This window comes from Chiloscyllium punctatum, chromosome 23, assembly GCF_047496795.1.
Source record: "Chiloscyllium punctatum isolate Juve2018m chromosome 23, sChiPun1.3, whole genome shotgun sequence".
NCBI lineage: Eukaryota > Metazoa > Chordata > Chondrichthyes > Orectolobiformes > Hemiscylliidae > Chiloscyllium > Chiloscyllium punctatum.
The window spans coordinates 85,975,625-86,102,588 of record NC_092761.1 but is presented as its reverse complement, the minus strand read 5'-3'; the positions used below and the strand labels follow the sequence as shown (position 1 = coordinate 86,102,588).

Below are 126,964 nucleotides of genomic sequence, written 5' to 3'. Positions count from 1 at the left end.
TTTTCTGTTCGTTACATGTTTATCAGTTTGCCTTGGCTATAAAGTGCATAATTGTGAAGTTTGCAGGTGACACAAACCTCAGATATATAAGGAGGAGGACTGATGTAACCTTAAGGTGGAGATAACCAAACTGAAGAAATGAACAGACACATGACAGGTAGAAGTTAATACAGGGAAGTATGGTCATGCAGTTTTCAAAGGAAAGGGAAGGAGAGACAATACAAACCAAACAGTTGGTCTTAAAGAGAGTGAAGGAACAAAGTGAACTATGAAGTTGACAGGGAAAAAAGATAAGGCTGTTCAAAAAAAGATCTTTAGTTTTATCAGCAAATATGGTGGGATTTAAATGCTTTTAAAGCCCATCAGTATTAGTTACCATGGAACGAATAACTGAAGGAAATTTTTTGTCCTTTGAAATTGAAATGGTTGGGGTTTGGAAGGCAACCTGAGTGAAACAAATAAGATTCTGAGGGGAATTGACAGGGTAGATACAGAAAAGTCATTTGCGTATGGGACATTCTAGGACCAGACGGTATAACCTCAGAGTAATGGGTTGCACATTTACAACAAAGGTGCAGAAGAACATCTTTGCTCAGAAGACAGTGAATCTGTAGAATTCCTTACCACAGAGGACAGTCGAGGTTGGGTTGTGAAGTACATTCGAGAGGTGGACAGATTTTTAATCATAGGAATCAAGGGTTTTTTCCAGAAATTTAAATTAGATTACTTACAGTGTGGAAACAGGCCCTTCAGCCCAACAAGTCAACACTGACCCGCCGAAGCACAACCCACTCATACCCCTACATTTACCCCTTACCTAACACTACGGGCAATTTAGCATGGCCAATTCACCTGATCTGCACAGGGAGGAAACCGGAGCACCCGGAGGAAACCCACGCAGACACGGGAGAACGTGCAAACTCCACACAGTCAGTCGCCTGAAGCGGGAATTGAACCCGGGTCTCTGGCGCTGTGAGGCAGCAGTGCTAACCGGTTATGGGGAAAAGGCAGGAAAGTGGAGTTGAGGATTATCAGATCAGCCATGATCTTATTAAATGACAGAGTAGATTTGATGGGCTGATTGGTCTACTTATGCTCATACATGTTATGACCTTATGGAGAGGTTTTTTTTACCAAATAAAAAAATCACATGTTGCTATGATCTGGGATGCACCACCTGAAAGTGAGAATGAAGCAGATGTCAGAATACACTGCTTCCCAAAAGTTTTCACACCGTCAAGTTACTTTGAGGCTTGAAGATGATTGTGAGCCTCACGCTAGAGCAGGGACCTTGCTAGTGCAGGAGCTAAAACTCTTTCAAACTTTCCTGACACCCATTGCTGCCTCAAAGAGGTTTAGTTTGCAAGCTCATTCTCCAGCACCTTTCAAAAACGCAATGGAATATGCAAACAAATTTTGCAGTGAAGAGTAGAGGGGAACTACTTTGATAGCTGTTTCAGACAAAATTCTCTTTGTTCAAACTGGTACCTGTGCTGGTTTATAGCTTTTCCTATCTCAAACTGTAATAAATTACAGTTTCTTATACCCACCCACCAATGGAAGATGGTGGGGAGTGATGAGACTGATCTATTTTTAATTGCTAGGCTGATTTTTGCTTTCAAGTCTTCAGGTGATCATACTGGCCTCATTTACGATGATATTAATGCTATCAGTTGATGGTTATGACATTATCCTTGTTTTAGATTCTCATTTAAGGCCTATCTCTTTCAAAAATCAATTCTCAGCCCTTATTCCCGTGCCACAATGGCTTCTTAATGGCTGTGTATTAAGGGCCTGATTTCCAAAGTAATTATGTCTCTGAAGGGCTGTTTGTAAAAAGGGCACTTACTGTGTAAATGATCACTGTAGAGATTTTCTACTTGGTAATTAATGCTTCGATCATGAGGTTGCAGGACTGTGTAACATTTTCCAATGGAGAAAGAACAGGAAGGCCAAGATCTTCTTAAATGCAAGTCTCTCTCTGGCTTGTAATGTTAACCTTTGAATTACTTTTTATTAAACTGGGGAAGGATGGTCTGTGTGATGTTCTGTCTGTTTTAAATATTCTATAGTGTTTATCAGGCAAGAAAGAATTTATGACCTTAAATTCTCTTTGGGCATAAACAAAATGAAAAACATGAAAAACCCCAGAGTGAAACTCTGTGCTAATGAAATCCATTTTGGAAAAACTCAGGAGGTCTGGCAGCTTCTGTGAAGAGACAAACAGAAGTAACATTTCAAGTCCAATTAGAAGATTCATAGACCTGCTGAGTTCCTCCAACACTCTCTGTTTTTATTATAATTAAGCTCGATTATATTTAAATCCAACAGCATTGCAAATATGTGGAGATTACAAGTTAACCAAACAATATCAACACATTATTAAAACAGTTCATCATCCTTGTTTCTGAGAAACTTGTGGAAAGGCCAAGTCTCAAAAGGATATGAAAGATGACAAGAGAATTCAAAAATTGGTGAAGTGGCCAAGTGTGGGTTTCACATGCCTCGAGATTGTAGAAGGAAGTGATGACTGAAAATATAATAATGATCATACAAACAATATTTTGAACAATTTGAAATGAAGATTTCAGTTCATTGAACAGATTGACAGAGAAGTACTTTCATATTTTCAAATACCTGTAATATTTGCAGGTATTGAACCAATTTAGATAGAAACATAAAAGTTGTTGCTTTTAAAATGTGGTCTTTGTCTGAATTTTGCATAGTCTCAAGAACACAAAGAAGACCTGAAAGTCTAAAGACTTTGCCATCATCTGTTTTAATTCAAAATTCTCTAATGTAGAATTGGAAATAAAATCACAGACAGAAAGTTTTACCAAAGTCTTCAATGCAAATATTGCAATCACCTATTAATTTAAAGCATTAATAATCAGGAGGTTTATGTAAGAATTTTGGGCTAATAGTGTCAAATATATTTGGGCCAAAATCTTTTCATTTGTACATTTTTCTCAAAATAATACCAATAACCTTATAGATTAAAAACAACACTTTATTGCTATAACAGAAGCATTTTGTACTCTTCAGTGGTGTGACTGTTCAACTAAAGGAAGTAAATTGGTTGCAGATTTTTATAAAAATAATTTTTAAATGCATCTATTTCATGTACACAACTTAATGCATAAGCTTCAGAGATAGACAAAAAGTAATTGTGATCAGAACTTACCTGAAAGCAGGTAGAGGAAAAGATGCGAGACCATTTCCACACTGTCAGAGTTCGGTCCAAATCAGTGTTGCTTTATCTCGACTGAAACCAGATGAAAATTACTTCGCAATCCTGGCAGACTAACTTTCATGAGGTTTAAATAGCAGCCTGGTTAATTAATCCCAAGTTTTAATGTTAATATTATCTGTCTCTTACTTTTCTGTGAGAATATGATTCGTGACAGTACCTTGATGCAAGAAGCCAAAGCTAGGAGAGATTTCTTGAAAAGATTGTAACTTGGATGCCAGTTTTCTGACCACAGATTGCAATTTCATTTTATTGTGACTGAGATATGTTAACAAGATAATGGTTTAATGGGAATGAATCTCCTGGGGTTTATAATACCTACAGCACGCAAATGTAAACACGTTTAATGCATTCTCACAACTGGCTGTATCTGACATTATTTGCTCCTCACATGACTCACGCTCTTGCACTTTTTATCTGCCACTACTCTGGATTTGGAGTGGAGAATTCAGTTTTCTGGTGAACTGTGTCATTATAACAAATGGTCAAGGGTAGATGGTTGATGTTAATTGATTAAATGACTCCGCATACGTAAACAGGAATAGTTGTCCCCTCTTTCCCTATCTCTTCCTCACCTTTGATGGTCTGCATTGTCCTTGGCAGCCTTTGTGAGTAAATTATTCAACTGGAAAACTTTACCGGTGGTGGTTAATGGATGGAAAAAATACCACGGGTGGTTCGGTGATGGGTTGCAGTTGTTTGTAAGGCCACTTCTGGATACAAAAATAAATAGAGATTAGAGCGGCTCTTGTGATGCAGTGGTAGTGTTGCTATCTCTGAGGCAGGAGGCATATATTCAATTCCCATCTGCTTTGGACGTGTGTAACAACATTTCTGAACAGATTGATTTGGGAAAACAAAGGGGAAGCAGATCCTTGATGGGGTTTTAGGGGCAGTAGGTACCACAGGGTGAATTATTCCCCCACCCCACTGACTCTAGTTTTATTTAGCCTCCTCTCTTGTTTTTCCCATTGTGTGATTTGTTATTTGTTAAGTTGTTAATTGGATGATCTGGTTAAAAAACATAAATCAAAAACAACATGTCTTTTTAGGAGTCTTGTTGTGCAATGACAATATTCCTACCTCTGGACCAGCAATCTGGGCTCAGGTTCCAACTCAGGATGTGATGATCATGAGCATGCAATGGCCAAACATACTGATTTTAAAAACACAGAGGGAAAGAGATAGGGCTGATGTGTGTAAGGACTTGTAACACTGAGTAGTTAATAAACTCTATCCACAAAGTGTCTTCACTTTGGTCTCACTCGCCGGTTTGGATTCAGTTTGGTAAATTATCCAGGTACTTCAAGAATGTAAGTCAAATACACAACTTCCCTCAGAAATGTCCAAGTAGGTTCTCAAAAATATGCAAAGTTGCCCTTTCCCTTACCTTTCACATCCCATGAATGAATGATTATAAAATGACTGTGAATTAAGAATCATCGCTGATCACCTTTTGCCACAGACTCAACTGGCAGAGACTTTACTGAATTTCCTTCAACTGTTATTGCCCCCTGTGCAACATCAGTAAGGGCAGTGTTAGCCGGAAAGCAAGAAAACATGGGCTCATTTGTTATTACGCTTTTCACAAAGACACACTGCCTTGCTGCTGGTTTTCCTGTCTGGGCATTCATTGGTCAGTAAGAAACATTCATCCACCACGCATAAGGTACACTGTGACCAATAGCTTAAAGGAATTCCTGGATCAAAACCCATCCAGGGTCTAGATATCTCTAATCAACTGGTCAGAGATGTTATTTCACACTGCCGGAGCAACTAGGACTTACCCAGGACTCCTGGTCCATAGGTATGGATGCTGCCACTATGCCACAGGACTCTCTCATCAAGCGCATATTTAATATTTCTTTAAACAGCTTGACAGGCACATGATGCAATAATAATGGATCGACAAATTAAGCAATCAATCTTAATCAATTAATCTACAATGGATATGGACAGGAAGCCCAATTATGGAGATCTTTGAGAACCATATCTCAATTTCTTGTAACCCAAGGCCACCTGTTTTTGTGGGAGTACGCTGCATTCACAACATACCCAGCTTTTATTTTTGCATTCTTTTAACATCAACAAGGGATTACAATGAGTTTGTTTATAAAACTTGCCAACTGACATAGAGAAGGATTGAAGCACTTGCAATGTTAGTTTATGAGAAATAAATCATGTTGGCACTGTCCAGTAATCAAGTGAACTGACTATATTAAAATATGAAATGACTGTTATGTATAAGACCAATGATAATCTTAAAATGATAGTGTGATGCTCAGTCACAGTAGTGTCTCCAACTACAAAATGCACTGCAAAATAAAATCACCAAGGCTCTTTAGACAACACTTTCCAAACTCATGACCATTTCTATCTAAAAGGACAAAGACATCAGATACATGGGAACACCACCATTCTGACTTGGAAATATATCACTGTTCCTTCACTATTACTGCATCAATGTCCTGGAACTCCCTCCTTGTTGACATTATGGGTTTACTTACAGCACATGTACTGTAATGGTTCAAGCAGACAGCTGACCACTAACTTCATGAGGATATGTCAAAGTTATTAAACTTGAAAGGGTTCAGAAAAGGATGTTGCCAGGTTGGAGGGTTTGAGCTATAGGGAGAGGCTGAACAGGCTGGGGTTATTTTCCCTGGAGTGTTGGAGGCAGAGGGATGACCTTATGGAGGTTTATAACATCATGAGGGGCATGGATAGGATGTATAGTCAGGTATTTTCCCTCTGGTAGGGAAATCCAAAATTAGAGGGCATAGGTTTAAGGTGAAAGGGAAAAGATTTAAAAGGGACCTAAGGGGCAACTTTTTTATGCAAAGGGTGGTGTGTGCATGGAATAAACTGCCAGAGGAAGTGGGTCAGGAGTGCGGTGCTGGAAAAGCACAGCAGGTCAGGCAGCATCCAAGGAGCAGGAAAATTGACTTTTTGGGTAAAAGTCCTTCATCAGGAGGAAGGGCTTTTGCCTGAAACTTTGATTTTCCTGCTCCTTGGATGCTGCCTGACCTGCTGTGCTTTTCCAGCACCACACTCTTGACTCTAATCTCCAGCATTTGCAGTACTCACTTTCGCCTGCCAGAGGAAGTGGTGGAGGCTGGTACAATTACAACATTTAAAAGGCAACTGGATGGGTATATGAATAGAAAGGGTTAAGAGGGATATGGGCCAAATGCTGGCAAATGCTAGATTAAATTAGGATATCTGGTTGGCATGAACGAGTTGGACCAAAGGGTCTGTTTCCGTCCTGTACACCACTATGACTTTGTTACACTCTAAGTAGGGACAGACAATAAATGCTGGCCCAGCCAGTGATACCCACATGAATTAATTAACAAGATTCACAGCCTGTCTACCAGTACTTTCAATCACTCATTAAAGATCATGCTTTGTGGAAACTTATTGCACCCAAAATGGCTGTTGTATTTGTTGCTTAATGATAATTATTACATTTCAGAACATATTACCTTCTTTTTGATTGAATATTTTGTTGTAAAGCTCAATGGAGATTGTTCTGGCTGCCCAGTGGCCAGATACTAGCACACGTGCAGATGTACTCTCCTGTTCAAACAAAGCCATCCCTTAGGCAGCTTTGTTGCAAGCCAAAAGGAACAAGACCAAACGTGTGGTATCTGCACACTCCCAGCCAAATAGCATCACTACTTTTTGCAGAACTGACAAATGCTCCTTTGTGCACATTTTTAAATGGTTTCCACAGGCTTATGATGGACAGTTGTGTTGTCTTTGTTTTGACCTACAGATGCATTGACTCTGAATAACATTAACATCATTCACTTTGATAGAGTCCCACTCTGTGACTGTATAGACAAGTACTTATCAGGGTAATCTGGAGAACTGGGTCATTATTTAGCATATACAGAAAATAATCAAAAAAGGCTAATCTGCAGACTTTTAGATTTGATTCCCTACAGTATGGAAACAGGCTATTTGGCTCAACAAGTCCACACCGACCCTACATTTACCCCTGACAAGTGTACCAAACACTTTGGGAATTTAGCATGGCCAATTCACCTAACCTGCACATCTTTGGATTGTGGGAGGAAACCGGAGGACCCGGAGGAAACCCACGCAGACACGGGGAGAATGTGCAAACTCCACACAGACAGTTGCCTAAGGCGGGAATTGAACCCAGGTCCCCGGTCCTGTGAGGCAACAGTACTAGCCACTGTGCTGCCCATTTCTTAGCTCTTTATTTTTCTAACCTTTATTTCCAAAGAGCTTGTATTGGAGAAGCTGTACCTAGGTACCTGACGCTGTGAGTGGCGGCTTGTAAACGTTTCATTGTACCCATTTGTGCACATGTAATAATGAAGCCAATTCATTTATTCATAATAGAATGTTGACCTTTTTCTCCAAGGGTGACTAGAATACAAAGGGGTGTCATCCTTCAGTTGTACAGGGCCCATCTAGAGAAGTGTATTCATTTCTGGGCACCTTATCTCAGGAAAGATATATAGCCCGCATATGGTGTATTTTTACCAATGTTATTTGCCTACTATACATAGTGGCTAGTACATGTTTGCGCTCTTTAATGATCCTGCTACGTAAGACCAAATACCACCAAGGAATTTTAATTTCCAAAGCTTTCCTGTGAATTAATTTATTCCAACAGTCTTGAGGAGCATTACAGTCAGTATATTGGCAAATCTATCAACTTTGCGTTGAAACAAAAGCTCTGGAGCAGTTTAAGAGCTGGTTAAATTGTGATAAGATAGACTGAAGATGACCTTGAATGTGAAGTAAAACATGAGTTACAGTAAACTTGCTTTGATGTATCATCTTTAGGATGTCCCAGTGCACATTACAACAATTCTGGACTGTAATCTTGTGGTAATGTAGAAAATGCATCAGCCAATTTCAGCATAGTATAAAGCAAGCTTTGAGGTAAATTACCCATCAGTCTTACAGTAATTTTGGTTGAGGGATCAATATTGGTGAGGACATTGGAAAGAGTTCATGCACTCCTCTTCACAATAATGCCGTAATGTCATATAAATACACCTTTGATCGTACATCAGGGCCTAAATTTAGTGAAAAACAGAACACTACAAATGCTGGAAATGTGAAATAAACTTAAATTACCCAGCTGGTCAGGCAACATCTGTGCAGACAGGGAAACAGAGTTAACATTTCAGATCTTAAAGCAGGGGCTGGTTTGACTAACAGGCATAGTTTTGGAAGTACCAGTGAGGGAAAAAGAGAAAAGAAGGGGAACAAAGTAAAGGAAGTGAGGGAAGGCTTGATTGTTGGCAGTGAACAAAAAGGATGACTGCCTTCCAACAGCCAATAGAGAGATAAAGACAGGGTTAAATCGCACATATGTATATGCATGGAGTATAGTGAATAAAATTGGAGAACTGGGAAATTGCACTATGGGGACATGACATCGTGGCATTGACAAAAACATGACTGAAGCCAGAATATGACTGGATTCTTAACATCCTGGGTTATATGATTATTAGTAGAAACAGGGTGAGTAAAAAGGGAGGAGATGTAGCAGTCTTGGTTAAAGATAGTATCATAGTCCTTGAATGAGATGCCGTTCCTGAATAAGAATCTGTGTAGTTGGAGATGAGTAACAGGACGGGAGCAGGTACCTTGTTGAGTATTTATTATAGACCTCCTAATAGTGAGGTGGAAGTAGAAGGGAGTACTTGCAGGCAGATTATGGTAATCCACAGGATACGCAGCATTATGATAGTTGATGACTACAATTACCTGAGAGTAAATTGGGAAAAATGTAGAGTGTGCGGCATAAAATTCTTACAATGTGCGCAGGAGAACTTTCTGGAGCAGTATATTTCCAGTCTTACCAGAGAAGAAGCTGTGCTGCATCAGGTCCTAGGAAATGAGACCAGCCAAGTGGAGAACGTTAGAGTGGGGGAACATTTAGAAAATGATGATCATAATATTATTAGGTTCAATATTAAGTTAGAAAAGCATAAAAATCAGTCAAAGATTAAGGTCCCAGACCAGAAAAGGGCAAGTTTTAGGGGTCTAAAAGTTGAACTGGAGCAGGTTCAAGGAACAAGCAGGGGTAAGCTGCTCACTGAAACAAACAGTATGGCAGAATATAAATTAATACTTTGCTTCTATCTTCACCAAATTAGAGGATGTTAAAAAGACTGGAAGAAAAGTCACCAGGCCTGAATGTGATGCATCTGGGATTGCTGAGAGGGTTAAGGAGCAAATCATGGAACTGCTGATAGATTTTTCCAGGCCTATCTGTACACTGGGTTAGTTCAAGGGAACTGATGGATTGCAAGTGTAATGCTATTGATAAACAAAGGGGCAAAGGATAATCTGGGACCTGTCAGCTTGATATCAACAGTGGAAATCTGATGCAGACCATAATATGGGGTAAGGTAAATATTCCTGAAGAAGGGCTCATGCCTGAAATGTTGATTCTCCTGCACCTTGGATACTGCCTGACCTGCTGCGCTTTTCCAGCAACACATTTTCAGTAAGGTAAATATACACTTAGAGAAAAAAACAATACTAGATAGTCAACATGACTTTAAGGGCAGATCACGTCTGACTAATTTAATTGAGTTCTTTGACAAGGTGACACAGGCAGTGAATAAGGAAATTGAGCTTTCAATTCAATTCATTCCTCCTTGGAGCAGGGAAAATCAAGAGGCGACCTTTTTGAGGTGTTCTAAATTGTGAACAATTTTGACAAGGTATAGAAGGTTTCCATTATCACTCAAAGAAAAATTCTGTTTCCATTACTGATATGTCAGTAACTGGAGGTCACAATTTCAAGATTATCAGCAAGAGAGTCATAGAGTCATAGAGATGTACAGCACGGAAACAGACCCTTCAGTCCAACTTGTCCATGCCGACCAGATCTAGTTCCACCTGCCAGCACCTGGCCCATATCCCTCCAAATCCTTCCTATTCATATACCCATCCAGATGCCTCTTAAATGTTGAAATTGTACCAGCCTCCACCACTTCCTCTGGCAGCTCATTCCATACACACATACCACCCTCTGGGTGAAAAAGTTGCCCTTTAGGTCTCTTTTATATCTTGCCCCTTTCACTCTAAATTTATGCCCTCTAGTTCTGCACTTCCCCACCCCAGGGAAAAGACTTTGTCTATTTATCATATCCATGCCCCTCATGATTTTATAAACCTCTGGTCATCCCTCAGCCTCCGATGGTCCAGGGAAAACAGCCCTAGCCTATTCAACCTCGCCCTATACTTCAAATCCTCCAACCCTGGCAACGTCCTTGTAAATCTTTTCTGAACCCTTTCAAGTTTCACAACATCTTTCTGATAGGAAGAAGACTAGAATTGCATGCAATATTCCAACAGTGGCCTAACCAATGTCCTGTACAACCACAACATGACCCCCCCAACTCCTGTACTCAATACTCTGACCAATAAGGGAAAGCATACCAAACGCCCTCTTCACTGTCCTATCTACCTGCAACTCCACTTTCAAGGAGCTATGAATCTGCACTCCAAGGCCTCTTTGTTCAGCAACACTCCCTAGGACCTTACCAGTAAGTCTTCCTAAGATTTGCTTTCCCAAAATGCAGCACCTCGCATTTATCTGAATTAAACTCCATCTGCCACTTCTCAGCCCATTGGCCCATCTGATCAAGGTCCCGTTGTAATCTGAGGTAACCTTCTTCACTGACCATGACACCTCCAATTTTAGAGCTACAACAAACTTCTTTACTCAGAGAGTTGTTGAGATTTGGAATGTGCTCCCTGTGAGAGTGGTGGAGGCAGATTCCATGGGAGATTTCAAAAGAGAGCTGGATATATATTTGAAAGGGATGGATTTAGAGGGCTGCAGAGGTGGGGCTGGAGAGTGGGGTTAGCTGCCTAGCCCTTTTGGGAGCTGATAAAGATACAATAGATCAAATGACCTGCTTCTATACTGTAAATTCTATGATTCTAGATCTGTGAGCATTCTTCAGAACTGGCAAAAGTTAGTGACATAATGGATTTGAGACAAGGACAACTGGGAGGGCATTGAAGCCACAAGAGGTGAAATTCCGGAAATGTTAGTTCACCAGGAGTAAAGAGAATGGAGAAGGGACAAGAAAAACAAACAAAGAAACAAAAGATGTGTCTGGGGCAGGTGTGCTGCCGGTATGAAAGAAAATAAAAAATTATCAAAGGAAAGGAAAAAAAGTGGGGACAAGAGGATTTGAGTACAGGAGTACTGCAGTTTTGCTTCAGTTGTGTAGGAGCTTAGTGAGACTGCACTTGGAGTACTGTTTGATCTCCTTATCTCAGGGAAGATATTGTTCTAATAAAAGGAGTGCAAAGATTGTTCACCAGACCTGTTCCCAGGATGGTGGGACTGTCCTATTAAGAGAGATTGGGAGATCTGTGCCTGGAATCTCTACAAATTTGAAGAATGAAAGGTGATCTCATTGAAACTTACAAAATACTTAAAGAGATAGACAGGGTAGATGCAGGGAAGAGGTTTTCCCTGGCTGGGGAGTTTATAACCAGGGGTTAGTTTAAAAATAGCGGGGGATGCCACTTACACTTGAGATGAGGAGGAACTTTTTATTCAGAGGGTGGTGAATCTTTGCAACTTTCTACCACAGAGGGTTGTGGAGGCTTAGTCTTTGAGTATGTTTAAGGCAGAGATTGATAGATTTCTGATGGCCAGTGGCATACAGGGCTATGGGGATGGTGTGGATAAAAGGCATTGAAGTGTTTGATCAATTGCGGTTGTGTTGATTGGCAAGGCAAGGTCAATGGGCTGAATGGCAACCTCCTGTTCCTATGCCCCCAGGAGTTTACGGTCTGATGGTGTCGAACTCAGAGTCAAGTCCAGCAGTGTTTCAAGTGCCCGGTTGAAGGATGAGGTCTGTTCCTGAAGCTTACATTGAGCACACGGGCACTGTACAACACATAAAGAATGTGAGCGTGAAAGCGAGGCAGAGAATTAAGATGAGAAACCACCTGAAGCTTTTGTCATTGTTGCAGACTGAAGTAACATGCTGATTAAAGTGGCCGTCAAGTCTTTGATTCCTCAGCATAGAGGTGGTCACCTTGTGAGCAGCAAATACTGCAGACTCTATTGAAAGGTACACATAAGATACTGCTTCACCTGGAAGGAGTGTTTGGCAGCATTGGACAGTGAGAAGAGAGGAGGCAGAAGGGCATTCTTTTTATTATTTCATTGGATGTTGGCATCATTGGCTGGGCCAACATTAATTGCCCATCCCTAATTACCCTTGGGAAGTGAGATCACTTCTTGAACTGTTCAGTCCTTGAGATAGCATGGTGGCTCAGAGATTGGCAATGCTAGCACACAACGCCAGGGACCCAGGTTCGATTCCAGCCTCAGGCAACTGTCTGTGTGGAGTTTGCACATTCTCTCTGTGCCTGGGTGGGTTTCTTCTGGGTGCTCCAGTTTCCTCCCACAGTCCAAAGATGTGTAGGTTAGGTGAATTGGCCATGCTAAATTGCCCATAGTGTTCAGGGATATGTAGATTAGGTGCATTAGTTAGGGGAGATGTAGAGTAATAGGGTGGGGGAATGGATCTGAGTGGGTTACTCTTCGGAGGGTCAGTGCAGACTTGTTGGGCCGAATGGCCTTTTTTCACACTGTAGCGATTCTATGTAGGGACACTCATACTGCTGGTAGGGAGGGAGATCCGCACCCAGCGACACCGAAGAAATGGTGATATCTTTCCAAGTCAGGACGTTGAGTAGCTTGGAAGTGTTCCAGCAGATTATTTTACAAAATAATTTCAGGAGTCTCAAGGTACAGGTTAACTACCATTTAATGAGCCGATGTTGGCAGAGGATTCTGAGGCAGTACTCAAATTCAGGAAGCATTCATCAGATACTTACACATTGTAAGTCACTGAGGCAGCACATCACCCAAATTTTAGAAAACACCTTGTTTTTCACATATCAAAAATGCCAGGGGTGCCTAAACTCTCTGCTCTTGATCTGCTCCCCCTACCTTCGGTACTACTCTCAGTTGTGAGTTCCCCATACCTGTGCCTGGCCTGACAATATCTGCAGCATTTCGATCTTAATTGCCTGTTTTAATTCTTCTCAACCTGACTACTTTTCCTGAATTAAAAAAATGAAAAAAAACAAATCTTAAATTATTGTTTGCTCAGCTAACTAAAACTCACTACTTTTATTCTAATTCCAGCTTGAGACCGATGTGGAATCAATTGGGAGAAAGTGCGGACTACAGATGCTGGAGATCAGAGTCGAAGAGTGTGGTGCTGGAAAAGCACAGCCGGTCAGGCTGCATCCATTTATGTCATACCCAAAATTTTCCCTAATAGAGGATAACTTGGTGTTCCCATGTATCTGTTGCCTTTGTTATTCTCGGTGTTTACTTACTGTATTTGCAATGGAACGATGCTGCAGGATGGGGATGGCAATGTTGGGGATGACTAATCTGACAGGCAGGAGTTCCAACAATGCAGTTCTCCCTTGATATTCTGGAAGAGGGGGAGACTAATTTGTACGTTCAAGTTTCTCAAACACTACTTGAAACCCCCAACATTAGATTTAAGAACTAAAAAGATTACCTCCTCAGACATGGCCAGGACTGTAAAATAAATGCATTCCTGTTCTAGAGTTTCTGATTCTTCACATGAATTTTTGTCAAGACTCTTTGACAAACCTCCCCAACCTGTGACCTCTACTATTGAGAATGACAAAGGCAGCAGATAATGAGAACACCACCTCCTGCAAGTTCCTCTCCAAGTCACACACCATTCTGACTTGGAAATATAGAACATAGAACAATACAGCGCAGTACAGGCTCTTTGGCCCTCAATGTTGCGCCGATCCAAGCCCACCTAACCTACACTAACCCACTATCCTCCATATGCCTATCCAATGCCCCGTTTAAATGCCCATAAAGAGGGAGAGTCCACCACTGCTACTGGCAGGGCATTCCATGAACTCATGACTTGCTGAGTAAAGAATCTACCCCTAACATCTGTCCTATATCTACCACCCCTTAATTTAAAGCTATGCCCCCTCGTAATAGCTGACTCCAAACGTGGAAAAAGGTTCTCATGGTCAACCCTATCTAAACCCCTAATCATTTTGTACACCTCTATCAAGTCACCCCTAAACGTTCTTTTCTCCAATGAAAACAACCCCAAGTGCCTCAGCCTTTTTTCATACGATCTTCCTACCATACCAGGCAACATCCTGGTAAACCTCCTCTGCACCCGTTCCAATGCCTCCACATCCTTCCTATAGTATGGCGACCAAAACTGCACACAATACTCCAGATGCGGCCGCACCAGAGTCTTATACAACTGCAACATGACCTTAGGACTCCGGAACTCAATTCCTCTACCAATAAAAGCCAGTACGCCATATGCCTTCTTCACTGCACTATTTACCTGGGTGGCAACTTTCAGAGATTTGTGTACATGGACACCAAGATCCCTCTGCTCATCCACACTACCAAGTATCCGACCATTAGCCCAGTACCCCATCTTTCTGTTACTCATACCAAAGTGAATCACCTGACACTTACCCACATTGAACTCCATTTGCCACCTTTCTGCCCAGCTCTGCAGCTTATCTATATCCCGCTGTAACCTGACACATCCTTCCTCACTGTCAACAACTCCACCGACTTTCGTATCATCCGCAAACTTGCTCACCCAACCTTCTAGCCCCTCCTCTAGGTCATTTATAAAAATTAAAAACAGCAATGGTCCCAAAACAGATCATCTTTACATAGGCTGCCCTCTTCCCTTTAACAAGGGATTCCAATTCCTTATTAAACCACGGCTCCCTCACACGACCCTTTCCTCCCTGCCTGACAGGTCAATAGTTGCTCCTTGAACAAGCTCCACATATCAATTGCGCCCTTGCCTTGAAGCATATTTTTCCAAGCCATATGTCTGTGTTCCTTCACCGTCACTGGATCAAAATCCTGGAATTCAGCATTGTTGGTGTGTCCCTACACCACGTGGACTGCAGCAGTTCAAGACGGCAGCTCCCCATCACCTTCTACAGGGCAGTAAGGGATGGGCAGTAAATGCTATCCCAGCCAAAGATATTCAAATCCCTTCATACAAAAAAATTGACAAGGTCTGTGTGAACCACATTTGTGTTTAATTATGTGTTCTGTTTGATTTTATATTTGATTTGACAAGGCCTTAGATTAATGCCTCTGCCTTTCACTTTCTGTTGTGCAGTCGTGAGTCCGGAATGAATTGTAATTCAGAACAGAGCCATAAGAGGGCGATAAAGGCCAGAGGAACAGTTACTTAGAGAGGGGTGCTACATATAACAAAGCAAAGTATTTGGCAATTTTTTTTAAAACAGGAAGCTTGTATCAATTTTATCACAATTACAAGAACATCAGTAAATTTCATGTTTGAAATAACTCCACAGAAGCTGGTATCATGTCACTAAATCACCCTTTATTTACACATGCTCAGTATATGGACTCTGACCAGCTAAGTCAAAGCCAGTCCCTCGAGTGACCAGAAGCCTTGTCACTCCTGTTTATTATGGTAAAAACAATGACTGCAGATGCTGGAAACCAGATTATGGATTAGTGGTGCTTAGGGAACATCTCCGGGACACCCGCACCAATCAACCACACCGCCCCGTGGCCCAACATTTCAACTCCCCCTCCCACTCTGCCGAGGACATGGAGGTCCTGGGCCTCCTTCACCACCGCTCCCTCACCACCAGACACCTGGAGGAAGAACGCCTCATCTTCCGCCTCGGAACACTTCAACCCCAGGGCATCAATGTGGACTTCAACAGTTTCCTCATTTCCCCTTCCCCCACCTCACACTAATTCTAAACTTCCAGCTCAGTAACTGTCCCCATAACTTGTCCGGACTTGTCCTACCTGCCTATCTTCTTTTCCACCTATCCACTCCACCCTCTCCTCCTTGACCTATCACCTTCATCCCCTCCCCCACTCACCCATTGTACTCTATGCTACTTTCTCCCCACCCCCACCCTCCTCTAGCTTATCTTTCCACGCTTCAGGCTCACTGCCTTTATTCCCGATGAAGGGCTTTTGCCCAAAACGTCGATTTCGAAGCTACTTGGATGCTGCCTGAACTGCTGTGCTCTTCTAGCACCACTAATCCAGACTCCTGTTTATTATTGTCAACCAGAGTCCCTGACTGGCCCAGGTTAACAGCCACAATCAGGGATCTCATACTCAATGAGATCCACCTGGTCTGTGTTCCAATCACGACAATGTTCAGATTCATAAAGAAAATAAAACTCAACAAAACTTGTTTTTAAACAGCAAAGTTCTTTTAAAGTTGCACATTTAGGTTTTAAGGTATACAAGATAAGTCTTCCATTTGGTCACTGACAAATTCTGCAATGATGAGGCCATACCTGCAGGACTCTGTGAAGTTTTATTGTCCCAGGGAAAGGAATTTTCCCCATTATTTCTTCATGGGACATGTGCTACTCTGGCAAGGCCAGAGTTTGTCACCCATTCCTGGAACTGTGTGATTTATGCTGCCTGGAGTCACAAGTACACCAAACCTTTTAGAAACAGATGGGACAAGCATTAGCAGCAACACAGTCACCTTTACTGAGCTTTATTCAGATTTGTTCATTGAATGCCATAGTGGGATTTAACCCAATGCTGTGAAGCCTAGGCCTCTGAAATATTAGTCCCTTCCCCTATAACCAACATGATTCAGACATATTATGACATATCTTTGGGCAGACGGGGCTGATGAAGGGCTCATACCCGAAATGTCGATTCTTCTGCTCCTCAGATACTGCCTGACCTGCTGTGCTTTTCCAGCACCACACTCTCGACTCTGATCTCTAGCATCTGCAGTCTTCATTTACTGCCAGATGGGGCTTGAATCTAGATTCCAAAACTCAGAGATAGGAACTCCACCACTGCACCACCAAAGTTTCTATGGAAGTCTGTGAAAACATTGTAGATGTCCTAATCACAACCTGCCAACGTTTGTTGATTCTGAAACTATTCTGTTGGACTGGACATTTTCTAATCCACGTGTTTAGAAATGCACCCACAGGAGCAGATGAGATGTAAAATTGGGCCTCCTAGATCAGAGGTATGTTACTACTTCACCACAACAGCCATCAACATCCGCCCACATACTCATCAGAGAGGCAGTCCCATGTATGGATTCTCTACTAAATTGAATAGATGAGATCTATATTCACAGGGAGTTTTTAAAAAAGGGAGGTGATCTCATAAACTTCTTAAGGAAAATGACAGCATAGATTGTGAGAAACTGTTTTCTCTGCTTTGGGAATTTAGGACAGGGTCTCACAGGCTCAAAATAAAGGGTCAGTCAATTATGACTAAAATAAGGAGAGATTTCTTCATTCAAATGGTTATGAAGTTTTAAAATTCTCTACCCCCAGAGAGCTGAGCTCAGTTTTTGAGTCAATTTAAGTTAGAGGTCAATAGATGTTTAGGTACCTCAGGAGATATTGATGAAATGTAGGGCAGCACGGTGGCACAGTGGTTAGCATTGCTGCCTCACAGCGCCAGAGACCTGGGTTCAAATCCCGCCTCAGGCGACTGACTGTGTGGAGTTTGCACATTCTCCCCGTGTCTGCGTGGGTTTCCTCTGGGTGCTCTGGTTTCCTCCCACAGTCCAAAGATGTGCAAGCCAGGTGAATTGGCCATGTATTGCCTAACACTAATTGCCTGTAGTGTTAGGTTAGGGGTATGGGTGGGTTGCGCTTTGGCGGGGCGGTGTGGACTTGTTGGGCCGAAGGGCCTGTTTCCACACTGGAAGTAATCTAATCTAAAAAATATGTGTAGCTGAAATAAAAGATCAGCGAAGACCTTGTTGAATGATAGAGCAATTTGGAAGGGCCAAATGGCTTACTTCAGCTCATATTTCTTGTTATATCTAGAAAGACTCATGATGTTTATAAAATGCTTTCCAGCTAACCAATACCCATTCCTGACAATTCACTGTAGGAACTCATGCTCTTAGGAAATATTATTCCTACTGACAATCTGTAAGTAGATAAACATTCAGAAGCAAGTCATGTGACTGAACTTTACTGGACATCACTTTAGCCTGAAAAGACAGTGATTCACTCAGAATAGAAGTTTACCTCAACAATTGTAACTTCATTCCTGCTGCCTGATATCTTTAGAAGTTTGCAGTAATAGTGCAGTACTCCCTTAGTATCGCAGTATGGTGTCAGTTAAGCTTAAACAGGATCTGAATTGATACATTTTAACATACAGGCAGGAATGCAATAACTGAGTCATACTGACAGCTTGGGACAGGTTTACTGTCACCTGTGAACCCACTGCTATCATTTGCTAAATACAGCTAATTGCACTATCAAATGCTATCACTCTAGATTAGATTACTTACAGTGTGGAAACAGGCCCTTCGACCCAACAAGTCCACATCGCCCCGCCGAAGCGCAACCCACCCATACCCCTACATCTACCCCTTACCTAACACTACGGGCAATTTACCATGGCCAATTCACCTGACCTGCACATCTTTGGACTGTGGGAGGAAACCGGAGCACCCGGAGGAAACCTACGCAGACACGGGGAGAATGTGCAAACTCCACACAGAGAGTCGCCTGAGGCTCTCTAGTCCCTAATCATCAAGTTAGTGGTTATCTCAAACACATTTTCACTTAGCTCACAGGAGAAGAAATCTACTGCAGCAAAGTATATTCCATAGAGTTTCTTAACTCTTTGAAGGTGAATTATTGTGATGGTCAAATCATGATATATTTTGTACTGTACAGTTTATACAAAATTTGTATTATGTTACATGCCAGGCTCTTATTATCAATACAACTATGATTATGACTAAAAAAAATTAATTTAGAATTAAAATATTTATTGAATATGACCTATCCCCACAATAATTTACTGTTCTGTTCTCATACGTTCTTTCCTACTCTTTTCAACTTCATGCTGTGAAGATCATCCTTATCTTTATGCTTCTCAGTTGAAAAGAAAATCCACATAGATTGAAACATACCATAGTTAAATATTACTTGATTTTGAATGAGGATGGTATCTGATCAAGTGTCTCGGCTCTTTATATAAATCTTGATAAATATTATTCTGTAAATCTAGTGTATAAAGCCCTCTGTATGGCTACAACTGTAATGAGTTTATGAATTAATTATTAGGGACAGAGTTCCAGGGTTTTGACTGCATGAAGGAATGGTGAGAGCATTCCAAGTCAGGATGGTATGTGACTTGGCAGGACATTTGCAGTTGACGGTGTTCCCATGCATTTGCTGTCTTTCTCCTTCAAGGTATTAGATGTCATGGGTTTTGAAGATGTGTTTTAATGGAAAGGACTGAGGCAAACACCATCTGATTCATTAAGGTCTTGTAAAGGAGAAAATCTGCCATCATTATTTGGTCTGGTATAGGTGTGACTCTTGTCCCCTCAGCAAGGTGTTTGTCACCTAATGTCCCATTGAAGTTTGGGGGGGGAGGGGGGTGGTGGAGGGCTGGGGCATGATACTTAATTGATCAAACTATGGACAAAATAGGGATTAACAATTTTGTCACAACAGAAATATTATCCACATGTCAAGAGTGACTTTTTTAATGTTGAGAGAGAGAGAGTGCAGGAGTGATTTACTCCAAAGGTACCAAGGCGGAGAGGCTTAAGTTATGTAGAGACACTGAAGAAGTTCTCCTTTGAGCAGAGAAGATGAGGAGGAGATATAATAGAGATGTTCAAAATCATACATATACAAGTACATTTATAAGGACTCTTACAGCACGTGGTATTGTCCCTACCTCTGAGCCTGGAGGCCCGGGCTCAAGTTCCACCTGCTCCAGAGGTGTATAATAAGATCTCTGAACAAGCTTATTAGAAAATATCTATACAAGTAAGGAACAGGAAAGCCACAAAGTCTCCTTCTGCAATTAGTTTGTCTAGCCTGCTGTGTCATTCAGTAAGGTCAGGGCTGATCTGATGACTCCACATTTGTGTCCACCATTAATTCATAGATAATAACAATAATAATAACATTTCACCTTCCTGCTTATCAAGAATGTATCTACCTGCGCCTTAAAAAAATCTAGAGTTTCTGCTTCCATCACCTTTGATTCCAAAAGCTCAAGACACTGTGTGACAAGAGAAAAAGGATCACAAGCAGTCTCATGGGAATAAATAAGAAGCTGTTTCCAAGAGGTAGAAGGGTTACAACATTTAGAGACATTTGGATAAATACATGAATAGGAAATATTTGGAGGGATATGGGCCAAATGGAGGCAAGTGAGACTAGTTTGGTTTGAGAACATGGTCAGCATGGAATGGTTGCACCGAAGGGTCTGTTTTTATCCTGTATTCCTGTATAACTAAAAGAGTACAATTTAAGATAATTAGCAGAGATTTGAATTTTTTTTAAACGTTACAACCTTAAATCAGTAGGAACTTTCAGAGAGGAAACTGGTACATGAAAGGGAGGAAAAAAATATTTGGTGTATGGGCAAAAAATGAGAGTGGGAAACAGGCACCTTTCTTTCAAAGACCTGGCCATGGACCCTATGAGCTGAATTGACAAAACTGCAGACGCTGGAGATCTGAAATAAAAACAGAACTTAGGGAAGAAAACCCAATGGGTCTAACAGAGAGAGAAAAAGGAATTCAAGTTCTTGTCCCGAGTCCTGAAGAAGTCATATTGGACTCACAATATTAACTCTGTTTCTGTCTCCACAGAGGCTGCCAGTCTCCAGGAACTTCTGGTTTGATTTGTATCCAGCTGTTTGTGATGTGGAGGTACCCGTATTGACCTGGGGTGGAGAGAGTGAGGAGTCACACTACACCAGGTTATGGTCCAACAGATTAGATTACCTACAGTGTGGAAACAGGCCCTTTGGCCCAACAAGTCCACATTGACCCGCCGAAGCACAACCCACCCATACCCCTGCACTTACCCCTTCACCTGACACTATGGGCAATTTAGAATGGTCACCTGACCTGCACATCTTTGGACTGTGGGAGGAAACCGGAGCACCCGGAGGAAACCCACGCAGACACGGGGAGAATGTGCAAACTCCACACAGTCAGTCGCCTGAGGCGGGAATTGAACCCGGGTCTCTGGCGCTGTGAGGCAGCAGTGCTAACCACTGTGCCAAGATTTATTGCAAATCACAAGCTTTCGGACTCTTCCCTCTACTTCACTTGGTGAAGGGGCAGCCCTTCAAAAGCTTATGATTTCAAATAAACCTGTTGGACTATAACCCGGTATCATGCCACTTATCCCTCAATCTATTCAGATGTAAACCTTGACATGGCTAGGACTTGAACTCAGGCCTTCAGATCCAGAGGCACTTTCAGTCTTTAAGGTTGTTTTCAATCAATTGATTCAGAGGGGAATACACACACACACATATATATAGAGGAAGTGGGACTTGAACCCGGGCCTCCTGGCTCAGGGGAAGGGACACAACCGCTCCAGCATAGCAGCCTTCAAATCCTTTACTGGATTAGTGGTGCTGGAAGAGCACAGCAGTTCAGGCAGCATCCAACGAGCAGCGAAATCGACGTTTCGGGCAAAAGCTCAAATCCTTTCTCAGCCTCTCAACAGCAAAACCAAGCCTCCATCCGCGTGCCCGGGAGCGCGCCATCTGGGGGGTTAGCGGTGGCGCGCGACGTGCGCGCCCCCTGCAAGGGGGGGGCTGTCCCTGGGGGCTGGGGGGTGAGGGGTGAGAGCTGTGGGGGTTGGAGGGGGGGGGGAGGCGTGTGCTGTATTGTCGCTGAGTCCCGCCGTGTGGGAGGGCGGCTGTTGCTCCGCTTCCCCGCTCTGCGCCAGAGAGAGAGAGAGAGAGAGAGAGATAACGAAACTACAGAATTTTAAAAGAAAAGGCAGACAGCAAAATCGGGACCGTTTTAAAAAGAGAGATCCGACTCAAACTTCTCGTCTTTTGAAGAAGGGATGATGACAGCGGGAGAGAGTGAAGCCGGAGTGGGGAGCGAGGAGAAGGTAACAATGTAGCAGGCCACCATGGCGGAAAAGATACTTTGTAACACTTTCTCCCCCCAAGAGAAGGGGATTTCCCAAGGATTTAAAAAAGGCAACAAATGTTTCATTGTCAACACTTTTGTAAAGTTCTCTCCCGGGCTCCCACTCCAAACTCTCAGCTCTGAGATTCACTGGACTCCAAACGTTAACTCTATTTCAAAAACAAAAACAGAATTTGCTGTAAAAGCTCAGCGGGTCTGGATATTCACAGATTGCTGCCAGACCCGCTGAGCTTTTCCAACAACTTCTATTTTTTACCCCTGATTTACAGCATCTGCAATTCTTTCGGTGTTTATTGAGTAGTTAACTATGTTTCTGTCTCTCCACTGCTGCCAGAGTTTCTCCGGCAAGTTATGTTTTTGTTCCTTATTTTCAGCACCTACATTTCTTGCGGTTTTTATTGGGTAGTTAACTATGTTTCTGTCTCTCCACTGCTGCCAGAGTTTCTCCAGCAACTTATGTTTTTGTTTCAGATCTTCAGTTCTTTGATTTGTTTTGCCCACCTGGCCACTCTCTTCACGTTTGTTTTTCAAATCACATTTCTTTTACATGACGGCTTCTGTTGACAAACTGCCCCCCTTCCTCAGGATTTGTTTGTTCGTGAGGGTGGGCTAATAGATGCTTGGAAATGGTGGGACTGGAGCTAAGGGTTTAAAGGTCTGCTCTCTGTTCTCCCCCCCCCCCCAATTGTGTGGGTTATGGGGAAAAGGAGGAGGTCTGTCAGTCCCTCACAATCATTCTCTGTTATGATCTGCTTTCACCATCCTGACTTGGGACTGATGTGGTCCCTCCAGTGTCACTGGATTAAATTCTGTCATTCCCTTTATAATAGTTGTGTGTGTGTACCTACACCCAGAAGAATGCATTGGCTCAAGTTGATGGCTCACCACGATCTCAAGGGCAATTAGGGATGGGCAATACCTATTGACCTAGCCAGTGATGCTCACTTGGCATTAATTTAAAAACAAATCAGTTGGAGCATAGATGACCTATAACTCAAGTCCATGGTACATGTGTGGAATGAGCTGTCGGAGGAGGTGGTGGAGGCTGGTACAGCATTCAATTGTCATTTCGATAGGTACATGAATAGATCAGGCAGCATCTGAGGAGCAGGAGAATCGATGCTTCAGGTGTAAGCCCTTCATTAGGAAGTCCTGATGAAGGGCTCCTGCCCGAAACGTCGATTCTCCTGCTCCTCGGATGCTGCCTGACCTGCTGTGCTTTTTCAGCACTGCAATCTCGACTCTGATCTCCAGCATCTTCAGTCCCCATTTTCTCCTGGGTACGTGAATAGGATGGGTTTAAAGAGATATGGGCTAAATGCCAGCAAATGGGACTAGATTAATTTAGGATATCTGGTCGGGCGTGGACACGGTGGCCTGAAGGTTCTGTTTCTGTGACCTCTCGCTTGCTGGTGTTATGGACAGATTTGGAAAATAACACAATGAGCTAGCTGGAGGAGGCACTGCAGCTGTCTGAGCTCTGCTTATATCTTATCAGGAGTATTGTGCTGTTACCTTATATAAAGAATGCAGATATGTTGGAAACTATTCAGAAAAGGTTCACTTACCTAATGGAATGAATGAATAAATAGGCTGTCTTATTGAGGAAAAGTTGGACAGTTTAGGCTTGTATCTGCTGGAATTTAGAAAAAAATCAAAGGGGATTTGGTTGATAGATAAAAGTTATTGATGGCTCTTGTCAAGGAGGAGCTGAAGAGGATGTTTACTTTTTTTAGAGACTGAAGAACTCAGGGTCACTATTTAAAATAGAGATTAGGTGAATATTTTGAGGTTCATGAGTGTTTGGGACTTTCTTTATGGAAAGACAATCATAGAGATGTGTAGCACAGTCCAAATCATCCCTGCTGACCAAATATCCTATATAAAGCTAGTCCCATTTGCCATATCCATCTAAACCCTTACCAATCAATTACCTAACCAGATGCCTTTTAAATTTGTTATGATGGATGTTGGGCAGAAAGGTTATTGGGGGTAGGCAGCAGTGCAGTTTTGAGGTTATAATTCATCTTGTGCCTTAAGTACATGATCTTATTGAATGGCAAAGTAGCCTTGAGGGATCTGAATAGTCTATTCCTACTCCTCATTCATACGTTGGTATAAGATCATGACTGATCCAAGTTCCTACACTGTCTCCATATCCCTTGATTCGTTTGCACGTTCTCCCTGTGTCTGTGTGCGTTTCCTCCGGGTGCTCCGGTTCCCTCCCACAGACCAAACTTTGCAGGTTGGGTGAATTGCCTGTGCTAAATTGCCATTACTGCTCAGGAATGTGGAGGTTCAGTGCATTAATCAGGGGTAAATGTAGAGTTATCGGGTAGGGGAATAGGTCTGGGTGGGTTACTCTTCAGAGGGTCAGTGTGGACTTGTTGGGCCAAATGGCCTGTTTCCATACTGTGGGGATTCTATGATAGTTACATTCTACCATAATTGTAAATAAGAAACAGAATGCAAGTCTGTATTTCCAGGTTCTCCTTGCGACCCCAAACCCATCCTCATTCCTGTACATTTTGGAAGTGTTTGGGCTATGGCAAGTGTGAGCCACACCCTTCCAATGTGGAGAGAGATTGGGCTGGAAGTCATTAGGTTTGTAACTGACAGGGGAGCAGCCACCAGCTGAACCCCCACTGCCAACGTGTTTGAGAGCAGGAAGGGCAGGTAGGAAAAAAAGGAAGAAGCATTTCCACAAGAAAACTTCAATTTCTCCCAGCAACCAGCAAGGCAGAGTTTGAGAAGACTGTTTCCAGTGAGTTACAGCTGTCTCTGAAAATTGTGCTGTTTTTAGACTGGTGTATCATATGATATCCAAGGTCATTTAAGGATTGTTGTCAAAGTTCTGCTGGTTTTTGCCGTCTCTGGAAAAGTTGTTGGTCAATCACCTTTAGCTTCTATTTATAGAGTCATAGAGATATACAGCATGGAAACAGACCCTTCGGTCCAACCCGTCCATGCCGACCAGACATCCCAACCCAATCTAGTCCCACCTGCCAGCACCTGGCCCATATCCCTCCAAACCCTTCCTATTCATATACCCATCCAAATGCCTCTTAAATGTTGCAATTGAAAATTAAATGCCCTGTAATAAAATGTTAGTTCTTGTTATCTGTTGGTGTTTTTTTCTCCTTGGGTTGACTGTTGAAAGTCACGGAATAATCTGTGAGGCTTGTCTCCACAACACAGTCAAGTGGGTCAAAATTGCATCATCAGTAACATGACAGCACAATTGTCAAGCTAGACGGTGCATGTTTGTACTGTAAATGAATTTAATAGCAAGTAAAGAATGCCCCCAGTTCTAGCCTTCACTAGTTGACTTTCTGTTAGAAAAAAACTCTTGCGAACGTTCAGTTTTAATCCCTCCACTATTGGAGGTCATGATCTCAGCTGTCAAGGCTCCAGGTTCACAGATACCTTCGTAAATCCCTCCATTTTTCTATCTAGCTTTATATTTTAAAAGTCTCATCAAGACCCACTACTTGGTCATCTTCCTTAGTATCTCATTATATGGCAGTGTCGAATTTTGTCTTTGTGAAGCTTTTGCGACATTTTTATGACATTTAATGCTTCTACCGTAGTCTTGTTGACATTGTCCCATTGTTCCTATTCATATAACATGCAGATGCCTTTTAAATGCTGTAATTGTACCAGCCCCCACCACTTCCTCTGGCAGGTTGTCTCCACAACACAGTCTTCCATACACACACCACCTTCTGTGGCCTTCCATCCCTTTTAAACCTTTCTGCCCTCACCTTAAACCTATGCCCTCTAGTTTTGGACTCCCCCACCCTGGGGAAAATACTTGACTATTCACCCTATCCATGCCCCTCACGATTTTATAAACTTCTACCTCAGCCTCTGATGCTCCAGGGAAAATAGCTCCAGCCTATTCAACCTCTCCCTATAGCTCAAACTCTCCAACCCTGACAACATCCTTGTAAATCTTTTCTGAATCCTGTGAAGTTTTACAACATCCTTCCCATAGCAGAGAGAATTGCACACAGCATTCCAAAAGTAGCCTTACTAATGTCCTGTATAGCTACAACATAACCTCCTAACTTCTATACTCAATGCACTGAAAATGTGTTGCTGGAAAAGCGCAGCAGGTCAGGCAGCATCCAAGGAGCAGGAGAATCGACGTTTCGGGCATGAGCCCTTCTTCAGGAATGAGGAAAATGTGTCCAGCAGGCTAAGATAAAAGGTAGGGAGGAGGGACTTGGGGGAGGGGTGTTGGAAATGCGATAGGCGGAAGGAGGTTAAGGTGAGGGTGATAGGCTGGAGTGGGGGTGGGGGCGGGGGCTGATATCCCCTATCGCGTTCCGAAAAGACCACTCCCTCCATGACTCCCTCGTCAGGTCCACACCCCTGACCAACCCAACCTCCATTCCCGGCACCTTCCCCTGCAACCGCTAGAAACGCAAAACCTGCGCCCACACCTCCCCCCTCACTTCCCTCCAAGGCCCCAAGGGATCCTTCCATATCCGCCACAAATTCACCTGCACCTGCACCTCCACACACATCATTTACTGCATCTGCTGCACCCGATGTGGCCTCCTCTATATTGGGGAGACAGGCCGCCTACTTGTGGAATGTTTCAGAGAACACCTCTGGGACACCCGGACCAACCAACCCAACCACCCCGTGGCTCAACATTTCAACTCCCCCTCCCACTCCACCAAGGACATGCAGGTCCTTGGACTCCTCCATTGCCAGACCATAGCAACAGGACGGTTGGAGGAAGAGCGCCTCATCTTCCGCCTAGGAACCCTCCAACCACAAGGGATGAACTCAGATTTCTCCAGTTTCCTCATTTCCCCTCCCCCCATCTTGTCTCAGTCCCAACCCTCAAACTCAGCACCACCTTCCTAACCTGCAATCTTCTTCCTGACCACTCTGGCCTATCACCCTCACCTTAACATCCTTCCACCTATTGCATTTCCAGCGCCCCTCCCTCAAGTCCCTCCCCCCTTCCTTTTACCTTAGCCTGCTGGACACACTTTCCTCATTCCTGAAGAAGGGCTCATGCCCGAAATGTCGATTCTCCTGCTCCTTGGATGCTGCCTGACTTGCTGCGCTTTTCCAGCAACACATTTTCAGCTCTGATCTCCAGCATCTGCAGTCCTCACTTTCTACTCAATGCACTGACTAATTAAGGCAAGCATACCAAATGCATTCCTCATGGTCCTGTCTACCTGGGACTCCACTTTCAAGGAGCTATGAACCTGCAGTCCAAGGTCTCTAACATGAAATGAGTGGTGGAAAAATTAATCCTTTCTTCCTAAGCGACATTTATGGCCCAATCTTTCTCATACTTAGATGACCCCTGTGAAAATGGAGAACTAAGTTAAACATTTGGAGGTTGTAATTTTACCTCTACTACCTTCATTACTTTATGTCATGTGCCAGTTATTGAAATGTTGTTTGAAATTTAGCTCATTAATTGCACTTAGTTAGTATGCAGTACAATTAGGCTGCTAATGTTCTTTAGTAAATAGATCATACCCCAGAGTTTGTTTACGAGGCTGTAATCTGATCCAGAGCTTGGGTGATATAACAACTGGGGCGATTGAAATTGAAGTAATCAACAACTCATCTGAGTTCTGTTTGAGCGTAAGAATCGCTGTAGAAAACATTGAAAATACTCAGCAGGTCAGCGGGAGAGCGAGAAAAATATATCTTGTGCCATTCTGTCGAAAAATGCTGCGGCAATAATATAACAGTTGCTGATTAATCACAGCAAGTTTCTTGACCAAAGAGCCTTCAGCAGACCCAGATGTGAAACGAGAATGGAGAACTTTGTTGACTGTAGGTCTTATAACTTCAAAATCATGGTGCACTCACCAGGCATCAGGTTTCAAATTATTCATGCACAATGTAGATTTAGTGCAGTCTTTGCAGAGGAGGCTTCAGTGAGGCTTTGAAGTCATTAAGCCGCATCTCTGAATGTTGATGAGTATCGTTCATTCACCTGTCCTACCTCAGAAGCAGGGGTTCAGAACTTGCTTCTTGTCAAACCTGCTCAGAGACCCTGAAAATCAGAGGATCATGTTGCTTAGCCTTATTTTTCATGCAAGTGATATCCCAATAATCCATTGTAAGTTGAACACCAAAGCCATTCAAGTGTCATTTGGACTCAACCTTTGTTTCTTGTCTTTATCCAATGCTACTCATTTGATTGTGCCTCTAGAAATTTGAGTTAATTTTTCCTGCCCTTTCCACTATCACAGACCATCCCTTTAAATTCTTCCTGTCTTATCACTCCTTCCACTGACTTAAAACCTGATTTCTGTCTCTCTTCAGTTCTGATGAAAGATCATCGACCTGAAATATTCCTCTTTGTGAATGCTGCCAGACCTGTTGAGAATTTGGTTTTATTTTTAGTTTGACATCCAACCTCCCCAGGGTTTTACATTGGGACATTAAAAACGATTGATTATTGAAACGATACATCTCAGGATTAATCAACAGATTTATCATCGATTGTAATTTGAATTGATCTTTTCAAATGTGTGAACAACTACAAATCCTACCTTGGGTTTCATGGTGCAGGGATAAGGACAGAAGGCCCGAGTTCAAGTCCCACCTCAGTATATGATGGCCATAGAGGTGTGATTGAACATTTCAAGATGGGTTGATAAAAATAAGATACAAATTTTATTGCCGAGTACTATCTATGTTAGTGGCAAAATAGTCAGTTTGTTTGGTAAATCTGGAGAAATGGGCTGAAATAACACAGCGTGTATATTTTCAAACTAGACTTTTAGACCTCTGCATTCTTTGTACTGTGTACTGGACTGTATTGGTTTTGAATTGAGTATTATCTGTTAGAACAGTGCATCTTTGTTTCCTGTGAGAAAGTGTCTGATAGCATTGAATAGGAGTTTCTGTGTGTTATACAGTTGGAGTTTGCTCTTTAGTTCCAGTCTAGATTTGGGAATGTTTGTAAGAAGCCTTCTGTGCAGCTAATAAATCTGTAATCTAATCTTAAATTTAAAATGTGGAGTATTTTCCAATCTCTTTTCTTGATCTCATGGAAGCAGTGACTCATTTGGAGTATGTGTTCACACGTGCTGGGATAATCTCACTGCTAATTTAACTCACACCTGCAAATCTAAATAGTGAATGATAACCAGCTCTTTGAACTTTGTGTAGGAGAACAACATTGGCTGGAGTGATCCTGATCCAAACTGCCAAAGGGAAATAGGTTTATCTGGGACATAATTGAATAGAATTAGAATTAGGTTTATTGTCACGTGTACTCAAGTACAGCAGTACAGGGAAAAGTGTACAAAGTCACTCCTCATGATACCATCTTCAGTACAAGGTACTAGGTACAAGTCTTAGATACAAAATAGAGAAACAATGAAAAAGAAGTTACATTACCTTACAGTGGTTCATAGTATAAGTTAGAAAAATAAGAAATAAAGTTAAAAGGTTAAGCATTAGTCAGATAAATAGATTACAGATAAACATTATATTCTGGATTTGTGGTGCTGGAAGAGCACAGCAGTTCAGGCAGCATCCGAGCAGCAGTAAAATCGACAGTTCGGGCAAAAGCCCTTCATCAGGAATACAGCTCCTCGGATGCTGCCTGAACTGCTGTGCTCTTCCAGCACCACTAATCCGGAATCTGGTTTCCAGCATCTGCAGTCATTGTTTTTACCTAAACATTATATTGTCTATCTTTTAGCATTCAAAACAAAAACCCCTCTGTTTAGTTTCCCACCATCCCCCTGGCCCTCCCACAAATCGAAGCATATTTTCTACACCTATCATCTATGTTCTACAGCCCCTCATTTAAAAGGTGTCTGGATGGGTAAATGAATAGGAAGACTTAAGAGGGATATGGGCCAGGTGCTGGCAAATGGGATTAGATCAGGTTAGGATATCTGGTTGGCGAGGATGAGTTGGACCGAAGAGTCTTTTTCCTGCACATCTCTGACTCTGATTCTATTAAATGGTATGCTTTTTTTTTAGCAATTAGTGCATGGGAATCCCTTGAGCTCTCAACTTCATTTGATCTCTTATTTTTCTCAAGGAATATGTGGCCTGTTTAATCTCCTTACAAAATTCACAACGTCACCCAGTAGATGTCCATTTTAAAAATGTCTTTCTGTAATTTGTGTTGCTACCCAATTCATGGGCTCTCTCGTGTGTCTGGGGTAAAAGGAAGTTTAATGTTTGTTTGTTTAGGTACCTCTTTGAGCAGCTGTTCTGCAGGTTCTATTTCTGAATCTCACTCATGTCCAGCAAACCAGCACATGGCAACTGAGATATTTCTGGAAGTGTTAAGTCAGCTGGGTCTGTCCTGTGTGGAAAGTTGACTGAGTTTCAGCTCTGTTGCACCCATGAGCAATTAAAGCAATATTTGATGCCAGTTCAGTAGGTTTCAGATCAAAGGGTGGTTTGCATGAATTTTGCATCTCTTAGTTTGAGTGCAAAAGATGATTATTAGGACAGTTTCAGTCTTTGCCTTGAACAAAAGTTAATGCAACTGGCACTCATGCAGATATTGCATGTGGAATTGATTGTAGGGCTGCCTGACTCTAGTTTTTCTCCTCAATTGAATGAACTTCTCTCTCTTTCTTTTGAACCCAATCATTCTTTCCAGATTTCTAACCTTCGGAGTTTCTCCAAGTGGCCATTCACTGCCCCACAGCATCTACACTAATGCCTTTACAGAACAGCAGATTTTCTCTTTCTTTCACTTCAAAGACTCTAAAAGTTTTCCAGCCAATGAGGTGGTTTTCATGTGGACACTTTATGCAAATAGGAACTGTGGCGGTCAGTGTGCACCAGCAGATCCCACAAATAGCTGTGAAAGAATGGCCGGACAATGTCTGATGTGGATTGAGGGATAACAGTTATCTGAGGTACCAGGGAAACATCGCCTGCTCTTAACCCTGCTCAATCTGTTACACGCTCAAACCGATGGGTGGAGCCTTGTTGCTGTGACTCCTCAGAAAGTTGACATCTTTGACGGACCATGTGTGTTAGCCCAGAGTTTGTGCTGAAGCCTGTGCAATGGGGTGTGAACCCATAAGCTATGACTCCATTGTCAGATCGTGAGCCACTTAACCAAGGCTGACACAATAAAGCACTTGGTTGAAGCTTGTCCATAAACACAAGCTGCTGTGTGAACTTAAACAGGGCAGGCTCACCCTCAAGCCAAGTGATTTGCATTATATGGTCCACTAGCCTCTGTGTGATGGAACATTGATAAGGCTGTTCATAAAAATAGACTTCGTTTACTCAGGAAAAACCAAGGAAATGAAGATAGAGGAAAAGCCAGTGTACTCAGTGGTTTCCTGGCATAAAAAAAGACTGTTTTCTTTGCCAGATAATCATTATATATTTGCATACACATTCTGAGGGATTTCAAGAAATAAAACTTAAACAATTGGTTCTATGTTATTGCTGATATTTTTAATTGGCATTTCAAGTTTTATGATTCATTGTTATTCAGTGGTAATGATGATTGTATAATTGTGTTGACCACAGTAAATCTATTGTGTAATCAACCTGTTCACATGTTATTATACACCTCTGGAACACATAGAATTTGAACCCAGGACTCATGGCTCAGAGGTATTGATACTACCGGGGCATCGTAAAAGCTGCATGAAGTCTATTCTTGATGATAAACATAATCTCCTGGCCTGTCCAAAAGGAATGCCTCTCTGTCTGCGCAGTGGTTAGCTTGGTTTAGTGATAGCATTCAGTTTTTCGCTTCCAAATTCCAGTCCCACTGCTAAAGCCGGACACTTAAGAAGGTCCTTGGACAATACCTTCCAAATTCTCAACCTCTACCACCTAGAAGGACGAAGGTAGTTGATTCACAAGGACACAATCAAGTCCTCATCTAAATTGCACTAATAACTAAGCTGGAACTGGCTCAGAGTTCCTTCAGTCAAAATCCTGGATCTCCTTTTCTAATAGCACTGTGTGGGACTCCCAACACCCCAAGATTAGCAGCAGTTCAAGTCGGCAGCTCATAGCCTCTTTCTCCAGGGCAGTAACGGCTGCTGAGGTAGCAAAGTCCACAGCCTGTAAATGATTAGAGAAAAGAGACTTGCTTTAATGTAAACTCTTATTATGACCTTGGTTCCAACCAATGAAGTTCTTCTGAAGTGTAGTAACCCAGTGCTTATGTACAACAAGCTCACAGAAATACAGTATGAACTGATAATCTCGTTGGTGATAAACTGGACTGATTATGAGTACTAGACTGATGGATTGCTCTGCTTTAGAAGTACGTTCTTTGCTTGAGATGTTAAATTGACTGTCTTCTGACTGGTTACTCTGGTTGAGATGAACACTGTAGAGAGCCCATGGTACAGTTTGCAGGATTGGGAGGAACTCTGAGCTTTCAAACCAACATTCAATGCTGTTGAGGAGATTTTGCAGCCTGTTGATTGGCTGTATTACTGGAAATGATAATTCTGGTATGTCAGTGTAGTTCTTGGTGCGAGCATTCCAGTGAGATGTGATTTGGGGACAGGATGATGAAGGGGAGTATGAGCGACTAAAAGCTGGGAGGTGCGGGAGACACGTGCTTCCAGTCTGCTGCTGCACTTGTTCCTTGTGAACATTTTTGTTTTACTTTGATGGGTTAAAGCCAAGTACTAAAAAAAATGACATTCACATTGGAACTCATTTCCCCAAAATGTACTGATCCATGTCACAATGGATATTTTGTTATGAATATTGCAAGGCCCAGCTTCAAAACACTTGTATTTTTTGATTTGCAAACACTTTAGACTAAAAATATCTTTAGAACTTTTCAGGCAAACAAGTGTCCAGTTAAACTCATGGAGCATGGTGCTATGTGTTTGGGCAAGTTCAGTTCTGCTGTGTGGCTGAATATACATTCTTGCTCTGCAAAGTGCAAATATGAGGTGTTGACTTAATCAGTGATCAGTGTGGTGGAGTGAGGTGTGTGGGGGTGGGGTTTGTGTGTGTTGCTATTGTAGAGAATGACAGTACCAGGTTGCCCTTAATCTTCTATTCCATCTGTGTGTTACAATTATTCGGAGAAGGGAAAGGGGGTAATCTGTTCAGTGACTTCACCTACCTCATGTTGTTGAGCATGTGTTTGTGGAACAAGATGCCAGTGGAGGTGGGGGAGGGGGTACAATTACAACATTTCAAAGGCATTTGGATGTGGTATGGGGATGAATAGGAATGCTATAGAGAGATATGAGCCACATGCTGGAAAATGGGACTAGGTCAGATTAGGAAACTGGTTGGTACGAAGGGTCTGTTTCTGTGTAGTATGACTCTGTGACCCTATAACTGGTGAGATGAAAAGTATGAGGAAGTGCAGGGTTTGATTAGCAGTGTCTGACTCTGGTTTGATCACTACTTAGTAAATCATCTATTTCTGAGAGTAGTGCAATATTAGAAGAACTCAATAATGTAGTTTATGCTTTTAAATGAGCTCTCCACATTGTTAAATTAATCTCAAAGTGTGGATGTTAATTGGTTGATTGAGGGATCCTTGTTACATTTTTTTAAATTGCTTGTAGTTTGACAATTCTGAGGTCTCTGAGTTCCTCCAATTCTAATCTATATGAGCAACCCTAATTTTCTTTGTTCACACTGGCAGTCCAGTTTCAGTCACGTGTAGACCCATGATCTGGATTCCCACTCTAATTGTCTCAACCCCCTTACCTCTCCACCGTCCTTTTTAAGGTATTCCTCAAAATACTCCCTCTCCATCTAAGATTTTGATCACCTGTCCTGTTTGGCTCTGCATCAAAATTTGTTCAGAAATGCTCCTGTGAAGTTCCTTCTTTATTTCCATGCCGCAAGTTCTGAAAAGGTTTTTGAGTATAGACACACTCATGTTGCTGTTCTGTAAAAACAATCAAATGAAACAGTGTCCATTGTGTTTTGAAGAATTTGGTTAAAAGAGCAATTGTGGTTTGAGATAATTAGCATTTGTCTGAACAAGCACCCAGGACTTTAATTTATTTGTACTACAGCCATGCACCTCCACTGTTAATTATAAAGATCCTTCCCTGACACATGTAAGGTATTCTCAATAAGAGTTTCTATTTAAAAAAAAGTTTCGAACCATTAACTTTGATCACTGAATGCTACAGGTGTTAGCACACTCAGTACATCCAATTGGAGTGGCCTTTCCAAATTGGGAGATCCTGCCAGAGAATGGTTTAATGCTGTTATTGCTGAAGTTATTTATAGTTGGGTAGTCATGTCTTCTCTCATTCACATTATCTGTTGTAGTGCAATGGAAAATAACTGCTCAGGGTAACATTGTTAGAATTTCACTACAATTGCCTACCCTATAGCAATTGTAATTGTGCTATTTGAAGCAATGCTCCTATCAATTGTAACAGTCTTTTAAATGAAATAATGTTTTGAAGGGTTACAATAGCGTAATAGTTACATTACAAGACCAGTAAGCCAGAGAGGAGCAAATTACTGCAGATAGTGGAATCTGTACTGAAAACAAGAAATGCTGGAGATCAGTGGGTCAGGCAGCATCCATGGAAAGAGAGCAAGCTACCACTTCAAGTCTGGATGACTCTTCATCACAGCTGACCGGAAGTATGGAGGGGGAAGCATTTATGCAATAGTTGGGGATAGGGTTCTGGGGCAGAAAGGGCATTGATAGAGTAGACTAAGTGATTGGATTGTTCTGCCATTCTCACATTCCGATCACTTAATTTACTCTGTCATTACCCCTTCTCCCCCACAAACCTATCCCCAACTATTACATAAATGCTGCCCCCTCCACACTTCATGTCACCTCTGTTGAAGAGTTGTCTAGACTTGAAATGTTGACTTGATGTCTCTTCATGGATGCTGCCTGACCTGCTGTGGTCACCAGTATTTTTTGTTTTTAGTAAGCCAGAGACTTTCATTCCTGATGTGAGCTCAGCGAGTTTGTTAAAATTAACAAGGAGTTTGATAGGGTAAACATAGAAAAAATGTTTCTACTTTGCGAAGTCCAAAACAAAGCAACATAATATAAGAGAATCTCTAATAAATCCATTAAGAAATTCAAGAGAAACCTTTTTATAGAAACAGTGCTGAAAACGTGGAGCTCGTGAGAGGTCTAAACAGAGAAGATAGGGAGACTCTGCTCACACTCAGAAAAGTATTAAAGTTGAGAGGGCACAGATTACTTTAAATCTTCAAAGAAGCAAATGTGATGTGAGAAGACACATTTTCACGCAATGAATAGTTGGGGTCCGGACTCACTGTCTGGCTGCAGGGTGGAGGCAGTTTATATTAAGGCATTCGGTGGCAGGGGGGTAGGGGAAGGGATGAGCGTTATGTGATTATTTGTGTGGAGACAATGCACAAGATTACTTAGAGAATGACACTATGTTGCAGTGCCGTTTTACAGAACCAGCACACACACACAATGGGCTGAATGTCCTCTTTCTGCACTGTGACAACAATGAGCAAAACAGTAAAATTTAAGGCCAGAATTTTGTTCTTCACATGAAAAGTGTGCTGAACAGTTCCTCACGATGTGTCATGTGAGAAGTGGAATGGTATTTGTGACCCTTCTGAAAATAAATCTGTTGCTAGGCTGTCACAAGCGTTAGTTCCATATATGTCTGACAGCACATACCCTGGCTCCTGAGAAGTAGTAAACACATTCTACATCTACACTGGAAACCCTGCTTTTCTTAGCCTCTGATGTACTTCCCTTGCAATTTTTCAGGAAGGATCCTGTAACACATTGAATATAAAGGGCATGTAGTACTAGGTTAATGATTGCTGTTTGTTATGAGTATCTTGTGGAGATTACATTGAGAGAACGTCTAGCTCATTTGAAGCTCTGATGTATTGTAGTTTGCATTGAACTTTTCAGCCTCTCGACTCTGGTTTATTCTGTACCTACAGGATTTTCAGTCCCTCATGAGAAAAATCTTTACCAGTTGTTACAGTACAGAAAGAGGACAGTTTAATTTAAAGTTTACAATCAAACTTCAAGATTCAACGTCTGATTTCAACTAAGACAAAGTTTTTTTTTCCCAACAGCCAAACTTCATAATGAGATTATTATTATTATTAAGAAAGGAAAAAGGGCAATCACAGAGTTTTAAAAATAATCAACCCCAATTATTTCCCTTTCACGTCTGCCCTCACCTCTTTCCAGAAACTTGTTGTCTGTCACATTCTTGAACCTTGCTGCACCCATTTACATCTCAAAATTGAGTCAGCTGATGCTTGGTGATCTTTCAAGCTTTTCCTTCCAGTGTAAATGGAGCCCACATTGTTTAGTGAAGTGGACTCACTGTGAATGTTGGCACATTCCCAGAGACCTCTGTATCTATTTACATCTCTTGAAGGCCCCATGCAAATAGTGTCTGCTCACCAGGGATCCCCATTAAATATTAACACCTTTCCAGGGATCCTCTTCGTTATTGACAGTGCCAGGCAGCTTGCACTGAATTCACTTCAATTATCCAAAGCAACCCAGTCTCTTTTATGTTTAATACCCAAATCTCTTTTACGTTTTCAGAGAGCTACAGATTAAATAGTAGATCAATAGAAACAAATAAATAAAGAAATCCTGCAACATAAATTGTGATGCTACAAACCAGCAACAATCTGATGATCTCAGGTGGCCACAGATTAACTTGGTGAACTCTCCTCAGTTCATAGCTTCAATTTTAGAATGTATCAGCTATGATCTCAATTACTAGAAAAGTGAAAACTTACATAAATACAAAATGCCGGTCTACTACAGCGAAACAACCTAAAATGCTTCTCAGGCAACAAAGTACTCTTGACTTGTAGTTTCTGTTCTCATTTTGGAAATGTGGCAGTCAATTTGTGCAGGACAAGGTCCTACAGAAGGTGATGTATAATGATGGGATAATCTGTATTCCGTTATTAGCTCAGTTGGAAATATTGGCCATCTTTTAAGAAATATTGTCACATCTTTACATAAAAACTCATGATTAAGCATTCAGTGAATGAGGTTAGAATTGACTACCCTGTGCAAAGTATCTGTCCTTTCGAGATAATTTCCCAAAGGCCATTTTCTTCTCATCCTCTTTACTATTTCTTTATTCACTCATGGATTTGGGCATTGCCGGCTGGGCCAGCATTTATTCCTCCAACCCTAGTTGCCCTCGAGAAGGTGATGGTGAGCTGCCTTCTTGACCTGCTGCAATCCATGTGCTGTAGGTTGACCCACAATGGACTGAGGCAATTCCCAGGATTTTGATCCAGCGACACTGAAGGGATGGTGATATATTTCCAAGTCAGGATAGTGACTAGCTTGGAGCGTGACTTGAAGGTGGTGGTGGTGTTGCAACGTAACTGCTGCCCTTGTCCTTCTAGATTGAAGTAATCATTGGTTTGGAGGGTGCTGACTAAGGATCTTTGGTGAATTTCTGCAGTGCATCTTGTAGATCGAACACACTGCTGCTACTGACTATCGATGGTCGAGGGAGTGGAAGTTTGTGCATGTGGTACCAATCGAATGAGCGACTTTGTTCTGGATGATCAAGGTTCTTGAATGTTGTTGGGGCTGCACCATCCGGGCAAGTGGGGAGTATTCCATTGCACTCCTGACTTGTATCTTGTAGATGGTGGACAGGCTTTAAGTGAGTCAGTAGATACTTGCTGCAGTAATCTGAGCCTCTGACCTGCTCTTATAGCCACTGTGTTAATGAGATGAGTCCAGTTGAGTTTCTGGCCAATGGTAAACCCAAGGACGTTGAGAGTGGGGAATTCTGTGTTGGCAACATCATTGAATGATGAAGAGGCAGTGGTTAGATTGTCTCTTATTGGAAATAGTAACAGCCTGGCATTTGTGTGGCATGAATGTTAATTGCCACTTGTTAGCCCAACCCTGGATATTGTCCGGATCTTGTTGTGAAACTTGAAAAGGTTCAAAAAAGATTTACAAGGATGTCACCAGGGTTGGAGGGTTTGAGCTACAGTGAGAGGCTATATAGGCTGGGGCTATTTTCCCTGGAGTGCTTGGGGCTGAGGGGTGATCTCACAGAGGGACATGGAAAGGGTGAATTGACAAGGTCTTTTCCCCAGGTTACTGGAGTCCAAAACTGCAGGGCATGGTTTAAGGTGAGAGGGAAAAGATTTAAACAGGGACCTAAGAGCAAACTTGTTCATGCAGTGTGTGGTGCATATGTGGAACAAGCTGCCAGAGGAAGTTGTGGAGGCTGGTACAATTACAACATTTAAAAGGCATCTGGATGGGTAGATGATTAGAAAGCATCTAGACGGATATGGGCTAAATGCTGAACATTGTGCAATCGTTGATGAACAACCCCACTTCTGATCTTATGATGGAGGGAGGGTTGTTGATCATGTAGTTGAAGATTGTTGCGCCGAGGGCACTACCCTGAGGAACTCCTGCAGAGATGTCCTAGAGCTGAGATGATTGACCTCCAACAATCATAACCATCTTCCTATGTGACAGGTGGAGGGTTCACTCCCTGAAACCCATTGATTCCATCTTGCCAGGGTCCCTTGATGCCACATTTGGTCAAATGCTACCTTGATGTCAAGGGCTGTCACTCTCACCTCCCTTCTTGAATTCAGCTCTTTTGTCCATGTTTGAATTAGCTGGGCAATTTCCCACATTGTCGGGGAGATGCCAGTGTTGTAACTGTGCGGGAGCAGCTTGGCTAGGGGAGCGGCAAGCTCTGGAGTACAGGTCTTCAGTCCAATTGCCAGAATGTTGTCAGGGCCAATTGCCTTTGCAATATCCGGTCTCCAGACATTTCTTGATATCTTGGAATGAATCGAATTGGCTGAAGACTGGTATTTGCAATGCTGAACCCACTGGAGGAGTCCAAGATGGATCATCCACTTGGCACTTCTGGCTGAAGATTGATGCAGGTGCTTCAGTCTTATCTTTTGCACTGGTGTGTTGGGCCCTTCCATCATTGAGGACAGGGATATTTGTGGAGGCTCCTCCTCCAGTGAGTTGTTTAATTGTCCACCACCATTCATGAGTGGATATGGCAGGACTGCAGAATGTATATCTGATCTGATGGCTGTGGGCTCATTAGCTTTGTCTATAACTTGCTGCTTATGCTGTTTGGCATGCAAGTAGTCCTGTTTGCCAACTCCACCAGGTTGACATATCATTTTTAGTTATGCCAAGAGCTGTTGCTGGCATGCTATCCTGCAGGGTTGAACCAGGGTTGATTCCCTGGTGATTGTTGAATGGGGGATATACCGGACCAGGAAGTTACAGATTGTGTTGGAATATAATTCTGCTGCTGTTGATGGCCTACAGTGCCTCCTGGATGCCCAGTCTTGATGTGCTAGATCTGTTTGAAGTTTGTTAAATTTAGCCTGGTGATGGTGCCGCACAAAGGGATGTGATGGCCTAATGATATTATCGCTGGACTGTTAATCCAGAGACCCAGGTAATATTCTGGGGACCTGGGTACAAATCCCATCATGGCAGATGGTGGAATTCAAATTTAATAAGTATCCAGAATTAAGAGTCTAATGATGACCATGAATCCATTGTTGACTGTCAGGAAAAAAAACACATCTGGTTCATTAATGTTCTTTAGGGAAGGAAGCTGCCATCCTTCCTGGTCCAAAGTGCTTTACAGAGAAAGTTTTACAAAGTATTTTTGACAAACAATCACGATTTTCATTTTTGAAATGTGGTTGTCAATTTGCATGGACCGAGATTCTATGAAAGGCAATGTGGTAATTAGATTAGAGTCCCTACAGTGTGGAAACAGGCCCTATGGTCCAACAAGTCCACACCGACCCTCCGAACAGCAACCCACCCAGACCCATTCTCCTACATTTTACCCCTGGCTAAACTACCTAACACTATGAGCAATTTAGCATGGCCAATTCACCTAACTTGCACATCTTTGGACTGTGGGAGGAAACCAGAGTACCCAGGGGAAACCCACGCAGACACTGGGAGAATGTGCAAACTCCACACAGACAGTTGCCTGAGGCCTGAATTGAACCTGGGTCCTTGGCACTGTGAGGCAGCAGTGCTAACCACTGAGCCACCGTGGTAATGATCAGAAAGTTCTATAATCTGATTTGAGTTCAGTTTTGAGGAAATGGAAGGTGCTGTATGTTAACTCCCAATATCATCTGTACAACATCATTTCAGTAACATAATGAGACAGATAAACTGCACTTGATGTTTACATTGATGGATGAAGTTCCAAACAGGTTTGAGCCAATGTTAAAAAATTTGGAAGAGCCCATCATTAATGCTGGAAATAGCAGAAATGGTAGCAGCTGCAGAAAACCATTACTACAGTGAGTTTTTAAAGGTGTGGGGCTGAAATGGTATATCATGTTTCACTGAACACTAGTTATTTAAAAACTAAGGGATGAAGAAATAATTGGGAATTTTTTCTCTCTTTTGATATTAATCAATCTTTGTTCTTTAGGGAAATGGGAGTTGTGTACTTGAGTCATAAATTTGTAAACATTGGAGACCTACTTTCTCTTTGCCCATCTCATTCCCCCAAATGTTTGAAGACCAGGTGTTTGATATTTTGATTTATCTTGCATTTATTTTTCTATTTTGAGTCGAGACATGAAGTTTCAGAAATTGACTGGACGAACCTATTTGCAGATAAAGGGATGGTTGGGAAGTGGAAGGCTTTAAGGATGAGATAACGAGAGTTCAGAGACAGTATGTTCCCAATAGTATGAAGGGCAAGGCTGGTAGGTGTAAAGAGTGCTGGATAACTCGAGAAATTGAGGCTCTAGCCAAGAAAAAGAAGGGGCATATATCAGGTATAGACAGCTGGGATCGAATGAATCCTTAGAATGTTTTCAGGGTCACAGGAGTATACTCAGCAAAAAGGGAATGTGAGATAGCTTTAGCAAATAGAGTTAAGGAGACTCCAAAGAGATTATATAAAAACATTAAGGACAAATGTAACTTGGGAGAGAATAATGCCTCTTAAAATCAATGTAGCTGTCTATATGTGGAACCACAGGAGATGGATGAGATACTAAACAAATATTTTGTCAGTATTTACTGTGAAGAAGGATATGGAAGCGAGGGAACTTGGATAAATAAATGGTGATGTCTTGAAAACAGTTCATATTGTGGAAGAGGAGGTGGTGGAGCTCTTAAAACGCTAGAAGGTAGATAGATCCTTGGGACTTGATCACGTGTATTCCAGAAGTTTATGGGAAGCTAGCGAAGAGACTGCTGGACCCCTTGCTGAGATGTTTGTATCAGCAGTGGCTACGGGTGAGGTGCCAGAAAACTGGAGGTTGGCTAACATGATGCCATTATTTAAGAAAGGCTGTAAGGAAAAGCCAGGGAGCTATAGACCTGTGGGTCTGATATCAGTAATGTGTAAGTTGTTGGAGGGGATTCTGAGGGACAGGATTGACATGCATTTTGAAAGGCAAGAACTGATGAGGGATCATCAACATAGCTTTGTGTGTGGAGAATCATGTGTCATTAACATGATTGATGTTTTTGAAGAGGTGACAAAGAAGGCGGTTGAAGGCAGAGCAATAGACTTGGTATGGACTTTGTCAAGGTTCTGCATGGTTAACAGGTTAGTAAGGTAAGATCACATGGGACCCGGGGAAACTAGCCAATTGGATATAAAATTGGCTTGATGTTAGGAGACACAAGGTGGTGGTAGATGGTTTAGTCCTGATTGCCCTTCTATAGGAAAGACATTGTTAAACTTGAGAGGGTGCAGAAAAGATTTATAAGGATGTTGCCGAGACTAGAGACTTTGAGGGTTTGGAGGAAGAGGCTGAATAGGCTGGGGCTTATTTTTACCCCTGGAATGTCAGAGACTGAAGGGTGACCTTAAAGAGGTTTACAAAATCATGAGGGGCAAGAATAGGGTGAATAGCCAAGGTCTTTTTCTTTGGGTGTGGAAGTCCAAAACTAGAGGGTGTAGGTTTAAGGTGAGAGGGAAAGATTTAGACCATAAGACATAGGAGTGGAAGTAAGGCCATTCGGCCCATCGAGTTCACTCCGCCATTCAATCATGGCTGATGGGCATTTCAACTCCACTTACCCGCATTCTCCCCGTAGCCCTTAATTCCTTGTGACATCAAGAATTTATCAATCTCTGCCTTGAAGACATTTAGCATCCCGGCCTCCACTGCACTCTGCGACAATGAATTCCACAGGCCCACCACTCTCTGGCTGAAGAAATGTCTCCGCATTTCTGTTCTGAACTTACCCCCTCTAATTCTAAGGCTGTGTCCACGGGTCCTAGTCTCCTCGCCTAACGGAAACAATTTCCTAGCATCCACCCTTTCCAAGCCATGTAGTATCTTGTAAGTTTCTAATAGATCTCCCCTTAATCTTCTAAACTCCAATGAATACAATCCCAGGATCCTCAGTCGTTCCTCGTATGTTAGACCTACCATTCCAGAGATCATCCATGTGAATCTCCGCCGGACACGCTCCAGTTCCAGTATGTCCTTCCTGAGGTGTGGGGACCAAAACCGGATACAGTACTCCAAATGGGGCCTAACCAGAGCTTTATAAAGTCTCAGTAGCACAACAGTGCTTTTATATTCCAATCCTCTTGAGATAAATGGCAACAATGCATTCGCTTTCTTAATCACGGACTCAACCTGTATGTTTACCTTCAGAGAATCCTCGACTAGCACTCCCAGATCCCTTTGTACTTTGGCTTTATGAATTTTCTCACTGTTTAGAAAGTAGTCCGTGCTTGTATTCTTTTTTCCAAAGTGCAAGACCTCGCATTTGTTCACATTGAATTCCAGCAGCCATTTTCTGTACCACTCTCCCAAACTATCTAGATCCTTCTGCAGCCTCCCCACTTCCTCGGGACTACCTGCCTGTCCACCCAACTTCGTATCATTGGCAAACTTCGCTAAAATGCCCCCCAGTCCCTTCATCCAGATCATTAATATATAACGTGAAAGTCCTGTAGAAAGGACTTGAAGGGTAACTTTTTCATGCAGAGGGTGGTGCATGTATGGAATGAGCTGCCAGCAGAGTTAGTGGAGGTGGGTAGAATTAGAACATTTAAAAGGCATCTGGATAGGTATATGATTAGGAAAGGTATAGAAGGATATGGTAGAAGTGAGGACAGCAGATGCTGGAGGTCAGAGTCGAGGGTGTGTTGCTGGAAAAGCACAGCAGGTCAGGCAGAATCGGAGGAGCAGGAGAGCCGACATTTCAGGCAAAAGCTCTTCATCAGGAGTGAGACTTGTGAGCCCAGGGGGTGGAGAGATAAATGGGAGCGGATAGTGCTGGGGGGAAGGTAGCTGAGAGTCCAATAGATAGATGGAGGTGGGAGGTAAAGGTGATAGGTCAGGGGGTGGGTGGAGCGGATAGGCGGGAAGGAGGTTGGACGGGTATGTCAGGTCATGAGGGCAGTGCCAAGTTAGAAGGTTGGATCTGGGATGGGGGAGGGGGAGGGGAAATGTGGAAACTGGTGAAATCCACATTGATACTATGGGGCTGGAGGGTCCCGATGTTGAAGATGAGGTGTGTATAGAAGGATATGGCCCAAATGATGTTAAGTGGGACTAAGTCAAATTGAGATGTCCGGTCAGCACTGATGAGTTTGAATAAAGTGCCTGTTTCCACGCTGTATGACAATGTGATGGTTCCTGCATTAAGATACTTGAGTTTTGCTAACTGAAGACTTCTTAATTTTTTTTAAAGTAGACACTGCACTTAATGTGACTGATATTGTAGTTCATTTCTTGAGCAATATATTATTATTTAAATAATTGGCTTAAGTTTAAGGAGATTGATGCCAAATATTTCAATATTGTTATGTGGTTTTAATTATTCAAAAAGCAGTGTGCCAGGAATCCATGTTTCGCTTTGTCCTTTAAACCATCATTTTGTTTAATGTCGCCCTGTTGTTGGGAAATTTCATTGACTGCCACAAGTTGCCTACTGTGCCTTGTCCCTGACCTAAAGGGTGCTATTTTGCAGTGGCCTGTTCCCCATCCTTGAATCTAGATTGGGGCAATTGACCACCTCCCCCACCCCCCCCACCCCCCCCACCTATTAGGCAGATTGCTATGTTTTCGCATTCAGGAACTAGCCACCTTTCTTGCCTGCCTGAAAGGCAGGTGATCAAGGAAGTGGTGAGTGAAGGCCCTTAAGTAGCTGTTAGTTGAGTGCTTGAGAGCTGTAGTTGGTAGCAGATTGAGAAAAACCCCATGAGACCTTCTTGGAATTCAATTGGTAAGGTGGCAACAAATATATCTGCAGGACAAATTCACCCAATGATATACCCTTTCTCGCCCTTAGTGAATAAAAATCTAGTAGTTGTTTGATAACTAGAATGAAATAAATTGGTTGTGAGTGAATTAAACCAGGAACCTTGACCTTGGAGAGTTTGAGTTGCAATGCAAACATGCACATTTACCTGCATGTTGCTGTGTGGGGCTCTGGCGAGTGATGACAGAGGCTCCAATTTCTTTCTGTCATGTGGCTGATCAGGATTCTCTCCCACTCCTGCCACCTGCCATTGCTGAGATTTACGATTTCATAACAACCTCTTTGGTCACATTGCGCATGATCTTCCTTGGCCATCAAGTTACAGAGCTGATACAGGCTGGGATTGGGAATTAATCCCTTCCTCAGACAGTACAGTCACACAGTGTACATCCGTGGAAAGCCATTGAAGAAGCTTTCATGTCTTTTAGTAATGGATCTCCTGCATTATTGCTTACATATGTCAGAACCTGTATGGATAGTCCTCACAGAGTTGGAGGACCGTTTCTGAAAAACACTCCTCTGGAAAAAATGGCTTTCCATTGGAATTGAAGTTAATGCTGGAGTTAGGTTCCTTCAGACATTTTCTTGTCCAGCAAGCCCAAAGTACAAGTTGGGACAGTATATCATGCATGCGCAACTCTGCATTCCTAGCTAATGTACTTTGCAAAATAAAAAAAACTAATCAAATTAAAATTATTGGGAGAACCATACAGCACTGAAACAGACCATTTCATCCAACCAGTCTATGCCAGACATAATCCCGAACTAAACTTGTCCCCCCGCCTGCCCTTGGCCCATATTCCGTGAAACCTTTCCTATTCATGTACTTACCCAAGTGCCTTTTAAACATTGTAATTGTACCTACATCTACCACTTCCTCAGGAAGTTCATTCCACACGTGAACCATCCTCTGTGTAAACAATTTGCCCCTCATGTCATTTTTAAATCTCTGCTCTCACCTTAAAAATGAGCTCCCTAATCTTGAAATCCTCCATCCAATGGAAAAGATACCTACCAATGACTCTCTCTGTACTCCTCATGATTTTATTATGGTCACCTCTCAACCTCCTGTGTTCCAGTGAAAAAAGTCCCAGCATATCCAGCCTTTCATTTTACTTCAGACTTTATATACTTGATAGTATCTTGGTAAATCTCTTCTGAACCCTTTCCAGCTTAATAATATCCTTTCTATAACTGGGTGACCAGAACTGGACACTATATTCCAGAAGAGGCCTCACCAATGTCCTGTCCAACCTCGTCATGACTTCCCAAGTCCCAACTCCTTCATTGCTCAGTACTTTGAGCAAGGATTGAGCAATGATGGCAAGTGTGCCAAACACCTTTTTAACCATCCTGTCTTTATGTGACACAAACTTCAAAGGCAATATACCTGAAACTCTAGCTCCCTCTGTTCTGGAACACCACTCAAGGCCCTGCCATTAATTGCACAATCCATATCCTTAATTGTTTTACCAAGATGCAATATCCTGCATTTATCCAGATTGAACCCCATCTGCCATTTTTCAACCCATTGACCCATTTCATCAAGATCCCTTTGTAATATTGGAAAATCTTGTTTACTGTCTACTATAGCCACCAATTTTGGTGTTGTCCATAAAAACTACTTACGACGCCGTCTATATTCTCATCCAAATCATTATTATAACTGACAAACAAGAGAGGACCCAGTGCTGATCCCTGTGGAACCCCGCTGGTGACAGGTGTCCAGTCTGAGAAACAACCCTCCATCACCGCTCAGTGTCTTGAGGGAGCCTGCTGTCCTTACATCATCTTTCTGACATGGGGGCACTTAGGGATGGTCAATAAATGCTGGCCTGACCAGTGTGCCCATGAATGAATAAAAGAAAATTGGATGTATCGTAAGCACAACTTTGTTTTTCTCTCATTACGTTTTCCACCCCATCCCCCTCTTCCACTCTTCCTTTTGCAATCTCTTTCTGTCTTTTGTTCTAGCTTATCCGCTCCCTCTCTCACCTTTACTTCTCTCTCTCTCTCTCTCTCTCCCTTTCCCCCCCTTGCTCTCTCTAACTTTCTATTCTGTTTCTCATCTCTACGTTCGTCAGTCAGATCCTGACCTGAGCTGTAATCTGATGTTAACCCAGAAATGAAGATGTTTTCGAGGAAATATGCCAAAAGGATTAAACAGCATTAAAATTGAATAATTTTATTTAGGAGAATGTAAAATGATAATATGGGTATTATATTATGTGAAAAGAATAAAGTTGCATTTATGTAGTGCCATACTATACAATGACGTGCAGCTCAGCAACAGGCCATTCTGCTCACAGGTCTATTCTGATTGTATGGATGTGGTCCTCCTCCCACCTGGCTCCATCTCACCCTATCAGCCTATGCTCATTCTTCCTTCTTTTGTTCAATCCAGCTTCCCCTAAAATGCTTCTTTGCTAATCACCTCACCTTGTGCTTATTGGAATGAGTTCCATATTGAATTGAATTGAATTGAATTTATTGCCACATGTACCGAGGCACAGTGAAAAGCTTTGTCTTATGAGCAATACAGGCAGATCACAGAATTAAGTACATAGATAAGAAGATAATAGGTAAACAGTAGCAAAACAAAAACACAAGTACAGGCGAATGCTAAGGGTTTGTGAGTCCATTCAATATTCTAACAGCGGTAAGGTACAAACAGTTATGAAACCGACTGGTGTATGTGTTCAGGCTTCTGTACCTTCTCTCTGATGGTAGAGGTTGTAGAAAAACATTGCCAGAGTGGGATGGATCATTGAGAATGCTGGAGGCCTTTCCTTGACAGCGGGCCTGGTAGATGGATTCTATAGATGGGAGGTTGGCCTTTGTGATTGTCTTGGCCGTGTTCACCACTCTCTGTAACTGTCTCTGATACCAGGTAGTGATACATCCAGGCAGAGGATGTATGCTTACCACTTTCCAGTTTAAGTTTCTTCTGGATAGATCATGTTGTTGAATTGATTCAAAGCACTTTGTAAATGAATCACCTTTTGCAGGGTAATGATGTCTTTTAAGTACATTATTACTGGAAAGAAAAGATCATGAGAGCGTGAGATGAAAGTTCCACTGGTCAGGACTATTCTGCCCATCAGAAAGTACTCTATTATGTTCTGACATCATTATCATCTGTGCCACAATTCGAAATCGATGTCTGTTCAAGGTTGTGACCTTCTACCCTGGGCCTCCGTGTAACTGAGTAGGTCAGTTCAATCTTTGGACCCCATGCCACAAGATAGTGGGATCCAGAGTCATGTCCTCTGCTCCTGCTGTGTGTCATCATTAAAACATGTGTGATGATGTATTCCTGTTGAAAGCAGAGGAGGAAAGAATGCCCTGCATTACTGTATTAAATTCTCAACAATTCTTATCAATTGGTAGAATGGAAGAACATACAAGAAGCTTAAGGTTAAACGAAGGGTAGTTTTTCGTCTTCATTGGAAAGAGCATAATTGCTGGCAAAGAAAACTGACTTTTAATCATAAGGAGAGTTAAAACACATCCCATGTGCTTTGGAGATTAGAAAACTAGATTCAGTGTGTGAAATTTTCAATCTTTAACTCCAGACAACCACAAGGAAATCAAGTGCTTAGGTAAAAGGCTCAATGGAGCAACCAATGTAGATTTGTTAAGGGAAGTTTGTTCCTGACTAATGAACTAATTTTCTTTATTGAGGAAATCTAAGCATGTGTGTTTGATGGAATTGAGATGAACATTGTGTTTGTAGTTTTGTGTCAAATAAGAGACATTGTATGGATGTTAGTGTCAGTAATGTCATAAGTTTGTGGGCTGAAGTAACCAAGGTCTTTTCCCTGGGGTGGGGGAGTCCAGAACTTGAAGGCATAGATTTAGGGCGAGAGGGAAAAGATATAAAAGGGATCTAAGGGACAACGTTTTGATGCAGAGGAAGGCGCGTGTGTGGAATGGGCTGCCAGAGGAAGTGGTAGAGGCTAGTACGATTGCAACATTTAAAAGGCATTTGGATGGGTAAATGAATAGGAAAGATTTGGAAGGATATAGGCTAAATGCTGGCAGGTGGGACTAAATTGGGTTGGGCTATCTGGTCATCATAGACGAGTTGGACCGAACGGTCTGTTTCCATGCTGTACATCTCTATGACTCTATGACTGCACTGAGGAATGCTCCTTGGTAGATGATACTGTCTTTCACATGAGAATTTTAGCCGTGATTCTATCTGTTCAGTCTGCTGGATGTAAATGATTCCAAGACAGCCTATCAATGAACAGCAGAAGTGGTCTCCATTATGTCTCCATTCTTCCACCTATCACATTTCCAACACCCCTCCCCCAAGTCCCTCCTCCCTACCTTTTATCTTAGCCTGCTGGACACACTTTCCTCATTCCTGAAGAAGGGCTTATGCCCGAAACGTCGATTCTCCTGTTCCTTGGATGCTGCCTGACCTGCTGTGCTTTTCCAGCAACACATTTTCAGCTCTGATCTCCAGCATCTGCAGTCCTCACTTTCTCCTCCATTACGTCCTGGCCAATTCTTCAAACAAAATTAAGGCAAAAGCATAGTTGGGTTATAATCACGTTCCTGTTTGTGGGAGTTGGCTGTCCAGAAATTAGCTACCTTGTTTCCTACATTACATCAGTGAGGCATTTCAATGGCATTTTATTGGATTTAAGACACTTTGCAACATCCAACAGACAAGAAAGGTGCTATATCGATGCAAATCCTCTGTTTCATAGAAGGAAATATGTTAAAGCAAAACAAACAATTTAAAAGATGACCATGTACTGTAATTCATTCGAAAGCATGTGGAATAAAGGAAAATAACTTCAGAGTGAACAGATAAAGATATTACCTGACCCAGGTCAGACAAAGGGCAATGTCTTCACAGAACTGACAGTACCAAAGGAAACATGACAACTTCAGACAACTTTCCTAACTTGATGCAGAAATCTTATCAGGCTCAGTTCTCTGCATCCTGCTCCTCCGTCCGTGATTTTGGTTGGTGACTTTACATTTGCTACTTTGGTTTTGAGCAAAGTGCAACAACATGCTGATCTCCACTTCCTTCCATTCCTCACCTTTGTCTTTTTTTTGTTTCCAGAACATTAGCTTCATCATCAGCCAGCTGCGAGAGATCACAGGGATTCACGACAATCGACTACTGCAGAAGGCACTCCGGGTCAGTAGGCATTGATTCATGTATTTCAATACAAGCTGGATTGTACGGGTAGAGAGGGAAGTCTTCACTCATCCAACCTGAAAAACATATTGCTTCACCCCTCACCAGGTGCAGTGTCTAACTGCTGCTTCATCAGAACTACATCAGAAACTGGAGCAGGAATGAACTGCTTAGCTTCTCAGCCCTGCTCTACCATTCAACAAGATCCGGACTGATTTGCCCCAGGCCTCAATTCCACTTTCTTACTAGTACCCCATAGCACCCAACTCCCTGATATTTCAGCAATCCATCTCTGTCGACTTTACTTCCAGTGATATAACCTCCACAACTAGAGATTACTTAAAATACTGGAGGTTTTGCCCGCTTGTGATTGCCCGATGTGTCACTCACAGTGAAGAAAGTATAAATTTTTTTAAAAAAAGTTATTAATCTTTCATTGAGGAACTGAGCGTTTGCGAGCGATGTCAGCATTCATTGATCGTCACTGATTGCCATTGAACTGAGTGGCATGCTGGGCATTTCCAAAGCCAGTTGATAGTCAACCACATTGAGTCTGGAAAGGCACATGAGCCACAGCCTCAGTGAAGATGATAGATCCCTGTCCGTAAAAGGGCATTTTTGACCTGGCTGCGTTTTACAACAATTGGTGATGGTTTTCAGGGGCACCATTTCTATGAATTGGAAAGGTTAACTGAAATAACAATGACTGACTGCAAAAGTGTTGAGATTAGGCTCAGTTCTGTAAATTCTAATCCTTAAGCAATAATGCAGGTTAGTAATTTTACAAATTTTACGGGTGCAGTTTCTATTCAGTAGTAGCAACATCTAATGCATCTCCTGTCATGCTTTGATTGAAATCTGTTGGGAAACATTGTCTTGGTTAGTAAAATACTGTTCAACCTTCGTTAAATATCAACACAACTCCTTACAGAAAAACCCGGTTAGTAACAACAAGGGTTATTGGATAGAGTGGATGCAGGATATATTTTTAGAAATATTTTTGATGACGTTGGGCTTATCCTTCATGCTATATCGTATAGACTCGTAATAGCACTGCAGGAGGCCGTTTGATCCGTTGAGTCCATGCAAGTTTTCTGTAAAGGCATCTAGTCATCTCCATTGCCCCATTCAGTTCCTGTAGCTCTGCAAGTTCAACTTGAATGTCCATCCAAATTCCTTGTGAAACTGTGTTCATCATCTCTGCCACACAAACTCCAGAGGCACCCAGTTTCCCGTTATTAAGTTCTTTCACCCTTTCTCCCCCCCTTTTTTTTTGCCCAGAATCTTAAATCTGTATGAAAATATTTTCTCCACTTTGGAAGCCAGTGTCTAATGCCTGAGTGCAATCTCACTTGAGTTCACATCTCCCTGTTTTTTACTCCTCTGAGTGTTTGTCTCAACTGTGTGCCAACAAATTAACCAGCTTTGTTCTTTGACCAAGCTTTTGATCACATTTAATATCTTAAGGTGGCTCAGTGTTATATTTTGTTTGATTTGGGATGTTAAAGGTGTGGTAGAAAGTGTAAGTAAATGATGTATCTACTCCATCTCAATGATGTAATAATCTATTGGTCTTGATCTAGCATCCACTATCATTTGTGGAGGAGGACTCCAAGTATCTACTATCTTTCTAACATCTCTCTTGAATGTTGAAGACTGTGTTGCTGGAAAAGCACAGCTCATCAGTCTGCATCCGAGGAGCAGGAGAGTCGACGTTTCAAGCATAAGCTCTTCAGAGTCTCTTCGACTCTGATCTCCAGCATCTGCAGTCCTCACTTTCTCCTAATCTCTCTTGAATGGCCTGATCCTAATGTTTAGACTATGCCCCTAGTTCTAGATTCTCCAACTAATGGTAATAGTTTATTTACCCTGACTTCTCTGTTAATATCTTGAAAACTTCTATCGGATCACCCCTTAACCTTTTAGCTTCTAGACAAAACAGACCTAGTTTGTATAATCTACTCTCATAACCTAACCCCTGAATTCCAGGTGTCATTTTTGTAAACCTACACTGTACTCCCTCCAAGCCCGGTATATCATTCCTAACATACAAATTAGGAGTATTTCCATGACTGTCATCCTGTCAGCTGCTTTTTGAAAGTTGGATGAGAAAGCTTAAGAGTCAATTACCCTGAAGGAATAGGTCTTGGGCTTTAAATATCTAGAATCCCTCCAATCACTCTAACCCTTTCTTGTTCTCTTGTTGATACTTCAGGTTGCATCTAAAAATTCAGTAATAAAAACAGAGAGCTGGAGAAACTCTGGGTCTGGCAGCATCTGGAGAGAAAAACAGAGTTAACGTTTTGAGTCCAAAATGACATCTTCAGAATGGAAAGGTTCCATCTCTCTATACAGAAGTTTGCAGAGTTGCTGCGTTTCTTCAGCTCTTTGTCTTTTCATTTCAGATTTCAGCATCTGAACCATTTTGTACGACTGCTAGCCTCTACGTTGAAAGTTTTTGCTGCGAGTATAAAGAATTCCAGAGATAGTTTGCAGGTCTGATTGTATTTGTGGAGAGAGGACAATAGAGTTAATGTTTTGAGTCTGGGTATGATTCTTCATAGAATTGTAGAATCCCTACAGTGTAGAAAGAGGCCATTCAGCCCACTGAGTCTGCACTGACCCTTCGAAGAGCACATTTATGTAGCTAACTTGTGGCCTCCCTTGGCAGGAATCTGAAACTGCAACTACTCATTTTGAGTGAATTTGTGGAGGAATAAACCTCTTTTCTAAAACACTTTCATACAACTTTTCATATACAATAAATTGTTGTCTGTTAGCAGACGTGATAGCCATTTAAACATAAAGCTTGATCTCTCAAGCAGCCCTCCGAGAAATGATCAGTTAGTGTTTATTGCATTACTCGAGAGAGAAATGTTCACCGAAACCCGAAGGGAATGAATTCTTGGTGGTTCTTTGAATGTTTCATAGATTTCTAATGTGAGGCAAGACCTTTGATTTATGGGATAGGAGATATCCTGAATAGCATAGCATTTTCTTTGTATTGTATTCCTTTGGAATGTCAGTGGTGTCTTGATATTATGGTTTTAAGAGGTGTATTTAGTCCCTTTTTATGTATGAAGTGAGGTTAAGACAGAAGTGTGAGTTGCCTCTTCCAAGCCAATAAACAGCTTGAGAGTCTCTATCTCTCTCTGTCCCTACCAGAATTTCTTTTGGTGTTCTTTTCTTCTGGACTGGAGAAACCACCGCATGTGAGACAATCTGTTTCACTGGATTTGTCTTTACCAAGGGTGTGCTTATGGGATGTTATTATATTGGAACAGTTGCTGTTTAGTAGTTAAATAATCTATTATTCTGTTAAATTTTTGAATGAAGTTAAATTTATACCAATTCTTCTTTCTTTTGTTTGTATTTTATCTGTAGGGCAAGAATAAAATGTGTTTTGCTTAACACTGAGTAGTGTGACCATGTCTGGAATGCCACGCCTTATAATTGCCTGCAAATAAGATAAAAGTTAGGGTCTACTCTATCTTTTTGATGTGTTTTGAGGGGGTTTGGTCTAGTCCATTTCAGCAGATTGACTTTTCATTGACAGGTTGTTTCCTATCACCACATTTGATCAGTGACTTGTACTTATCTTTAATTATTCATTCACCGGATGTGGCTAGGGCAGCATTTATTTCCCCTCCCTAATTGCCCTCAGAGGGGAGTTAAGAATCAACCACATTACTGTGAGTCAGAAATAGGCCCTGTGAATGAATTTAGAAGACAGGCAGTTAGCATTTCCAATCTGATCTTTAAAATAGGTTTGAGCATGCTGCATTGTTATTAGAATATGTTAATATGATTATTGTATGACCTCTTCCTTACAGGTCAGCAACAGGGACATTAATCAGGCAGTGAGCTTCCTCACTGACGAAAGTGCCAGAGAACCCAGTTACAATGCAATAGCCAATGAGCCAGACAACGAGCTCAGCAGAGCGACAGCCAATCAAACACGTAGAAGTAAGTGTTTTACACCTGGCGGTAGTTTAGCATTACTATTGAGCCAACTGACTTGACATTGTGTTGAGGGAAGGAGATAATCCAGGAGAGGAATGTGGCATGTTTTACCATGGAGGTTGGGTTGACCCTGCCCACTGTCTGGTTCCACCTTCCATGCCCACTTCACCTGTGTGGTATGTGTCACATCTTCATTGAGAAAGCTGCTCAAAAGAAGTCCTTACCTACCCAGCTTGCAAATTAAGAAACGTAAAGATCATCCTAATACCATGTACAGCAGCTCAAGAGGTGTCATTTCAGCCCGGTTTTGGTCTATAAATTCATGTCAGTGGTAAATGCTTTTTTTCTTGCAGGTGTCATTGACCTCGCTAACAATGAGAAAGCAGACCTTCAGAAGGCAATTGCACTGAGCCTGAGAGAAAGCGAGAAGCTACAGGAAGAAGCCGAAGTTGCTGGGGAGAATCTGGAGGCTAACCAGTACAGTGCTCCATACGTTATATCTGAACATTGAATAAACTCTTTATCTTTATTTTCCTTTGATTAGTACAAGCCACAATAATCGGCGCTGTTCAGGAACCTGCGATGAGTATTGAAAGTCTGGCTCAATGTCAGAATTCCAGTTCAGATTCTGGAATTATGCAGTGCTTTTTTTTTGTTTGCAGCATTTGGCTCGCTGTTTAGTTTTTTGACCATCCAATGCTTGTTTCTTTTTTATAAAGTTCAACCCAGCTGCTCGAGGAGGGAACAATTTCCCAGTATTAAGACATTGATTCAGTGGGTGGGGGAGGGGAGGCGTGCAGATGGATGTATTAAGGCTATATTAATGGAATAGTGAACCAGTCAACCTGAATTCAATCATCTGAGCAGCTGGGAATTTAAATTCATTTAGTTAGATAAATCTCGAATGAAAAATAACCCATCGCCTCCTTCAATTCTAGACATGAAATTAAACTGGGTAATTGTAAATAGAATCATTGAGGCACACAGCATAGAAACAGGTCCTTCAGCGCACTACGTTTAGGCAGACCAACATCACTAAACCACAATGATCTCATCTACCTGCACTCGGCCCAAAGCCTACGATGCCCTGCCATTTTAAGTGCTCATTCAGATGCTTCTCAAATGTTTCTCAGGCAGCATGTTCCATATTTCTATCAATATCTAGCTGAAAAAATCTCTCTCAGTTCTCCTCTAAACCACGTGCTCCTCACCTTAAATGTGTGCCCTGTGGTTTTGGACACGTACCCGTGCCCTCCCATCACAGACATGTATCTAATGATCTTATAAACCTTATTAACAGCTGTTTGAACTTGTCTGGCCACTTGCCAAGATTATGAATGTCTGTTCGCCTCACTAATATATTTTAAGGAAGAAAAACTATTGCCTTAGTCTGTTTCTACTTCATTGCTGGAACCAATGTGCAGGATTGTGGGAAAAAGACGATCGATTGGCTTTAAGTTAAAATGCTCAGTGAATTACTGCATCCACGATGTGCCAAATGGTCTCCTTCTACACTGTAACAGCTCTGTGATGTATATGTGACTCCAGTCCTGCAAACATATGGTTGTCTCTCAAGTGCCCTCAGAAGTGCCCGACTAAACCATTCAGCTGTCAAGTAGCAGCTTGTGACCACCTTCTAATGGGGCAATTAAGATGGACAATGACCACAGATGTGGCTAATCAACAATGCTGGCACACCATGAATGAATTTCAAGAAAATGCTTTTCTTCCTTGTTCCCAATCTCACCCCATTCTTGCACTGATCTTGTTCTTTAGCCCCAAGCCTGGTTTTTCAAGTCAAATTTGTGACTCCTAAGATACTGAAGCAGTTCGTGTTCAAATGCAACAAGATCATGTTTGCACATTCTCCCCATGTTTGCGTGGGTGTGCTCCGGTTTCCTCCCACAATCCAAAGATGTGCAGGTCAGGTGAATTGGCCATGCTAAATTACCCATAGTGATAGGTGCATTAGTCAGAGGGTAGTGGGTCTGGGTGGGTTACTCTTCGGAGGGTCGGTGTGGACTGGTTGGGCTGAAGGGCCTGTTTCCACACTGTGGGGAGTCTAATCTAATCTAATCCAATCTGGACAATATCCAGGCTTGGGCTGAAAGGTGGCAAGTAACATTGACATCACACAATGCTAGGTAATGACCATCTCCAATAAGAAATTATCTAGTCACTGCCCCTTGAGATTCAATGGTGTCACCATCACTGAATCCCCCACTATCAGCATCCTTGGAGTTACCATTACCAGAAATTCAACTGAGCTCATCTCATTAATGCATTGGCTACAAAAGCAGGTCAGGGTCTTGGAACACTGCAGTGAGTAACTCACCTGCTGACTCCCCAAAGCTTGTCCACCATCTACCAGACACAAGTCAGGAGTGTGATGGAATACTCCCCACTTATCTGGATAGCTGCAGTTCCAACAACACTCCAGAAGCTTGGCACCACCCAGGACAAAGCAGCCCCACTTGATTGACACCACATCCATAAACATTCACTCTTTCCAGCACTGATCATCAGTAGCAGCAATGTGTATTATCTATAAAATGCACTGCAGAAATTCACTAAAGATCCTTAGACAGCACCTTTCAAACCCAAGATTATTGTCATTTAGAAGGACAAAGGCAGCAGATACATGGGAGCATCTGCAAGTTCCCCTCCAAGCCACTCACCATCCTGATTTGGAAATACATTGCTGTTGTTTCACTGTCACTGGATCAAAGTTCTAGAGTTCCCTTCCTAAGAGCATTATGGGTCAACCTGCAGCACGTGGATTGCAGTGGTTCAAGAAGGTAGCTCATTACCATCTTCTCAAGGGCAACGAGAGATGGGCAATAAATGCTGGCCCAGCCAGCGATGCCCAAGTCTTATGAGTGAATTTAATAAAAAGCTATGAGAATCCTACTCTTAGTAAAAGGCAAAATGGCCTTAATCCTTCCAGACTATAGGGCTATAATCTGATGAGAAAGAGAGAGAGAGATGGTGGCAGTTTAATCTGAAGGTCACCAGGTCTCATGCCCAGGGGAGAGGTTGGGAAGAGGAGTCCTTCTTGGTAACCTCAGTCAATGTAGGAGCCCATGCTGTTGGCATCACTCTGCATCACATAACAGCCATCCTGCTAACTGAACTAACTAATCCCACCTCAGTGGGAACATGGTCTTGTCTCCTTCCCTGGTCTTTGTTGCATCTCTACTCAGAATCAGGAGGTGTAGACAATACACTTGAGTTGATTCACCCTGTCACCTCCCCTCTTTGGCTTCTCCATAAAGAAAACTGCCCCAAATTGTTTTTCTCTCTCCCTCAACGTTGCTGTAGATTTTATTGTGTACCTTACTAAATATTTTGAATATTTTGGCCTCTTAATTTGAAAGTGAGGGAATTGTCTCTGTGTTGCAGAGTAGGTGAAACAAACACCACTGAGAGTAAAGTTGGATTGAAAAGGAAGAGGTGTGAAGTCTGGGGGGACTCCCCCAACCCACATGATCGGAAACGTGAGGATAACTGGCCGGTGGGACTGAAGAATGTTGGAAACACCTGCTGGTTCAGTGCAGTGATACAGGTAATGGGCCTGAGTGATAAGGAGGACTTGAGTCATAGTGAATATTTATTACTCTCTGCCTCTTGACTATCCTCATCTCTTACAGTGTAGCAGCAGCAATTTAACATAGTAAGGTTTGCCAAGTGCTTCACAGATATAATTTTAAATAAGACTTGACACCAAACCTCATAAAGAAATATTTAGGGAGCTTTACAAAAGTATTAAGTTAAAGACTTGCTTTTACAACGTGTCCTTCGGAAACATAGAACATAGAACAATACAGCGCAAAACAGCTCCTTCAGCTCTCAATGTTGTGCTGACTTGTGAACTAATCAATGCCCATCCCCTACAGTATCCCATCATCATACATTAGCTTATCCAAAGATTGTTGAAATCTCCTTAATGTGGCTGAGTTAACTACTTTGGCAGGCAGGGCATTCCACGCCCTTACACTTTACTCAAAGAACCTGCCTCTGACATCTGTCTTAAATCTATCACCCCTCAATTTGGAGCTATGCCCCCTCGTACATCGCCATTCTGTGTATTATAGTCACCGTGAGACTTTGGAAGCGTAGTCACTATTGTGACTGAGGAAACACGAGAGCCAATTTGGACGTTGCAAGATCAGACAAACAGCGATGTGATAACAAACAACCAGTCTGTTTTTGTGATGTTAATTTAAGGAGCACTTGCCGGAACTCTGCTTCACTATGTTGTTTTGTGATCTTTGTGCATCTGTCTGAGAGGACAGATGGAGCCTTGCTTTAACATCTTATCCAAAAGACAGAACCTCCAACAGTGGAGCACTCTCATGGAGGGTCAGCTTTGATAACTTTGCTGAAATCCTAGCATACAGCCTGAACTCAGAAACCTGTGGCTCAGAGGAGAGATGCTACCTACTATGCCACAGCTTTAAGAGAGTGAGCAAGAGTGGATTAGAGAAGAAATTTTGCATTTCTGTCGAATTCTCTTTTCTGCAGTGTTTGGGGAACTCAGGATATGATTTCAAAATTTCACCCTGAGCTTCAAGAGATTTCTCTGCAATTCACAGAAATTGATTTTGATTATGTTTGACATTGAATTGCTTTATTTCAAGTGCAAGAGATGCAGGTCCAAAGATTAGGCAGATTGGCCGTTCTAAATTGCCCATAGTGTCTGAGGATGTGTAGGTTAGGTGGATTAGACATGGGAAATGCAGGATTCCAGGGATAAGGTAAGAGGGTGGATCTGGGTGGGATGCTCTTTGAAGACTTGGTGTGGACCTGATGGACTGAATGACCTGCTTCTGCACTGTAGTGATTCTATGAAGAGGAAAGTTAATGGAGGATGGGAAAGAATCCAGGGGTGGATCATCTGGTTGAATCCATTGGTGCATCAGGTTGAGCGTTGGTTAGGTCAGTTCACCAAATGATATCCCATAGATAGGAGAAAGTGAGGACTGCAGATGCTGGAGATCAGAGCTGAAAATGTGTTGCTGGAAAAGCGCAGCAGGTCATTCCTGAAGAAGGACTCATGCCCGAAACGTCGATTCTCCTGCTCTTTGGATGCTGCACTTTTCCAGCAACACATTTTCAGCAGCGATATTCTATAGATACCCAGGCTCTCTGTGAGTTTACTCAATTGGCTTATGTAGTTGGAGGACAATTTTGCAAAGTTTATCCATAAATTGACCACAAGGTTATTTGACTTTTCACAAGAATCTTCTACTGTTCCCATTTGTGGAGCATATCGGGGTTCAGTTGACAGGCCTGATAAAAATACTTATGCTTGTGAGGAAGTGCAAATCCAGGTGCCATGAATATTTAGTTTATCCAAAAAATACGATGAGGAATTTGGGAAAAACTTCTTGTCCAGAGAAAGGGTTGCGTCCCATTCCATCCTTTTTCTCACTATTTTCAAAATTTTTGGGTAGCACAGAGAACTTGCATATTGCTGAACGTAGACATGTTTTGTTGAATGTTTTTATCTTCCACTCATCAGTTCACAGAAACAACAAAATAAGGGATGACAACATTTTTATGCTGAATGTAATTAGGGGACCTGATTGAGATATCCAGAGTTAGGAGAGACTTAGATAGGTTCGATCGTAAGAATGTTTTCCCTATGGCAGACACTTCTAAGACCAGAGGACGTAAGTTTAAGGTGAGGCGTAAGTGGTCCAGAGAGGATTTGAGGAAAAATATTTACACCCAGCGGGTGGTAGAAACATAGAATGTGCTGCTTAGAGGGTGGTGGAGGTAGGTACTCATGCAACATTTAAGAAGCATCTGGAGAAGCACTTAAAATACCAGAGCATAGTATGCTATGGACCAAATGTTGTTAAGTGGGGTGAGTATAGTTTTTTTTTTGGTTGGCATAGACATGGTGGGCCAAAGGGCCTGTTTCAATGCTCTATTCTTCTATGTGTAAGAACAGGATGCTGATTGTTTGGCAAGTAGACTCTTTTAGTAGAGGCACTGCAATGGAGAATGCACCAGTTGGACTGACCATCACCTGTCACGTTATGCTTACATTTAAACCAGTCAAGTTAACTCTGGTCAAGCTATTGCCCTGAGGAATGAACCAAACAATGGTTGTCACCTATTTTGATAAGTTGAAACTGTGCAGTGTGTATTCATGATCTGTCTGTCTGGAAAGAACATGCCCCTGTGTGTATTAGTTATGTATAACTTGCATTTGGCACAAGTCCACCATGCTATGAGCCCAAAATCTTAGATTCAGGATTATTTAACAAACGCTGTCTAATTGTAGTATCACATCTAATGTTAGACACAGTGTCTTGAACTTTGTACCCAACCAGCCCATTATTACAATCAGTAAGTTGCCTGCTGTGAACAACTGAAGGAGTATGCTTTTTGATCCAATTCCCCAGTCTATGGGGGACACAGCCTATACACCTAGTATCATGCCGATACTGAATTTCATGTCCTACATTCATCTGTATAAAAGGCAGAACAGTGGCATGTTGGTAGTGGCAAATGTCAGTCATGTTACTGCTATGTATGTTGTTAGCTCCATCCATTGGTCAGATTTGAGATATCTTGATGTTCCAGGGTAATCTGCAATAGACTGGACATCCTTCAAGTCACAAAGTGGTAGCCTTCAACACATTTGTAAATTTGTGTGATATACTGTACAGTGGAAAATGATCTGATGAAGGTAACTGTTATCTCTCTCAAGATTGTTTTGAAACTCCTTGTGATCTGTTTATGAGGTAAAGGCTTAGACAAAGTGTTTCTCTTCTCCGCAATTTTCTAAGTTCTTTCCTTGGTCCATTAAATTTCCTTCACGCCCCAACCTCATGTCATACTTTACTTCAGTGGTCCCACAGGAAATGATGTCCCACTAACAGCGGCTCTGTGAAATGTTAACTAGATTCTCTGACTAAATCCTTTCGGAGCAATACTGCACTAATACATTTTTGTCAATGTGCGTCGATTAAAGTGCCAGGTTTTTAAATTTGCCAGTGCATGTTTTTGGTTTAATGGTACTTTGTGCTTAAGTATGCCAACTAGATGGCTCTGCAACAAGCAGACAGATCAACGAAATGGCATTTTTACTGGGAATCTAATCCTAGGTGTGATTCATTCCCTGAGCTCCAGCCAAATTGACTGCAGAATGAAGACACCCAGAGTAAACCTTGCAGGTTTTAACTTGGCATTGAGCATGCAATTCGTGTTGAGTACTTACCACAGGATCGTTTGTAGGTTAGTATCAGATGGTTGTTAATGTGCTGAGGCAGGCTCGCTATTTAGTGTTGTTTACCAGAATGGATAAGCTCCTAGTAAGAAATAGAGGTGAGAAAGAGTCAGCCAAGATCTGCATAATTCCTTCTCTTATAACCCCATTTAAAAATGCAGCAGTTTAAAATTCAAGAGGGTTTAATTTTTATGTTTACGGAATGGGGAGTGCATCTTTGAAACAAATTTTCATCAGACTTGTTCCATTTTAGTGAAGAAAGTGTTTTGTCCTGTTGTGACAAAATCCTGCATTGTTTGGTAGAAATTAACTGAACCTTTTAAATAGGTCATTTAGAGCGATAGAGACGTACAGCACAGAACAAACCTTTCGGTCCAACTCGTCCATGCCAACCAGATATCCTGAACTAATCTAGTCCTTTTTTCCAACACTTGGCCCATATCCCTCTAAACCTTTCTTACCTATCCAGATGCCTTTTAAATGCTGTAATTGTGCTACCTTCCATCACTTCTTGAAGGAGGAAGAGTGAGCACATACATGAGGATCTGTAGAGTGGGAATGTCAGTCCAATGTTGCTGTTTCCCTATACCCCTTCCATCATACCTGTCTGATATCCTCTCACTCTGCTCTGTCCTGTGCACACTTTATTTCTAGTTGCACCTCTCTCTCTCTTCTGTTTTTAATACTCCTTTGTGTTTCTCCCCTAACTTTGCTTCTCTTGAATGGGTACAATTAGACAGAGAGCAATTCTCCCCGATATCTCCTCTTCACTATTGAGCTTGGATGAAAATGATCAATGTGTTATCAGACAGTTGGGGAACATCAAAACCATCATTGATTCTGATTATCATCTTGTATATAGGAATGAGCATTTCCTTTTAGAAGAGATTGGATAGCAGTTAGTAATAAGAACTTTATTGCATCACCTGTTTCAAGATCACTTCTAACACTTGGCAATTTCCCAAAGCACTTTGTCGGTGTTTTAATCTGGAAAGTCAGTTGGTGAAGCATCATACTGGAACCAAACTTCATTTGATTTTATTTACAGAGTGAAACTTTACAAGCAAATACCTCTGAACACAATTGTAGAATTTCTAAAATGTGGGAGCAGAGTATTTGGCTCACTGAGTCCACACCAATGGGTATCTTTTTCGCTGTCCACTGAGTCACATGCTTGAGAGATCAAGCCCCAGTAGAACTCTGAGGACGCAGTCTAGTCTAATACTTGAGTGCAGTATTTCAGACAAGAATTTGAAACGAGACCCCAACTGCCCTCACAGGTGAATGTAAAAGATCACATGGCACTACTCCAAGAAGGAAATAGGGAGTTCTCTATTGCCCTGGGAACTGGTTGTGCTGTGATTAGTTTGATTGTTACATCAGATTGACAGAAAGTGAATTAGATGGACCTTGGCACTTCTCGTATTTAGTGATACCTCTGCTGCTATAGATATAAGCATTTTTAATAAAAATTAGCTCTACTTGGAGTGTCTATGTCCATATATCTGTATGTGTACGTATTAAATACATGGATATCATTAGCAAATAGTGAGATTGAGGATTTTATCCTTGGCTCAAAACTCTCAAGGCATGTGAGTTCTGAAGACTGTGATTGTAGTGCTGCCAAGTGCCATTGATCCTGTTTATTGTTTTGAGGGTACTGTTGAAAATTTGTGCAGTCAAAATATAGTGGAAACCATTCCATGATTAGCTGACAGGGTGCTGATATTTTTGAAAGCTGTGGAACAAATCCAGTTGGATTCTATGTGACAGGTTTTCATGTCTGTTTGGAATTTGCAAAGAACAGTTTCAGATCCAGTCAAGTTCAGTGGAGCTCTTTAACTTTCTTTGTACATTTTTGTCTTTAGTCCCTGTTCCAACTGCCTAAGTTTCGACAGCTGGTTCTCAACTACACAGTGCCTAAAAATCCACATGAAAACTGCAGAAGTCACGCTGTAAGTTCATCCATGAAATTATATAAAGTTTTAAAAATAAAAATAGATTTACTTGGATGATCCTGGAACAGAGAGTTCATAGCTATCCCACACAGGTTGAAAGGGTTGACTTAATGGAGTTTTTATTTCTAATTAGGAAATGTTTAGTTTTAATACAGTAAAAATAAAGATGTTTCCATTCATGCAAATTGTAAGGGCTATAAATACAAGATAGTCACTAACAAATCCAATGGAGAATTCAGCAGAAACTCAGTAGACAGTATTTGGAACTCACTGGAATAGTTAAGGCAAATGTCATCAATGTATTTAAGCTAGATAAATGCATAGGGTAGAAAGAAATAGGAGGTTATGCATTTTGTAAAGATTATTCATGGGATGTGGGCATTGTTGGCTAGGACCAGCATTAATTGCTACAGGGTAGGTGGTGGTAAGCTGCCTTCTGAGCTGGTAGGGTGATGTGAAATAAAATGGGAGAGGGTTTGTGTGCTGCATTAAACATTAGCACGGACGAGTTGGGTTGAATGTGTTAATGGTTATTTACAATTTCTGATTGTGCTATTGATTGAAAAGGAGCAGCGAAACTTGGCGTTTATGCAAGAACTGAGGTGCCTTTTTGCCTTGATGGTCGCATCTATGCGGAAGTACATTGACCCATCAAATGCAGTCGACCTCCTCAAGGACGCGTTTCGATCAAGTGAAGCACAGCAGGTGGGTCTGAGAATCACTCATTGCCCACAAGGTATTTATATATGTTACAACATTACTAAACGTTGTGCAACTGGAAAGTGAATATAAAACCTTGAAGCAGAAAGAAGTAGGAAATTCTAGAATCAGCGTATACCTCAGTCAACAGGTGGAAGAGAATGGTAAGGGTTTACCTAGATGAGTTTCTGATGAACATTAATCCTGATTTCTGTTCTAAATGCTGAATAACCTGTTACGTATGTAGCTTACATAGTCTTAAACTTAGGGCTGATATGATCTCATAAATTGTAGGTCATCAAGCTGACTGTAACATATGGGCGGCACGGTGGCACAGTGGTTAGCACTGCTGCCTCACAGCGCCGGAGACTCGGGTTCAATTCCCGTCTCAGGCGACTGACTGTGTGGAGTTTGCACATTCTCCCCGTGTCTGCGTGGGTTTCCTCCGGGTGCTCCGGTTTCCTCCCACAGTCCAAAAATGTGCAGGTCAGGTGAATTGGCCATGCTAAATTGCCCGTAGTGTTAGGTAAGGGGTCGATGTAGATGTAGGGGTATGGGTGGGTACGCTTCGGCAGGGGCGGTGTGGACTTGTTGGGCCGAAGGGCCTGTTTCCACACTGTAAGTAATCTAATATACCAATATTTCACAACTTAATATACACCTTTTATTCTGTTTGCATATTAATCTTTTTGCATTTCAAGTGGCTTCCTCTCTTCATCCATTGTAATTAGACTGATAAGTAACTCATAACTGAAAATAGACAACAGGACTTTGCATCAATTTCATCTTATGGAAGATTTCCTAAGTGAAGTTTGAAAGATTCTTGTATTTGCTTGTCCAGTTTGATATTACAGAAACCTCTGAAACACCATGAGATGTTTCATCATGTAATGTGGTATGTGTCTGGGATCTCTTCGTTGGGTAGGTTTATTGCCAGCATCCTCTCTAACTATTGGGATCCACAGGACCTGCTTGATCCCATGTGGGAAAGAAATAAAAACTTGTTCGTCTAACAAAAAGAGTCTATTATATCGAACAGATACTAGTTATAAGTTATGTTGATATGGTAGAAGTTGATACGTGTTGAAGGGCTTGTGTACAAAACATTGATTCTCCTGCTCCTCAGATGCTGCCTGACCTGCTGTTTTCCAGCACCACGCTCTTTGATGTCGTTACACAGACAATGAAGATGATGTTAGGTCTTGCTTCTAAGACCTCCTAAGTTGTTCTGTCCATGAAACCATATAACACCATAGTGGGTCCTGCTTAAGATACGTCTCAGTACTAACACATTTAGACCTTTGCACACTGATAGAACACATAACAGAAACAAAAAAGTACTAAAATAAAACAAAGAACTGCTGGAGATCTGACATGAACAAAAATCGGAAATGCTGGAGAAACCCAGCAGATCTGTCAGCATGTGTCGAGAGAAAATTGAATTAATGTTGTGAGTTATGAAGAGTTGCAGAACTCAAAAAGTTGACACTATTTTCTCTCCACAGCTGATGCCTTACCTGCAGGGTTTCTTCAGTATTTTCTATTCTCGTTTTACATAGATTTAGTATTGTATAAGAGCTACATCATTAGTGATTGTATCTCATTGTTCGATGAACTATCCATGTCTTCAAGCATCCCTTTTGGATTTTAGCCTGCGTTACCTTCTTGGAGAAAGTGAGGACTGCAGATGCTGGAGATCAGAGCTGAAAATGTGTTGCTGGAAAAGCGCAGCAGGTCAGGCAGCATCCAAGGAGCAGGAGAATCGATGTTTCGGGCATGAGCCCTTCTTCAGGAATGAGGAAGGTGTGCCAAGCAGGCTAAGATAAAAGGTAGGGAGGAGACACTTAGGGGAGGGGCGTTGGAAATGCGATAGGTTGAAGGAGGTTAAGGTGAGGGTGATAGGCCGGAGTAGGGGTGGGAGCGGAGAAGTCGGGAAGAAGATTGCAGGTTAGGAAGGTGGTGCTGAGTTCGAGGGTTGGGACTGAGACAAGGTGGGGGAAGGGGAAATCAGGAAACTGGAGAAATCTGAGTTCATCCCTTGTGGTTGGAGGGTTCCTAGGCGGAAGATGAGGTGCTCTTCCTCCAGCCGTCGTGTTGCAATGGTGTGGCAATGGAGGAGTCCAAGGACCTGCATGTCCTTGATAGAGTGGGAGGGGAGTTGAAGTGTTGAGCCACGGGGTGGTTGGGTTGGTTGGTCCAGGTGTCCCAGAGGTGTTCTCTGAAACGTTCCGCAAGTAAGCAGCCTGTCTCCCTAATATAGAGGAGGCCACATCGGGTGCAGCGGCTGCAGTAAATGATGTGTGGACTCCTCCATCGCCAGATGTGGCTCAACACTTCAATTCCCCCTCCCACTCCACCAAGGATATGCAGTTCCTTGGACTCCTCCATCGCCAGACAAATTCACCTGCACCTCCACACACATCATTTACTGCATCTGCTGCACCCGATGTGGCCTTCTCTATATTGGGAAGACAGGCCGCCTACTTGCGGAACGTTTCAAAGACATCCAGACCAACCAACCCAACCACCCCATAACTCAACACTTCAACTCCCCCTCCCACTCCACCAAGGACATGCAGGTCTTTGGACTCCTGCATCGCCAGACCATAGCAACACGACGGCTGGAGGATGAGCGCCTCATCTTCCGCCTAGGAACCCTCCAACCACAAGGGATGAACTCAGATTTCTCCAGTTTCCTCATTTCCCCTCCCCCCACCTTGTCTCAGTTCCAACCCTCGAACTCAGCACCACCTTCCTAACCTGCAATCTTTTTCCTGACTTCTCCGCCCCCACCCCACTCCGGCCTATCACCCTCACCTTTACCTCCTTCCACCTATCGCATTTCCAACGCCCCTCCCCCAAGTCCCTCCTCCCTACCTTTTATCTTAGCCTGCTTGGCACACTTTCCTCATTCCTGAAAAGGGCTCATGCCCGAAACATCGATTCTCCTGCTCCTTGGATGCTGCCTGACCTGCTGCACTTTTCCAGCAACACATTTTCAGCTGAGTTACCTTCTTGCCAGGATACTAATACTGAATATTGGGATGTTAGTACAAAGACTCTGTTATCTCCTAGACCCTTGTTAGCTCAAGTTGATTGGCGTTACTTTCTTCTATGTCCTTTAAAAATTGGGTTGGAGTGTTTGATAGCACATAACCTTAGCTAGCACTTTTGCATACTGCTCAGCCAATGCTACATTGTCAAGGATACCATCCTTCAGATGAGTCATTTAACCTTCAGTTCTAACTTAGATTCACAATTAGGTTGAAAATTGGTATATTTAGAATGGGGAGCAATGAGACAAGATTCTGAACTGTTTTTATCTGAACAAATCTTGTGTTGCAGCTTGTGTTATTCTCTTTGTGTTGTTAACCAGGATGTAAGTGAATTTACCCACAAACTCCTGGACTGGTTGGAGGATGCATTCCAAATGGCAGCAAATACAAAGTAAGTTCATCATCTGTACTCAAAAAGGCAATTCCATATGAAGGGACTTCATAGGAGTATGATTTCCTGGAGTAGATGTCAGGTTGTGCATCAGTTAACAACTAATATACAACAATATGAATTATAATTTTCATGCTCCCACTTGAGCAACCACAACCACCTGATGAAGGAGTGACACTCCAAAAGTTAGTGCTTCCAATGAAACCTGTTGGACTGTAACCTGGTGTTGTGTGATTTTTAACTTTGTACACCCCAGGCCAACACTGTCATCTCCAACACAAGTGCCATGTAGCAGACTTGTTAATTTCCTCAAGGTATTGGAAAAAGTTGGTGCAAATTTCCACTGGGTCCATGATTTGTATTTCTGTTAGCTACTCCAGGGTGCTAACTCCTTTTAAGTCAGGTTCCAAAATCCAGTCTCCACTGTCCTAGAGAACACAAATGTAAATTTAGCTCAGTCTGACAAACAGCTATTTAACCCAACTCGCTGCTGTTTGTCTCTTGGTCAGTTTTGTAGCCATGCAGTTTCTTTCATCCCACCAGCTGCAATTTTTCTAACAAGTCTGCTACATGGCACTTGTGTTGGAGATGCCGGTGTTGGCCTGGGGTGTACAAAGTTAAAAATCACACAACACCAGGTTACAGTCCAACAGGTTTCATTGGAAGCACTAACTTTTGGAGTGTTGCTCCTTCATCAGGTGGTTGTGGTTGCACATCCACAATGCCTGAACAACCACCTGATGAAGGAGCGGCACTCCAAAAGCTAGTGCTTCCAAATAAAACTGTAGGACTATAATCTGGTGTTGTGATTTTTAACATGGCACTTGAGTTGTTTGTTCTGTCTTTTATCTCTATTAACTATTAAAGAAGGCTGAGAGCTGGAATTTAAAATGTCCATTGCCATTGTTGTCCTGTAGAAATTCGAGTAAAAAGTCACAAAACCCAATGGTGGAACTCTTCTATGGAACGTTCTTGGCAGAAGGCATTCATGATGGTATGAAATTTACTGTGATTTGTCAACACAGCTTTGTGATTATTGTTTCCGTCATATATTTATAAGTTGCATAGAATTAGGAGGATGGATTGTCAACTTGATCTGTGACTGCTGAGAGACTGATAATGAACATAATGGGCTGATGAAACTTTAATCAGCTCTGTGTTGATTCCTGTTCCTAACTGCCCACATCACCACCTTGAATTCAACTGAGTTCTGTGTTGATTCCTGTTCCTAACTGCCCAGATCACCACCTTGAAATCAACTGAGTTCTGTGTTGATTCCTGTTCCTAACTGCCCAGATCACCACCTTGAATTCAACTGAGTGGCTTTCTGGATCCTATCAGATGGTAATTAGGAGCTACTGCATTTCAGGTCTGGGGTCACCTGTAGGCCAGACTGAGTCAGGATGATGCATTTCCTTCTCTGAAGGACATCAGTGAACCTGTTTTTTTTTGTGACAATTGAGTAGTTTTATTATGTAATAATTATTCACAGGAGTTTTTTATTCAATTATTATGTTAATGTTATCAGGTTAAATTCCCCAACTTCAATGGTATTTGAACTTGAATCTCTGAATCATTCGTCTGGTAACATACCCACTTTGCTATCATGTTTCCAACCCACAAAATTCAAATCAATCAGATATAACAAAGTTGACTGATATGTTTCCAACAAGTACTCCTTTATTTATTCTTTTTTTTAAACTTTATTCTTTGCACTAGTTTCATGTGAACAAAAGGGATCCAAAATGTTAATTCTGTTTTCTCGCTACAGATGCTGTGAAACGTGCTGAGTTTTGTTGCAATTTCTGTTTTTGTTTCTGATTTCCAGCATCCACAGTTCTTTGGTCTTTTGTTTTGTGTCCCTCTGTGGTCCTGATGAAATGTGAATTGATTTCTTCTTGATGTTGTGTTGAGTCATGCTGTTGTAAAACAATGTATTACATAAAGCAAGCTGAGAGTTTTGTATTTCCTGTCACTTTTACAGGCAAAATGTTCTCTAACATTGAAACATTCGGACAGTATCCTCTGCAGGTTAATGGTTTTGACGACCTCCACCAGTGTCTGGAAGGGGCCATGGTGGTTGGGGAGATAGAGACACTGCAGTCGGATCAGTCAGTCACATCTGGTCAAGAGGTGAGTTGTCTTTTGTCCCGTGGGGTGGGCTGTAGGGGGAGCAGGGCAGTGGTGTGGTGGAGACAAGGCCAGAACCTCTCATGCATATTTATCTAAATTTGTACTGGACTAATCTCTGTAACTCCACTTTGACTTCACTGAAAGAAAGAGAGAAAGGTGCTAATCAGCTTCGCAAACTCCTATCAAAGATTTATTCTCTGGTTCCTCAAAGGCATAACCCAGAACATGGCAACATGTCAGTCAGTCATCATGCTGAAATCATGTCATCCTGGAATTGAGCCATGGAGCCTAATATTTGTCCTTTGGGTGTAGCTCCATTATTAATTGACCATGAGAAGGTTGTGATGACTGTACATTAGCAGTCTTTGGGTGTAGCTCCATTTGGGTGTAGCTCCATTATTAATTGACCATGAGAAGGTTGTGATGACTGTACATCAGCAGTCTTTGGGTGTAGCTCCATTTGGGTGTAGCTCCATTATTAATTGACCATGAGAAGGTTGTGATGACTGTACATTAGCAGTCTTTGGGTGTAGCTCCATTTGGGTGTAGCTCCATTATTAATTGACCATGAGAAGGTTGTGATGACTGTACATTAGCAGTCTTTGGGTGTAGCTCCATTTGGGTGTAGCTCCATTATTAATTGACCATGAGAAGGTTGTGATGACTGTACATCAGCAGTCTTTGGGTGTAGCTCCATTTGGGTGTAGCTCCATTATTAATTGACCATGAGAAGGTTGTGATGACTGTACATTAGCAGTCTTTGGGTGTAGCTCCATTTGGGTGTAGCTCCATTATTAATTGACCATGAGAAGGTTGTGATGACTGTACATCAGCAGTCTTTGGGTGTAGCTCCATTTGGGTGTAGCTCCATTATTAATTGACCATGAGAAGGTTGTGATGACTGTACATCAGCAGTCTTTGGGTGTAGCTCCATTTGGGTGTAGCTCCATTATTAATTGACCATGAGAAGGTTGTGATGACTGTACATCAGCAGTCTTTGGGTGTAGCTCCATTTGGGTGTAGCTCCATTATTAATTGACCATGAGAAGGTTGTGATGACTGTACATCAGCAGTCTTTGGGTGTAGCTCCATTTGGGTGTAGCTCCATTATTAATTGACCATGAGAAGGTTGTGATGACTGTACATCAGCAGTCTTTGGGTGTAGCTCCATTTGGGTGTAGCTCCATTATTAATTGACCATGAGAAGGTTGTGATGACTGTACATTAGCAGTCTTTTAAGCGCCTGCAAACCCACAGTGCTGTTAGGTAGCATTTGACTCCAGTGCATTGAAGAAACGTGCATGAGCAGGGACTAATTGTAACATGTCTTTACAGCTCCTATGCACCCCCACCACTACAACCCACTCACCCAACTTCCAGGGATAAAAGCCTGAGTTTCTCGGCCAATAATTGGTTGGTATTGCACTGCTGTTTGTGTTTGCAGAATTGCTTGCTTAGCAGCAACAGTGGAGCCAGGGACCCGGGTTCCATTTCACCCTTGGGTGACTGTGTGGAGTTTGTACACTCTCCCAGTGTCTGTATGGGTTTCCTCTGGGTACTCCTGTTTCCTCCCACAGTCCAAAAATGTACAGGTTAGGTGAATTGGCCATTGCTAATTTGTAGTGTCCAGAGTTGTGCAGGCTAATTGGGTTAACCATGGGAAATGCAGGGTTACAGGGATAGTAGTGGTGGGGGGGGCTGGGTGGAATGCTCTTCAGAGGCTCGGTGTGAATTTGATGGGCCGAATGGCCTGCTTCTGCACAGTAGGGATTCTGTGGTTCTAAGAGATGCAATGAAATATCCTATTAATTATAAGCTTTTGTTTTTACTTCTGGATTTATCTGTGTATTGCTTTAGGTACCTTCTGTCTCAGTGAGCATTAAGCTTCTTCTACCCATTTCTTTTCCAGAACTGGTTTACAAAACTACCTCCTGTATTAACTTTTGAACTGTCCAGATTTGAGTTTAATCAGTCTTTGGGTAGACCTGAAAAAATTCACAAGAGACTGGAATTTCCTCACATCATTTACCTGGACAGGTGAGGTGGTCTGATAAGCTGTGGGAAACATGTTATTGTAGAGAATTGGTGAAATTTTAAACAAATTTTTGATAATTTGCAAATTTATTGAGAGGACGTTGTGTACGGTCAATTGCCTGATGATATTGGTACATTTACAGATATATAAATATAAAGAAACAAGGATTTGAATTGATGTAGCACCATTCACAACTTCAGGATATGCTAAAACTAAATGAATGGTCACTGAAATAATTTCTTTCAGAAGTGTGGTCACGTTTGGAATGTACAGAACTTTGCAAAAGATAGAATGGTTATTTAGATCCATTTGGAGATTTAATTGCAATCTTTAGGGTTGGCTAGTACAGATGATTGGGAATAAGCTGGAGACTTGTAAAGCCTAACCATGGACTGGTTCACTGCTGTGATCCTCTCCTCCTGCAGTTCAGTTTGTTTGAACAGTGCATTAATTGCATTAATAGCATTAAAGTCCCGGTTCGGGGTTAGATAGTCATAGGAAGTGCATTCACAAAGTGGCAAAACTGATTCATGTTCAACTTCTGCCCTGCGGATGAAGTCTGTGGAAGGCTGTGAAAGTGGGAGAGATCAAACATGTACAGTCATGGCCCTCAAGGTACAGCCTCTGACATCAGGCCAGTGACCTGTTCTCAGAAAATCTAGCTCTGGAAATCACCATCAGCACATTTTTTGACTGTCCTGTGTCTCACTAGGCGCAGGAAGGAAAAGAAAGTGGGATATCCAAATTTGCTCCTCAATTTTGCATTTGTTCTTGGGCTTTAACTTTAAACTCAACTTCCATATCTGCTCAAAAATGTGCAGATGCAAGTCTGAATTCTGTCCCTTGTTGCTATTGCTTGTACTATAGGAGACCCAGGTGAGCTATTGATAACACTGAAGGTGGGTGTCACTTCAAAGTGGGGATGGGACTCTGAATCCAACAAAAAGATTTTAAATGATTTTGACTATTCTCATATGAGATCTGAGCCAGAAGGTCCTGAGTTGCAGTCCCATATCGGAGATTGGAGAATGTAATCCAGCTGATGCTCCAAATCCATACTGTAGTTCTTTTGATGCATTGGTCCTATCTGCACACTCTGGTAGACACAAACAATATTGTGGGATTGTTTACATCAGAACAGGGACATTCTCCCAATTATCTGGTTAATTTTTTATCTCTCAAACAGCATCAGTTAGAAAGGATTATTTGGTCATTACTGTTGTGGTTTTGTGTTTCCTCTCATAAATGTAACCCATCTCACAGCAGCACTGGTAAATAGGTGTAGGCTTTGTTTATTTGGTAGGGGATTGCTCAGCTGGCTGACTTGTTAGAGGAACTCATCCAACAACTGTTACAGGAAAATACAGCTACATTCGTTCACATTGCATACCTCAAGTGAGATCAACAATAGTTATTAGTCGCATGTTACTTTACTCATTCATTGGGTCTGGCCATTTATTTGAGCATTTATCACCAACCCTTAATTGTCCAGAGGGCAGTTAAGAATCAACCATATTGTTGTGGGTCTGGAGTTGCATGTCAGCCAGACCAGGTAAAGATAACAGTTTTTTCTCCTGCAGGACGTTAGTGAACCAGATGGATTTGTTTCTGACTATTGACAATGATTTCATGGTCTTCATTAGACTCTTGATTTCTGTTGAATTCTGTGTCCATCATCTGCAATAATGGGATTTAAACCCAGGTCCCCAGAACATTATCTGGATCTCTGGATTAATAGTCTAGTGATAATTCTGCTAGGTCATCATCTGCACTATCATTCTATATCCTGGTTACTTGCCTGTTAGCTTGTTCCCTCTTAAAATTATATTATGACAATTGCCTTCTTGAATAATGGGATCTTGCTGTGTGAATTGGCTACTATGTTTCACTACATCACAAACGTGGCCTTAATTAGTAATTAATTTTGGGGCATCGTTAAATTGTGAAAAGCCAACATTGCATGCATGCTACAGAAAAATATTACATACCTGGGTACATGAATGAGAAGGTTTGGAGGGATATGGGCTAAGTGCTGGCAAAAGAGAGTAGAGTAGGTTAGGATATCTGGTCGGCATGGACGGGTTGGACCAAAGGGTCTGTTTCCGTGCTGTACATCTCTATACCGATGATGGCTGCTCAGCGCTTTATGAAGAGTAAGCTTTTTGACTTTGAAAATCTGGGGTTAGTTGTGTACTGAGACCTTTGTGTTATGTGTGCACAGGTATCTACACAAGAACAAGGAGCTCACACGCAGTAGGAGGGAGGAAGTGAAGAGGCTGAAGGAACAGTCAACTGTCCTACAGCAGCGATTGGAGAGGTACTGACTTCTGTCTGCTATTCACTCAGAGTCACGCAGTTGTGTTCGCCACTTGATATCAACATCCCATCATTTTCAAGAAGGGTTTGAGAGAACCTTCAGACTTAGAGCAGTAATGGTTTGAAGTGAAATGATTTAGTATCGTCAGGGAATGATACATAAAGCTGAAAAATGTGTTGCTGGAAAAGCGCAGCAGGTCAGGCAGCATCCAAGGAGCAGGAGAATCGATGTTTCGGACACAAGCCATTCTTCAGGAATGGAGGGTGTCAGTGGAAGGGTGCTGGTTGGGTCGGCGGGAAAGGAAGAAGCGGAGGGCTTTGAGGCCTTCGTGATGGGGGATGGGGGTGTATAGGGACTGGATGTCCATAGTGAAGATAAGGCGTTGGGGGCCAGGGAAGCGAAAATCATGGAGGAGGTGGAGGGCATGGGTGGTGTCCTGAACGTAGGTGGGGAGTTCTTGGACTAAGGGGGACAGGTCCGTGTCGAGGTATGCAGAGATGAGTTCGGTGGGGCAGGAGCAGGCTGAGACAATGGGTCGGCGGGGGCAGTCAGGTTTGTGGATTTTGGGCAGGAGGTAGAAATGGGTGGTGTGGGGTTGTGGGGCTATGAGGTTGGAGGCAGGAGGTAGAAGCAAGCGGTGTGGAGTTGTGGAACTATGAGGGTATAAACGGGCGGTGCGGGGGTCAAAGAGCAATAACACCAGAAGAAGGTTAGTTAGCCCATTGTGCTTCTTCTGATACTTTGGTTGAGCTATCAAAATAATTCTGTTCTCTGCTCTTTATCATTTCATTTCCCTTCAAGTGTTTGCCTAATTCTATTTTTGAATGTTGCTGTTGAATCTGTTTCAATTGACCTTTAGAGCTGTGCATTCTGTTTCATAATGAGCTGTGTCTTTAAAAAGCTTGTTTCCTCATTTCACTTCCGATTCTTTCAATTCAGTTCGAATATATTTTCTCTGGTTGCATTTGCTTGCGAAAACATCACCTTATTTATTTTTACAAGGTCCTTCACAATTTTGAGTACCATTATCAAACCTCCTCTTACTTTTCTACAAGGAAACCAGCCCTGGTTTTTCCAGTGTGCCCACATTACTGAAGCCCATTGTCCCCAGATAGTCTTGACAATCAATAATCTACCATTCTCTCTAATGACTCTTCTGCCAGGGTGTTAACTCCCTTCCCTCATCCTTCGCATTAAGTTTCAAATTTTATTCCCAGATCTTGGAAAAAAAAGCACACATGGTCGGATAATAACTTTTGTAGACATTTACCAAGGATCTTATTCATGTCCTTATCGAAGAGTTAATTGTGGTCACATCCACCATATTCTCAAAGTTCATTCCACCACGCGAACCAATGTGTGTGTAAAAAATGTCTTTTTTAAAACTCTCTCCTCTCACTTTAAGAATATGCCCCCAAGTCTTGAAATCTCCCATCTAGGGAAGAGACACTTGTCATTAACCTTATCTATATCCCTCATGATTTTCTAAACATTTATAGGCTCACTTTTCAATCTTCTACACTTCAGTGAGAGAAGTCTGAACCTTTCTTTATAACTCAGTCCCTCTAGTTATGGAAGTATCCTTGTTAATGAATATAGGCATCGTGGGATGTACTTCATTTAGAGTATATAGGAATTGTGATAAGGAATTGATGTTTTTCTTGCTTTTCCCCTTTTATTTTTAGGTATATGCATTATGGATCTGGTCCTGAACGTTACCCTTTAACTGATATGTTACAATATGTCTGGGAGTTTACCAAGACCAAACCATCATCTGTGTCCCCCACACAGGATGTTGTAGGCACACCACCACCAAGGTCTCAGCCTAATACTAATTCAGCATCGGCAATGCAAATCAGGTAATCTGGTCCCAACAAGAATACATACAGAGGGTTTAGATCAAGCAACCTTCGGTCATGCTGCACAAAGTGTGGAAAGAAAACCAAACGTTGAGAGTTCTATTTGGTATACCCAGTCTGCAATCTTCAAATCTAAGTTCACTGTGCAATTTTAACTTTGGGAAAGCAAATTTTAACAGGACTTAGACATTTAATGGTAAGGTCCTGGGGAGTGTTGCTGAACAAAGAGACCTTGGAGTGCACATTCGTACCTCCTTGAAAGTGGAGTCGCAGGTAGATAGGATAGTGAAGAAGGCATTTGGTATGCTTTCCTTTATTGGTCAGAGTATTGAGTACAGGAGTTGGGAGGTCACATTGGTTAGGCCACTTTTGGAATATTGCATGCAATTCTGGTCTCCTTCCTGTTGGAAAGATGTTGTGAAACTTGAAAGGGTTCAGAAAAGATTTACAAGGATGTTGCCAGGTTTGGAGGATTTGAGCTGTAGGAAGAGGTTGAATAGGCTGGGGATGTTTTCCCTGGAGAGTCGGAGGCTGAGAGGTGACCATATAGTGGTTTATAAAATCATGAGGGGCATGGTTAGGGTAAATAGGCAAAGTCTTTTCCCTGGGGTGGGGGAGTCCAGAACTAGAGGGCATAGGTTTAGGGTGAGAGGGGAAAGGTATAAAAGAGACCTACGGGGCAACTTTTTCACACAGAAGGTGCTACATGTATGGAATGAGCTGCCAGAGGAAGTGGTGGAAGCTAGTATGGTTGCAACATTTAAAAGACATCTGGGTGAGTAAATGAATAGGAAAGGTTTGGAAGGATATGGGGCTGGTGCTGGCAGGTGGGACTAGGTTGGGTTGGGATTTCTGGTCGGCATGGACAAATTGGACCGGAGGGTCTGTCTCCATGCTGTACATCTCTACGACCCTATGACTGTATGACATGATTATATGGGGCACAGAGAGGGAGGGAAACACATTTGGAAAGAAGCTGAAGACTGACTTTGTAAAACTCATTCTCAGGCTTCAGGCATTGAAAATTGAGGGTTTGAGTTATAAAGAGATGCTGGATTGGCTTGCATGTCTTTTGCTGGAGTGTTGGAGGTTGAGTGGTGACCTTATAGAGGTTTACAAAATCATGAGGGGTATAGATAGGGTTAATGTTTGTGGAATGAACTTCCTGAGGAATTGGTGGTTGTGGGTACACTTACAATGTTTAAAAGACATTTGGATAAGTACATGAATATGATAAGTTTGGAGGGATATGGACCAAGTGCAGGCAGGTGGGACTAGTTTAGTTTGTGAACATGGACTGGACTGGTTGGCATGGACTGGTTGGACTGAAGGGCTTGCATCCATGTTGTATGACTCAATGAGAAGTTACCACTGAGATAGTGATGGGGCGCTACTTTCTTAAACCAATGCACTCCACGTAGTAAAGGACCAGCGCTGTTAGGTTTGGATCCAGTGATGATAAATAAATAGCTGAAATTTGTCCAAGTCAGGATGATCAGATGGCGAACTGGTGATTTGATATTAATTTCCAAGCCCTTTTGCTTTTATCCTTCTGGGTGGTGGAGGTCATGAGTTTGGAACGTCAAAGTAATTTGGCTGGGTTGCTGCAATGCTTCCAGTAGATAGTACCCACTGCAGGAACAATGCGCTGGTGGTGGTAGAAGTGGCTATTGACTTTCTCCTGAATGGTGTCTTTGCTCAAGAGAGTGGTAAGAGTGTGGAATGCCCTGCCTGCCAATGTAGTTAACTCAGCCACATTAGGAGATTTAAACAATCCTTGGATAAGCACATGGATGATGATGGGATAGTGTAGGGGAACGAGCTGAGAATAGTTGACAGGTCAGCGCAACACTGAGGGCTGAAGGGCCTGTCCTGCACTGTATTGTTCTATGTTCTATGTTCTTGAGTGTTGTAGCTGTCAACCCAGTTGGTAGATGCAATGCAGAGTGATGCCAACAGCATAAGTTCAATTCCCACACCTGAGGTCACCATGAAGGACAGTCCTCAGCTTCTCCCCTCACCTGAGGCATATTGACCCTCTGGTTAAATGCCACCAGTCATCCCTCTCTGAGGAGAGAGCAGCCTTACGGTTTGAGAGGATATGGTGACTTTACCTTCTTTTTCCTGTGCCCATCAGCAATTGAATTCTGTAATGTTGAGCTGATTCCACGTACCTGCTTCTGACTGCGGTTCATTGTCTCTCCAGTTCCTCAGAATTGCCAATTGCCAAGATGCCCGAGACTCCAAGTCCGCTGAACACACCCCAAGCACAGCATGCTGCTGTGCACAAGCCCTTCACCCAAAGCAGGCCCCCCATGGAAATGCCAGCTCATCCAGCACCTCGACACATCACAGCTGAGGAGCTCATGTTTTTTGAGAACTGCCTTCAGCGCTGGAGGGCAGAGGTTGAACAGGACATTGCAGGTAACCAAAGCTAGCGCCAAGAGGTCAACTTGTCGGGTAGAAATCTTGAAAGTTTTATTTGGTGGGGAGAAACATCATATTTAACTCAAAATGTTAACTCTGTTTCCCTCTCTGCTGAGTTTCTCCAGCACTTCTTGTTTATTTTGTTGCAGTAATTTCTTTGTGACTGCACCTGCAGGGAATAATGAATTGGCATGGTGGAATAAATTTAATAAAAAAAGGAGGAATACTGGAAATCTGAAATTGAAACAGAACATGATAGAAATACTGAATTGACTGTTTCTCCCCTGAGATGCTAACCAGAGTTAATATTTCATCCAAACCAGATATCTGTGCTTTTAAAGTTGTAATTCAACTCCGCCTAACTACCCTTATCATTTGTTTGTTCTTTTTAAAAACAAAAAATTGAAGATCTAAAGGACAGCATCACGCAGATCACGCAGTCGATTGATCAGATGTACATGGACAGCTCAATGTGTCAGGTAATGACCAAATTTGCAACTTGCTGCTCAGGTAGCTGAGTCTCAGGTGAAAAAATTAGGTGCTGACCAAAACACGACTGGAACTCCTCTTTTTGATCTGGTGTGTACAACAATAGTGTGATGTTAAAATGTCCCACCCAAGCTTGACACTTCATTGGTTCAAATCCCTTCATTGTCCTGAAATCATCGAACCTCCGCTGGAGAAATGTTAGCTCCCAATGCTGTCAGGTTCACTTGCAAACAGCCGTAGACAATGCAGAGGGCAGGAGCTAATGCCAGTCAGCAAAACCCTGGCTGGCCTTTATGCTTGGAGAACGAAAATACGAGGGGTACAATACTGTGAACAGTTCTAGGCGCCACATCTTGAGAAAGAAATATTGGCCTTGGAAGCACTGCGGTGTAGATTTTTCTAATTTATTCTTTTATGTGATGAGTGTATCAGTGGCAAGCAATTGTTTCCCATCCCTAATTGTCCTTAAACTGAGTGGCATGACAGGACAATTCAGGGGCAGTCAAGCATTGATCACATTTTGGAGTCACATAAAGGTCAGACTGGGTCAGAACAGTAAGTTTCTCTCCCTAAAGGACATCAGTAATAGTTTTATGGTCCTGCTTACTGAGACTAGATTTCATATTCCAGATTATTAATTGAGTTTAAGTTCAACCATCTGATATGGTGGTTTTGAACCCATGACCCCAACTCATTAGTCTGAACCTCTGGGTTACCAATCCAGTGACCTTGCCTTCATTCTACTGTCTCCCACAAATGAAGAGTTAAGGAACTAATAGAAGGAGGAGGTTCCATGTGGATTCCAATCCTGGATGGTGGGAGAACCCAGCATGAATGGCAAGAATAAGATTTGAAGCATTTGTCCAGCCATCATTAGCTAGACATACGAATGACCGTGATGCTTTTTGGCTTCCTTCTGATGTAACCAACATGAATGATGTCAGTCTTCACATCAATGCATTCAATTGAATGATAGTCAGGCCTGTCTGAGTGCACCAGGCAGCCTAAAAGTTGCAGTCCGTTGTAAAATCCTAACAGTAACATTGGTGACCTGTACTCCATAAGTGCTAGTTTGGGAAAAGATTTTGGGGTCAGTTTTAAGCTATGGTACTAATCAGCAAAATGGTCGAGCGAGCATTTTACGCTAGGGTGTCTGATTTCTATTTTTCTCTGCAGCTAGGTTTTTGGGCCCTTTACCTTTTATAGTGATGTGACATTCCTTTGTTCGCCCACCAGGTTCCTTATCGGCTTCATGCAGTGCTTGTACATGAAGGTCAGGCTTCAGCTGGCCATTATTGGGCCTACACCTTTGACCACAGCCAGAACATGTGGCTCAAGTACAATGACGTCTCTGTCGCAGAATCATCATGGGAGGAACTGCAGCGAGATTCATATGGAGGGTCACGCAATGCCAGCGCGTACTGTCTAATGTACATCAATGATAACATACCACAGCTCATTGCAGGTAAAAGATGAGCCTTTCCCCTATCTGTTTGCTAATCTGGCTTATGCAGGTAGCAGGTCATTGCCACTGTTGGACGTTGCTGATCTAGAGTAGTAATTTATTGTCCAGCCGTGTAGCACCTCAGTTTTAAAATTCACAAAATTGTTTTCGAAATCTTCCATTCATTCAGCTGTCCAGACTCTTATCTTGACTCGAGATCAACTTAGGAAATCTGGTCAACATGGACAAATTGGACCGAAGGGTCTGTCTCCATGCTGTACAGCTCTATGACTCTGAGTCTGTTCCACTATTCAATGAGTTTGTGACAGATCTGATAATCCTCCACTTCATTCCCTCCCTTTTCCACATAACCCTGATTGCCTTCCCAATTAAAAATCTGTCTATCTCAGCCTTGAACATACTTAATGACCCACCTTAAAAGCCCTGTGCTGTAAATAATTCCACAGGTTTACTATGTGATACAAATGAAGAGGAGTTTTTTTTCTCCTGTCTTAAATAGATAATCCTTATGCTGAGATTATGCCCTATCGTTTTAAACTCTACCAGAAGGGGAAACAATTTCTCCACATCTTCCCTATAAAGTTTTAAATACCTGTCCTAATATCTCCTTATGAGGCTCAATGCCAAATTTCAATGAATAATGTTGCAAAAAGCATCTTGGGATGTTTCCAACATTAAAGGCACTACATAAATGTAAGTTCTGGTGACAGATGATTGTCAGCCGATAGACTCTTTGAATCAACTTCCACTGGATATCTTGAATACTTTGGGTACTGTGCTCTACTGTCTGAGAAATTAAGGTTGTGTAGACTATACACCTGTATGTGGGGGTCATTAAATGATTGATTACACACTTTGATGAAGAGCAGAGTGGTCTTCTTGACCCCGGCCAACATTCCTCCCTCTATCAAAATCATCAAAACGCAGTCATTTGGCTTCAACATGTTGGCATGATTGTTTTCAGGTGCCACTTCTTATTCTCAGTGACTTCACAGTTGACTTTAATCACAGAATCATAGAATCCCCACAGTGTGGAAACAGGCTCTTCAACCCAACAAGTCCACACCATCCCTCCGAAGAGTAGCCCACCCAGACTCATTCCCCTACCCTATTACTTTACATTTACTGCTGAATAATGCATCTAACCTACACATCCCCATACACTTTGGGCAATTTGGCATGGCCAAACCACCTAACCTGCACATCTTCGGACTATGGGAGGAAACCGGAGCACCCGGAGGAAACCCACACAGACATGGGGAGAATGTGCAAACTCGACACAGACAGTGGCCTGAGGGTGGAATTGAACCCGGGTCCCTGCCACTATGAGGTGGCAGTGCTAACCGCTGAGCCACCGTGCAAAATGTCGACGCAAGCCACTATCCTTTGAAAGGATGTCCCTGTGAAGTGTATTTTCCAGGGATTGCATTCAATAGGATTTCCTGTTTGTAAGAACATCAGAACAGGGAGCAGGAATAGGCCATTCAGCCCCTCAGGTCTGCTGCATCGTTCAATAAGATCATGGCTGACCTTATACTTTACCTCCACATCTTTATTTCCCATATGCAATGATTCCCCTAAATTTGAAAAATCTTTCAATCCCAGCCTTATATCGACACTGAGCCTTGCCAGATTTCTGGGAAGTAAGAGTTCAGTGTCTGTATGAAGAAGTTTCTCCACATATGAGTGTTCAATGGCTGATGCCTGGTTTGGCCAAATACAAGTGTTTCCTTTTACTTTTAAAACTTGTCCTAATAATTTGTTTTATCCAAATCACAGAGGGGACTGATGCTGAAACTGGACAGATTTTGGAAGCCATCCACACCCTTCCCCCTGAACTCAGGCAGTACGTTTGTGAAGACAATCAGCACTTTATGCAGGAACTTGAGGAGTGGAATGAGGAGCAGGTCCGAAAGATTCCACAAAAGGAGCTTGTTCCCGCAGCAGAAGTACAGGAGCCTGCGGTCACACTTGCAGAAGGTGATTGTCTTTTTATTGGGAAGTCAAGGCCAACAGTCTCACAGGGCATGAGCAGAGTTCAGTTCTGGGCACCACTCTTTAGGATGGATGTCAAGGCCTTGGGAGAATTTATGTGGGATTTAGAATAGAATGGAATAGCAATTTTTTTTGTCACTTGCATTTATGAAAATACAGTGTGATGTTTGTAAGTCACCGCCGTTTAGGGGAGGCGTTGGCTAGACTGTTAAACCAGCAACCCAGATACTGTTCTGGGGACATAGGTTTGAATCTTGCCATGGCAGATGGTGGAATGTGAATTCAATAAAAATCTGGAATTAAGAATCTAACGATGACCATGAATCCATTGTCAATTGTTGTAAAAAAAACCCATCTGGTATACTAATGCCCTTTAGAAAAGGAAACTGCCATCTGTACCTGGTTTCAGCTAGACGTGACTCCAGACCCACAGCAATGCCCTCTGGGCAAGTAGGGATGGGGCAGTAAATGTTGCCTGGCCTGCAATTCCCTCATCTTATGAATAAATAAAATAAAAATTCAGCACCATTTTAATTATAGAAATTATTTTTTAAAATTGAGACAAAGTTAGGATGAAGTTCATGTTTTGTTCTCTCCATGGCACTGGGGTTTATGGAGTGTCTACGAGATGATTCTGCCGAAACTGGCTCTGAGACCGCCAATGCTAGGATTTCCAGACCCGACCCGTCATGTTGTTACCGCTGAAGCCAACACCAAAGCCACTGCTTCACTGCCATAGCCAGGAGAGATAGACCAGACCCGCCAAGTCACCGATGCTGAAGCCAAAACCACTTCAGTCACTGCCCGAAGCTGCCATATTGCTGCCATCGCCACAAAGAGTGAACTGGAACCACCATGCCACCACTGCTATAGCCACCGCTAAATCATTGGCAGGAGGAAAGGACCACACCCACCAATGGTAAAACCTTCAGTAAAGCTGCGGCCGCTATAGTCACAAGGATTGGACACTCAGAAACACCACACTGCAGGTCCTCCCTCCATCACATCCGCAGAAAAGAAGAAAAGGTTAACGTTAGTGCAAAAGAGAAATGAAGAAACAAAACAAAAAAGAATGAGGAAGAATGTGGCTGACTAGGTGCGAGGGAGCGTGTGAGCACAGATCCCAAACACAACCCACCCTTCTGCCACCGCCATCTTGAACTACGAGAATGGTACCAGCGATAAATAGATGCATTTCTGTAGAGCTTGGTTTGTTCTCTTCAGGCTTAATAGAGTTGATTCAAATTAGATGGTGTATTGAAGGGATACAGTCAGTTCTGCTCTAACGTGGTAGTTCCATTCTCGTGCAACCCCATATCAGGTAAGGAAATCAGGTAATAGCAGCACCATTTAAATTAATGGGGCCAGAATCGCGTTATAACTAATACACGCTTTAAAAATTCGTGCTATAGAAACAATGTTGCCAATTTGTCAATCATGTTATAATGAGTTCACATTAGTGAAATGGGAGTTATAGCCGAACAATCTGTACATAATGAGAAAGTGTTTCCACTGTCAGGGGAATCACTAAAGAACAAATAGATTTAAGTGAGAGCACTTGGAAACTGAGAGATCATTTATAAAAATATAAACTTTCAACAGACGTTAACACTCCCTACATATGTTGCCATTATTACCTGCCAGAATCAAGATAATTGGGTCATTTCCCCATCAGACTCTTTGGTGTCATATTTGACTGGAAGATGAGCTTCTGACCACATAGCTGTGGCATTGCTCAGACCATGTGCTACTGCTTCAGCTCATCTGCAACTTTTGTTCCTGCTGTTGTTGTCTCTGGACTCCACTATGACAACTCATTGCCTGATATTTCCTGACCGACATCGGTTCGCAGTTGAGTTTTGTCTTGATTGTAAAAATATCAGCCTTGTTTTCAAATCTCTCCATTTCCTTGCCTGCATTGCTATATTCTCTTCCTGTCTAACACCCCTCTGAGATATCTATGCTCCGTGCTCTGGCCTCTTTAGCACCACCTGTTTTCATCCACCACTGATGGTTATGTAGGGCCTTCCTCCTGGTATTCCTTTCCTTGACCTCTTCACTTCTACCTCAGGAAAATCAGTGAAGTGAAAGTGGCCAGAACTGACAATATGCAAAGATCTTGGAAGGTTCTAGGGCTGGGGAGGTTACTGACGAAGAGCACAGATCAAAACTAATTGCCGTTAGAATGTAAGATGCTGAGGTTTTGTGCATCTTACAACTTTCCAATAAGGTCAGCTTTATAAAGGATGTTAAGCCTTCTGGAAAGGAAGGGTGTGTTAATGTTTTGTTTACATGCAAATTAAATTGCTTTTGCACTTGTTGCTTATTATATTCTCCAATCCAACATTTGATGTTTTGTTTTATATATCTGTAATCTGGGGACTATGAAGAATTCGAAATTGCAGCCTTCCTTGATATAAAAAATGGTAATTCTGTCAATTTTGATTTTGTTCTGTGCCCCATAGAACAGACTGTGGCATGTCAACAGAATACATGCTCTGCTTCAGCCAAGCATGCCATTTTGGTGAAGGAGCAGACCGCCCAGGCAATTGAGAAAGCTGCTACCTCCTATGAGAATGCCGGAGCAGAAGCTGCTTTGAAGGAGGTGAGAGAGACTGAGCTGCTGTTTTCTTTGCCATCTGGCCTGCCTTAAAGGTTTCAAAGGGAAAGAAAAAACAATTTAGTTTAAACAGGTTTAACATGAGCATCGTGACAGATCAGTGCCGTTATCCCCATAAGCCTGTCTCCCCATGAGCTGAAGTTGTGGTTGTATTGACTAGCTCTATATTCTACTGTTGGTTAGCAAAAAATGTGTCAAACTCAGATTTAAAATGAATGTTTGAGACCGCGTGAATTGCCAGCTGAGTTCCAAATTGCTAACACCTTTCTTGAATAGAATATTACTCTAATTCAACTCATGAAGTGATTGGCCGTTATTTGGTACTTCCTCTGCCCCCAGTCAGGAGCTTCTCTTTGTCAACCCATCTGTACCCTGCAACATCATGAAACATTTGATCAAATCCTCCTTTAAGCGTTTAAACTTCAGGGGGCATGTCCCTATTTTGTGTAATCCCTCTGCTTAATTTAAGTCTTGGAGTCCCGATAAGATTTTACTAAATCTTAACTGTATGGGAATGGGGAAAGAGCAGGAAAGGGGACATTAGGAATGCTGGATCAATCATGATCCTATTAAAAGGTGGAGCCGGCTCAAGGGGCCAAATAGCTTACTGTTCCTATTCCTTCTGATAGTCCCTTCAATCAGATCAGGTTCCCTTTATTATTTCCAAAGTTAAAAATCACACAACACCAGGTTATAGTCCAACAGGTTTAATTGGAAGCACACTAGCTTTTGGAGCGACACTCCTTCATCAGGTGATTGTCTCCGAAAGCTAGTGTGCTTCCAATTAAACCTGTTGGACTATATCCTGGTGTTGTGTGATTTTTAACTTTGTACACCCCAGTCCAACACCAGCATCTCTAAATCATTATTATTTCCAGTCCTCTTTGGGTAAGATAAAGTACGTCTTTGACCTTTCTGATTGCTTTTTGTGCGAATTGTACTGACTTTCATTGACCCATGTTCATGGGCACCCTAACCTTGACGTCTGGTGTAAATTGGTGGTGAGTTTAATGCAGTAGGCGATCACAGGCGAGACTGAGGAAGTAGGACTTTCATGGTAATCTCTGCCACCCTGTGGGAATTGAAGCCATGCTGTTGGTGTCACACTGCGCCACAAACCAACTATCCAGCCAACTGACCTAACTAACCCCCAGTCGATAGTCCAGCCACTCCTCAGTTGGCCCCTCTTTCCCCTGGAAGAGATTTCCGTATCTTTCCAACTCTGATCAAAAAGTTGAAATACTGACATTTTAGCGTTTTATTTTTGGATGACATGTTCTTGTAGAATTCTTTATGCTCTTGCAGTATCAACCATCTCTTCATTTGTCATGCAGGTCATGTGTGGAAATTTTAGTGTACGATTCAGCACCCACCTTTCATTCTCATTTTGATAATATGGTGATTTTACCTTTTAAAAAAATGACTTCATGAAGGGAATGATCATGGTGTGTCATAATGATCTGATCCCTCATTCCTTTTGGCGAAGACTTTATGTTGAAGATTTGGTAAAGGTGGGCAGCAAACATTCTGTTGGACAATTTATCCCAGTCTCCTCACTGACATTCTTCCCAAAACTAGAAATAGATTAACTTCCCATTTAGATTAGATTAGATTAGATTAGATTACTTACAGTGTGGAAACAGGCCCTTCGGCCCAACAAGTCCACACCGCCCCGCCGAAGCGTAACCCACCCATACCCCTACATCTACATTTACATTTACATTTACCCCTTACCTAACACTATGGGCAATTTAGCATGGCCTATTCACCTGGCCTGCAGATGTTTGGACTGTGGGAGGAAACCGGAGCACCCGGAGGAAACCCACGCAGACACGGGGACATATCTCATAGCTGTTTGTGGGATCTTGCTTTGTGCAAAATGGCTGTCATACAGTTGTACAACCGTCTCTGCTGTAACCTTCTCTTTAATATTCATTCATGGGATGTGGGAATAGTTGGCAGGGCCAGCACTTATTGGCCACCTCTCATTCTCCAGAGGACAGTTAAGAGTCAGCCATGTTGTTGTCACATGGACCAGATATGGAAGGCAGTTTCCTTCCCTACAGGGGATTAGTGAGCCAGATGGGTGTTTCCTGACAATTGACAATGGTTTCATGGTCATCATTAGATTTTCAATTCCAGATTTTTATTAAATTCAATGTCCACCACTCGTCATGGTGGGATTCAAACCTGGGTCCCCAGAACATAAACCTGGGTCTCTGGATTGATGTCACTTGGCCATCACCGCCCCATGAAGGAATGTGACTGTGTTTTGAAGTAATTTCATCAGCTGCAGTACGACAAAACAAAAGGTCTGCCTGGTCAGAGATGCTGCCCTTCAGATAAAGAGGGTCTGGTAGTTGAGGCAGACTTTCAAGTTCAAACAACACTACTTGGAATGGAGCAGAAGCCTGTCCTTGTACCCCGATGGAGATTGAGTGATGCGGACCAGGGATTATACAGGTGCCAATTGAGTCCTAGCACATTATATTGACACACATAGGTAGCGAAGTTCTGAGTGTACATGGTGACGATGCTGTTTATTGTAATGATAGCAATGATGTACAAGTTACATTAATTGATAGACATTGTTCCCAGGCCATTGGGAGACCTGTGGATAGTCTACACAATCCTTAGATAACTCTGCCATTTCCTCCCCCCACACAAGTCCTTTGACACCACCAGATTGGGTGGAACTTAATGTCATCTTCAACATTCACCCTTTCAGAATTGTTACCTTGAACAAGAGTCCCATAAGCCATCGCTACCCTGTCTTTGCATGTACTATTGCTGAGTGAATGACACAGTGGAACCAACATATTTGTCTCTAATGAAAGCAAAATACTGCAGTTCCTGTGTACCTGATATTGTTTGATTAACTTGTATTCTTTAAGCAGTTGCATTGTGTTTGGATTTCAAAATACTTGTGTATAAGTCATAAGAGCAGAAGTTAGGCCATTCAGCCCATCAAGTCTGCTTTGCCATTCAATCATGGCTGATCAGTTTCTCAACCCTATTCTCCCGCTTTCTCCCTGTAAATCCTTGATCCTCAAGATACTCAAGAACCTATCTCTCAGTCTTAAATATACTGAATGACCTGGCCTCCCCAACCTCCTGTGACAATGAATTCCATAGATTCCCCATTCTCTGGCTGAAGAAGTTTCTCCTTAGCTCCATTCTAAAAAGTCTTCCCTTTACTCCTAAGGCTGTGCCCTCAGGTCCTAGTCTCTCCTACCAGTAGAAACATCATCCCTACATTTACACTGTCCAGGCCGTTCAGTGTTGTGTTTGTTTCAATTAGATCTCTTCACATCCTTCTAAACTCAATCGAGGATAAACAGAGTCCTCAAACGTTCTTCATAAGTTATATAATGAAACCAGTGCAGGAAAAACTCAGCAAGTCTGGCAGTAACGATGGAGAATGAGACAGAGTTAATATTGCAAATCCCAATTCCCCTTCTTCAGAACAGAAGTAGTGTCTGGAAGAAGAGTGAGACTGGACTCAAAATGTTAACTCCCTTTTTCTCTCCACAGATACTGTCGGACGTGCTGAGTTTCAGCAGCACTTTGTTTTTATATTCGGGCCTAACCTCGACCCTATCTGACAACCACAAACATTGTTCATTTTTGTTTTGTTTAATTGGTTAAATCCACCACTTACTGCCCACTCTTAATTTCCTTGGAGAAATGTTGATGTTCCACTACCTTTAAGGAGGAGAAAGTGAGGACTGCAGATGCTGGAGATCAGAGCTTAAAGATGTGTTGCTGGAAAAGCGCAGTAGGTCAGGCAGCATCAAAGGAACAGGAGAGTCGACGTTTCGGGCATAAGCCCTTCTTCAGGGTTCCACTACCTTTGACCATGTGAAGTTTGTGTGTGTTATAGCTTTTGGTTTATTTGAGTGGTCTGCTCAGCCATTTCCAAGGGCAGGGGTTAAGAGTCAGTCACATTGTGGGTCAGGAGTGACATGTGCAAGTAACATGAGTTACCTTCCTTGAGGACAGCAGATTTCCTCTTCTAAATGTTTGTTAACTTTGTTGATTCTTACAAACTTTCTGGCCACCATTATTTCATTGTGAGCTTCATTTCAGTTAGTACAAATGGGTAGAATTCTTTGGATACACTGGTCCAAACCTGTCGATCACTCTGTCCTGTAACGTGACCACTGCGCTATTGTACAGAAACATGACTACTGCAGTAATATACAGAAACATGATGCCCTTTCTGCTGCTCAAGGTGGTTTGCTTGGATGTGAGCAGAAATATTAACAAGTGCATTCTATCTTGCCTTAACTGTCAATCAAATGACTACCTGCTTCTATCACCTTTTCTTTTTCCTTGCTTTTTTCCCCATTTCCCTCCCTGTATGCTTTCCTTTCTGCTCTTCCAATTCCGTCCAAGCCAGCCAAATACAGAGCAGGAAACCAAAGAAACAGGAGAGAAGACAGCACTGGAGCCTGACCCCGAGCCCGAGCCCGAGCCCGAGCCCGAGGCTGAGGTGGAGACTGAGGCTGAGGCTGAACCTGAACTTGAGCCCGAACCAAAACAAGAGCCAACCAGAGAACAAGAACAGCCTGAAAGCACTGGTACCCAGATCTCCGAGGTGGAGATCCCTAATGTTGGAAAGGTTATGGTTCGACATGATGCCGATGGCTACAATGAGGAGGTACCAACTCCATAGGAGACCTCATAAGCAGCGTTAACCATTCTCTGCACAAGGCACTCAGTGTAGCATAATCTATGGTCCCTTTCTGAAGGGGTGTAGATTAAAATCTGGAAAAGAAAATATCCGCATAACGTTACACCAGTTTGAACATGATGTGTTTTTGCCCCTGTGCTGTGTCAATCAGCTCTGACTGAAACCAGAGTAAGGTTCAGTCAGTCAGGTATTCTCACTGCATATTCCTCCAATGTGTGTTTGGAGTCCCTTGCCCGAGATCTCAGCTCGGTTCAGACTGTGTCTACAGTTGATGATGCAAGTGTGGAGCCCTTAAAATATAAAAGTGCCAAATGTGTGTTGTTAGGGTTACTGCAAATGTTGAAAAAGATCTTTGAGGTTCCATTTGTTTTTTGTTTTAATAATTTTCTATTTACTTTGGTGCAAGGTGTAATAAGTAAACAGATTGTCCCACTGCCTGTGTCTCTCTACATGCCTCTCATTCCTAGGTTTATGACATCCTCCTAAGCTGGATGAGTGCAGGTCCAAGCCCCCAAGAGGTTTGACAATGTCTTGGATAAGGCAGTCTGTTTGATCAGCACCCCTGCCACCACCTTCAACATCCACTCCCTTCACCACTACACGGCAGCAGTAGTATGTACCGTTCACAAGGTGCACTGCAGCAACTCACCCAGATTCCTTCACTTTTCAAACTACAAACTCCACCATCTCGAAAGACAAGGGCAGCACATGGGAATGCCACCATTTCCCTTCAAAGTCACATTCCATCCTGACTTAGAAATATAACGCCGTTTTCCTTCACTGCTGCTGGGTGAAAATCCTGGAACTCCCTCCTTGACAGAGTTCTACCAACATCATGTGGCAGCTGTTCAAGAAAGCAGCGCAAGGGCAGTTAGAGATGGACAACACGTGTTGGCCGAACCAGCGACAACCAAAGTTCTCTCTAAGCTGCACATTCATGCAGCCGCTGCAAGGTGATTGGCGTTGACGTGGCAATCACTGGAATTTAGTCACTGCCAGGCACAGACCTTGGAGGTCGACACAGCCGGAAAGGAAGTTGTATGGTACGCTGATGATAGCCACTTCCCATGAATGAATTATAAAAAAAAACTATTACATTGCTGCTCTAGAGTCATCTTTTGTAAAGTGTTGCGACTAGTTTAGGTTTGCCAACTGTCCAATTCCCCATTCCTAACTCAATCCCTCCTCGGGAATGGGTATTGAATCAAAAAACTCCACATTCTGCAAACAAAAGCCCAGTTTCCTTGGTATGCTTCCATAATCACTCTAATTAATTAATGTTTCACCACCCTGTCACAGTGTGTACACTGTGCTGCTGTTAATCTTCATATCATCACTTGTGAGAACCATCCGTTTAACCCATTCACCCCGCACACCCTCCCTTTCCATGTACTATTGTACCTTTTTCTTTTTAAAATAGATGTGCATGCCCTTGGAAACGTACTTTGGAGTTCTTCATCCATCACTCTTTCTGCTAATGCCCAGGGAACCACCTCAAAAATATTGGCACATCCCTGGAACACTCTGTAAATAATGGCAAAAGTTTTGATTGGCAAAGACAGAAATGTGTTACTCAAGCAACAATCCAGGAATGTATAGAATTACTAATTGCAAATGTAAATGAGGAAAATGTTTGCAGAACATGGATCCAGAGATAGTTTGTGTAGCCTTGAAATAATTGAGAAGTAGCTGGCTGTAGATCTCAATTCATTGTCGTCCTTTCTCTTTGTCAACTACTACCCTACTTTCCAAGTAAGCACCTTCCTCATCCTTAAGCACTTTTGTAGTGATTGGGACCAGGGTGACCTTGGTAACTGCAAGGTTTTTGATTGGTTCAAGTTAACAACCCCAATCAAGATTTGGAGATGCCCATGTTGGACTGGGGTGTACAAAATTAAAAATCACACAACACCAGGTTATGGTCCAACAGATTTAATTGGAAGCACACTAGCTTTCGGAGCACTGTAAACTTTTGCTATAAATTCTGTGCCTTACAATTGTGTCCTCCACAACCACCTGATGATGGAGCAGCGCTCCGAAAGCTAGTGCTTCCAATTAAACCTGTTGGACTATAACTTGGTGTTGTGTGATTTTTAACTTTGAACCAATCAAGAAGGCCTTGGCTGACCAAATGTATTCAGGAGTTTCCCCTTCAGGGATATATCACGGTAGGCCTTGTACAGACTGCTGCTGCACACCGTCCACCTTTTCTCCCTCATCCACCGCCCAGACACGCCTTGTCGTGCCCATTTGCCACCGGGTGGTAGGGATCCCCAGTGGAGGGCTCTCTATGCAGGAGTTCTCCCTCTTTTTCTCTCAGGGATCTGGGGTGGAGGCTGCTGCACTTAGCAGTCCCCTGCAACCGCAGATTGCGGTGGTTCACGGACTCTCAGCCCAGCTGCTTGTTTTGTGGTGCTGTGGAGTCCGTGGACCATGTGATGGTCATTGATGGAGCATTGGATGTGGGCACGTGCATTCCCTTTTTGATTTCCCTAAAAGCCCTGTAATCAGGAGCTCAGAATCTCTGCTGTTGAGAATTGACTCTGAGCTGGCTGGCTGGTCACAGCCAGTGAACTGGTCCCTAGTAAATAAAGGGTGACTTAGTGACGGGACCCAGCCTCTGTACAGATGTTTCATCTTTCATCCGATTCTCAATCCCCTAGGGATTATAAATTCTCCCAACCCTATCACAAGTCTCCAGTTTGAAAATCATAATCCTATTCAAACGACGCAGATGTTTGGCGCGAGACTCATTAGCTGCCACCCATATGTTTTTGCAATTCAGTAAGGATTTTGCAGTTTATGTACAGCTTGTATCTTTCATGTGTCTTTTTGGTTTGATGACCTTTCTCATTTTGTCTGTCTGTCCCTTGATGTTTTTCCTCCTTCTGCCCTCTTGTGGCAGGAAATGTTAAGTCCGGCTATGCAAGGCATCATTCTGGCTATTGTCAAGTCCAGAGAAGTCTATGATCGGGATGGTGCTGAGGCAGGGCTAATAAAGGTATTTCTATTAAGTGTTTTGCTAGTCTTGCGCTTTGCTGTGCATGTGGTTTTTAGAAGCGTGTTGTGCCGAATTTCTACCTGGTTTGTGTACATTTCCTGTGGATTTAATACCTTCTGATATCCTACTCCCTTTACAAGCTCCTCATGTTGGAACACCATTTCTTACTCAATCTTACACTGCAGAAGGAGGCCATTCATCGCATTGTGCCTTGTGCCAACTCTTTATGTTGGATTAAACTCAATTAGATTGATTCCCTCTTCTCTTTCCCTGTAGCCCTAAAAATGTATCTCACTTAAGGTATTTATATCGTGCTCTTTTGAAGGTTACTTGTCTGGTATCAGCACTGATCTGATAACTAGTACTTGTAGGAACATAGGAAGGAGAATAGGCCATTTGGCCTGTCAAACCTGTTCCAGCATTCAATAATTTTATGCTGATCTTGGTTATCATGTCAGCCCCATTTTCCAGCTTGCTCCTGGGAAGGTGGGACAATCAGGTGGAAAGCTTGCTGATTTCTTTTCCTCTTCCTCGTGCCAGTGATGTACCTTTTGCCACTCAGAGCGTAGCTGCACACTTTAAAAATGCACAGAAGCAAGGGCCTAAGGCTTGACCTGAACCCCTAGGAACAAGGATAGAAATGGCTGAAAATGCACAACACGCTATCAGCAACTTAGAGACATTAAAGCGATAATGTAGAATTTTATTTTGATTTCAGAGTCCTCACATTTGTATCTCATATTTCTCTTTATTCCCACTTTGCTGACCAACATAGTTATGATCAACAGTGAATTTAACAAGTTATTCAGTGAGACGTTGCACCTTCATAGTTCCAAATGGCTTCATAAGGACATGACCAAACCAAGTTTGCACATTCTCCCTGTGTCTGTGTGGGTTTCCTCCGGGTGCTCCGGTTTCCTCCCACAGTCACAAAGGTGTGTAGTTCAGATGAATTGGCCATACTAAATTGTCCATAGTTGTTAGGAGCATTAGTCAGAGGGGGATGGGTTACTCTTTGGAGGGTCGGTGAGGACTTGTTGGGCCGGAGGGCCTGTTTTCACACTGTAGGGAATCTAACCTAATCAAGTCTCAGTAGGAGAAGTGACCAAAGGTTTGGCTGAAGTGGAGGGTTTAAAGAAGATCTTAACAGGAGAGGGAAGTGAAGAGTTCTGGGTTGTGTCGGGGTGGAGTGAGGGGAGGGGGGTGCAGACATCTGATGGCACAGCTTCACACAGTTGATTAATTAATATTAGATATGCTCAAGAGGTCAGCATAAATATTCCTGAAGTTTGTAGACGTGACAGAGTTTAGAGAAAGAGAGTGATTGAGACTATGAAGGAATTTGAAAGCAAGGAAAACTATTTTTGAATTGAAGTTTGACCTGACCAGTGGCCAGTATAAGTCAGCAGGCATGGGGTGATGGATGAATCTGACATGGTTGGAGCTGGGATACAGGAAGCAGAGTTTAGCTGAAACCCTGCAACAAGAATAGAAATGATTGAAAACACACAGCAGATTATCAATAACTAAAAAAATATTTTGAGGAAGTTCATTATTTTCACAATTCCAATATCTGTACTTTATTTTGATTTCTACATTCCTGACCAATATGGCTCGATTTTACATTGAATACAGTAAAGTTAACAGGTTACTCAGAGGGGGAATTACACCTTTATTCTTGCATAATGCTACTATTGCCTGGTACCGTAAACACATCTTAAGCCTTAAAAATTACGGGTAGTTATCCAAAGACCCAAAGTCCATCCTGATCTCCGGGACCTGGATGGCTAGTCCTTGAATGGATTCTAAGCATAAATTATGAGTTTTATTTGATTGATTGTCCTCTTTGAATATGGTTTCCCTGGAGAATGTGTGATATGATGTGGAGTGGGGAGGGGTGGGGGGCACGGAAGAGAAACTAGTTTCAGCAACTTGTTAAGCATTGATGAGAAGATAAAGTTAAATTTTACACCTGCACCCAAGCCTGCTAGGCTACATGTGTATTAGAATGGAGAAAAGCAAGTAAATGGTTAAATCAATTAAATTAGTTAATTAACTGCAACAACAGGAGAAGGTTCTGGATAGAGATGCTTAGCAGGTCTGGTAACATCTGTGGAGACAAAAACTGTTAACATAAATATAACTTCTTCAGAAAAACTCAAAAAAAAACATTGTGCAGTAATTTGCTTTTATCCAATAACAGTTGTGCTCTGTGCTTCTGAATGTGCATGAGAAATAATTGTGTAAATGCACTCTCCACTTTCACTGTATTTAATTGTGCAATCACTGAAAAAGTGATTGATAATTTGGTTGGAAGTTGGAAATTAGACAGAAGTGTTGCGGTTTTATTATTTTCTCTCTCACTGTCACTCAAGTGAAACAAATGCTGCATTAAGTATTTTCTAAAGCACAGAGGAGGTGTTTAAGGCACTTCTGCATTAAGTTATTAAACATGTGTTCTGTTCCACAAAAGTTAAGGCATTAGTAAATCTATTGGGTAGTAGCTATCTCTAAAGAGACAGCTTTGTTACACATTTTTTGACATCAAACCTTCAGGCCTCTTCTTCCTGCCGTGGCTCCCAGTGGCTTTATTTAGATGGTTGGCTGTTTGTTATCTTATAACGAAAAAACTTTTGCATGTTAGAAGTTGGAACGAAAAATGAGATGTTACTGAAATCAAGAACTGTGGTGTCAAATCGTAGGCTTGGCTTGTTAGGCGACTGGTGAAAACAGTTTGATCTCTCAACATTCTTAGAAGCAAGAACGTATGATCTACTCTTGCTCCTAAATCTTATGGGCCCTTGAACCATCAACTCTGTAATTCAATATATAATTATGGATGATTTTCTTCAACACAACTTCCCATATCCTTTGATTTGCGAAGAAATCAAATCTGTATCTTAAATACACTCATTGATGGAAACTCTCTATGATCAGGAATTCTGTAAGGTCACAGCCTTTTGAATGAAAAAAGTGCTCCTCATCTCAGTCCTGAATGATCAATCCCATATGCTAGCATGCCTAACCAGTGGGCAACAACCTTTCAGTCTCAGGCCTATCAAGTCCCCTCAGAATCCATAGTCTTTTGATATAACTAATTTTCCCGAAGATTAGAGAGTATAAGCCCAATTTATACAGAAAATAACCCTCTTATTCCAGAAACTAACATTGTGACCCTTCGCTATACTATCTCCCATATGAGTAAATCCTTCCTTAAATAAGTCAGTGATCTGAATGGAATGGCCTCATTAGAGCTTGTGTAGGGATACTTACTGCCCCTCTTTGATTTGGTCAGTACTATAAAAAAAACTATGTTGTTTGTTGCACACTAGTTCTGATCTCTAACCATCTCTCCAAGATGGTGCCTCTCATTGTCTGTTTTTAGTTTTCACCATTCGTAAGTTTTTGCTGGTTTTCTTTCAGCCTCCAAGTTATGATTTGGTGCTGAGTTGCATGTTTCTGATCTCTCCTTTTCCCACCCTGCTGCACCACCATCCCTAGGCATTCCATGAAGAGTACTCACGGCTGTTTGACTTGGCCAAGGACAAGCCAACACCTCAGAATGATCCTCGGCTCCAGCACGTTCTCGTTTACTTCTTTCAGAACAAAGCTTCCAAACGGGTGATCGAGAGGACACTTCTGGAGCAGTTTGCAGATAAAAACCTCAGCTACGATGAAAGGTGGAGATCAGTTTAACCCTGTGCATGTCGAACTCCTGCTTTCAATGTCCAATTTCTGCCCTATGTAGATCAACAGCAACAACATATATTTAATCAACACCTTCAACATAATGAAGCAGGAGTGGTTATAATGAAAAGTATGATGTGGAAGCAAAATCATCAAAAGAAAAGCCAATGCATAATTGTTTCTAATAATCAAAAAATGGATGTTGAAACGGGGGTGATTTTCTGAGAGTTTTATTTTGCACACTGTTTCACACTTGCAAAATCATTCAGGTCTGAGCTTGTAAATGTAAATTAGAAGGTGGAGCTCTATTTGAATCCAGATTGAGGATACTTCCTCTTGGGATTCAGCAGCATTTAAATCAAAACTGGAGGAGTGAGGTAAGGCAAATGTGCTGTTTGTTTGGGTAAAACCTAGGGAGGATGTACACTAAGGCTCTAGAATTTTAAAAAGGACCCAACCTTTGCAATACTTCCTGCTTCCCACACAATTCTTGTTGTTGCTCCTTTACTGGACAGTTTTGTGCTATGAACTCGTACCAGCCACACCGCGAACCTTGTGAACATTACAGCACTTGGACTATAAACAACGGGCAGCAAAATGAAATTTTGTTCTGTCAGCATTGCCAGGCTTCAGAACCTGAGGTGGAAGGACACAGAGTTTGACTCATGGATCCACATGCTTAAAATGTATTTAACAATCTGTGGACTCACACATTGCTTCAAAATGTAACCCATCGTCTTGTGATCAACTCCTAGGTCTATAAGTATAATGAAGGTGGCACAGTCAAAGCTGAAGCTCATTGGACCCTCGGATATGGACATGCAGGAATACAAGGTGAAGTTGCATTAGCCTTCTGTATGTTTTTTTTTATTCACTCGTGGACAGTGTGCCTTGCGGACTGAGCCAGCATTATTGCCTGTCCCTATTTGCCCTTGAGAAGGTGGTGGTGAGCTGCCTTCTTGAAATGCTGTAGTCCACCTGCTGTAGGTAGACCAACAATGCTGCAGAGTTTTATTTGGGCTCCTTAATGAAGAGGGACAGGGCCATTGTTGTTGTTGCAAATGCATACAGTCCGACAGGGACCTTAGTTTTTCCACTTTAGTTGTAACACTCTTATTGGGTTTTCCTCTTGTTTTGTTTCTTGGTCACTTTTATTTTGCCAGTTATGAAAGCCATTTTCAGCCTTCCCTGAGATTTCTTTCCACGTAGCATTTGGATTTAAGTGGAATCCAGAAATTGCACATTTGCCTTCTAAACATGCTCACAGATGCAATGAATGAAAACTGATGGCATTGACCGTGGCAGCCACTGTGACCAAGATTACTAGACTGTTGGGAGCTTTTTACACCACATTTCAGTAATTAATTCAATGACATGTTCCTGGTTTCATATACAGGAATGGCATGAGGACTACAGTTTGTTCCGGAAGGTTTCTGTCTATCTCCTAACTGGACTGGAGTGCTATCAAAATGGCAAGTACGTATTGATTGCTTGAAAAGCAGGATGGAATTCCTTTGGAATGCTTGGAAAGTCAACAGAGTGTTCTAGTCCTTGTGATTTAAATGTGCATCACTTCCCCCACCTTAGAAAGAACTCTTAATGGAAGATGTCGGGATGAGGTTTAATGGAAAAGACGTTGCATGTCAATGGCAATTGGATTGATGGGTTGAACGATCTTCTCTTGTCTTAGTCAGCCACTTCTTGTAACCATGATAGAATCAATCTCCTAATGATATTCTGAACTAATATTTGGTATTTGCTTTCAGATGCCGTGAATCTTTGACATATTTGGTCCACGCGTACCACAGCAACTTGAAGCTACTGAAGAATGGAAAGAACAGAGGAATTGATGAGACACTAATTGCATATTACAGAAGAAAATGCCTTCTGGTCAGTGATATTTTAAGAAGAGGAATGCATGGATAAGCTTGACTCTCTTGTTGCAAACTTTAAAACTTAAGCAATAAGCAACACTTCAGGTACTAAAAACAGGTTAATGTTTCAGGTGTAGTTTATAGATTTGAAACACTCTATCTAAAAGGTTAGTCATTCCTTATTTTCTAGTTAACAGACTGTTTCATGTGGTTTCCAGTTTTAGTTCAGATTTGCAGCAATCACAGTTTTAATTACTTTTCTCTCTTTCTGCTGTTATCATTCTCTGTGGTTGGTAGGCTAGACTGCTGCATGAGGTCTCATGCTGTTTATGCATCTCAAATACATTCACAACTTAGAGTACTGAAACTGATAGACATTTACTGTGACTCTCACCCACTCCTTAACTGAACGCCAGAAAGCTCTTACCGAGAGCATGTGCTGCCATAGTAACTGCATGTTTAATGTGGATGCCATTATTTGTGTGTAAGTCATCCAGTGTCTTGTGGCAAGGAGCTGATCCTTGGTTTGGATAGGACAAACAAGACTAGAAAATACACGATGAATGGCACTAGCTTTGGAAGCGGTGAGGATCAGAGGGGCCAAGATATCCACTTGCACTGGTCCCTAAGGGTATCAGGACAGGCTGATAAAGTAGGCATATAAGATACTTGCCTTTATTCACTGCAGCATAAAGTTTAAGGGCAGGGAGGTGATGCTGGAACTGTTTTTTTTAAAAACATGGTTGGTTAGGCCACAGCCTGAGTAAGAGAGACAGAAAGTGAGGACTGCCTATGCTGGAGATCAGAGTCAAAAAGCATAGCACTGGAAAAGCACAGTGGGTCAGGCAGCATCCGAGGAGCAGGAGAATCGACATTTCAGGCATAAGCCCTTCATCAGGAATGTGTGCAGTTCACATTAAAGAGGGATGTGATTGCCATGGAGAGGGTGCAGAGAAAATTTACCAAGATGTTGCCTGGACTGGAAAGTTTTAATTACGAAGAGAGATTGGATAGATGGGGTTATTTTCCCTGGAACAGAAGTGACTGGGGTGGGACAGGATTGAGATGTACAAAATTGAATAAGGTAGGCAGGAAAAAGCTTTTTCCCCTTGTTGGAGGGATTAATAAATCATAGACATAGACATAGATTTATGGAAAGGGGCAGGAGGTTTGGAAGAGATGTGAGGAAAAGTTTTATTTTTCACCCAGAGGGTGGTGGGAATCTGGCAATCACTACCTATAGCAGTGGGAGAGTCAGAAGGTCTCATAACATTTAAGAAGTATTTGATGTGCACTTGCAATGTCAAAGCATACAAGAGTATGGGCCCAGTGCTAGAAAATTTGATTAGAATAGTTAGGTGGTTGTTTTGACCAGCATAGATTTGATAGGCTGAAGGGCCTTTTTCTGCGTTGTAGGCATTTTTGACTTTTTGAGGTATCCCAGGTTGCTGCATTGCTCTGCCACTGGCCTACAGCTCACCATAGACCTCCCCATAACCTTCAAGGCATTGCTGCAGTTATACTTTGATTGTCTCAGCACAGAAAGTTAGAACAGGTACTTATCCTTGTCAGGACCTTTTTACTGATTAGATTTCAGTTCCTGTAATACCACACTCTGACCCAGAAAGGGAGCAATTTGAACTGTGGACTCTCATTCCTACAGTTAGTAAAATGTTGGAGAATTTTAAATGTAAATTGTTTTAATTGCTTCCTTGTGTTTATTTTCTGTCCCTTTTCTCCTCTTCTCAAACATTCTTCCTTGTCTTCTCCTTATTTCTCCTCTTGCACTTGATTTGCATCTAACTACCCAATTTCTTTCTGTCACTCTTCTGCTTCTGTCAATTGTTAATCAAATTCACAGCAGAGAAAATTAGAGTCAATTTGGGTTTAAAATCAGTTGAGAAGTTTTGCACTGGTATTTTCAAGCTTAGCCAATAATTGGCAGTCCTGATAAATCCTAAGAGTGGTTGGAATGTGAAAACTCAGAAAAGACTGATCCAATTATTTAGATAATTTAATGGGAAACTAGACAAGTACGTGAAAGAAAAGGGAATAAGAAGATATGCTGAATGAATGAGATCCAGGAGATAGAATTGGAGGGTAATTGTGTTGCGTACCCATACCTGGAAAGACTAGTTGATTTAAAGGCTTCTGTGCTGTTCATTCTATATATATATATTATTGCAACTTTAATTATAAAGTATTAGCTTCCAGCACAGGAATATGCTATTTAGCTCTCACTTCATGCTTTACAATTTGATGCTTTTACACAAAGCCTCCTCCTACCTTACTTTGTCAATAGAGGTTTCTATTCCTTTCAGTTCTGAAGAAGAGTCATACACCAGACTCAACACTAACTCTCCACAGATGCTGCCAGACCTGCTGAGTTTCTCCAGCATTCGGAATTTGCTTCTGTTCCCTTCTCCATCATGTACTTATCTAAGTTTCCCTGGAATCTTGCTTCACTTCTCAACTCAACTTGTATAACAAGTTCCACATTCTAACCAGTCTCTAGATTTTAAGATGAGGTTCTCCTGAAATCCCTTTAAGGTCTGTAAGTCAGATGGAAGCCAAAGCCGGAAACTATAGCCTGATTAGTCTCATGCCTATTGTTGGAAAAGTACTGGAATAAATTATTAAATAAGTAACAGCAGAATATCCTGAATATCATAACCTGATCAAGCAGAGTCAGCATGGCTTCAGGAGTGGGAAATTGTGTCTGACTAATTTATTAGAGTTTTTCAAGGAAGGCTGAACCAGAGTAGATGGAGTGGAACCAGTAGATGTGTTTAAACTTCTAGGAGGAGTTCAAAAAGTTGTCATAAGAGCCCACTATGTTAGAGGTAGTATATTGGCATGAATACAGAATTAGCTAATGTACAGGAAACAGTGAGTGGGGTTAAGGGGTTCTTATACAGGTTGGCAAACTGTGACCAATGAGATTCCACTGTGATCGCTGCTGGGACTGCAGCTGTCTACAATATGTATTAATAACTCCGAGGAAAGAAGCAAATTTGTAAATAACACAAAAATAGTTGAAAAGATAAGTTGAGAGAGAATCATTTACAGAGAGTTAAGTAAGTGGAAAATAGAGTGTACTGTAGGAAAAGCTGTGTTGTTGTTCATTTGGGAAGGACAACAAAAGAATAAAGTATCATTTAAATCAAGAAAATCTGCAGAAAACTGCAACACAAAGGGATTTAGGGGACTTGTGCACAAAACACAGAAAGCTAGTACACAGGTGCAACAGATAATCAGGAAGGTTAATGGAATTTTGGTCCTTATTTCAAAGGGTGAAGTGAGAGAGTAGGGAATTCTTACTGCAGCGAGGTGAAGACAAGACTGGGGTACTGTGAGCTGTTTTGGTCCACTTGTTTAAGGAAGGATATCATTATATTGAAGGCAGTTCAGAGAAGGTATGCAAGGATGATTTCTGGTGTGGAGGGATTGTCTTTTGAGCAAAGGCTAAAGAGGTTGGGACTCTACCCACTGGAGTGCAAAAGAACGGGAGGCGATCTCATTGAAATATATCAGATCCTTAAGGGGCTTGACAGGGTCAATGCTGAGAGGATGTTTCCCCTCACGGGTAAATCTCAGACCGGAGGGCACAGTCTCAGAATAAAGGGGATGCCAATTTAAGTCTGAGATGAGGAGGAATTTCTTCTGAGGGTTCTAAGTCTTTGGAACCTCTTGCCACAGAGAGCTGTAGGGGCAGTGTCCTTGTGTATGTTTAAAGCTGAGAGAGATTGTTGATCAGTTGGGGAATCGAGGGTTATGGAAATGGCAGCAAAGTAGATTTGAGGAATATTTAATCAGTCATGATCCTGTTAAATGGTGGAGCAGACTCAAGGGATTGAATCACCTCGTCTTGTTCCTCTTCTACAGTCTATTCTTGCTGCCAGAGGAAACGCGTACCCTCTGTCTTCCATGTCAAACCCTTTTGGAACAGTGAAGACTTCATGTTGCCTCTTGGCTTTTTTCCAGAGCACCCAACTCAATAGCCTGTTCCACTTTTCCCCCCACATCCTTTCATCTCTTTAGCCCCAAGTGCTAAATGCAGCTCCTTCTTGAGATGATGCAATGTTTTGGCTTTGACTGCTTTCGATGTTAATGAATTCCACATGCTTATCACTCTCTGGCTTAAGGAATTTATCATAATCTCAGTCCTAAATGGTTTACTCTTTATCCTTCAACTGTGGCCCCTGGTCTGGACTCCCATGTCATTGGGAACATCTTTCTCCATCTATCCTGTCTGGTCCAGTGAACATAGTCCTAACCATTTCAACTTCTCCTCAGTCCTGCCATCCCAGGAATCAGTCTGGCAGACCAGCATTGAATGAGTTGCAACTGTCTATGTGGAGTTTGCACATTCTCCCTGTGTCTGCGTGGGTTTCCTCCGGGTGCTCCGGTTTCCTCCCACAGTCCAAAAATGTGCAGGTTAGGTGAATTGGCCATGCTAAATTGCCAATAGTGTTAGATGTAGGGGACTGGGTCTGGGTGGGTTGCTCTTCGGAGGGTCGGTGTGGACTTGTTCGGGCCGAAGGGTCTGTTTCCATGCTGTAAGTAATCTAATCTAATCATTGCACTCCCTCCATAGTCAAAAACATCCTTCCTCAGAGAAGGAGACCAAAACTGCACACAGTACTCCAGGATGTCGCCAAATATGGAAGGTTTGAGTTATAAAAAAAGGCTGGCACTTCTCTCACCAGAGAGTTAGAGGGTGAGAGGTGACCTTGTTGAGGTTTGTGAATTCATGAGGGGTTAATGGTAAATGTCTTTTCCCTAGGTTGGGAGATTTCAAGACGGGGGGTGTATTTTTGAGGAGAGAGATTTTAAAAAGACATGTGGGGCAAGTCTTTTAGACTGAGCGTGGTTTGCTTGTGGAAGTGGTGGATGTGGGTATAGTTACAACTTTTAAAAGACACTTAGATGAGTACACGAATAGGAAAGATTTGGAGGGATATGGGCCAGGAGCAGACAGGTGGGACTAGTTTAGTTTGGGACTGGTTGGATTGAAGGGTCTGTTTCCATGCTGAAAACTGTTTGTAGTCTCACCAAAGGCCTGTACAGTGGTGGAAAAATGAGTGCCTTGCACTGTAATTTTTGCATTACTTTTGCGAGTACTGTATTGATCTGCATTTCTCACTGATTGTTACAGGAGTTGAATGCCTGTGCAGCCGACCTATTTGAAAGTGGCGATGAAAATAATGTAGCAGAAGGGTTGAGCATAATGAATGAGCTGGTCATTCCTTGCATGCACCTGATCGTCACCAATGAGCTCTCCAAAGAAGACCTGGCTGCGGTGGAGATGATGAGAAACCACTGGTGTTCCTACCTCGGTGAAGACATGGATTGTAAGTCTTTTGCTAACCATTTGTTCTTATGTTCACACAGTACAGGAGGGGCTCATTTAGCCCATCATAGCTGTGCCGGCCTTTGGAAGAGCTTCTATTATTCCTACTTTTCCCATGGCCTGCAAACCTTTGCTCTTTGAGCACTCATCCAATTCCTATTCAGAATTTTCTTTCCCAGCAGCACATTTGAAATTATCATGACCAGTTACATTGAAAATGTTATCCTCATCTCTGATTCTTTGTCAAGCTAATTTAAACCAGTGCTTCTGGTTACTTGCCACCCTGCTGTTAGAAGCAGATTGTACCAATCAATCCTTGAAGATTCCCAATAATTTTGGGTATCACCCCTGTTGTGGCTAAAATTGCATTTTTGCTAGATGGTGGTAATTTGGGAAGCAGGAAAACCATTCTGATGTTTACGTCAATAAGGAGAATCACAGTTGAGTTCAGTGCTGTGTTCAGTAGATTCCTGGCTTTCTGAAGGGCTCTCGTGGTAATGTCCATACCCCTGAGTCATGAGGCCTTGGTTCAAGTCCCGGCACTGTGTAATAATATCTCTGAGGAGATTGATTAGGAAATATATTCCGGCTTTCTTGTCACTACTGGTGTTGTGACCTAAAGTTATTAGTCTTTCAACAGTGAAATGAAAGTCTCATATTCCCATTCGGCTGCTTTCTGATTAGAGAGAGCCAGCTGGTGGTGGGTTGAACCTAACAACCACCATGTCAAGGTGAGAAGGCTGGGCTCTGATGGTGTCCTGAGCTGGTACCCCTCTGCATTGCAAACTAGCCGTCCAGTTAACCAGAATAACAAACTTTTCAACAATAACTTTATTGTAATTTGGACCTAAATACTTTTGCTTGGCAAGCTTTGATGTACGGAATAATAGCCATATTTGTTTGTAAAACTGTAGAACATCTGTATAAGTTGGCAATTGGTATCAATATGTACGTCAAAATATCTGAGCCTTCACCTGTGTCACTAAGATCAAAACTTTGCCAACATCCCCAATAATCATCGACTACTTACCCTATAATCATGTTGAATAAACCAGGGACTAATTGTGGATATACTGGCGTTATCTCTGTTAAGCATCTGTTTTAAATGCCTGGTCCTTTGCAGATTGTTCACAACAAGCCTGCTTCATGTATGATCGATATATCACAAGGACTTGGAACTTATTGGCTATGGGCAGAGCTTGATGGGAAGATGATCGAAGTCCAGCTTGAGAATGCTAATGGTTACTTGCCATGTTCTAGTGAAAGGTCATCAGCTCTTCCATCTCTGTTCCCCCCGCCACCAAAACAGTCTGAAATGCTGAGTATTTCCAGTGCTTTTGTTTGTTTTTTATTTCAGATTTCCAGAAACTCCTAGATGTGGGAATACTCATCCATATTTTGAAATCCGTCTATAGCCTCTGTTCTATATCTCTGTGACCTCATCCAACCTTATAACCATCTGAGATTTATTTGCTCTTCCAACTCTGGCCTTTTGACACTTCACTTAATTTTTTTAATAGTCCACCATTGGCAGCTATTCTTCCACCTGCCTATGTCCAAAATTCTGGAATTGCTTGCCTAAACCTTTCTGCCATGCCACTACTTAATCTCCTTCTTTAACTGGAGAGATCGAGTGAATCCTTAGAGTATAAAGGCAGCAGGAGTATACTGAAGAGGGAAATCAGGAGGGCAAAAAGGGGACATGAAATAGCTTTGGCAAACAGGGTTAAGGAGAATGCAAAGGTTTTTACACATACATTAAGGACAAAAGGGTAATGAGGGACAGAATAGGGCCCCTCAAAGATCAGCAAGACACCCTTTGTGTGGAGCCGCAGGAGTTGGGGGAGATACTAAGAGAGTATTTTGCATCAGTGTTTACTATGGAAAAGGACATAGAAGATGTAGAATGTAGGAAAATGTAGGTGGCATCTTGTAAAATGTCCATATTACAGAGGAGGTGCTGGATGTCTTGAAATGCATAAAAGTGGATAAATCCCCAGGGCCTGATCAGGTGTACTCTAAAACTCTGTGGGAAGCTAGAGAAGTGATTGCTGGGCCCCTTGCTGAGATATTTGTATCATCGATAGTCACAGGTAAGGTGCCGGAAGACTGGAGGTTGGCAAACGTGGTACCACTATTTAAGAAGGGTGGTAAGGACAAGCCAGGGAACTATAGACTGGTGAGCCTGACCTCGGTGGTGGGCAAGTTGTTGGACGGAATCCTGGGGGACAGGATGTACATGTATTTGGAAAGGCAAGGACTGATTGGGGATAGTCAACATGGCTTTGTGCGTGGGAAATCATGTCTCACAAACTTGACTGAGTTTTTTGAAGAAGTAGCAAAGAGGATTGATGAGGGCAGAGAGGTAGATGTGATCTATATGGACTTCAGTAAGGCGTTTGACAAGGTTCCCCATAGGACACTGGCTAGCAAGGTTCGATCTCATGGAATACAGAGAAAGCTAGCCATTTAGATACAAAATTAGCTCAAAGGTAGAAGGTGGTGGTGGAGGGTTGTTTTTCAGACTGGAGACCTGTGACCAGTGGAGTGCCACAAGGATTGGTGCTGGATCCACTACTTTTCGTCATTTGTATATAAATGATTTGGATGTGAGTATAAGAAGTATAATTAGTAAATTTGCGCATAACACCAAAATTGGAGGTGTAGTGGACAGCAAAGAAGGTTACTTCAGATTACAACAGGATCTTGATCAGATGGGCCAATGGCTGAAAAGTGGCAGATGGAATTTAATTTAGATAAATGTGAGGGGCTGCATTTTGGGAAAGCAAATCTTAGCAGGACTTATAAACTTAATGGAAATGTCCCAGGGAGTGTTGCTGAACAAAGAAACCTTGGAGTGCAGGTTCATAGCTCCTTGAAAGTGGAGTCACAGGGAGATAGGATAGTGAAGAAGGCATATAGTATGCTTTCCTTTATTGGTCAGAGCATTGAATACAGGAGTTGGGAGGTCGTGTTCAGGCTATACAGGACATTGGTTAGGCCACTGTTGGAATATTGCGTGCAATTCTGGTCTCCTTCCCATTGGAAGGATTTTATGAAACTTGAAAGGGTTCAGAAAAGATTTACAAAGACGTTGCCAGGGTTGGAGGATTTGAGCTACTGGGAGAGGTTGAATAGGCTGGGGCTGTTTTCTTTGGAGCATTTATAAAATCATGAGGGGCATGGATAGGTAAATAGACAAAGTCTTTTCCCTGGGGTGAAGGAGTCCAGAACTAGAGGGCATAGGTTTAGGGTAAGAGGGGAAAAATGCAAAAGGGATCTAAGGGATAACTTTCTCACGCTGAGGGTGGTACATGTATGGAATAAGCTGCCAGAGGAAGTGGTGGAGGCTAATACAGTTACAACGTTTAAAAGGCATCTGGATGGGTATATGAGTAGGAAGGATTTAGAGGGATGTGGGCCGGGTGCTGGCAGGTGGGACCAGATTAGATTGGGATATCTGGTCGGCAAGGATGAGTTGGACCGAAGGGTCTGTTTCTGTTAGTGAGTTTTGAGAAGATTTGTTGCTCAGGTTGAGATTCTGGATGTATGTTTGCTCGCTGAGCTGGAAGGTTTGTTTTCAGACATTTCGTCACCATACTAGGTAACATCTTCAGTGAACCCCTGTCCGGAGGCTCACTGAAGATGTTACCTAGTATGGTGATGAAGCGTCTGAAAATGAACCTTACAGCTCAGCGAGCAAACCTACATCCAGGTCTGTCTCTATGACTCTCTAAGGTGCTCCTTAAAATCTGTCCTACTATAATCCTTTTATGATGTGATAATATTCTCCTAAAACCAGCAGATGGAATGTGTAATCCAAGATAACACTGCTTAGCAGTCCTCATGGAGTATTGCATTACATTGTGCCTGCTGAAGTGGTTCAAGTAGATCTTTCGAGATCATATAGCACTGTGGAACAAGACGTTGTCTTAATGTCTTGACAAACATTCATCTTTTAGCTAAACTTTCTACCAAAAACATCAGCTATTCCTCTAGGTTGGCCAAAATCTATTTCTTTGCCTGGACTTGTAATTTATTGGATGTGAATTGTTCTGGAGGTATTCTAAGAATGTGTCCTGTTAAGACAGGGTTGCTCTTTATGCCTGAAGGCTTGACATTGCACTGAAATTGAAATTTCTTTCACAGCCCAACTGCAGGAGAAACTCACCGAATTCCTCCCAAGGCTTTTGGACTGTTCTGCTGAGGTTCGAATCCTAAGAGAACCACCGAAGATTCGTCCAAATTCGCCCCATGACCTGTGTAACAGGTTTGCTGCAGTCATGGAGTCAATTCACAGCACATCGCCTGTTACAGTCAAATAGCTACTCCACCAGATAAGAACGCCAGACTGGAATTTTAAACACTGGACCCATTGTGTAGTCTTTGTGTACCAAAGCCCTTCTCAAGCACTGATCCTGCAGTAAATTGTCAATCACTGTTACCTGTTACATCAGGACAGGGGGTGGGAGGGCGAGACTAGTAATGGTTCGATGAAATATAGCGTGCCTTCATTTTCATGTGACTTCTTCTTTTGTATTTGTTGTGCAATAAATGTGTCTTCTGTTTTATTTCCCAGCGGTGGGCTTGTATATATTTTGTTTTGTTATTTTAACAAAACATCATGACATTTTTATACCAACACAAACCACAACAAGTGGATAAGCGAACCTTGCGAACGGGAGTAGGCCATTCACTTGATCTGTTCCATTTGCAGAGCAAACTTGATAGACCAAAAGACCTACCTCTGTTTCTGTATCTTATGGTCACTCTGAAGTAAAGCCCAGTACATGATCCTCATATACTGCCTTTTACCTGGTCCCCACCCAGCAGTTCAGAGGCCTTGGGAAGTAAATAAGTGTTCAGTATTTAAAGAGTTAACTTAATCAGCTAGCTAGTGCCTAGCTGTACAGAGCATGCTTTGAAATCTTTCCATAAATCCTCAAACTGAACATTCTCCTGCTCTTTGTTCCTTTTTATCAGCCAGTATTTGCTTGTGTGTTACAGTTGATTGATTTCACAAGGCCACTGTTTCCGAAAGTTAATGAAGCAGATATTCTCATTGTTTTTAAATCTCACCCATAGGTTCGTCTCTACAACACTCTGCCCACTTCCCCTCAGTCTCCCCTCCTGCATACCTCAAGGCCTACGCCACTCCAGGTCATCAGTGCTCTTGTAATTGAAGCCTCCACAGTTAGTGGCTGTGCTGAAAACTTTTTAGCCACATAAGATACAGAACTCACTTATTAAATCTCTCTTGCTTTCCCTCCCACTTTCTCTCTATCTCTCTCTCTCTTCTCTAAGCTGCCCATTAAAACATACCTCTTCACCTGAACTTTTGATCACCTGTCCTAATATCTGCATATGTGGCTCAGTGTCAAATATTTCTGATAACTGTGAATGCTTTGTGACATTGTTGAGGACACTACATAATTGCACGTTGTTATTGATGATGTGCATTTGTAATCACAACATGCAACAAATTAGAAGAAACCCACAAACACATAAACAACATCCTTACCCGTATAAAGCTCACCAAAGAGGAAGAGAACAATAACAGAGTCCCCTTCCTGCACATCACAGTGGAACAAAAAGCCAATGGAGAGCTGCAGACCAGTGTTTACAGGAAAGCCACACACACTGACCAGCTACTCAACTGCAGGAGCAATCATCCCAACACCCAAAAACGGAGCCATGTCAGGACATTATTTAAATGAGCCACAAAACTCTGCAGCACCCACGAGCTACAAGAAGTCAAGGATAAACACTCATACAATGTATTCAGGAACAATGGTTACCCAATAAGTGCAATCTGTTGATTCCTGTAGAACAAACCTAAACAAGAACTCACAACATGCCCAGAGACTGTAGCTACCCTGCCATACATTAAAGATATCTCCGAAAGGATGACCAGACTACTTCAGTACCTAGGCATCATTGTAGCCCACAGACTTACCACCACAATGAAACAATTCCTAAAGAATTTAAAGGACCCTGTACTAACAACCAGCAGAATGAATATTACATACAAAATACCCTGCAAGGACTGCAATAAACATTATATTGGACAGACTGGCAGGAAACTACCCACCAGGATACATGAGCAACAACTAGCCACCAAAAGACATGACCAACTATCACTGGTATCCATACAAGCAGACAAAGAGGGGCACCAGTTCGACTGGGACAGCACATCCATCCTGGGACAAGCTAAACAAAGAGAAGCATAGGAATTCCTAGAGGCCTGGCATTCAAACCAGAACTCCATCAATTGGCGTATTGATCTGGATCCCATTTACCAACGTCTCAGAAAAAGAACCCACCACAACAGGCCAGGACACACACATAGTAAGCGGGACAGAACACCAGCACTTCACCGGAAGTTCCCTGATGATGTTACCTAGTATGGTGACAAAATGTCTGAGAACAAATCCACTAGCTCAGCGAGTAAACTTACAACCTGATGTGCATTATTTTTGAAAATAAAAAATTTTTCATTGGTAAAAAATGATAGAGCAATCGTCAGAGCAAAACTCTGACAGCTAATAACATGTTGTAACATACCTCTGTCCTGTAAAACCTGAAATAGTTTGATGTCTGAACCACCTATGCAATGGTAATAATCCAGTTAACATGATACAATGCAGTTGCTGTTTGCTGGTTATTCGAATAAGATATTTACTGGCCTGAAATAATTGTAATAACTTCTTCAATTACAGAGAAAGCAAATTATCGCAGCTGTTGAATCATAGAGTACAGAGGAGGCCCTTTGGCCCATCACATCTGTACAGCCAAAGCTAAATTAAACCTACCACTCTTCAGCACTATGAACAGAGCCTATGTTGTGACAGGTAACTCCCTGGTGAATCTTCTCTGCATTTCCTCCAGTTCAATCACATCCTTCCTATAGTGCAGAGACCAGAACGGCACACACTACTCCAGCTGTGATCTACTCAAAGTTCTGCACAGTTCCAACATGAACTCCCTGCTCTTTTAATCTATGCTTCAACTGATAAAGCCAAGGCCTTTTTAACTAGCCTATTCACTTGACCTGCCACCTTCAGGGATTTGTAAACGACTACACAAAGATCCTTCTGATCCTCTGCGCTTCCGAGTGTCCTGCCATTCATTGGAAGAAGTAACAAGGTAGTATCACCTCACACTTATCAGGGTTAAATTCCCTCCACCTGACCAACTTATCCATCTCTTCCTCTAACCCAAGACCACCTCCTTCACTGGCAATCTTTGTGTAATCCGCAAACTACTTAGCAAGCTCCGGCCCCAACTCAATTGAAGAGGCTGAACTGAGAATGTTGTTAACAGAGGTTTTGAGAATAAGGGTACCATGGACTGCAAAGGTGCAGTGTATGGTGTTCGCCATGTCTGGAGTTGACTGAGTGATAGAGAAGAAATAGCAGGAGTTGCTCAAGTGAGGATGCTGCATGACTTTAAGGTGAACTGGGATTCTTGTGATGTTGTTCTTGCTCTGCTCCTTCATGAAGCCAGAGGTACTGTTGGTTTGGTGACTTTACATGGAGCACATCCCATCAACTATGTTGGTCACTAATGAAGTGACTTATTGGGAATCCAGATATAGCTAATTGATCATCAAAAAATGAGTAAATGACACTGTAATAGGGCTTGAGCTAGCAATACACATATTTACTGGTGAACTTTGTTACAATTAAACGGAAAGCCCTTTCCATGGATTACCACCTTACTGTGGTGGAAAGGATTGAGTATTCAATTGATACTGAGATGGACACCATCAGTTCTCATCTCCTGGTCATGCCACCAATGAAAGTAAAGTCAGAGGGAAGCAACCAGACAAAGTTCACTCCAAAACAAGTCCTCAATACTGAAGATATTCATGTGATATCAAGAGCTGCACTGGTGGATACAGGCTGCAACAGTAGGCAGATCCCCAGTCATCTAGGTTTGTTTGCTACTGGAGCAGAATCTTGGAGGTAATGTGGACTGCAGATGCTGGAGAGTCAGAGTGGGTGAAGAATGGAGCTGGAAAAAGCACAGCAGGTCAAGCAGCATCAGAGGAGAAGGGGAGTCGACATTTCAGGTCAGAACCTGTCAGCAGGACTGGTAAGCAGAGTCGACTCCCCTTCTCCTCTGATGCTGCTTGACCTTCTGTGCTTTTCCCAGCTCCATCCTTTATCCACACTAGAGTAGGATCTTCTGTCAAACACTGTGTGTTGGCTGATATGCCTACAGTTAAAAGATATCCCGCACAAGGCATCTACCATCTAGCTAAAGATGGAAACAGCATGTGCAAGGGTCTTTTGGTCATTGTGAGAATTTGCTCCTTGATTACTGAATAGTAGAAGATATTTGTTAAGTAAGTATCTTTGTAAAATATTTTATTTCAGGTATTTTCTACAGTGGCTGAAATCATATTAGTGATCTTCTGGTGGATTATACTGGTTTACTCTGAGACATGGTTTCCAAAGTTGGAATAATTAGATCCAGCAACCTGTTAGTTTGTCTTTTGAAGTTAAGCAGGCAACTGGGTTTTCGAGGAATAAGAAGTGATCTTATTGAAACATGTACAAATCCTAGAGGCGAGTACAGGTAGATGTCAAGTGGTGGTTTTCCTGAGCTTAGGAATGCTCTATTTCCTGTTAAACAGTTGTTCAGAACCAGACCTTCTCCAGCAGAGGGCATTGTGAGCTTAGAGCAGATGCCGAGACTGAAATTTAACCATAAAGTCTGCTTTTATTAGAATTTTCAGTTATTGTAAAATCAGTCAAAAAATGACAGCAAACAAAGCAAAGACAACAGCTCTCATTTAATTTTCCATAATATTTTCTGGCTTTTAGTATTTATATTTTATAATTAACTGAAGTCCCTCAAGTCTTATTCATTTTTACTATGGAAAAGTTTACTGGCTGACTGATAGAGTGGCTTGGAATTGAGCAGATTTGAATCTTTGTTTTTCATTCATTTAAACCTTTTTTTAATTTGAATTGAATTTAGGAATAGTTGGAAGAAAACCCAAAGTCCATCTATTTCACCTTGTGCTCTCGTGATAGTTGCATTTTGCGATAATGAAGTCATTAATTAATCATAATAACTTGTCTCAGTCAATATCTGAGATTGTGCTGTCCTCAAAAAGTCATGACAAATCCGACCTGGCCAATTGCTACCCGATCAGTCTACTTTCAGTCAAAGTAATAAAGACATTTTTGACAGTGCTATCAAGTGGTAGTTGCTCTGTGATGATCTGCTCACTATTTGGGTCACACCAGGGCCACTCGGCCCCAATTCAAACTTTGTCCAAAGCTAAACTTAAGGATGAGCTCAGTGTGACATCAAGCCAGCCTAAGACCAAGTTTGGCAACAGCGAGCCTGGACAAAACTGGAGCCAGTGGGAATCAGGTGCAAAACACTCCATCAGTTGGGGCGGGGCTCCCACCTCCCTTCTCTCATTCTCTACAAAACGGGCATGTAATAGCCAGTTCTTAAATCTCCTCTTTCACTGTGCTCAGATCCTTATACAATTCCAGGCTGAGCTGCTACACCTCTCTAGGTTAGAAAATTCCAGAGTCACTTGACCCTCTCAATTCTCACCTCACTGATGGCACATCATGCTTTCATACACTGGATTCAAAAGCATTATTTCCTCAACAGATTAACACAAATTCACACCCTTTGATTAAAAAGAATTTCTCCTCATCTTGGTCTGAAGTGGCAATCTCTTTGTTCTCCAACCAGAGAAATGTTTTACCTGTGTCTTTACCTCTTTGTATTGAAACCTATAAAATACTTCATCATTTCTCCTTCTTCAAGTTCAAAATACAGGGCCAATTTTCCCAATCTCTCTTCATTGAATAGTCTATCATTCTGGGAACAAGTCTGGTGAAACATCATTGTGTTCCCTCTATATGCTTCCTGAGATAAGGAGACCAAAACTGAACATACATCTCCAGGTATGGTCTAACCGAATTTCTAGACAATTAAAGCAAGACTTCACAACTTCTGTACTCTAATCCTCTTGCGACAAAGGCTAACATATCATTAGTCTTCCTAATAAATTGCTCTTTCTGCCTTCAGCTGCTTATTAATAAGGAGACCCAGGTTCTTTTGTACATTTAGACTTTCTAACCTCTTACCACTTAAGAAATAACCTGCCCATCTGCTTATCTTACAAAAGTGAATAGCCACACATTTCCCACATTAAATTCCATTTGCTATGTTCTTGCCCAATGGCTAAATTTGTCAAATCCTCCTGAAACTGCTTTACATCTTCCTCGCTACATTCATTCCTGTTTAGCTATTTATGAGCTAGTTTTGAAATTGTACATTTGGTCACTATGTCCAAATCATGGAACTATATTGTGAATGGATGAAGCTCAAGTACTGATCCTTGTGGTGTCCCACTAGTCATAGCCTAACAATGGGATAATGACCCAGTTATTCCCCCTCTCTGTTTCCCTATCAGTTAGCTAATCATTAATCCCTACTAGTAGATTATCTCCCATCCCATGTGATTTTAAATTTTCCAACCAACCTCCTATGGAGTAATCTTATCAAAAGCCTCTTAAAATCCAAGTACACTATTTACATCAATCAATCTTGTTAGCACCAACCTCAAAAAAAATCACAAGAAGTCCATCAAACGTGATATTTCATTTGCAAATCCATGCTGACCATGCCTAATCAGATCATCATTATCCAAGGGTCCACTATCATATATTTTCTAATATACTCTGGTGTTTCCCTACAGCTGACGTGAGGCTAACATGTCAAGTTCAGAAACAGAAATCATAGGATCCCTACAGTGGGGAAGCAAGCCATTCAGCCTGTCAAGTCCACACCACCCCTCCGAAGAGCATCCCATCCAGACCCAGCCCTCTACGCTGCAACCCTGCATTTCCCATGGCTAATCCACCTAGCCTGCACATCCCTGGACACCATCGGCAATTTCCCATCACTATCCATCCAACCTGCATGTATTTGGTCTGTGTGAGGAAACCATAGCACCCGGAGGAAACCCACATAGACACTGGGCGAATGTCTGTGTGGAGTTTGCACAGTTGTCTGAGAGTGAAATGCCTTAGTCTCTAGCGTTGTGAGGCAGCTAACGTGCTGTCCCAGAAATAGCTGTAGAAACTCAGCCGTTCTGGCAGCTCCTGTGGAGAAAAAACAAAGTTAATATTTTGAGTCCAGTGACGCTCCTTCAAAATAGAAGTGTGTATTTCCTTATCTTCTCTCTCACTCCCTTCTTATATAATAGTTTGCTAGCTTCCAATCTGCAGGAATCATTCCAGAATCTATAGAACTTCTGAGGATGATCACCGATGCATCAATATATCGCCACCTCCTTCAAGGTTCTTGGGAATAGAATCTATTCCTTGCTTCTGCACCTAAGTAAAGCTGTTACAGCTCTAGAATTTCTCAATTCTGACAAGAGACTGTCAACCTGAAATACTGTTCACTGATTATTCTCTTATCTCTCTCTGCTGTCACTGGCTGACCTCCAGTGTGCATATCAGAATTTTTGTGTCTTTTTTATTACTGGGGGGATCAACTTCACTTTACTTTCTGGAAATGAAACAACAGACATTCTGAAGATCTGCAAACAAGACTGGAGTGCTAATGGTTTTTATGATGCACAAGGTGCAGTTGCTGGGGAGAAAAACTTCCAAATACATTGGTATCAAATTAATGTGCCTGTGAAGGAGGAGATTAAGAAACTTTAATGCCCATAACAAATTTTCCATTAGACTCCTGCCCCAAATTGATGTATGCCTGAGTGGAGTGATACTGCTTTTAAATGTACAGTACTTGAGAAGATGTGAAAATTTACCCCAAGGTATTAAACTTATGAAAATTATCAATGGATATACATTAAGTGTAAGACCTGTCTCCACTTATTTGCCTGAGGCGAACACAATTTAATTACACTTTTGCAGCAAAGAGTGAATTTCAAATCAAGTCATACTTTGCCTGGGAATAAATTAGCATGCTGACATAACCATGTTGGTCATTCTTGTTTCAAATGAGAAGCTGGAAAGTAAAAACAGTCAAAAAGATTTCTAAGAGACTCTTAAAGCAAGAAGGGATATCACCAGGAAAAATTGTTTTGGGAGAAAATTAATTTGAAGAGAAGGCATAGAGGAACTGAGCAGATTTTTTATTGAGATGGGTCGGATGTACAGGAAAGTGGAGAGGATTAAAGAGTAGTTCACAATTAAGTGAGTGTCGGTCATGGATAAGAGAAACTGATTCACAAAATGTATGTGCAATAACTTGAATTGAGGTCAAGAATAGAGAAATTGGGACCAAATTAAACTATAGCTTCCTTATCTTTCTGCTAAAAATGTATTATAATTTAAAAATAGCTTGTACTTTCATAGACCCTTTCATGACCTCCAAACTCTCAACATTTGTGTTCATAATGGTCTGAATAAATGTTCATGAAGAGTCATATCAGACCTGAAATGTTAACTCTGTTTCTCTGCCTCCACAAATGCTGCCAGACTTGCTGAGGTTCTCCAGCATTTTCTGTTTTTAAGTTGATAGGGTATTTAAATTATTCACATCCAGTTTCTCTGTCACTGTCATGAATTGCCAATTGAACTGTACCATTGCTTAAGATGTAGCAATTTCAAGATAAAAGTACCTCAGATGAACCTCGATTATCCAACATTCGATCGTCTGATTTTTGGATTATCCAAACAAGTTCCCAAGGTCCTGATGCTTGGCTAAAGTGTGTTATCCAGCATTCGATTTTCCAAACAGTCGATTATCCAAACAAAATACTCCCTGCCCATGTCATTTGGATAATCGAGGTTCCTTTGTTATTAAAATGTCTCCTTTTCAAAAACAGCAGTCAACACAATTTAGTAATATTTGGCAAACTTTCTGCAGCATTACTTGCTGAGGTTTGAACTTTGCACTAGTGGCTGATTACTATAATGACTAATCACGATTGTAATGAGGGTCTGGAGTCACATGCATTCCGAACTGAGCTGGGATGACAGACCTCCCTCCCTGGAGAATGTAGTGAACATTTTGAACGTGAATGTTTCCGTAAGTCGGTTTGTGCAGGGCACAATTTTAAACTTTGTCAATGACACAAACCTTAGATGTATTGTTGTAAACTGTATCCACCACTGTTAGACTTTTCAGGACATTGACTCTTTGGTGACATGGCTAGATAAGTGGTTGATGAACTTTAACACGTAGACCTACGAAATGATGCATTTTGGTTGGGAAGGCAAGCATTGGAAATATAAGCTAAAGAATACAATTTTCTCAAGGCATTCAGTGCGCTCCTGAGTGAACCTTCTCATTTTGATTAGTCAAGAGTAAGGGATTTTCATTAGTTACCTCTTCAGGGATGCTTTGAGAAATCGTTTAAAGTCAAACTGGCTCAGTACAAAAGCCTGATGAGAAATATCATTTAAGAGACAATGCCATGGTTGACCATTAGGGGTCAGGATTGTTGCATGGAGCCACGTTTACAGGGTGATGTAGCGAGTTTGGATATTGTTGAAAGGCCAGTTAACGATGTTTCATTTATCAAACCAGAGAGAAATGACAGAAGCACAAATGTTGCTGTCTGTTCCATCATGCTTTCCACTTATTGTGAATTACTTCTATCTTTGTGAAATAGCTGTGCAGAGACCAGTATCCCAACACCAAGTCACCCTTTATTTACATGTATACAGTAACACTGGCTGTGGTCAGCAGGCTTAAAGTCAGTCCCCTGTTTATATTAGTCAGCCAGGACTTCCTGATTTTTAAAAAAATCATTCACAGGATGAGGGCATCACTGACTAGGCACCATTTATTGCTCTTCTCTAATTACCCAGAGGGCAGTTAAGAATCGACCCCATTGCTGTGGGTCTTGAGTCACATACAGGCCAGACCAGGTAAGGATGGCAGTTTCCTTCCCTAAAGGGCATTATTGAACCAGATGGGTTTTTTTTCCAACAATCGATTCATGGTCATCTTTAGACTCTTAATTCCAGATACTTATTGAATTCAAATTCCACCATCTGCCACGGCAGGATTCAAACCCTGGTCCCCAGAACATTATCTGGGTCTCTGGATTAACAATCCAGTATAATACGGCTGGATTAACAGTTCCAATGATAATACGCTGGACTAACAGTCCAGTGATAATACCGCTCGGCCATCACTTCCCCAGGTTGGCCCAGGTTAACAACCCCAGTCAAGTATCAAGTCGTCAACATGATCCACCTGGATCTGATCACTACTGTCTGATATCAGAGATTGGTAGACTGTCTCCCTGTAATACAATACTTCAAAACACTGAGAGAACCATTTTGAGGAGTAATAAAGAAATAATGTGTGAGCACAGCATTGGGATAAATTGAAATATAGGTGCTATAAATTTGCCAGACGGCTTCTCACAAATGCTCGTTCTATCGCTGCTTTATAATAAGTAGAGATTTTGGTTGTGTGGAGATTTACAGCACAGAAAAAGGCCCTTTGCACCACTGTGTCAGCACAGTCAAAAACAATCACCTAATGATTCAAATCCCATTTCTAGCACTTGACCCACAGCCCCTAGTCTACCTTGGCGACACATGGGCACATGTAAATATGTCTGAAATGTTATGAGAGTGTCTGCCTGTACTACCCTTACAGAAGGGTTACACCTGAACATTGACTTCTCCACTTCCTGATGCTGCCTGGCTTGCTGTGATCTTCCAGCCTTCTGCCTGTCTATTTTACCACCCTTACAGGCAGTGAGTTTCAGATTCCACCAGCCTCTGGATGAAAAGGTTTTTGACCTTTACCTTAAGCCATTGATCTCTCTAAGGGGAAAAATTCCTTCCCATCTACCCAATCCATGCTGTCTAAGTCTTATCCAGAGATTAGGATCGCTCCCCATTCCCCAACTTTTGTTCATTAATCTTTTTGGAAGACTCTGAATGAGATCATCTCCCAGCCTTGTGAGGTCCAGAGGATATGGCCAGACCCTTGCCTAATCCTCTTGCCCAGTATTAGCTTGTCTGAAGATGGAGTGAAGAGGATCCTGAAAGGGGGAGGGAGTGCATCCTGAGCAAGCAGCTCAATTCCAATGATCACCCTGGAATATTTTGGGATGGGGAGAGAGGGAATGGGGGAGTGGGGAATGACAACACAGGCTGTTCCGCTTGGGTTTCTCAGACATTCCAGTAAAGGTCCAGTGTCGGATCAAGTGGATTGTCTCAGGACGTTCTCAATCAGAGTCTCATTGTCAGGAGCCTTCCTCTTTCCCCCTTTCTTATTGAGTTTGGGGTTCAAGTGAGTGAAAGGCATCACGGCAGAGAAATGTGTTGTTTTTTTAAAAGAAAGGTAGTGTTTTAAACTATTTTCTGATTTATCTCCTCACAGCCATTTTTGCTGTGACTCTTATCTTGAATTTACACCTCTCCTTGAAAAAGCAATCCTGCAGGATTGACTGGAGTCTCCGAGGAATTGCGAATCCTGGACCCTCCCTGCATGGGATATCCTGGAGGGATACGAAAGTATAGGATATGACGCAAAAAAAGATTGAACATCTTTGGGGGCATTTTCTAAGAAAGCTCTAACTTGATCATTACAAAATCACTGGACCTGTTTGCCTGGCAGTTAGTGGTTATTCAATAGAAGTCTATCCACCGCTAGTGGGAGTGGGAGCCGGGACACTGGGGTAAATCAGTGCGGACAGAGTATGGGAACAGGATGGTTAGAAACTATAATGAAACCTCCAGGAATACATCCAACAAGAGTTGGCAACCCAATGTCTTTCCAGTAGCCACTGACTCTTTGGTAAAATGTTGCATGTCCTTCAATTTCCCTTAGAGCCTTGTCAAAGTCCACATTGTTGGGTAGCTCTGAATCGTAAGTTTGATACTTCGCAGCTTATCAGAGACGGAATTTAGTGCTGCTACCTGTTTAAATTTTGGGACTGCACAAAATTTCCATTGTCTGTTCCACTTTCATGTTTCTCTATTCTTGAATAAACATTTATCTGACAAAAAGTTTTTAAAAATACTTGCATTTATACATAACTTCCATAACCTTCAGGATATCACAAAGTGCTTCACATCCAATGAAGCACCTTTTGAGGAATAGTCATTGTTGTGAGGTAGAAAATATGGAAATCAACTTGAGCACAGCAAACTCCCAGAAACAGGAGCGCAATAATGATTTGATTGGATTTATTGTTGTCACATGTACTTAAGTACAGTGAAAAGCTTTGTTTTGTGAGCAGTGCGGGCAGGTCATAGCAAACAAGGACAAACATAGGCTGCTTGGACAGAGTGAGACATACAGGGTTACAGCTGTACAGGAGGTGTGCAAAGCAAGATCAATTTTAGATTTTAAGTTGGAGAGGTCCATTCAGCTATCTAACAACAGCAGGGAGGAAGCTGTTCTTAATCCTACTGGTGCATGTGTTCAAGCTTCTGTACTTTCTGCCTGATGGAAGAGGTTGGGAGAGAACATTACCAGGCTGGGGCGGGTCTTTGATGATGTTGGCAGCCTTTCCATGGCAATGAGAAGTATAGATAGAGAAATGACCGCTTAATCTTTTGCAACGGTTTGGAATTTTGGTTGAAGGGTAAACATTGGCCAGAACAATAGGAGGAATTTCACTGATCCTTTTTTGAGATAAGATCATGAATTATTTCATGTTCACCTGCATGAAAGGGGCTTTGGCTCACCCACAGGTGGGCATCTCCAACATTGCAGCAACCCATTGGTACTGCACAGGGAGAGTCAGCCTATATTCTTGGACTGGAGTTTCTAAAATGAGACTTGAACTCAAGAGCTGAGAGTGCTACCATCTGAGCCACACCAATGCATTTCATATATACTTGTCACAAAATGCAGCGCATTTAATGTGAAAAGAAGTAATTATACTTGCTGGTCACTTCTGTTGGGAAGAAGTTGAGAATTGCAAGTAGTTACCAATCTGCTGACACACTGGCCCTAGCAGTTAATTTCAGGATAAGACTAATTTCAGCAATTTGGATGCTGTAGCCTTGCAAGAAGTGGCTAGGTCTAACATGACTCTACCTTAGCAGTGCACTACCACATTATAGTTTAGCTGTTTTAATGCTTCCATCTGTATAACACAGGAAGCTCCCCCAGGACCGATGCCAATCCCTGCATGGGGAGTGGAGAAAAAAACATACTGGATATTTTTGATTTTTGATTTTTGATGCAGTCTGTACCAAAACTCTACCTGGGTCACAGATGTTAGAATATTAGAGTCGCTGGAAGGTTAAGGTGCAGTCACGGGTTACATTGACCATGGAGAGTGGTTTCAGTGCATTCAGTCATCTTCAACTCATGTACTGAAAGACTAATTCATCTCTACATCACTGGCATTTCTAGAGCTAACCTGACAGGTCGAATCCAGGCTTCATTGAACATTTTGAGGGTTTTGCAAGTTATTTCCACTTAGCAGCAGTCGAACTTTCCTTCTTTTCCCACAATCTTTCCTCATGTTCTGAAGGTTGAGACTTATACATTTCCACAGCTACTACCTGCCATCCAGTCTCCTCAATATTCACCCTAAACCAAGAGGAACTTGAGAATTAGGAACCGGAGTAGGCTATTCGGTCAGAAAGGAGCTGAAAATGTGTTACTGGAAAAGCGCAGCAGGTCAGGCAGCATCCAAGGAGCAGGAGAATCGACGTTTCGGGCATGAGCCCTTCTTCAGGAATGAGGAAAGTGTGCCCAGCAGGCTAAGATAAAAGGTAGGGAGGAGGGACTTGGGGAGGGGCGTTGGAAATGCGATAGGTGGAAGGAGGTCAAGATGAGGGTGATAGGCTGGAGTGGGGTGGGGACGGAGAGGCCAGGAAGAAGATTGCAGGTTAGGAAGGCGGTGCTGAGTTAGAGGGATTTGACTGAGACAAGGTGGGGGGAGGGGAAATGAGGAAACTGGAGAAATCTGAGTTCATCCCTTGTGGTTGGAGGGTTCCTAGGCGGAAGATGAGGCGCTCTTCCTCCAACCGTTGTGTTGCTATGGTCTGACGATGGAGGAGTCCAAGGACCTGCATGTCCTTGGTGGAGTGGGAGGGGGAGTTGAAATGTTGAGCTATGGGGTGGTTGGGTTGGTTGGTCCAGGTGTCCCAGAGGTGTTCTCTGAAACGTTCCGCAAGTAGGCGACCTGTCTTCCCAATATAGAGGAGGCCACATCGGGTGCAGCGGATGCATTAGATGATGTGCGTGGAGGTGCAGGTGAATTTGTGGTGGATATGGAAGTATCCCTTGGGGCCTTGGATGGAAGTAAGGGGGGAGGTGTGGGCGCAAGTTTTGCATTTCTTGCGGTTGCAGGGGAAGGTGCCGGGAGAGGAGGTTGGGTTGGTGGGGGCTGTGGACCTGATGAGGGAGTCATGGAGGGAGTGGTCTTTTCGGAACGCTGATAGGGGAGGGAAGGGTGGTGGGGTCTGTTTGGAAGTGGTGGAAATGACGGCGGATGATACACTGTACATGGAGGTTGGTGGGGTGGTAGGTGAGTACCTTGGTCACTCAAGTTTGTTCCACCATTGGATACGATTGTGGCTGGTCGGTTTGTGGCTTCAACTTTGCTTTCCAGTCTCTCCCTAATATCCCCTGACTCCTCTGTTGATCAGTAATTAATTAGCACCAACAACTTAATTTTGATACAGCACATTTACCATTGTACAATGTCACTATGGATCCAATCAGCCAGTGAAACTGAAACCGAGACATCTTTCTTTGTGGATAGAGTTTATTAACTACACAGTCTTGCAGGTCTTCCCATACTCCAGTCCCACCAGCTATCTCTTCATATCTACTCAGTCAATTGATTAATAAATTAAGTCCAATTGCACACTTAATTACTTGCGATATCATCATAAAATGCCCCCAGGTGCTTAATGAACAATTGGTAAAATACGTTCTGCTACTTTGTCACTGAACTGCAGAAGGAGAAATCAGGGCAGATGACCAATAGCAAAGAGGTAAGTTTGAAGGATCATTTTAAAGAATGGAAGCAGACAGATTCCAGGGAAAGGTTTCCACAGATTAGGATGAGGGCAAATGAATTGAATTGAATCGAATCAGGCTTATTGTCACATGTACTCACATGAGGACAGTGAAAAGATTACAAGTCACCACTTGTGTTGCCACCTAGATTCTTGAGTACAAATTCTTAGGAAGAAATATTAAAAAGTAAAGATTTAAAATGACCAGCAATACAGACCTTTAAAAGTACAAAATCATAGTAATGACTTAGAAAAATAGAGACAAAAAGTTCAGAATAACAGTTCCTCCATGATAATATAATGAAGAAAAAGAAGTTTGAAAAGAGAGGCATAACTTAAGAGAACATTCGGTCGGTCCATTTCACGGCTCTTGGCCCGACCCCAGTTGGAACTTGGGCCGAACCCACCGTGATGCCGAAGAAACGATCGCATGGAGTCACAAAGTGAAAGTACAATTGCGAATGGTGGACTGATGAAGATCAGAGTCCCATAAAATGCTAAGATTTGAGGAGCACAGAGATCTCAAAGGCTTGTAAGCCTCAAGGAACGATTACACAGACGGGGAAGAGTGACAGCATGGAAGGGTTTGAAATTTTGAGGGCTTTAAAATGGCAACATTGACAGGCTGGGAACCAGTGAGGGTTAACAAGCACAGGGGACATTATTTTTGAAACCAACAGAGAACACAACACTAAATATAAGATATAAATAAAAAAGGAATAAACATATTTATAGACCAGTTCAGGCATAGAGCAGGTGGGACTTAAATCCAGACTTTCCTGACCTAGGGGGAGGGTCACTAACACTGAGCCACACTCATGGCACCCAACATAAGACTGAATCTCATGACTCTGAAAATAAAGATCTCATGCCTTACCAACTGAGCTAGCCAGGCACAGAATTGCAGATATGTACTACTTTTCACATCCCAAAGCCAATGAAGTATGAAGTGCAATCACTGAGGTAAATTAGAACTTGAGCAAGCAGTCATTTTAAAAAAAAAAGACCAAATCATCTATTGCAATGGTGATCGATGGATAAAAATTGTTCAGGCCACAGAAGGGAATGTGTTCTTCTTTGAATAGTACCATACAATGTTACCCATTCGCCTGTTACGGCTGATAGGACCTCAGTTCAATGCCTCAAATGACAGTATGTCTGATAGTGGTGTTAATCCTCTGGGAATGTCACCAAGGTGAACAGGCATCAAACACCTTTACAGTGTCGACTTATGGTCCCAGGGCCCAAAAACCTTCTGGCTGAAAAGGATTCCACCTATTCACCGTTTCTCTCTCCACAAACACTGGCCAGACCTGCAGAATTTCACCAACATTTTCTGCTTTTATTTCCGATCTTCAGCATCTGCAGTATTTTGTTACTTTTGGAAGCCTAGTTGCTGCAGAATTCAATGAAAATACTCAGGAAAGCAACTGGAATTTGATTGTAGAAATCGATGAATCGATTGCTGATGTTTGAAAACTTCCTTTTCTTTCTGAACTGTGAATATTCTGGCTCACTTACTGGGACCCTGTCAGAGATTTATGTTCTCAACCATTCTTTCAACCAATGCTTTTGGTAAGCAAAAGATGAAAATAATTGCAAGTTGAGACGTCATGTCGAGGTTGGTCAGGACGTTGGTGAGGCCTCTTCTAGAATATCGTGCCCAGTTCCGGCCGCCCAGTTATAGGAAGGATATTATTAAGGTGGAGAGGATTCAGAGGAATTTACCAGTATGTTGCCGGGTATGGAAGGTTTGAGTTATAAAAAAAAGGCTGGATAGGCTGGGACTGTTTTCACTGGAATGTTGGAGGTTGAGAGGTGACCTTATAGAAGTTTATGAAACAATGAGGGGTATAGACAGCATTAATGGTAGTTGTCCTTTCCCTAGGATGGGGGATTTCAAGACCATGGGGCCACATTTTTAAGGTGAGAGGAGAGAAATTTAAAAGAAGACATGAGAGACATTTTGTTTTTACACAGAGGATATTTCACATGTGGAATGAACTTCCTGAGGAAGTGGTGGATGTGGGTGCAATTGCAACGTTTAAAAGACATTTGGATGAATATGTGAATAGGAAAGGTTTGGAGGGATGTGGGCCAGGAGTGGGCAAGTGGGACTAGTTGAGTTTGGGATCATGTTCAGCATGGACTGGTTGGACCGAGGCGTCTGTTTCTGTGCTGCATGACTGTTTAATTGTTGCCAATCATACATAGTTAACGATGAGTAGCTGAGGAAACACAGGACACTCTTTGTTTTATTTGCTTTATATCTCTGACGATCTCATCATGACACAGCAGGATTAGCTTGGCTCTCCGACACTGTCTCCGAATTGAGTTCACTGTTTCCAGAAATCCAGCTCTTCATAATTTCTTAGGGCTGGGTACCAGATGCCCGCAGTGGGTACATTTTTAGCCAGTGGACACATGGTATGGATCAGATGTTGGACCATGACCTGCCTGCCCACCTTCCAGTTCACCCCTGTGATATCGCGTGAGGGGGTGCGAAAATTAGCAGCCGCCCACCTTAAATAATTGATGCTCAGTTGAACTTGTTAAAAACTCAGTTGGCCAACAGATAGGTTGGGAGTGTTTTGGGAGTGGGCAGACTGTCAATTTTGTAGAACAGGAAGAAAGGAATCATACCACTTTCACAGGGTGTCCTTTGTGTGTCAGATGGCATGCTGCTTGGAGTCAGTACTCCTCTTTCTTCCCAGGAAGATGAAGGGTGGTTCAAGGGTGATAGAACATCAGGTTCAATTTAGAAGATACAGTTGTGCCATCTGAAATTAATTGTAGATTATGAGGTTTTTGCATTTCGAGTAAACAGATTTCTGAACTCCTTCTGAATGTTTGCCCGTTCATTGACTCTTTTCATTTTCCAAGTTAGATCCTAAATTTCAGTCCGTATTGCTTAAAGAATGCTTTGGTAGAGCAACTAAGATTAGTAAAAACCATTGTATCAAGTCACACACACATCACTTGGTAAAAGGGCAGGGATAGTTGATAGTTTAAAAATCTGTTTACAGGGTTTGGGGCTATGATCTAGAATCATCAAATCCCTACGGGGCGGAAGCAGACTATTCAGCCCATGTCAACCCTCCAAAGAGCATCCCTCCCAGACCCACCCCACCCTTGCATTTCCCATGACTAACCCAGCTACCCTGCACATCCTTGGACACTATGGGGTAATTTAGCATAGCCAATCCATCCTAACCTGCACATCTTTGAACTATTGGAGGTAAACATGAGGACTGCAGATGCTGGAGATCAGAGTTGAAAAATGTGGTGCTGGAAAAGCATAGCAGTTCAGGCAACATCTGAGGAACAGGAGAATCGACGTTTCGGACATAAGCCCTTCATTAGGAATGAGGCTTGTGGCCAAAGGGCTGAAAGATAAATGGGAGGGGGCTGGGAATGCGATAGGTAGGTGAAGGTGGGGGTGAAAGTGATAAGACAGAGAAGCAGGTGGTGCCAATAGGTCAGATTAGATTAGCTACAGTATGGCAACAGGCCCTTCAGCCCAACAAGTCGACAACAACCCTCCAAAGAGTAACGCACCCAGTCCCTGCATTTATGCCTGACTAATGCACCTAACAATACGGCCAATTCACCTAACCTGCACATCTTTGGATTGTGGGAGGAAAGCAAAGCACCTGGAGGAAACCCATGCAGACACTGGGAGAATGTGCAAACTCCACACAGACAGTCGTCTGAGTCTGGAATCAAACCCAGATCCATGGCGCTGTGAGTTATCACCAGCAGTGCTGAACACTGAACCACCGTGGTTGCAGTGAGAGATAGAGACTCACTGAGGTCTTGCAGTGAGAGAGAGAGAGACTCACTGAGATCTTGCAGTGAGAGAGAGACTCACCGAGATCTTGCAGTGAGTGAGAGAGAGAGAAAGAGAGAGAGAGAGAAAACCACAATGTGGATTTCACCAGTTTCCTCATTTCCCCTCCCCCCCACCTTATCCCAGCCCCAACCTTCCAACTTGGCACCGCCCCTTGACAAATCCTACTTGTCCATCTCCCTTCCCACCTATCGGCTCCACCCTCCTCTCCGATCTATCATATCCACCCCCACCTTCATCTACCTATTGCATTCCCAGCTACCTTCCCCCCAGCCCCAACCCCATCCCTCTTCCCCCCTCCCACTTAACTCTCAGCCCTCTTGGCCCACAAGCCTCATTCCTGATGAAGGGCTTATTCCCGAAACATCAATTTTCCTGCTCCTCAGACACTGCCTGAGCTTTTCCAGCGCCACACGTTTCGACTGTGGGTGGAAATTGGAGAACCCAGAGGAAACCCATGCAGACACGGGGAGAATATACAGACTCCCCACAGACAGTCACCCAAAGATGGAATCTAACCCAGGACCCTAGCACTGTGAGGTAGCAGTGCTAATCACTGAGCCACCATTCCATCTCAGCATTTATTCAGTCAGCACTTATTAAGCTTCCATAATTGTCCAGATGGCAGTTCTCCTTCCCTTAACTTGGACCTTGAAATTTGAGTTGCTTCAGTGTAAGTTCAAGAACTTAACATTTCAGAAATACAGGATGTGAGGCAAAACTAATCAATTCCCAAAGTTTGTCATCACTGAATCTTTCTTTCTCACCTCATGTTTGGCTCTGTTGTAGACTCCTCGATGGAGACAGACTAATCATCAACTGCACATTGTAACATGTAAATAATATAATGGTAGCAGGCAAACTAGAAAGGCCCCATCTAGTGATTCCATTCCTCCTAACATGGCAGTGTGAATTATCAATGTTTGGTGATACCTTGGTGGGCAAATGGATTGTGTTGAAGAAGGGAATATCCTTGCGTTTACTAACTTCGGCTGGAGTGGATGATAAAGGGGAAAATTCCTGGCATCCTTGGACCAAAGATGAGATGAAATGAGCATGTTTCCTGTTCCTTGTTGGCTGTACAATTTTGGGCAGAAATTGGCACTGAAAGCGATGGGAATAATTGAATGAGACAGCATAGATAATGGCCATTAGAATCTCAAGCACTGAGAAAGGACATTTATTTCAACTGACTTTGTATTGCTGTTTAGGTTT

The 126,964-nt window shown here is 42.3% G+C and overlaps 1 protein-coding gene and 1 long non-coding RNA gene across 3 annotated transcripts; one reads left to right on the top strand and one right to left on the bottom strand.

The window, feature by feature from the left end:
* The first annotated feature begins 21,994 nt into the window (after positions 1 to 21,994).
* Positions 21,995 to 107,496, top strand: usp28 (ubiquitin specific peptidase 28). Of its 2 annotated transcripts, XM_072593369.1 has the most exons (26): positions 21,995 to 22,231; positions 49,587 to 49,664; positions 53,498 to 53,630; positions 53,981 to 54,104; positions 57,030 to 57,192; positions 62,739 to 62,825; positions 63,396 to 63,533; positions 66,904 to 66,974; positions 67,892 to 67,968; positions 68,959 to 69,107; positions 71,017 to 71,144; positions 73,364 to 73,459; positions 75,145 to 75,318; positions 77,525 to 77,742; positions 78,154 to 78,224; positions 79,471 to 79,699; positions 81,479 to 81,679; positions 84,160 to 84,299; positions 88,717 to 88,977; positions 91,916 to 92,011; positions 95,513 to 95,691; positions 96,454 to 96,532; positions 97,095 to 97,174; positions 97,465 to 97,588; positions 102,731 to 102,926; positions 107,075 to 107,496. In XM_072593369.1, exons 1-26 carry the CDS (start codon positions 22,184 to 22,186, stop codon positions 107,248 to 107,250), a joined length of 3,516 nt encoding a protein of 1,171 aa, XP_072449470.1. In that variant the 5' UTR covers positions 21,995 to 22,183; the 3' UTR covers positions 107,251 to 107,496. The 2 variants fall into 2 exon arrangements, with proteins under 2 accessions (XP_072449470.1, XP_072449471.1); XM_072593370.1 differs by lacking the exons at positions 88,717 to 88,977; positions 91,916 to 92,011.
* LOC140494003 (uncharacterized) lies at positions 30,475 to 36,568 on the bottom strand. The gene is made up of 3 exons (XR_011963829.1): positions 36,415 to 36,568; positions 33,958 to 34,141; positions 30,475 to 32,331 (listed from the first exon to the last, which is right to left on the bottom strand). It is a non-coding gene; the product is annotated as an uncharacterized lncRNA (long non-coding RNA).
* Positions 107,497 to 126,964: the final 19,468 nt, after the last annotated feature.

Excerpts from the sequence above, each read along its gene's own strand:
- usp28 (XM_072593369.1), top strand. The coding sequence starts at position 22,184 with ATGATGACAGCGGGAGAGAGTGAAGCCGGAGTGGGGAGCGAGGAGAAG. Across the intron at positions 54,105-57,029 it reads GAGAATCTGGAGGCTAACCA|AGTAGGTGAAACAAACACCA; the intron begins GTACAGTGCTCC and ends TCTGTGTTGCAG. Across the intron at positions 69,108-71,016 it reads CAGTCACATCTGGTCAAGAG|AACTGGTTTACAAAACTACC; the intron begins GTGAGTTGTCTT and ends TTTCTTTTCCAG.